Raw genomic sequence first — 144179 nt, forward strand, 5'->3', positions numbered from 1 at the left:
TTTGACCATTTTGGTTGCCCTCCTCTGGACACGTTCCAGTTTGTCAATGTCCTTCTTGAACTGTGGTGCCCAGAACTGGACACAGTACTCCAGGTGAGGTCTGACCAGAGCAGAATACAGTGGCACTATTACTTCCCTTGATCTAGATGCTATACTCCTATTGATGCAGCCCAGAATTGCATTGGCTTTTTTAGCTGCCGCGTCACACTGTTGGCTCATGTCAAGTTTGTGGTCAACCAAGACTCCTAGATCCTTTTCACATGTAGTGCTCTCAAGCCAGGTGTCACCCATCTTGTATTTGTGCCTCTCATTTTTTTTGCCCAAGTGCAATACTTTACATTTCTCCCTGTTAAAATTCATCTTGTTTGTTTTGGCCCAGTTCTCTAATCTGTCAAGGTCGTTTTGAAGTGTGATCCTGTCCTGACAAAGACAAGTGAGGAGGACTAATATGATAACTTAAACAGATAGTAAGCTAGTATCAGTGTCAAAGTGTCATGTCATCTTTGATTGGAACACCACCCATGCAACATTGCAAGCCATAATTACTGAACAGCTAAAAAGAGTCACTGTACTGGGACAGGCAAATTGCATGTATGCCGTCTTCTGTTTGTATCTTAGTCTTTTAATATTGTCATCTTCAAAGCACTCTAGCAAACTTAAGTTGTGAGAGCCTGAACATGAGGACAACCAGATAAAATAAAAGAGATTGATGAGAGCAGGCAAATGTGTCTGACACTTTATGTTTAATCTGTATGTATATCTTATGTATACAAGGCTGGATCAAAGAATATCCTCAAGTTGAGAACCTGTTCCTTCACAGGAATGCAGTTCCAGCCAGAACTGATTGTACCACCAGCAGTACCAACCGTGCCAAATGGAAACTCCTCAAAGGCATTCAGGATCCCACTGGATTTATAAGAAACCTTCATGGGCAGGCTGATCTAGCTGGTCCTTCAACACTGTGCCACAGAAAAATACCATATGAGCAAGTGAAACATTTTATGCAGGAGATGAGGAACTCAACAGCTCCTTAAACTCTGTCTATACAACAGCAGCTAGAAAAGATTCCTTCTCCTCCTTCTCTGGTCACCCTGGCTTTCAGCTGAATTGCACCAGTAACTTGGAAAATCTCTGGTTCTATGAGAACATTGGTTACTACATAGCCTGGGAATCTGAGAACATGCATGGCAAAACAATGATTTTGGCTGCAAGTCAACCACTGTACAGAGGAAGCGATCTGACACAATCGTAATATCTTGCCCGAGGTTAGAAAAACTACTTTGTCTCTCTGAAACCTCTACATATCCACCTGAATTATATATGGTTTATGAATAAAGTCATAAAAATACACAAGTTTAGCACTTCCATGTTTAGCACTTCATGGAAATTTTGTCACCGTGGGTCCTGTTGCTTAGAAATCTAGCTGACTACACTCCTTCAGACACAAAGGACTAAGGCCCTTAGATTGAACTTTGCAACATCCTTATTCTTTTTATAGTACTGTTGCAATACTTCTCAGTATTGTGGCTGCAGAACCAACCACTTCCCTCAATGCAAATCAGCAAAGAAAACCTCTTGCTACTCTGATTCTTGGCAAATGTGTTCATTCAGTGAGGTTGAATGCAATGCTTTTGAAAGAAAAAGAAGTCCCATGAAGAATAGCTATTGGACCCTAATGAAAATCACAATTAAAAATAAAGATAGTTGTGATGATTCCAAAAATATGCTGGCTTTTAGCAGTCTATATATCAAGATATTAGGTGAGTATATATAGTGATAGCTCACTAAGGAAGATAAAACCAAAATCTTTTTTCTTTGTGACATCATAATAACTGATTTTACTCTCTTTTTTCAAATCATGTTCAGACCCTCGTGGACTGCTGATGTTAATGAGTGCCTATGTACCTATGCATATGTACCATAGTCTTTTATAAATTAAGGTAAATTAACAGTAGTTATATATGCAGGGCCACGGATCTTTTAAAAAACCTTCAGTATCTGTGTTTTTATGGTACTCAATGTCTAAAAGGAGCCTCAGATTTCTTCCTGTCTCAACCAATGACAAGCTCCATGAAATACCCTGCAAGAACATTTTAAGACAACATAGGGGGAGAGCTGGAAGACCAACACACTTCCTGTATCTTGAATAGTAGAGATGAGCATATGTCAGAGAGGGCAACTTTTTAATGTAGGGGTAGAGAAAAGCATCAACTGCTAAAACGGTAACAGAAAACAAACCTCTGTCATTATATAAGCCAATTTTCTGGATTCTTCTTAAAGTTCTGGTGACTTTCTGTCCTTTAAAAGTTATGCTGACATTGGACAAGTAAGAAAAGGCAAGACAATGCACATCACACATCTGTTGAACAAAAAAGGAAGGAGTCATGTGAGACAGTCTGCGGTTGAAGAAGAGCCTCAGCCTCCATCTTGATTTGTATCAAACTTGCCTTTCCAAACACAAGGCAGAAACACACTGAACTATTGTGTGTGTCTGAGTGGGGGCAGGCAGGATGGAAAGGAATGCGCCTCCTTTGCCCTGTGATGCCAGACCTCCATTTCCCTACTTCCACTTATTCCAATTTCCCTCTTTGCATTGCTCACGGGGGCTGCAGAGGAACTGGACCTGGTTGACCATTTGCCAAGTTCAGATGAGAAGGAAAGCTGACTTTGGTCTGAGGGTAATTTGAAAGCACATCCTGTGGTTGCCTAGCAACTACAGCTCTAATTTCCCCATCCCCCTCCTCCTCCCTTGGATGACCAAATGTCTAGCTTGGCTGAATAGAAGCAGGAGAGGCTGGCTGCTTAATATCTGGAATAAATATCCCATCTGTCTATTAGGCAGGGTATCCCTGCATTCAAAGTTCTGTTCAGCAATTGCCATTTCTCATGCAAGGTTGAGGAATTGCAGAAATTGGATCTATACCAGGCTGCCTGATTCAGCAAGAAATTAGCCACTGTGCAGGAGCCCTTCAATTCTCCTTTGTTCTTTCAGCCAGTAAGTTTGGATTAGCACATGAAGCTGCATTATACTGAGTCAGGTCAATGGCCCAAAATTCCCTAGGACTTTCTATTCTGTGCAGGAAGGGCTTGCAAGGGTCTTGGAGAGAGTGGGATTTCCTAGCCACCATACATGGAAGATGCCAGAGATTGAGCCTGGAGCCTCCTGCATGTTGAGCTAAGGCTCCCTCCCCCACCTTAAGAATAGGAAACTGCCTCATAACTTATTGGATCAGGCAACTGGTCCATCAAACTTGGTATTGTCCATATTCAGGGCCATCTGCATATATTTCAAGCATTATCATACCACTTTAAACAGTCCTGCCCCAAGCAATCCTGGAAAGTATATGTGTTAACGGTGTTGAGGAGACCCCTATTCCCCTCATACAACTACAATGTTCAGAATGTTTTAACTATCAATCCCTCTTCCCAGGGAACTCTGGGAATTGTGGCTATGTCGTGGGTATAGGGGTCCCCTAACAACTCTAAACACCCATGGCAAAGTAGACTTCTCAGGGTTCTTTGGGGAGAGCCCTGGTTCTGCAAAGTGGTGTGACACTGCTGTAAATATATAGTGCAGATGGGGCCTGACTAGTAGGACCTCTCCAGGGTTTCAGGCAGGAATCTTTCCCAATCCTATCTGGAGGTGCCAGGGATTAACGGGTTGTTTAATTTTTTGAATGTCTCTAATGGCCCAAATTATATTGTTAGCAGAGCAGCAGGGTCCAGTCACACCCTCCTCCAAAATCCTGCTGCGAGTCTCCAAACTAACCATCTCTCCCTCCCTTCCACCCACTTAGCTGGTTCCCACTCCCTCGAGCAGCAAAGACAGAAGGCAGGAAAAAAAAAAGAAGACCCCTTCCTCACTCCCTTCCATCTCCAGGACCTCTGCAATACCTGTAGGCCTAGAGAACGTAGTTGTCCCAGGGCAACCAATAACCCTCAGGTGTCAGTAGGCCTGAGAAATTGTCATTCTCAGGGCTGGTGTTGTTGCTGATGCAGCTGTTCTCCAGATGGCAGGGATCAAGAGGGCATTACAGTCACCAAGGTTTATCTTCTGAAGCAAGGTGGTATGGTTGATGAACATCTCTAGTCTGTACCCAGGGCCTCTCACAGTCTAAATGAGAGCCAGGCCCCTCTCATACATAGCATATACAAATAAGCCAATGCTACTGTTTTCAGCCTATTGATAGAAAAATAGCAGCACTCCTGTCCGTGCAACAACAAAACATTAGGCATTTATGGTTTAATCCATTCTCCCACAATCGCCCTGGCAAAACCCCCAACACCCCTAAATTCTTTCTCAATCCCATTTTGCAGTTCTCTGAGAAAAAGTTTAACAAGAGGCTGCTTTCCCATGTTTCTATTAATATTCTAAAGAAACACAATTCATGACAACGAGGAATGATATCCAGAAATGACTACATGATTGAAAAGATGTGTCAAAAATTAATAGGTATTCAATAAATGCATCCTTGAAATAGTATTCAGGGAACTGTTGCAAAATGAAACTATTTAATCAAAGCTGCTCTTGGGTGACTATGCTGTTTGGAAGGGCAGGGTGGCATATAATGGGGGCATTTTTTTGTATGCGTCCACCATCTTTTGCATACAAAATGGGAGAATCATAGGAGCATATAGGAGAGGGAAACTGAATCTTCCCTTTGCTGTGCCTTCACTTTCCACAAACTGTTGCTTCAAGCACTTTTCTCTCTACCTGGTTTGGATACAGGAAGTGAGCTGGGAGCAGAGAAAAGGCTTGTTTCTATGTGTGAGGTTAGGTTGTTGGGTCAGATTAGCTATATTGATTTGTTTGCTGTTGGAGTGAGGGGTAGGTCATTGTCCTGTTGTGCTGTGTATGTGATAAATGGGAACCATACTGGGGTGAAGCACTGGCAGAGGAAGAGGCGTGCGGGGGGAGCGGACCACCCCCAACAGCATGATCCCGACAGGGTGCCATTGCGGCTGCCCCCCCGCCAGCGCTGGGTGCCATGCCCCAGCAGGCGATGCGCCACGCCCCCAGGATGTGCACCATACCCCTGTGATCAGCATGCCCAGCCCTACTCCCTCCTGCTCTCCGCCCCCAGAGTGAAGGCATCCTCCTTTGCCTGTCCCCATGCTAATTTAAGTTTGTTGGTTAACTTCTCTAGGAGGGTGGTTTACCATACATTTTGGTAGCAGTGGTCTATGTTCACTCCTGATAGGTCCTTCCAGTGTCTAGTTACAATAGTGTGTGTGTGTGTGTGTGTGTGTGTTGTCCTGGAAGATATTTAATAGGAGCTCAGCAGATAGTTGAATCTTATTTCAACATCCTCCACTTCACCCTAAGGGCAGTGACCTGATTTAGTGGGTTCAGGACAGGTTGCAATGCACACACAGAACTCTCCCCACTCGCTGCCCTTCAGTATTTGCCTACCAAGGCAGCTGCCTCACTCGCCTCATGGTAGGGTTGGTCCTGTGTACAGCTCATGGGTGTGACTGGGCTTATGAAGTGGCTTATGAAAGGAAGATTGGCATCGAACCTGAGAAATGGAATGCACATTTTTCCAAGATTTAGTTTAGAGGACTTTTGATTATTGGGATTAAATCTCCAGATCCCTCGTAGAAATAAATGGAAGAGTGTTCCAGCAGCAGTCAAGCCACGGAAAAAAGAGGCAGAAAAAATACAGGACAAAAATTGTCGCAATACAAAGTAATATATAGAATGCACCACATAGCTATGACTTGAACAAGTGTGGGCAGAAGGGGTTAAGGAAAGATAGGCAAGTAGCAAGGAGGTGGGTTGGCAGATAAGCTGTGTGATTCAAGGACAACTCATAATACATCTCTGATCAAATTTTAAAGGCAGCATTTTGTATTCAGGAGATGGGGAGGAATAATAAATGAATTAGGAAGGACAAATTATGCTGGGTACTGAAGTGCACACAAAATGGCCCAATGACCTACAATTCCTTACCTGGGGCACAAGATTAAGTACATTCACATATATTACATTTCCGTGGAAATGAAAAGGCTGCACAAATGAGTGGAACACATTATTCCAAAAAATGTTTTTTTAAAAGCTGCACGTCTCAAATTTTGTATTGCTTTAAAAAAGTGTGGGTGAGAGAGAGACAGAGGGAGAGAGAGAGAGAGTGCCATGTGTATCCTTCCAGCTGTATTACTGACATAAGTGTTGGGTGTTGCTGTGGTATATTTCCTCCCCAGAGCTGAATGTTGTTGTATCAATCCCATGTGGAGTGACATCAAAGCTTTGGGCGGCCCTTACGGAGAAGCAGAGATGGGGAAGGCATTAAATTTGGTTTGCTTTTTAATGACAAACCACCTAATTTGCACTTCTCAAACCTTTTATTTCTCATGGAGAGAAAACAACACTCAATTGGGAACGAAATGAACAGATGAAAACAGAGAAGGAAAGGGTTAAATATCTTCCCTCCTCCCTCCCAACCTGAAGCCAACTTCAGCTGCTTTACATGATTAAATGAAAGCCCTCTGTAAACATGGAACTACATGCCCTTACTCCACAAACATAACAAGGAGGGTAGGGCAAGTAGTTGGCTGGTGTGATTCCTACTTGCCCTACCCTGTTTTTGCTGCCTGGGGGGCAGAGCAGGTAGGGGAGGTGGAAAGAAAGTGTGCAACAAAAGTGTTTATGCTTTATGTGCAAGCAAAAGAAACTGTCTATGATGTTTTACTAAATTTCATTCATGCACAGTGCAAAAGATAGGTAGTGATACACAGCTCCCGATCACCGATGGGTGGAAGCACAGGGAAGCACAATTCAGCAAAATATCAGGAGAAACTTCCTAACTGCAAGAGCTGTTTGAATAGAGCAGAGTAAAGAAGTGGGGGACCCTCCTTTGCTGGAGGCGTTTAAGCAAATGCTGTATCTCCATCTCTCAAGGATGTTGTAGCTGCACCCTGCACTGCTCATCTTGCCCTGAGCACGTGACTGGAATAGATGGTCTCCAAGTTCTGTGTTTCTGTGATGGACTTAGCAAGGCAGACAAACCCGTTTCATTCTGTTAAATCCCTTCCAAGTTTTCCCGTTGGAAGTGCAGGAAAACACCTGTTTGGGAAACCATTCAAAGCCACTGCGAACAGCCTTTTGAAAAAGCAAGGGCTGTGCTGTTGAACATGCAGCATTTACAAAAGGTCACTCCACCCTCACACGTGTGCTGCTGGAAAATTGGCAGCGTGATTTTCCCCCCAGACTGTTTTTGAGATTGCCATGCTCACTTGGCCAAAGGAAAGTTGCTGCATGTAAAGGGTTCAGCAGACAGACAAACAAAACCCACTGCTTTATTCAGACTGCTTCTCTCTGATTAACAGCAACAAAATATAAAATGTTTTTGGCTGAACCATCTGTAGGACTTGTTCATACTAGAAACCACCTTGGGGCAAGGAGGGGTCAAGAATCTGAGCTGGTTTCCTCTGCCTTTGGAACACCATCCTGTTCCCAAAGCTTCAGCAAGAGACTGCAGCACCCTTCCTCCTTCCAGGCTTTTGGAGAAAATGTCTCTCAGTGTGCACGTGGCTGGCCAGGGTCCACAAATGGCTCACATCTAGGTGCTTTAAGAAAAGAGCATCAGCATCAGACAGGCTAGGCTTCTTCTTCACTGGTCCTGTAAGTACCATTTCTGGACAGTGATGGAATAATAGATCCTTAGGCTTTCATATGCTCCCCCTTTTATTTTTTAACAGACAGTCTTGATGTTCTCATAATTGTCCTTGGCCATCACTATTCTTACTTTGGATGCGGAGTTTGGAGGTGCCTTTAAAAGAAATGGCTATTCCCCCCCCCCCCAGATCTTAGCCACCTCTCCCGGATCTACAAAAGTAAAATCTAGGTTGATGCCCAGACAAGTGAGTTCTCCATTACCACACTGCTTCCGGTAGTTGCGGAAGACCTGGCTTTTTAAAAAAAGGCTGTTGTAATAATAATAATAATAATAATAATAATAATAATAATAATAATAATAATAATAATTTATTATTTATACCCCGCCCATCTGGCTGGGTTTCCCCAGCTACTCTGGGTGGCTTCCAACAAAATATTAAAATACAATAGTCCTTCAGATATTAAAAGCTTCCCTGAACAGGGCTGCCTTCAGATGTCTTCTAAAAGTCTGGTAGTTGTTTTTTCCTTTGACATCTGGTGGGAGGGTGTTCCACAGGGAGGGCACCACTACTGAGAAGGCCCTCTGCCTGGTTCCCTGTAGCTTCGCTTCTCGCAGTGAGGGAACTGTTGGTTTATTATGCAATTTTTGTTGGCTCAGGGCCAACTTTGCTTCTCATGTAGGATATTATGAACTTATTAATCTGAATGCATATTGGGGTGGGGGTTTTTGTGTGGAAGCAATTCACTTTAGCAGACCTCTTCTTTAGCTTGCCAGGAGATGGGTTGCTTTTGCTTAGCAGGAGGGGCGAGCATGTCAACATGATGCAAATGCACCGGCAGGAGCACTCAGTCGGTTCCACCAATGTGTTTGCACCATGCAGACCTCTTCACTTCTCCTCCTCTTTCCAGTAAGCAATAAATATCCAACGACTGGGATGCTAGTGTAGTGGGTCTGCCCCAACCCACAAACCACTTCTAGTTTTTGTTTTTAAGGAATTTTATTCATTTTAGTCTGTCTAGTCACCTTGATTCGTGGGACAAAAAAAGCTTCAAAATAATAAATGAATAAGCAAAAAAAGGCCAGAGGAAGACAATAGAATGAAATAGAGTCTTTCTCCTTTTTTCTAGCGCTGAGCAAGAGTCCTGCAAGTAAGCACCCTGAACATTCTGTGGTGCAATGGGCCAGTGTGTCTGGCTGTTAACAAGAAGGTTGGTGGTTCGAGCCCACCTAGGGACAGCTGTGGGTAGAATTCCTGCATTACAGGGGTTGGACTTGGGTTCCCTTCCAACGCTACAATTCTATGATTCTATGTCTGAATGGAGGTCTCTGGCTATTACAAAACATTCCATGTATTAGTCAGGAAATCCTTCACAACCATTGCTTCTGGTTCTTGGACTAATGCTACATCTAGGGACAATGTAATAATCATACATTGCATAGCAACTACTCCTTCTGCTGGTGCCCAGAGTGATCCTAACTGACACAAAGCAGCTGAGCAAGAGTTTGGCTCATTACATTCATCCAATGGAACTAGCATCCAATGGAATTAGCACATCTGCTTCAGGAGGGCTGCTGATATGTCATGTTGCCACCACTGAACATCTGGAATGGGTTTTCTTGAACCTTGAGGAATGCAGCTTTGCCCTGGCAGGCATCTGGCTGGCCATAGTTGCAGGAAGAGTACTGTACCAACCATATGGAGCTCAAGCAATGCATTTCTCAGTCTTACCATCCTGAATATGCAACCACAAAATTTCTATCTGCCTGTGTTGATTTGGTGCCAATTGTAGCTCCGTATAGTAACTATCGATATTCCTTCAGATGGTCATTCTCAATTTCTTTGGGATATTTCTTAAGAAGTAAGTAAGGGTGCTTCCAGAAATCTCACAAGTGGGTTTTTTGGCAACAAGATGAATGTTTCACAACATTTAAATGCCATTTGGTTGTAATGAAACCCACTGTTAGCTTCACAGGAGAAAACATATCGTTTCCTTTTATGTTTCCACCTGCAGAAATAACAGAGAGCACCTGTGTTGTATACGTGTTGCTAGAGAGAGCTGGGTTCAAATCCCCACTCAGACATGATCTTTGGCCAGTCATGTTCTCTCAGCTTAACCTTTTGAAAGGTTAAAATGGAGGCGGGAAGAGCCAGTACATTAAGCTCTGTATTAAGCAGTCAGTTATGATAATGTGATGAATCTTAAACAGATAATTTTTCCTTGATTGACTGACAATTCTATGGTCCTGGATCACGGCCACTGCCGGTATAAGTCTATGCACTTAAGTCTGTAATGATGCCATCAGCACATAATAATTAGAATCACTTAAATCGGATTTAAAACTGAGATTAAAAAAAGAAAAGAATGGGCTTTTCTATTAATGAAGTTATTAAGGCTCCTATCTCTTCACTTGCACATTAAAATTTTGTTTTTAATAGTATTTTATGCCATTGAAAAAGGAGTGTGCAGTGTTCCTTAATATAAGCGGAGCCCTTAAATCTCTACAGCATTTATGCCATCTTTATCACTTTGAAGCTTTCTGGATCAATTCCCACTGACTCTATAATTCTAAAACACTGATAAAATTCTAATAATTAATTAATGGTCTCTTGAAAATAATGCTCCCTGTCTATAGTGATGTGATGAGATTATGTCAAGTATGTCTTACTTTACTCTGGGAACTTTATTGCCTGCAAGAGACAGACAAATTGAAGTGAATTCATGGAGCAGCAATAAAAATGATTTAGGGTCTGAGGACAGTGGTTTATGAGAAAAGATTAGAAAGGGCTAAATATGTATAACTTCTCTCAGTGAGGGCTATGAAAGAAATGATGCTGATCAACAAGTTGTTGAAGGATGTAAACATTATGTCAAAGGAATTATTTAAGCTGCAGGTCTATAGCCCTTTACCTGGGAACAATGGGACTGACTTCTGAGTAGTCGTGTATAGAGTTGCGGTTTTAGTGTCATTGTTATGAATAAGGAATAAAAGCATGAAACTAAGCACCATATCATGGAAAGTGAAAGCCCTTTAAAAACAAGTGATGGATTTCATATTGGATTTTCCTTGTTGCATTTTGCCTCAGCCTTTGTTTAGAACAAACTTGCACAGAGTTTGGATTGAATATCTAGGCTCCAGGATTCAGTCCAGAATTTACGAGCCTACAAATGTAATTCCCAAGGGCAATTTTGTAAGGGAAAAATCTGGTTTTTAAGATTTAAAACATTTCCACTGAAAGAAGGCTAGTAACCTGTCTGGAGTTTGCTTATTACATTTCTCCCTGAGTGAGGCATAAGTAGTGGGCATAATTTGCCTCAGTGCTATGTAACTGTACTGAGAGAAGGAAAGATAGACAGGAATTCCCTTTCTTTCAATTTTTGTAGCACCAAAACGTACGTAGGTCTTGGACTGCTTCCAATATATTAACAATTTTCATTCACGGCAAGTTATTTCCTTGGTGTACATCATAGCATTTGAAAGGCTCTTAGGCTCCATTTTGGCTTGTAAATGAGACATGGGTAGGCTGAGGCACCTGAGGGATTCTCACTTTGCTCATTTCTGCTCCACAAATAAATCTGAGATATGAATCCTTTGGTTGTTACTTTCTTTTCAGAAGAAAAACAATCTCTCTCTGTCCCTTTCTCGCTGTCTCTCGGTCTCTCTTGTGCTAGATTTGTTAGCCATCATTCAGTGTGATGAAAATTTGGTTTAAAGGTGAGATACTCTCCTTTCCTGAAGCATATTAGTATGCTTGTGTCTGTGGACAAACAACCTAATGAGAGTTCTCCAAGAATACAGATCGAAATAGTTGAATCTACATTTTTTTTTTTACTATGCTAATCACTTATCCCTTGGCAACTTAATTCACATAAGATAATTAATCTGAAATGTGTAATTTTGAAAACACCCTCCGGCAGCCTAATCATACAGAGCAGGCTTCATCAGCCAGATGCCTTCCAGATGTTTTGGACTACAACTGCCATTGGCCCCAGTCAGCAGTGACTGGGACTGATAAGAGTTGGAGTCTGACTTCAAAATATGTGATGGGCACCAGGTTGGTGAAGGCTGATATTAATTTACAGGTTGCAAGAAAGTGAATGGCATGTGCTGCTGTTGCTAGTAAACTTGGCTCTAATCACTTAATGTCACCACTGGCTGATGCAGATGTGTGTTGGTCTCAGATCAGACTGATAGCATGTATCCTCTGCTATCTTTCCCCTACTCTGAGGTGGAGGTGCCTCTCTAAAGTGCCCTTGCATGGCATCACTGTGGTCCATTTGGACAAGGAGCCACTTTCAGATGCTTGATGCTAGTCTGAGTACCGCAATGCTGCACTGAGTGTTATAATATTGTGTTGGCAAGTCATACATATTTTTATATTGGTCCACTATTGTCAGGATTATATTATTGCAATGCTTTGTCAGTCCCACAGTTCCTAGCACCAACAAATTGGACACAGACTGCTATGCAAAGCCACAATCAGGGCCAAGTTATTGTGATGCTAAACATATTTGTTGATGTGGATTTTTGTTTATTCAGTTGCTAATAGCAGAAAAGTGTGTGTTTGTGTATCAGGAATGTGACCTGCTGAGAGAGGATGTTCAATTCTCTTTCCCTGCCATTCTTCTGTTAAAGATGCCTCCATGGTTGTTACTAGCAATTAAAAAACAAAAGTTGCTACTCAAATGAAAAGTTTAGTGGCATGCCTAGTTTATTTATATTTATTTCATAGAAATTTTACGCCACTTGTTTGTACAAAAACCTCAAAGTGGTTTACAAAAAAAGATAAAATTGTCAATTTAAAAAATGACAATAATTTAAGGCCAAGGCATGCAGAAAATCATCAGCTGCCTCCATGGTAATTCAATCACAAATCTGTAATAAGTAGAATGTGGTGTTTTGGGTTTCTTTCAGGATTTAATGCAACATCTATCAAGGTTCATGACCTTTGCATGCATGTGTGCATGAACATGTAGATGTGCATTCTTTGCTCTCAAGAAGCAGACACAGAACAGGTTGCTACATATTGTAGAGGTTTCTTTGAGCACAAAAAATGATAAGTATAGTAAGTATAATGAGAAAATACAATAAAGCAATGCTTAATTTAGCAATCATTGTCATTTAGCAATCAATTCAAACTATGGCTCAACTTTAGTCACTTGCATTACAGAAAAGGCTGATTCATGAGACTTTACTCCTTGGAACATCTTAACAGATTATGAAACATTTTTCAATTGCTGTACAGCAGCAGAGACAAATTGCAAACTGATTATTGTTTTGCCCTTTTTAACAAGGATTTCATTAGTTTGGCCTTAAGAATCTATGGTAGTGCAAGGATTCTATGGAGTTCTCTGGCTCCTGTTAATTTGTTTAAATGTTAAAAGCATACTTATTCACTGAAATATTCTCACATTGGTATCTCTCCTCTGTCTTTTCACGCCTCTCCTTTTCTTGAGTGTCTCTTGTTTCAAACTGTAAGTCTGAGAAAAAATTCTTAAATTTTGTTTCATTTTCCAGTACCTTGTTAATCTATGAACTTCAGAAATAACAAATAGTAATTAACATTATTACTCACATATTTGCTGTGAGTCCTGGGAGACCTATTCCTTGCCTTGCTGGCCTTTTCCCACCTGGCTGTGGGTGGTGGGACCCTAACCAACTCCAGCTACAAAAGCTGAGGCTACTTTGGTTGAGGTATTGTTTAGGGTTTCTTTGTATATTGATTTTTAGATCATAGAACGATTTATGTGGAAATTGATTATGGTTGTGTACTTTTTGATGTGTTTTATTTATTGTTTAAGACTACTTTTGTTATGCTTGCAATTATGTAAATTGTCTCATGTTGTGAGTCACCTTGAGCATGCTTTGATATATGGGAAGGCAGCATACTGTACATACAAATGAAATGTTGATGGTCATACTAATAATTAGTACACTGCTGATACCAATGTGTACACTGGGTGTTTTAAATGAGAGTTGCAAAAGGTGGCTCCTCTCTTAAGTGGATTTCTTACTAGTAAGTAATTTAAATTAAAGAGTCACTAGCTGCATTGGTATTATTGTATCCTGGTTTAATAAACTGAGATATGGATGATACTTTTGTCCATGTGCTCAACCCTTAAACTTCTCCCTTTCATTCAAGCTGGCAAACAAACCAGGGGCGAATCCACAGTGGTCGGTTATAACGTTAAAATGCATTATAAAAATGTGACATCAGAGGCACTGCAGAGCAGTGATTCGTCGGCAATGGGAAATTGCTTTGAGAGCTACCGGTATATATAACTTTTTTAAAATAGCCTTTAATAGCGTTTTTACAAATCAGTGTAGATCCAGCCCAGGAACCCTTTAATTAACTCTAGTTTCCTATTTCACTGAAACTGATTAACGACTTTAGAGCATGCCAGTATAAACCAGCTGCAAACTGCTTTAACATCCTAGTTCATTCTGTGGTTTTTAATTATTGCTTCTCCACTGGTTTGCCTGCTTACATGAAGGGAGGAGCAAAGGTGTTGTATGCATGGACAAAAGGATTATTAGGCAGGGAGATGATCATTCACTCTCCTGCTATGGTGTAGTGGTTAGAATGTTGGATTAGGATTGGGAAACCAAGGTTCAACTCTTTACTCAGCCATGAAGCTCTCAGACTAAACCACCTAACAGGGGTGTTGAGAGGAAAAAGTGTAGGTTTGTGTTTGGGGCAGGGGGAGGAAGGAGAATAATTGATGCTGCTTTGTGCTGTTTGGAGGGAGAGAGTAATATAGATAACAAAACAGAATTAAATACATGTTCCCAGGATTGGTACCAACAACCTTAAGTGGTATTACATATTTTGCTCCAATATGATTTAGGGAAAATAGACTTTATATCATCATTATTTTTTAAAAAATAAATCAGAAAGTGTGTGCTAAAATATGTGTACATAACTTGCTTTCTAAAGAAGAATCATGTTCATGATTTATTCTGTGATGCACACCCTTCTTTTGAAGAGGCAACATATCTAATTCAAAGCAGGAACAGAAAAAAATGTAAGTTTTTCAAATTACAGGTTTAATTAGTGTCGCAGTCAGGTGTTTTACTGAGAGACGAGAAACTCGACTACACAGTTGAAAATAAACATTTTAAATGTGTTGTGAAATGCCATATACAAATGTGAAACTAGATGGTGAAAGTGAGCTATGCCAAATTCAATATATTTTTCAAAATGTTTTTTTTAAAAAGCATTTTCACAGCTTTTTAAAATATGTGTGTAGATTCCACCCAAGTACACTTAAAATCCACTGTGGTAAATGTGAATTTGATCCTGCCATTTAAACCTTTTTTTAAACCATGAGAGTAGGTGGCAGCTACTTTTCAAACAAAGTTCGTCTGATCTTGATCCACCCAGAACTATACATAACCAGAGGTGGATGAAAGCTGAATTTGTGGGAGTTGCAGTTATTGCAAATGATTCTTTTAAGCAAAACACTAACTTAAAATGTTGATTCTTAGATAAATGCTATAATAGGAAACAAAGCAGTGATATTATCAGTGTTGTACAGTGCACAGCATTTTATGAGATGGGATGAAAAAGTTCAGGTTTCAAATCCATACCCATCTCTGCAGCTCAGTGACTGACCTTGGGCAATCTCTCAGCCAACTCACTCTCAGTTGTTTGTGAGGATAAATAAATTTGATGATGTATTTTACATGCTATCGAGCATTTTGTCCCGTTTGTGGTGGTAGCAAAACAACATTGAAGGGAGGAACCCACTTCTGCCACCAGTACCTGGTAATCTCCACCCCATGACTGAAACTCATTTTGCCCTGCGTCCTGGAAAAAGGTTTCTGAAATGTCTCTGCAGATTTGCGTGTCGAGGTCCCCAGGTCCACCCCAATAACTCACACATCACACAGAAATTTTTGTTTAAGATTTTTGGCATAATTTTGGCCACAACTTTATTAAAATACAAATTTTGTGAGTGGTTGCTTAGGCATTGGTTGCGACTATCTGCCCCCACCATGGGGGACAGACTGACATACCGCACGATGCGAAAGTCAGAATAGGGGAATACACTTGGGGGTAGCAACGGAGCAGGGAACCTGCCCTCACCCCAAATGCAACCAGGAGCTCATTGTTATGGCCCGAGCCCCTTTGACAGAGTGGACAAGCAATAGTTAGCCCCCAATTCCTTTAACGGAATCCCTTGCAGCAGCAGCATTAGAGGGGCAGGCACAGCCAATCCATGCCCCTCAACCAACCAAACCATAAACCAATGCCTAACCGCGAACCTTACAAGTTGTGACGATTTGCTATGCAGTAGGCAAAAACCAAATGGCCCCAGCCAATCAGCCAGATGGACAAAATTCCTACCAGGCCCCCGCTCCAAAGCAGATGACCCCATGACAGGCATAGCAAGGTCAAAGCGAACAACCCTATTCTAGGGAGGGAGGGATGGGCAATCCGATGCATGGGCGAAAAGAGGAAGCCCTAGCCTCGTGCAAGGAGTTTTAGTATTTCTGGCTGTCAATCAATAAATGGCAACATTAACTTCTTCCCAACAACAAGGGAAGCCCCAATCGCATCAGTGGCCAACGATCAATAAGCCCGCCCCCTAACTTTGGAGTGTCCTGGCGGCCCCCACCGCAACACGTGCTCTCCATGAAGGAGAACACGCTTTACCACCTGGCAAAGGGGATGGTGATTTTGGGAGGGACAAGAGGAAAACAAAGAGGAAGAGATGAGGGGATGGGAAGAATGAAGCTATGGGGAAGAAGATTTCCAGGTTTGCGCAGAGCAGCAAGGACCTGGATGGAATAGTAGGATGAATGCTGTGAAAAACAGAGCGACCAGTGTCTGAGCAGAAAGAGTTATTGCGAGAAATGATAAGAGAGAATCAGGAGCACTTCAATCATTCATTCTGCTCTGCTTCCATAGCTGCCTCCCTCCCATACAGTTCCGCTGTATTCTTTTACAGTCACTTCCTGGGATCTGTGAATGATTATAGGGTTTATTTCCACATTGGCATTGCTGCCTCATTCATTTCTTTCAACAGCATTCCATGGCACTAATTCCATCATGCATCAAATTCGTATTGGACATTTGTAAAGCATCAGCTTCTTTCCTCTAAACCTGCAGAGAGAGAGGAATGGAAATGTGTGCAAATGAAATATATAAGGAAAGCAGGGGGTGATGGTGGTTAGGAAAGGAAGCTGAAAGTGCCTACTGGCCCTGTCCTCACCCCAGCCTGCAGAGAAACAGGACTGGAGCTGAAAAACCAATGCAAAGTGTTGCTACATGGAGCCAGGGCAATATGTGAGATGGTTGAGTACTTTTATCAATCACTTGATGTGCAAATTTAGGCAGGAGTCCTCACATTCTCTGTGAGCAAAATGGTAAGAGTTTTAAACTCTTTGCTGCAGCAATGGGTTTTTAAAAAAGAAAATATGCTAGAATTTGTAAAATGCCTTTTTATGCATACCATTGCAGAAAAAGTTATAATGGAGCTGGGCCGCACAATTCCTCTTGTTCTCGCCTTATATGTAGAGCGAACTAATTTTAGTCAGACTTGTGAATTGCATAAAGAGAAGCCTTAGGAGCCTTCAATGGAGCCAGCTGTTTCCATCAAGATTTCTGGGTTGCTTTGAAAGTCTGCTTCCCTACCCACTCTATCCTATGGCTATCGAGAAGTAGATTTATCTCTATATCTCAGTGCTGCATTATATCCATTACAGCCCTCTTTAGGCATCTTTCAGAAGTGTGTTAAAGCATGATGGGGATGTGGGGGGGTGTGCCAGCCCCATCCCAGCGTTCTGGTCCCATCCATTTCATCCCTGAACTTTCTGCATTGCCCAAAAAAATCTGAAGGTATCTTCTACCTGGATTCAAGTGAGTGTGCTTAGGTCCTTCTAGTGATCAGGAACTCTGCATTATCAGGGGTGATTCTAAGCATGTTTGGCTACCATACAAAGAATCGCCCTTCAGACATTCCTACCCAACATGCAAAGGAACCAGCAGGAACAGAAACACTGGCCATGGGCTGCTATATGCAGCCTTGCACTCCGAGACTCTATATTCTCACACGCTTATGAAGAACACGTAAAGAAGGCTCAGGATTCCTTGAATTAAACAGAAAAGATATTTTGGCCTTTTCCTGAAACAAGATCCCATAGATTGGGAGTAAGCCCCATTGAACTTAATGGGACTTACTTTTGAGTGGACATGGTATAGGATTGTACTGTTGGCAAGGCTGAAGCATATGTTCTCTGATTAACAGTGATTTGCTTTGTTCTAAGGAGCAAAAGACCCAGACTGGTAGGTTACAACTTGAGCATGTGACACAATCGACTTTTATTGTGCTTTGCTTTCCACTGAACTGCTGCTTTTTGAAGAAATGTTAGACTGCTTTGTTTTGAGTGATCTCTAATGCCAGAGGTTAAGTTTGTGGTGTTCTGTTATGTGTATAGTTATTTGTTAATAGCTCTTATTTGATAAACACTGTGGTTTTCAAATTATGGTCTGGTAGATCCTGAATTTCCTTGAAAGCATATTGGAGTTATTTGTAGTGCTTGAAATTCCCAAGGTGCCAGGCACATTTTGCAACTGGTGCAGGTCCAGCAGAATAGGTTATTTATTTCATTTGAATTCCACCTTTTTCTCCAAGGAATACATGGTTCACCCCCCTCCTCAGTTAATGCCTACAATGACCTTGCGTGATAGATTAAGAGGCTGTGATTGGCTCAAGCTCACCCAGTGAGTTTCATGACTGAATGGGGATTTGAACCGTGATCTCCCAGGACCTAGACTGACACTCTAACCACTACACCACACTGGCTGCCTAGATACTTCTGTTGTGGGGCTGCCATATAATTTAAGTAGGTAAGTAAGTAAGTAAATAAATAAATAGGGAACAAAATGTCTCTTAGAGAAGGATCTAAAATATTTTCCTTGAAGCTTGAATTTGTTTTTATTCTGGATTGTTTTATTTGCTGTTTCAATGTGTTGTGAACTGCTTTGAGTCCCGTCCCCCCAATTAAAATATAAAGTGGTATAGACATTCCATTGTGACGACAGTAACCTAGCTTTAAGGTCCCATTTGGCAATTAGCTTATACACCTGTGTTTCTAACACTGGTTCATTGGTGGTGGACATGCTTCCTTGAAAGAAGCTGCAGGGGGGTGTTGAGTAGGTATACTCTCAGCTGATAAGTGGCAAACAGTTGACAGTTGAGTTGCTGCTCCTTACAGTGTTACCTCGAGTTAAGTACTTAATTCATTCCAGAGGTCTGTTCTTAACCTGAAACACCACTTTAGCTAATGGGGCCTCCTGCTGCCAACACGCCACTGGAGCCTGATTTCTGTTCACATCCTGAAGCAAAGTTCTTAACCTGAAGCACTATTTCTGGGTTAGTGGAGTGTGTAACCTGAAGCGTATGTAACCCGAGGTACCACTGTACTAGGAAAGAGAGGTAGCAGGGAAGCAGTATCGACTCATATGTTGGGAGGATGTGAGTGTCCAGGGGTTCTTCAGCAGCAGTATTGAAAAGGGTTTTCAGAAGGTTTACAATTTCAAAACTGGGCCAAGAATTTGGGTAAGGCCCAAAGTTCAAATGGCTAGACAGAAACATGGAGTGAATAGATGGCCAAATAAAAGCCTTGTGTTGTTTCACTTTCTAGGATCAGATGCTCTTCATAACAAGTACATCCACTTCTGTGCTTTTACTCAATCTTTCATGCTGTTACTGTGCTTTTCAAATTATAAAAAGGAATTGATTTTCTTCAGAATGGAGACATCTTGTTTCTTATAAGGATTACATTTGCTTTGCTTTCAAACGGTAATCCCTGAAGCAGGAATTTAAAGCAATCCAAGAAACCACATTTTATGGTATATGCAGCTGGAAGTCACTGGAACAGAGACATATGTATTCATCAATAAGAAAGTGGTTTATAATCAAAAGATCCCATTGGACTGATGGCTCTGTAGCAAAGGACCTGAGTTATACCTGTAAGACAGAAATACTTCCACCTAGTAGAAGATCTGAACTGGGCTTGAAGTGAAGGCCTATGCTGGGTGGGGATTTACACTCCTTGAAAAATCAGATTCATCATTTGGGAGTGTTGTAGGGTGGCAAAGACCTTTAAAAAAACAAACCCTCAAAAAACCCCACTGCCATGCTTTTAACATGTGCTACCTGCTGTGGCAATGTATGTATTTTTAAACGGACCCATTTGTTTTATGCTCCTCTCTTGCAGCTGTTTTTAATGATTTAAGTGGTGTATTTGTTTTTATCTCATTACTTTTTAATGTGTTTTTGCATTTTTAATCCGGAAGCTGCCTTGGGCACTGAAAGGTGGGGTAGAAATTTAATACAATAAAATAAAGGCAAGGGGTCCATTATGTTACAAACTGGTTGGAAGCCATTGCACTTGATCACCCATATTTTAAATAAACATTTGGCAGATTTCACTTTTCCTACCACTAGGGTAGAGAAACAAGGAAAAAATAGGAAAGATTTCTGCTTGTTTGAATAGATATGACATGCAAAGGCAGCTTCAGGTGCTCTGAAAGTTATTTTCAAATTGCAAGTACAGGAGAGTAGCATCCAGAATGGTCTATGGATGCTCAATGAAGTTGGTCTGTAAGGCCATAGTTTGGCATGTTGCTTGGTCTTGATGAAGGAGATTTAGTTAGCACAGGGATGTCTATCTTTCTAACTAATTCCTATGCATGTTTCTATGGAAATAAGTCAAACTGGGGCTTATTTTCTAGTTAACCTATTATTGCAGCCTTAGCCATTAAAAATAAATAAATGACATACAAGAAAGCGGCAGGAATTTTCAATTTCCTTTACACACAGTTAAAATTAGTAAACAAATGCTTTAATAAATACTGCTGAAAACAGTGGATGCAGTTTAGAGCAGTCATTGATGTGTGTCTTGGGCTGATTCATCTAAGATCAAGAGTTGGTTGTTATTGAATGACAAATGGCACCTACAACAAAATACTAGAGTGTGAAATACCCTCTTTTCGGGATTCAAGCCACTAACCGCAGCCTCCCCCCAATGTTCTGTGGCCATTTAGCATACTGAGATCTTAATAAGATTTGTTAGGGTCTCTCTGGGGCTTTTTTCTAAGGATACTTCACACTTCTGCAAACCTTGCTGTTCTCTCAGGCCTACTGATTCCTTTGTTTAGTATATGGATCTCAGCCAGTGTACCAGATGGAGCTGGTAGACAGCTGCCCTGGACACAGAGTTAACCTGTGCTTCCATGGACAGCTGTGAATCCAAAATGACTCCTAGGCTGTGCACCTGAACCTTCAGCAGCACATCCATTCAGGACCAGGGAGTCCCCCACACCTGCCAGCCTCCTATCACCCAGAAACAGTACTTCTGTCTTGTTGGGATTCAACCTCAATCCTATTCTTTTTCATCTGTTCAGATGCAAATTCAGATAGAGGGTGACAGGGAAGAAGAAAAGAAGAAGAAGAAGAAGAAGAAGAAGAAGAAGAAGAAGAAGAAGAAGAAGAGTTTGGGTTTGATATCCTGTTTTATCACTACCCGAAGGAGTCTCAAAGCGGCTAACATTCTCCTTCCCCTTCCTTCCCCACAACAAACACTCTGTGAGGTGAGTGGGGCTGAGAGACTTTTTGTTTTTCAATATGGGGAAAAGTAATATTGAATCACTCAATTAATGAATCATTAAAGAGGGCTAATCATCAAGAAACTCTGCTACTAAATCAACAGCTCTAACTGAAACGAGTGTAATTTGGAGAAAAGGCAGTTCTCAGATGAACTTTCTTTTATTTGTTGAGTAAAGATAACATCTGAATGGATTTTCAGGTTTTGCTTCCAAAATATGCACTCAGTTTTAAGTTTTCTCACACCCTGGAAACTTGACAAAGCCGGGCATCTTCCAGAAGCAGTGTAAGACATTTCAGTCCAAACTTTTGGTGGTTCAGAGGAGAGAGGCAGAGCCAGAGAATTCAGGAATTGCTGTATTACCATCCCAAGCCCATGGGATGGGGCTGGCCATACCTTTGGTTGAACTAAAACAAACAAACAAAAAAGTGTTCCTTTTTCTGTTCTTTGCACTGCACAACCTAAGATACCTTGTACCCCATTGCATTTCCTGCACAACTGTCAAATGCACCGAACAAGCATTTCTGCACAAATAATTCGCCTGCACGCTGCATTTAGATCATTGCATATGACAGCAGCACACTTAGGTGATTTTTGTTGTTGCCTGGCCGTTCAGCAACATCTTATACACATGTGATAGTGCAGGCATGGGTTGCATGCCAATTCCGACTTTTCAGTAAGGATCTTGTGACAGGTGAAGCAGCCTTCAGATCTGCTCTCCTCAGGCAAAGATAACGAAACCTCTTTCAGGATTTTGACATTGCAATCGGTGAGTGGAAGTACTTGAAAAGAAGAAGGGAGGCGGCGGCGGCGGCGGCAGCAGCAGCAGCAGCTTAGGTTACGCGGCGTGTATATCTCCTCGCACACGCGCTGGGAAGAGGTATATGGCGCTGGGAACTCTGGATTGGCCCAGGCTCCCAGCATCTCATCTCCGTAGGGAGAAACGTGCCTTTGCTTTTCTTCCTCAGAGCCTGGGCTTCGGCGCCTCGAGTAAGGGTCCAAACTAGCCTCTCCTCTCCTTCCCTTCGCGGCGGCGCTGTGGCGAGGGTGCCACCCTAGGGTTGGGCAGCTGCTGCGGCGGCTGCTGCTGCTGCCCCGAAGAGCGCCAAGGAACTTTAATCAAACTTCTTTATTTTTAGCCTCGCGGAGACTCACTCGCTCTCCGTCCTCTGGGGACTCGAGAGCGGCGGCCGCGGGCTCGGAAAGTATCAGCCCGCAGCTTTGGGCTGGGCTCTCTTGGCGCTCGGCTCGTGGCACTCGCCGCCGCCGGTAACCGCCTGAAACGCCTTCATTCTTTCAGCCCGGAACAAGCGCGAGGGAAGCAGCCCCAGCCGCCGCCGCTCTCCCTGTAACAGCAGGCAATTAGCTTCGCGCCCGTTCGCTGAGGGGGAAGGCGGCAGGTCCGAGGCACCACGTCTCCCTCCCTCCCTCCCTCGGGCTCCGGCTCTCGCCCCGCCCCTCCTTCCCCTCAGCCGCTGCCCGGCGTGTGGTGCAGAGCGCGGCTTCGCGAGCGAACAAGCGGCTGGAGGCGCGACAGCACCGCCGCCAGCCGGAGCCGGGAGGCTTAGGCTGCGCTGCCTGCGAAGCGGAGCGAACTCCTCGACCCTCCTCCTCCTCCTCCTCCCCATCCCGCCGTCCCCTTGTCAGGAAAGTGCGAGGAGGAGAAGAAAGGGGCGAACAAGAGCGAGGTAAGTGGAGGCGAGGCGGGGCGCGGGCGGCGAGAGATGCTGGCCGTGGAGGCTCGACGAGGCGACGCTTAGGCGAAAGAAGTTGAGGGGAAGGAGGCCGCGGCACGTGCCGCCCCCCCCCCCGCCGGGTCTTGTTTGGGACCCGCATTGGTGAGCGCGCGGCGCCGCCGGGGAAGCGCCCCAAGGTCAGCGGTGGCAGAGAGGGGGCAGCAGGCGAGAGCTCCGGCGTCCGCGCGAACAGGGGCTCCACCCCGGCTCTCGTCTCCACTTTGTGGGAAGAAGTTGTGTGGAGCAAGTCGAGGAGGGGGTGGGGTGCGGTGCGCAGGAGGGGGGGCTCGGCCTCAGTGCGCAGGCGTAGGAGCGCCAGACCTGCCCGGGAAGGTGGCAGCGCGCGGTGCCCCTCTGGAGAGCCCGAGGGGCACGGAGGGAAGCGGAGCCAGCCACGGGCGGCTGGGCGTGGGGAAGAGGCGCTGAAGACGCCCGGGGCGCCTTGGGAGTCGTCTCTGCACCCTCCTGGCAGGAGGCGCAGGCTGGCACAGGTGTAGCAACAAAAGGAAACTTGGCCCCTGCTTCTTTGGTTGTACTCTGCCCTCCTTCCCAGGAGCTGAAGGCACTTTGTAGGATCTTAGCCCCTATTTCCCTTCCTCCAGAGCCTTTTCCCATAGGCTGGTTTTTTGAGAGACTGGCTTGCCCACAGCTACCCAGGAAGCGCAGGAATTTTAACCAGGGTGCCCTCTAACCACTATACCGCGCTGACAGTCAACAGGCTAAGGAGATGCAGTAGATGAAATCCTCAGAAATTAAAAGACGTTAGAATAACCGTGCACTCATCCAAACAGGGTTATTGGGGTGCTGTAAGGAACATGGATGAGTTATTTGGGCAGAACTCTGTCATAATGCACTGGCTCTTTCTGCCTTTCTTCTCCTGGCCGCTTAGTGCCACTGATAGTTGTACTCCTGACATCTATTTAGCACCAGCCATATCCAAGGCAGGCTATAGGGCTCTGATAAGTGCTGCCCTCTCTTTGGACTTCCAAGGTATATTAGACCAGTATGATAAGAAGGGACGGCAGCAAAGGAATAATGCATGCACATGGCAAGTTACCAGAAGCACAGTCGTGATTGGGATATTTGTCCTGACACTCACAAATGCTGAGTTGGCGTGCTGCAGGCTTGGCTGCTTGTAGGAGTTCTTTGTACAGGAGTGTGGTGTGGTCGATAGTATTTGTGTAAAATCCTTGGGAAGCATGTAGATTAGGCATTCTGTCAATGCAGTAGCACATATATTTAAACAGGATCATATAAGCCCTCGTTGCTTCATAAACCTATATGACTATATTTTACTGCTATATATTAGAACAAGCACGAAACATACTGGAAGCATTTACTTCTTTTTATTGCCTTGAGGGTGTATAGAGATACACACGTTTTTGGATGAAGTTTTGCTAAATCATTCTGGCTTTTGAATGAATGCCAGCTTTTATAAGCCTATCTGAAATAATAATCATTCTAACATATCGTTTGATCTGACAAGTGGTTCTATTATAAGGATATGGAAATATCTGTATGGACCCATTTATATATGAATGCATGTGTGTTTGAGTTGGTGAATGTGTCTATAAGTGGCCTTTATACATTAGCACAGTTTGTGGAGAGCTGTGTTTCTTCACATAGTATCGTTCAGTTGCTTGATTAGACTGCTTGCCAAAAAGCTTTCTGCCATGACAATATCGGCCACAGCATCTATAGAGAAGATGATTTGTGGATTCATCTGACACAGAGACACTGGTCAGTCATTGGCTCGTGCTTTCTGCTAGTGGTAGTCACTGTTCAGCAACAACTTGGTGATGAACTTGAAATGCTTTTAACTTTCCCCTCATTTCCGTCTTCTCCTGTAAAGCAACACATGATAGCAATTTCCTGGGGAAAAAAGCATTGAAAAGTCAGAAAAGCAGGCACAATGTTTTGCATTTGGCATGTGAACCTTTAAAATCCTCTTTTAAGTAGAGTTTTATAATTGCCCTTCTCACTGCTTCTTAAGTTATTGATAATAACAGTGAGGCGTGCAGTGCATTGTGTCTGTTTCTTAATACACACATCCATTAATTCAGTAGAGAGGTTGTGCTACTCAGCATTTACACTCTGTGAAATGAAAGGGGTACTTGATTTTTCTTTTTTAAAGAAAACAATTGCCCTTTCAAAATGTTGTGTGTCTGAAGCAAGGCCTTAGAAGAGTTGCATAATAACTAAGATAATGCAATTTTGTTGCCACCTCGCTGGGTTGCCTGTTGGGCTCAGCACTATAAAACTGCGAATTGCTGATTGGCTAATTACAGCATTTTTATGGTGATTTGTCAAGAAAGAATTGTGAAATAGCTTGTATCTCAAGTGTGGCTTGGCTGTTCTTCCTGCTGCCACCCTCATTTAACCCAAATCAAGATAGATATGTCTTCCAGAAAAAGTGTTTATGGGGATAAAACTAGTAAATATATTCTGATAATAATGAAATATTCACATCAAACTGATGAACTTAATAGTTGTCTGTTGCTGCTGAAACTGGCTTCAGAGTTCATTAACAAGTTCTTATGTACAGTGGTACCTCTACTTATGAACTTAATTCATTCCGGAGGTCCGTTCTTAACCTGAAACTGATCTTAACTAGAGGCGTGCTTTTGCTAATGGGGCCTCTTGCTGCCGCTGCGCCACCGGCACACAATTTCTGTTCTCATCCTGGGGCAAAGTTCTCAACTTGAGGTAACTCTTCCAGGTTAGCGGAGTTTGTAACCTGAAGCATTTGTAACCTGAGGCGTTTGTAACTCGAGGTACCACTGTAACACAAAAACTTTAAGCATCCAATCACCATTAAATTTCAGCATTGCTATATTGGTGAAAAATGTTTTCATTTTACTATTATGATACTTTGTTCTGTAGACATCTGACCTTTTACATCATAATTATTGGTAGGCTTGAACGACAAATACTGGTATCTTTAGCAAAGTCATTCTTGAAGTCTTCACATAAAATATACTGTCACTTATTTCATTTCATAAACCATGGCTTCAATACTTCTTCCAACAATTTCAGATCTAATGTCAGTGAATATCCATTCTGAATTTATATAGCAGTGAGTTATCTTCATTATGTGAAGCATATCTAAGATATATATCTCTTGTTTCTGACATATAAAGCCATTGGCAACTTGTAAATCTGGGCTAATCAAAGAATGACTCAATTTTGCACATTACTGGTTAGCAATGATTTTTCATGAAGAGTAAATATTTTGGAGAGATGACAGAATAAGATGTGCTTGTTTATTCATTTCTGTAGACAAACATTTCATTCAACAACATTAGTCTTCTGCTTACCGTAATTACGGAGGGGAATTCCTGAAATCACCAGTCACTATAATTACCAGTTTTCATTAAATGTGCTGAATATAATTGCTCAAAACTGGCTGTCTTATGATATCTTAAAAGTTTCAGTTTTACTCTCTGCCACTATCTTACTTTCTCCTACAGTTGGGCACTGAGTCAAAATAGTCATTTGGCTTGTTACAAGCCAAGAGAAGAAAATTAATTTACATGCTGAAAAGAATGCTTTGCTTATATAAAGGTCACTGAACACAACAGTATTTATTGTGCTTGGACCCTGAGGGTATCCTGAAAACCATTCCAGTGTTTAAAAATATACTCAACATGGAGCCAAAGTCTAATGTCTGAAGTCAGTAATTGTACAGTTTGGAACAGGGGTAAGGAATTTCAGGCTGGATGTGTGGATAAATGTGCCTCCCACAATCCTTTCTGTCCAGCCTTTGGGACTCCTAGGCCATGCCCCTCTCTCCAGCCCATGGTACTCACTGGCCCTGCTCTTCATTCTCCTTGAGTATTTTTGCCTGACTGTCAAGCATCCTTGAAATGGTGATGTCTCTTTCTTGTCTGGATGGAAGCTGGAGGTGTGTGGGTGTAGGAACCGCTGACTTTTGCATGACTGGAATGTAGTCATGTTCAAAGATAAGAATCACCATTTGTTGCTCTCACCACTTTTGGTTCTGGCCTCCTTCACTTTTGTCTTTGGACCTACCCACCCACATATGGCTCCCGAAAGGTTATCCATGAGAAAATGTGGCCCCAAGGCTGATAAAGGTTCTCCAGCCCTTGTTTAGAAACTGATACAAAATTTAACATGAAAACCAACTTTTTTATACCTTAACTGAAATAAGAATATGGTTAAAACTTTGAATTTGCTTTATAAAATGCTTCCAATTGCAATATAAAATCCTGTAACAGATTTTGTTATCTTTGCCTAACAAGAAGTGACTTAAGGCTAGCAAGTGAGCAAATTAAGAAATTTCAACTATGATATTTCAAACAGTGAAAGAAAATTATGAAACTGTATAACTCAAAAGCATTATAAATAAAACCTACATTTTAAATATACCTCTTACTTGATAGAAATATGCATTTACAAATAGTTTTAGTTAATTTGACTAATTCTCTTCTGCATGTACTGCTTTTGTTGACATTGGCTTTTGATACAATTGATATATTGATAACTTTGCATTTAGTTCTTTGTTGGGGAAGACAAGAAAGTAACAGAAAATGTGGAAACACTGTGAAAATAATATTCAACATTAGGGTAATAGTAGTTTTGAGAAACAAAATATTGGTAGTAGTTTCTGCATTTCAGAGAGCATTTTCCATGTCTACCAATATGTTGATGACATAAAACAGATTAAAATATAAGTAATTGAACTGAGGACAGGAGATCCTGATGAAAACTGCTTATCATCAAGTTGGTGGGGAATAGTGACCTATTCAGTCTTGCCTGTGTTCCACTTGAAATGTGTATTTTGTGAGAGAATATGCTCAAAATACACATTTAAATGTAATTTTTCATGCTGGCCAAAGGAAAGCTCTCAGATTAATGTGAAAATGGGACAGAGAGGATTTGTGGATGAACACATACAAAAGTGACATGAACTGGAAATAGCTTGATCCATCCACCTCTACTTTCAACACTCAGAAAATACTATATAATTGCTAAGTGGTGTTATAATTATAGAATGCCCAGTAGTTCCAGCTGACGAAAAAAACTGCTTGTTTTGAGGATAGTAGTTCTCAGTTGGCAGCCAAAGGCATCATCATCAAATTCCAAAGCAGCAGTTGTGACAAAACACCAGGGATTGATTATTATTTTTTTTGGGGGGGGGAGAGAATTATTTGGAATAATAATTTACTAGCTTCATCCAACATGATTGCAGTGTGCTTTATTGAGGTGATAATGATGCCCCTGGTACCTTTTGGCTGAGCAGATGCTATGCCACAGAATGTTCATATACATTCTGTCTGCTGAGGGAAGTTGTCTGTGACTTCAGGTTTGGCTGAGGAAACCTCATTTCAAAGGACAGGTTGATCTGTTTGGACAAGGCAGGTAGACTGAGTACTAGGAAGCTCAAAAAGAAGAGGTTTTGGAAGAAAGGGAAGGTAGTGGCTGGGAGAAAAAGGGAGTGGTGGCTGGAGGATAGAAGTTCAGCAGGCACTGACATGCCTTTTGTTCTGAATAAATTGCACCTATACCATTTTCAAAACCTTGACCAACCCCCATCCCCTGAAGATTTTTCTTCATAAAACTCCAAGAAATATTGTCAAAAGCTTTCTCCGCATCTACGAATACCTAGGCGCTGAGGTTTTACCCACAGCGCCACCCGCGTCCCTGAGCTCAGGTTAGAACTATTTAAAAATGCAGTATTAAAACCTAGAGGTTGCTAGAGCATAGGCAACAGACATTAGGCTATCCCTGTTCAGATAGAAGTGCTGCTGAGCCACCAGCCAAGGTCAGCGGAAGGCACTCTACACCATTGATGTGATCTGAGCCTCAAGAGACAGTGATGGTTCCAGAAGAAACGCCAAGCTATGTACCTACTCCTTCAGAGGGAGTGTAACCCCATCGGGAGCAGGTCACCTCCTAGCCATTCATTCTAGGGAACCACTCACTAACATTGCTTCAGTCTAGATTGTTCTTCAGTTTATTGGCTCTCATTGTGTCCATTACCAAGGCAATACATTGGTTCAGCACTCACAAGTATGTGGGAGTCATAAAGCCATGGCAGAGGCTTGTAATACTGCAGGGTGCCCCCTGACCTCGGCTGACCAGCACTCTCTGCCTTACAATGTATAGAATGTATTGACCTTATATGGAGTTGTGTTTCCTCTGGGCAGTGATTACCTTATATGGTGAGGGGTGTAGTAAAAGCCATGACCGGATGAGGTAACGTGAGACATTGGCAAACGGCCATGCGGGCAGAGGGGAACAAAGGAGAATAAAATCGGAGGAGAGTGGTCGAAGGAGCGGCTCATTCCATCCTGGAAATATTGCTGGCTCTCTGTGTCTTTTTTCTATGCTGTGCACCATTTAATGACGGCTGGACTTCCGTCAAGTGGTGCCCCGTGTGAGGCTGACTAAAAGAATACATCTGAGGCTTTTAAAAGAAAACCGTGTGAGGTTCTTCGATTCACACAACGGCATCATCGACTCACCACTTCCGGCAAGGGTTTCAAGCGCTAATCATCTTCGGATCCCCGGTGAGTCGATCCCTTTTATCTTGATTTTAGAAAAATGGGCAGCTCTTTGTCTATTCCCCAACAGAAATTTTTAAAAGACTTACAATTTCTCCTCTCCTCCAACAAATTGGAAGTTCCTGAGGGTGATTTGATACAGCTTATTCTGGCCATCAATGAGCATTACCCCTGGTATCCTCAAGATGGAACTTGGGAATTAAAACATTGGGACAAAATTGGAGCACATTTCCACGGACACCCCAGCATTGGTGTTCGCGTTCTAAATGCATGGTGCAAGGTTCGTTCCGCCATGGGCTCTTTATCACCCAAAAATATCTCCATGGCTGTATTGCCAACATCACCTCCGGCTTCTTTAGTCCAGCCTGCTGTGATGCCGTCTGTTCCGGGACTCGCCTTGCCAGCACCACCAGACCCCAAGCCTCCGGACTATAGTTCCTCACCAGAGGATCCAATCTTGCAAAAATACCATGGTCTGGCTGGCAATGATCCTACTCTCTCATCGACAGAACCAGCGACCCCTTTTCAACGTGCAGTCCTTGCCTGTTCCTTAATTCAGGATACTGTGGCATTTCCCGTTATTGTGCCCCCTGCTGGCGCTCCAGCAGGAACTCAAGCCCAACACCAATCTTTTGACTTTAAAATCTTGAAAGAGCTGCAATTGTCAGTAAGGACAAATGGACTCCAAGCCCCATATACGCAGGCGCTTTTGGAAGCCACATTAGCCCAGCTCTTGGTTCCAGATGACATCAAGCTTTTGGCCCATACAGTGTTACCTCCATCAGCGGGCGTATTGTTTGCCCACGAATGGGAAACTGCCTGCCGTGCATATGCTCCGGCTTTGTTACAACAAATCAGAGGGAATAATCCAAATATTACCCTCGCAGACGTCCTAGACGCCATGATGGGGCGTGGTCCCTTTGTTCAGGCTTCAGTGCGAGCCACACTGCTGCAAATCTTATTGAGGGACACCGCTCTTGCTGCTAAACAAGCAATGAGAAAAATCCCAGAACCCACCAGTATTCAGTCAAGGTGGGGTTCAATCAGGCAAGAGGCAAGAGAATCATATTCTTCCTTTATGGACAGGCTGCTTACAGCAGTGAGTCGCCAAATTGAAAATCCTGAAGCCAAACAAATAATTATCAAACAATTGGCCTTTGAAAATGCCAATGAGGATTGTAAACTTGCATTGCGACCGATAATACACAATCCTACCACAGACACAGCAGCCATGCTTCGCATTTGTCAGTCTGTAGGTACAGCCACCCACAAGGCTCATCTGTTCGGGGCGGTGCTAAATAAAAACCAGCCTGTAGCCACCGATACAACTTGTTTCCAGTGTGGCAAACCAGGATCACCGATACCCCAGTGTGGGTAGAACAGTGGCCTCTACCAAAAGAAAAATCCGCAGCAGTGGCACCAGCTTGTTTCTGATCAGCTTATTTCTGAACAATTGACTTTCGGCCACATTGAACCATCTTCATCCCACTGGCTCCAGCAGACAGGGAACGGTTTGCTTTTACATTGCCAGTATATAACAATTCGCAGCCCATCCAGCGATATCAGTGGTTGTCCTGCCTCAGGGCATGCGGAACTCCCCTACACTTTGTCAACATTTTGTGGGTGAAGCATTGAAACCTTTCCGCATGCGCCACCTAGAGGTGCTGCACACGAGCTGCATCTGGCAGTGTTTGCCTTCCTCACCATCTGCCTTGCCATCCTTTGCTGCACCGTTATACAAGGAAGAGAAGCAGACGACCCAGTCCAGTTGAAACCACCATATTTCACCTTATCGGCTGGCAAGCCGCTGTCGTCTGAATCCTACTCTGGCTGGCAGTATCCACAGCTCAGCCACTTTTGAACTAGAAGAACAGTGTTGTTGAATAAGACTTTTAGGGGAGAAAATTATCATAAGATATGGAGGGATAATATTTTTGTACAAGATATGATTATGTTTACCAGTTTATTGCATGCTTCTAGATGCTGGTTGTGTATGCATATGCCCCCTTTTGCCCGTCATTCAGGCATAATGCTTCATGGTGTGCCTATCAATGGATCCTTTCAATTTACAAATGTTATATCCCCTAAGCAATCTTTTTGGCCTCCAGTACAATTGACCCTCCATGAGCCTGCCCCCATTTGTTTTCAAATTAAAGAGGGGAAAGAATCATGGGGCATATATCCAAACTGTCAATATACATTGAATTTCACTTTTAATAGCTCTTGTTCTCTTACAGGAACATACAGTGACCAATCTCAGTGCTATAGGAGTGACACCAGTGCATGGCTAATAAACTAGAAAGGAAGCCTACCATGCAGCTTGGAATCAGAATTCTTATATTCTTGGCTTCCGGATGGAAGTTGGCTTCGACATTTATTGATTTTAGTGATCCTTATAGTAGTTATTTGCGTTATTTTGTGTTGCTGTATACAATGTATTCCTTCTTTAATCTCTGTATGTACTGCATGGTTCTCCCGTCAGCGGCCTGCTTCCGGCCTCACAAGAGTCGCCTATCGCGCTCGATATAACCGTATTGGTAATGACACATATGACTCTGATTAATAAAATAAAGAAAGAGGGCATGTGGGAGTCATAAAGCCATGGCAGAGGCTTGTAATACTGCAGGGTGCCCCCTGACCTCGGCTGACCAGCACTCTCTGCCTTACAATGTATAGAATGTATTGACCTTATATGGAGTTGTGTTTCCTCTGGGCAGTGATTACCTTATATGGTGATGGGTGTAGTTAAAGCCATGACCGGATGAGGTAATGTGAGACATTGGCAAACGACCATGCGGGCAGAGGGGAACAAAGGAGAATAAAATTGGAGGAGAGTGGTCGAAGGAGCTGCTCATTCCATCCTGGAAATATTGCTGGCTCTCTGTGTCTTTTTTCTATGCTGTGCACCATTTAATGACGGCTGGACTTCCGTCACAAGTTGGTTCCCACTTATCTCTCTCTCTCTCTCTCTTAAAATCTCCCTGTCTCCATAAATCTTTCCCTCCATTTCTGTTGCTGGGGGGGGGGCAGATTACTCCAGTGGACAACCCTTTACTGGCTCCCAAAGTAGTCAATAGGAACCATTGACTTTAGTTTTAGGAGAAAATGTACTGAAGACATCATTTTGATGAAGACTGAATTTGCACCTCACGTCTGTGACCTTGGGAAGTGTCAGGAACACCCCCTTCCTACTTGTAAGTACCCTCAGTTGCATCTCTTTGTGCTTTATCTGAAAAGAGTGACTCCCACTGATTTATGGGCAAGAAAATAACGTTAGATTGGCATACAGACAATTAGTTTGCTATTTTTATATATGTTTAGCTGCATATGTCTAAGTATAATTAGAATCCATCCAGTGAAAACCTATTTATATATTCAGACTAATGACATAATCTCTCTTGCATCTGTGCAGAACCTGTGCATGTTTAGCTCTTACAATTACCCTCCCTTCACCCTAAGGTCCCAGGGCTGATTACAACCTTGAAACACAGTTTTAAAACACCTTGCGACCTGAAAAATAATGCGACCTAAAGTGTCAGGGTAAAGAGGTGCATTTTAAGTATTTACCGGAAACTGTATAATGAAGATGTGGGGAGGGTGTGCCACAACTCATATGTACATATGTCTGATGTGGATCTCTCTCCTTCCTACCTGCCCTGAGCTTGGTTGGCTGTCACTATGTGGGGTCACAGTGGATTATGCTCAGTGCTTCACTAATAACTTTGTATCCTTCACATCCAACCATCAAGCAGCTCAGTTCTCTTCAAATTCCCAATACATGTTGGCTGTTGGGTTGCTGAATTTGGGGGATAGGAGTACCACGTGTGCACTGGCAGGGTGTACTGCATTGCCCTTGGCGAAGCAGCACACAGCTTCAGAATGGCAATAGGGAGGGGAAGGATCATGCTGTCAGGTTGTCAGCTAATTCGTAGCATTGTTGTGTTTATAGAAAGGTTGCTGATTCTAATCTGCCCTTTCTGTTCCAAGTGCAAGTGATCCTTGAGAAAGTAAATCTGTTAACCTTAATGAAACAATTGTTTTTCTTGGCAGTTCCATAAAAACAGTTTTTCCACATTGCATTTACTAAAGGATGCTTTCTTTGGAAAAAAATAATTTTAAAATAATAATACAATGGAAATCATAATTATTTAGATTCCTTGAATATCATCATTACTGAAACATGGAGAATATCCATTTAATTGCTTGGGCTTTATTACAGCAAACACATTTGATTTCCTTGTATCTCTTGTAATAAATTATAGTACAACATTTCATTCAAACACTACAGGGAATGCTGCTTTACCCTGCTAACTATGATTCATGATATGGTGTTCAAAATTAATTTTATTTATCTCTCATGATAAAAGGAAGCACTTTATAAATGAGTTTTCAGTCTTAGCTTTTTCTTGATTCAAGTCATCTACTCCTACTCTACATTTACTTCTAACCTAACCGAAACTTCTCACTTCTTACCTTCCTTAGTCTAACTTTTCTGTTGTTGTGTATTCAAGGCATAATTAATTTTGGATAAAGGGAGTAGGTGCGCTTCTCCTAGCAGTCATGAGAGTCAATTGGGTCCACTTCTGATGTTCCTTAATCAAGTTAGTTTTAATGCCATACTTGGTTGGTAACTCCAGGTTGGCTGGCTGTTGGTTGGAACTGTTATAAAATCAGTGTGGTTTTTTCCCTAGGTGCTTGTAAGCATATATCATACAATCATAGACTCATAGAGTTTATTTTTTCAAAATGTTTAAGTTGAGAGGGGTGCTTCAAACCGAACTCCTGGGGCATTGCCTAGGGATGAATCATTCTGAAAAAAAGTGATATCAGTCTAATCTGCAGATTATTTTCTATTTATCATCTTGCTCCTTGATCTTGGTTCAACCTGTTCTGTTAAAATGCACATTTTTAATTAATAGTTAAAATAGGTTTGTGTACAAACATTTTGTATTGCATTTGTCCCTGTAATAACTATTTTCATCAGCCTCGACTCCTGAAAATTTTTTGGCGTATACAGCAGTATTGGTGAATAGTCCTTTTCTGTATGAACCCTGTTTTAAATTAAGAAAATCTTACTGAACTAAGTGGATATTTTGTCTTGAATAGGCTTTTCCTTGTATTATATTCTGAAGATAACCAGCTACTTAGTTTTGGTGTGAACTTCTAAGGTGCTATAAAACATAACCTCAAGATTAAAGGTAAAGGTAAAGGGACCCCTGACCATTAGGTCCAGTTGTGGCCAACTCTGGGGTTGCGATGCTCATCTCGCTTTATTGGCCCAGCTTCTGGGTCATGTGGCCAGCATGACTAAGCCGCTTCTGGCGAACCAGAGCAGCGCACAGAAACGCCATTTACCTTCCTGCCGGAGCGGTAACTATTTATTTGCTTGCACTTTGACATGCTTTCGAACTGCTAGGTTGGCAGGAGCAGGGACCAAGCAACGGGAGCTCACCCCGTCACGGGGATTCAAACCGCCCACCTTCTGATCGGCAAGTCCTAGGCTCTGTGGTTTAACCCATAGTGCCACCCACGTCCCTAACCTCAATATTACTGTAATGTTATTTCATTACTTGAGATAAGTGGCCTAGAAAATGGGTTGTAAGGGTCATTTAGTCCAACACCTGCTATGCAGAATCTTTTGACCAACATGGGGCTCCAACCTTGAGATTAGGATGGGTTTAGTGTTCAAAATGTTGAATGATTTGACAAAGATTGTGAGGCTCATAAGCAGTCCTATTGTTTATTAACTTTGAATTTCTGCTTGGTAAGTACAAAAATTACCAGTAGGTGCCAAGAAGGCCTCTCTTGATTTTTGTGTGTGTGTCATTGGTCCCAGAACTGTTATTCAGGAGCTATTCAGGTCTTCCCCCAAGTTTAACTGAGTTGTTTCTGTAGTTGTACTGTGTCATGGTCTGTGAAGGGCATCTTGTGTCATCTTATGACTGCCTGCATTGTTTCCTTTGGTGTATGTAAGAATCTTGTAGCTGAAGAACCTTTCTCAAGAATAATATGCAATCACATAAAAATAGGCAAAAAGGAACGATTTTTGCTGGGAGTGATGGGGAAAGCTCTAAGTAACTGACAAATTATATGAGCTTACAAAGCAGCCTTCTAGCATTCAGAAGGCACATGGAAGTTCATTAATTACATTCCTGTTTTTGACATGTTATTGATCATGGTGTGAGAGACACACACTTAATGTTAATATAACCAGGGCACAGGCTGTATTAGTTGCACAGGCTTGCTCAGTGTTTTGGTTTAGTGCCAGCAGATTAGGTTTGTGCCTTTTTTTTTGCCACTCACATAGCTATTATGTGAAGGCAAACTTGTGCCAGATGGTAAATGTTATTTCCTGTGAGGTTAAGGGTGGGATCCATGATGCTATTATCATGGACATTAAGAGGAAAAGCCAAATGTATACTGCACTTTCCGGGGATTACTCTTAAGAAACACATCCTGAAAATTATTGGCAGATCTCTCCCATCCCCTTCCATTCCTGAAATGCTGTGAGAAATTGTGACTCTTTTAAGAAGAATGAGTTCTTGAGAAGACACACCAATTCTAATGGCCATAGTTTTAGAGAATTAACTGTTTGGGATCTAGGAAAGGTAAAATGAATGGATGAAAATGGCTAAAAAGTAAACGTATGGTGTGTGCCTGTAATGCTAACATCTCACTTGCTATATATGTGTTCTGCTTTCAAAGGGTAGAGAAGCACTCACACCAGTGCAGTAGGCAAGCATTTGATTTAACAAAGGTGCTGCCTTGTCCCCATCCCTGCTATCTGCACACTAGAAATCATAATCACATAAGTTGCTTATTTTCTTCGAAATACTTATATAATTCATCAAAGTTTCTAGTGTGGTTCACAAAAAAATGTGATAAAATACAAAACTGAATTACAATAAAATAAATAACAACACAATAAACAAATACAGCTAAAAGCCTTGGGGAATACAAATGACTTTGCCTGGTGGTGAGAGGTAAGCATGTTGCAGCCAGTCAGGTCTCCCTGGGGAGGGTATTCAGATTGAGTAGATTCAATCTGTGGTCACCCAATAGCCTTGCCTTGAATGGCAAGGATACCTTGAGCAGAGCTACAATACATGGACAGTTTCAAATGGGAGCAGATGTCACGTCAGGTACTTGTGTCCTAAGCCATATGTGGTGTTAAAGATAAACATCACCACTTCGACTCATGCTCAGAAATGGAGTGTAAGACAATGAAGTTCCCTCAATATCCTTATATTGTTTAATCCCTATGCTGCACTGAACTTTGTAGCACTGCATTTGTGTGGAATTGTATTGAGTAGTGTCTGTTCTTTTCTTGCTTAAAATAGAATTCCCCCCTCCCCAGCTAGCTTACTGGCTGGTGTGCCCTTGAAGTCTTCCTTGACATATTGTCAGAATTTAAGTTTTAAAAGTTGTAGATTCCTAACTTGACAAAGAAAACAGAACCATTTCCTGTACAAGGAAAAATGAATAGTTCAGTTAAATTGGGGCAGCCATTCCACTACTGAGGAGATTATCCAGATTATGATCTTCTATCACATTTGCAGTGAACATGAACTGTTTCTCTTTCTAACTTTGTATAGTTACAAAGCATGCATGGCAGTTCTTTCCTTTATGCTGTGAAAAAAGATGCCATCAGTTTCTGTTACGTCTTCTAGATTTGATAACAACAGTAGGTGGAATCTGCAATGTCTTTTTGCCAGTTTTTGACAATAAACTATGTTGGTTCAAAATATGATAGTTTTTGCATTGAGTTGCTGACTTTTATCTACCCTGTAATGTGTGCTTTTTGGACATTGGTGTTTCATGATGTGAACACATCGTGCAATTCCACTTCTCCTTCCTCTGTTTTTCCTACCGTGGGGAATGTGTGTTTTGACCAAACAAGAAAAAAACAAACAAATCTGGTTCAACCATTAATTTTAAAATAGATTCAGGAGCTGATATCACAGTTATTTCAGATAAGGCCTACACAGGGTTCAAGGATCCAAGACATGCATACGGCAGAAACCATTTTACATAGTTCTGGATAATTCACCACAATACCTCTTGTAAGGCTTTTTGCAATACATTCTCCATCTGTTCAAATAGTTTCGATATTATACACACACACATACATTTAGAAGGCCACAAAACACAGAGTATGTCAGGTTGAAGAAATGAGTCAGAATAAATCAGGCTAGCAGTAAAGAGTTCACATTAGTGAATTCACTGTCACACTTGTAGGTGTTTCCCTCCCCCCTTTCCAAAACTATATTGGCTTTTAAACTGTTTCAGTGAATTGCTAGATGTGTGATGTGTAATCAAGTAACATGAGCTTCAGGTGACTCAGAGATGCATAAAAATATACAAACCAAAGTGCCTTTTGTAAGGCTATTTTAAATACATATATTGACAGTAATCTGCAAGGAAGTCTTCAAACATTTTGGATAACGAATTCTGAAAATATGCCTAAGAAAGGTATGGCTGTTTTAGTGCAAAGTAAAGCATCTTGGCATGCATATATAAATCAAAGTTTCCTTCCACAATAGTGCTATCACCACATACCCCAAAAGCATATGGTACAGCAGTGGCAGATCTTGGGGTCTCAAATTTCAGCAGCACCCTGTGCAATGCCAAAATCCAGCACCCCCACCTCTCATTCTGCCTCTCACCTTCCAGTCTATATAATAGTTGTGGTGCCCCTGTGATGCCCCTGAAGCTCTAGGCCCAGTGCGACTAAATCGGTGATGCTCCCCTCAGTCTGCCTATGGGTACAGACCTGCTCCCACAGTACCACATCTCCAGCAATTATCTGAGGTTGGTTCAGAGTTGATGAAGTGATGAGGCTTCCAATTGATTTTTTAATTCAACCCCCCCCCCCCGGATTCACCTGACTTTTAAGACCCAGCAAGGAAACCTTTATATCTGATGCAGAGAGTGTAAGGGAGTATGGGCTGGCATTTTGATGATAGCGATATATCATTACTGTGAAAAACGTTTGAGCACGAGCCAAACCAAGTCCACAATAAACTGCCATGTGGAAGCATCCAGAAGACAGCTTTCTGTATCCTATACACAGACAAAGATACTAATCAGGATCACTTGTAGCTTAGGTCTGTAGTCCCATGCTATAGAACAAAGTGGGATAAAAAGATAAAGCGAACTGAGTGAAAGAAACAACAGAGGGTGAAAAAGAAAAAAAGTGGAGAGTTATTTTTTGATGCGTAGGAGTATGCAGCTGTAAGTCCAGTAAGAAGTCCACCGCAGTAACTAAAATACATATTGTGCAGTTACAGTGTTTAACTTCAGAAGCCAGATATGGTGTTAGCTTTCAATGTAGTCTGATAGATGGCATAATTCACTTTTCGCTACAGAGCTTAGCAGTAACACTTAAAATGCCACTTTTCTGCTTCATCTCAGTCCATATGTCTTTTGTTTCCCCAGTCATCAGAGATGGTCATTTTCCATAACAAAATTTACAGCTGCTGTTGTTTCCCAGGTACTATTTAGTTAAGTAGTTGTAGGACGCAGGTGGTGCTGTGGGTTAAACCACAGAGCCTAGGACTTGCTGATCAGAAGGTCGGCTGTTCGAATCCCCGTGTTGGGGTGAGCTCCCGTTGCTCGGTCCCTGCTCCTGCCAACCTAGCAGTTTGAAAGCATGTCAAAGTGCAAGTAGATAAATAGGTACCGCTGCTGCGGGAAGGTAAATGGCGTTTCCGTGCACTGCTCTGGTTCGCCAGAAGCGGCTTAGTCATGCTGGCCACATGACCCGGAAGCTGTACGCTGGCTCCCTCGGCCAATAAAGCGAGATGAGCACTGCAACCCCAGAGTCGGCCACGAATGGACCTTTACCTTTACCTGTAGGATGTGGGTACAAACTATTGTGGGATTCCTACTTGGCGGCGGCGGCGGGGGGGGAGTTCTCCATCTGTGCTATGGCCAGCTTTTGATTACAGAGACCTAAAGTCTGTGTGCAGATAATGTGTGATGAATTTATAGACGTACTATGTGTCTCAGAAACATCATGGATTCAGTGGCAGCTGATAAGGTGGGGGCAGTAAACACCAGTGACCAATATCAGGCAGAGACTGAACGGCAAGAGAGCTTGGACCCTTTCTGATGAGCATCTGTTGGAGGAAGGAAGTGTCTTTTGCAGGATGACACAAGAGCACAGCTGGTGAATAGCCAGCAGCACCCTGAAATTGTATGGTCCAATGGTCTTGGGGACCTGTGGCCGTTCAAATGTTGTTGGACTTCAACTCCCATCAGTGCCAGCCAGCATGGCCGAAGGCGCATGACTATGAGAGTTGTAATCCAGCAACAACCTCATCATTGGTGTATAGGGTGCTGCCTAAATTGCCACCGGCCTTGGTTCCCCTAAGGTTATTGGCAAATTCATAGGGCTCCTTCCCCCTCTTATAGCCACTCAGAGGCTGTGGCTGTTTACCATTTTCTGCCCTACCTCATGGGCTGCCACTGCAAGAGTAAAGTGCTTGTCTTTATCAGCAAGGTAGTGAAAGCATAAGAGCAGTGTGTTGTAACTGTTCTTTTAGGTTTCTTGATATTTTATGAGTAGCTTTTAGCTGAATGTCACTGCAATTCAGTTTTGTTAAATCAAATTTAAGTAATTTTATGATTGAAGCATTTTCCGTGAATGTCTCCTCCACAGCCACTCACTAACAATTATCCAACACAGTTTTAGCACATCAAAATGTTCTCACTAAATAATATATAATTTTTGGATGGCACAAGCTACAATTTGGAGATATCTCATTCTGGCACTATACAATGAAATGTATAAAAAGCTTCTGCCAGGATTTAATAGTTACTTAATAGTAGCCTTTTAAGTGGGCACAATAATTTCCTAGTCTTTCAGGCTTTTATCCTCCAGCACTGGAACATTGGGTTGTAAATTGCAAAAGCATTCCAGAATCTGTTCTAAAATATTTTGTGTTCATTTGTATACTCATCCCTGAGGAGGTTTTTTCTTGTTTAATTCGATCCCCTTTATTTTAAAGTTATTAGGGGTGGGGGTGGGAGATAAATGTAAGATAAAGACAGAGCGCATCATTGTCTGCATCAGCTGGAAGTACCACAATAATGTTGTGCTTCTGTTACACAGTTGCAGTTATCAAGATGATTTTTAGTTAATGAACAGTTATACCTTAAAAAAAGATATTTGCATATATGTTAGGATGTAGAATCATTTCACAATATCTACACAATTTAGAGTGGTAGAATTGTGCACTTTCCAATTGAATCAAGATTTCTTACACATTAGGAATATAGGAAGTTGCCTTCTACCAGGTCAGATTATTTGTACATCTGATTCAGTGCTGTCCCCCTGACAAGCAGCAGTTCTCCAGGGTCTCTGGCCAGGGATATTTCCCATCATTTGAAGAAGAGTTTGGATTTGATATCCCACTATATCACTACCCTAAGGAGTCTCAAAGTGGCTAACAGTCTCCTTTCCCTTCCTCCTCCACAACAAACACTCTATGAGGTGAGTGAGGCTGAGAGACTTCAGAGAGTGTGACTGGCCCAAGGTCACCCAGCAGCTGCATGTGGAGGAGCGGGGACGCGAACCCTGTTCAGCAGATTATGAGTCCACTGCTCTTAACCACTGGCAGTTCTCTGATCCTTTTAAGCAGAAATGCCAAGTATTGATCTGCATGCAAAGCACATGTGACTCCATTAAGCTATGGTCCCTTGTCCTGTTGTATCTTGAAAGAGCAATAAAAATATAGCCACAACACATAATATATGTGGAATTAGTAACAAGTCAGTACAGTATTACTTCAAGCATTTAAAGGTAGCAGAATGTAGGTAAAACCCTTGTCTTACTGAAATCCAGTGTGTGCTACCAAAGGAAATAGGGATGTGTATATTCGAAGGACACAGAGACTTTGCGCATCATTAGCCATTATTACAGAGGGTGTAGCCATAGAGTCTGAAATCTGTTCAAAGCCAGAAATTGGGAATCCATGAGCATGGCATGTTTAGAAAGTTGGCAATGCTTGGGTGTACCAATTTTGGGTGTACTGTATTGTTCATACAATACACAGTTTAGTGCTCTGTCTTTTTCAGAATCTGGAAAAGCAAATCTTTTTTTCAATATCTGGTTCTAGAGCTCATGACTACACATTTAAAGGCCATTTATTTTAAACAAACATAAAAGTGGCCTAAGTGTAGGTCTAGTCCAAGATAACTGCACTTAGTTTCCATTTGAAGCAATGAGATTTAACATGATGCTAATTTGCCCCATTGATTTTATTGGGACCTAAGTTCAACTAACTCCCTTTGAACCCAACTTTAGATAAGAAGACTAGCCATCTGGCCTGGTTCTGACTAACACTTAGAGCAACAACCAGTTGTCATTGGACTCCAGCTCCCGTCAGCCCCAGTTAGCATGGGCATTTGTTAGGGATATTGAGAGATGGAGTTGGGCAACACGCGGAGGGCATTAAAGTGGCTGTCCTTGAGCTATAGTACGGGAACAACCATGGATAAAACTATTTGGTTACATGCCACACCAGTGTTGCTCTGTAGAAAATGTCAGGAAAAAGGCTTAGCCCAGGTGGGTCCAAAACATGCAATTTTTTGGTGTTCCCATATGACTTATTTATTTTGGTAAGGGTACATTTAGATATGTAATTCCCACCTGTAGCCTTAAACTGGAGGTGGCCAATGTGGTGTCCTCCAGATGATATGTACTACAACTCTCATCTTCTGTGACTATTGGTCATGCAGGTTGGAGCTGTTGGGGGTTGTAGTCCAAATTACATGGAGGGTACCTTATTAGCTATCTCTGCCTTAAAGAGTATAGGCCAGGAAATGTTTCACCTCTTGATTTGCATTAATTTACACATGATAATCTGTACAACAGCCTGCTATCATCATCATCATCATAATCATCATCATCATCACTTTTATTACTACCATCACCACCAACTGAGTTCATGACTGAGGTAAGATATGACTCACAAATCTGCTCATATCTTAGTGTCTATAACATTAGGCTGCACTAACTTTTAGTTTTTGCTGCACTTTTATTTACGACTAGTTGTGATTTTACACCTAGTATGGTTCTAGTTAACATCAGCAGTGAGCAAAGGAAATAACTGTTGTTTTTGTGTTTAATCAGAAGTGGAAAGATTGTTCCCTCTTTCAGGAATGAGGAACATTCAGCACTGAATGGATATTCCATGAGGCCGGCTGTTAATTTGCATATTTTGGTTCCATGTGGTTTTGCACAATTTGCATATTGATGCAAAGCTGGAGATGGAGAACATGTTGTACCATGTTCTTGTTCTAATTCAAAAAAGTGAAAAATGTGAGTCTGTCGTTTGAGAATCTTCATATGGGTTTAGAGATCATGCATTTATTTGAACTTTTAAAAATTTTCAGACCTTTTAGTGTTTCCCCTGTTTTATTCCAAAACTTACCTCTGTTACTCTTGATGTACGTCCCAAAGGTCATCAGTTATTCAGTATCTAGTGGCAAACTTCTTGCATCTCCTTCCACGAGGATGATATTTGTAGAGCTTTTATTAACATTTAGATATTTATTATATTATTTTAAGCTTGAAGCTACCGTATTTTAAGTAAGTTTGAATAGCTAAGACCTCTCTCCCTCTTCTGGTTGAACTGTTTAAAGACAACTTTGCTGTTTTAACTATATAATATAATATAATTTCTATACTAATTCCAAATTGAGTCTTCCTGTGCTTATGTAGTTATAACTGGATTAATTATGGGCAGGCGAGGCATACCAGAAGACTAGGGGTAAGTTTGAGATACTCACAAGTAAATAAGAATTGCAGGAAAAATTCCCAATATGCAAGAGAGACCTGGTCTGAATAGAGACATTGGATTCTTATCTCATTATACATGATAAAGCTATTTTTAGCCATCTCATCCCTTGCTTTTCCTGAAAGACCAATTGCAGTTGTTAACAGTTGTTAACAGTCGTCACCAGTCATCAACGTTTACCACACCTATCAGCCAATCACCCATTCCCACCACCCTTCTGAGTAATACCCCTCCCCACCCTCTCACTCTATATAAGGGTCTGATGACTTATGTTTCAGTGTATCTGAAGAAGTGTGCATGCACACGAAAGATCATACCAATAACAAACTTAGTTGGTCTCTAAGGTGCTACTGGAAGGAATTTTTTTATCCCAAAAAGCAAATTACTCAAAAAAGCCCCATGATAGCTCAATGGATTGGAACGTTGAGAGATGAAGAGGGGTGGGTGGAAACTGACATCTTGGTGGGAGGGAAGAATACACTGAAGCTGCTAGAGCAGGAGAACAGAGACATTCTGAGTACCATCTCATTCTAGATAAATACGTATTTTTCGCACCATAGGACGCACTTTTTCCCTCCTAAAAAGCAAGGGAAAATGTGTGTGCGTCCTATGGAGCGAATGCAGGCTTTCGCTGAAGCCTGGAAAGTGAGAGGGGTCGGTGCGCACCGACCCCTCTCGCTCTCCAGGCTTCAGGAAGCTATCCGCTAGCCGTGGGAGACCCAGCTCTCCCACGGCTAGCGGAGCGCTGCATTAATCCCGAAGCTTGGGGCGTGCGGAGCTCAGCGCGCCCCAAGCTTCTGGGTGCCGGCAAGGTCTCCGCTAGCCGTCTAGACCTTGCCGGCACCCAGAAGCTTGGGGCGCGCTGAGCTCCGCAGCCCCAAGCTTCGGGATTAGCGCTCCGCTAGCCGTGTCTAGGCTGCGGATAGCAGCCTGCTTCCCGGAGCGTCGGGCGCCCTGAAAGCAGAGCGCCCGGCGCTTCGGGAACACATCCGCAGCCTAGGCAACCCTGCGGGAGATCCCGCAGGGATGTCTAGGCTGCGGATAGCAGCCTGCTTCCCGGAGCATCGGGCGCCCTGAAAGCAGAGCGCCCGGCGCTTCGGGAACACATCCGCAGCCTAGGCAACCCTGCGGGAGGTCCCGCAGGGATGTCTAGGCTGCGGATAGCAGCCTGCTTCCCGGAGCGTCGGGCGCCCTGAAAGCAGAGCGCCCGGCGCTTCGGGAACACATCCGCAGGGTGGGGAGCCCTGCAGGAGTTCCCCGCAAGGCTCCCCACGCCGCGAATAGCAGCCTGCCGCCCGGTGGGCGGGGCGCCCTGAATCAGAGCGCCCCTCGCGCCGGGCAGACATCCGCAGGGTGGGGAGCCCTGCAGGAGTTCCCCGCAAGGCTCCCCAAGCTGTGGATAGCAGCCTGCCGCCCGGCGGGCGGGGCGCCCTGAATCAGAGCGCCCCTCGCGCCGGGCAGACATCCGCAGGGTGGGGAGCCCTGCAGGAGTTCCCCGCAAGGCTCCCCAAGCTGCGGATAGCAGCCTGCCGCCCGGTGGGCGGGGCGCCCTGAATCAGAGCGCCCCTCGCGCCGGGCAGACATCCGCAGGGTGGGGAGCCCTGCAGGAGTTTCCCGCAAGGCTCCCCAAGCTGTGGATAGCAGCCTGCCGCCCGGCGGGCGGGGCGCCCTGACTCAGAGCGCCCCTCGCGCCGGGCAGACATCCGCAGGGTGGGGAGCCCTGCAGGAGTTTCCCGCAAGGCTCCCCAAGCTGCGGATAGCAGCCTGCCGCCCGGCGGGCGGGGCGCCCTGAAGCAGAGCGCCCCTCGCGCCGGGCAGACATCCGCAGGGTGGGGAGCCCTGCAGGAGTTTCCCGCAAGGCTCCCCAAGCTGCGGATAGCAGCCTGCCGCCCGGCGGGCGGGGCACCCTGAAGCAGAGCGCCCCCGCGCCAGGCAGACATCAGCCAGCCCCACAAGCTCGGGGGACAGCAGGGAGGTGCAGCGCCACTATCCCGCTGTTCCTCGACCTGGTTCGGTTTCCCCTTTATTTCCCCCCCAAAAAACTAGGTGCGCCCTATGGTCCGGTGCGTCCAATCGTGCGAAAAATACGGTAGCTTCCTGGATCACAACAATAAGCTGTTTTTATTGTTCCCCAGAGCTGACATAGAGAAATTAAATAATTTAATGTATTTGGGAGCATAAGTACGTTCATCTCACCTTCCACATACAAAAAACCCCAAAGAAACCCAAAATGGGGGTGGGGGGTGAGAAGCCACACACATGTTCAAATGGCAATCATGCCCTCAGAACAGTCCAATGAGGAACAAGCATGGTCTGTGAACATGTGGCTGCTTGACTGCAGGGGAACGAAAATATGAGAAAGTAGGGATGGAAAGTCGTGGCTTGAAACCTTAACAGAAGCTCTCAACATTTCAGCATTTTGTTGCAGGGTTCCACTTTTAATTGCTTAGTGTGTAAAAATATACTTGACTTTGGTGCCAGAGTTCAAGATTCCAGTTTTGGTAGGGGTATATGATTTGAAGAGAACTAGCATGCCCATATGAAAAAAAACAGTAGCAAAGATGTATATGTTCCCAAAATATTCACATTTTGCTCACAAAATATTGTGCTAGTGGTGTCAGCATGAAAATTGCAGCTGCTGTGTATGTAGGAGTTCTCAGAAAATATAATAGTGTTCTGAAAACATGAAATTGGTATTAGATTAATTAAATTCCTAAACTCAATGTTCTAATCAGGATTATTGTTGCATATCTTCAGTTGACTTTAATTGGAGTTGCATGACTGAGATCCAGTTTGTAATATGTTCAAAAATTTAACTTACAGAAATTGTATTTACTCAATGAGTAAATGCTATTCCCATTTAAGGCCATACATGCCATTTAGTTAGCATTTTAAATAATAATTTAATTAAGCTTCACACAGAAACATGCTAAGCTCACCTGCTTACACTATTCCATATTATGCCCACATTCACTTTGTCAGACATTAACATCTTCAGTAGGGCTTTGGGGGTACTCAAGAGCAGGTCAAATTCTAGGGGGTGGTCTGAAGGCACATGAGATGGCCACCTTACTGAAGCTAAGCAAGTCTGCATATGTGTCCATATGTGGAATCCAGATGTATGCTGCTTTGGGCTCTATCGCAGTAGAAAGGTGGGATAAATGTAGGAGATGAAATGAGAGGCAGCTCAGGGAGCTACAGGGGCAATGAATGATTGGTGACATTTGCTTCCATGCTTCCTCTAGCAGGGAGCCTTTACTCTGTATCTCAGGGACTTTCATAAATAGGACACAAAAGGAATCCTTCTATTGCCAGAATGGCTAACCTGGATCCAACTCATTGTTTTGCACAAGTTATATTTTCAGAATATTAAAAATCACATTTATGTCTGGAATCAGGAACAGAAATATTAGTCATGTGTCCCTATGGTGCCAGGATTATGGAGGTGGCATTTCTTGTTCTAATCCTTGGCCTTCACTAGCAGCTTTGGGGACTTCAGCTCCCTCAGTATTGTTTGGCAGACGGCTGTGCCCCCCCATATTGAGAGGGCTGACACCCCTCCATGTGCCACAACCCCAGTTTCCACCCAGTAACCCAGGAGCCAGGCAGTGGCTGGGACAAGTGCGGAAGATCTTTGCTTCACTCGTCCCAGCCATAGCCCGGCTTCTGAGCTGCTGGGCTGTGATTGGGACAAGCAAACATGGCAGCATGTGACATGACATGTCACATGACCACACCCTCTCAATGAGGGAGGCAAGTCGGCACCCCTGGCCTTCACTGTGGTTTTCCTTTTACCTCCTCTGCCTGCTAGGTGGCAGAACCCACTGAGGTCATGTGAGGCAAGGGGTGGGGCTGAACAGCTAGGATTCGCTTAGCCCATGATGGAGGCTGATATTTCCTTGCAGCCATTTGCTAATCTCTATCCTCAAAGTGCCAGGTCCTTCAACAAAGTTATGGTTTTATAAATCAGATTTTAAAATGTTTCACTAAGTGGCACCTGGATTTGCTGGCATATCACTCTTGACATTCTCTCTCTCTTTTTCATCACTTTTCTTTTAATAATTCTCCTTGTCAGCTTCTCACCTTTTGTGCCCTGCCATGGTGACTATATACAGTGGAAAACATATGCACATAATTTAGACCTGCCTGTAACAGCACTAAGGAATGAGACATTAATTTATAGACATAGTGCTCCAGAACTGATTGTTGGTAAAGTGCTTTTTCCAAAATGCAAGGTAAAAAGAAATTCCCTGCTTCAACCCAGTATTTCCAAGAGCATAGCCTCCCCCATGACCACTGGGCTCCTCTACCTAGCTGAATCCACATTCTTGTCCCATTTATCTTTCCCCTCTGACCAGTTTCACCAAAATGTCTCTATAGGAGTCATGACTTACATTCCCATTTGCACTGTAAATCTCCCCATATTCAAGTTACCAGGGCAGCATGAAGTTTGGCTCTGAATATATGAACTTAGAAGCAGACCATCATCTGATACAATACCTAATTAAACAGGTAGTGGCGGGTAGGGGGAGTTCAATTTTAGCAGCGGTTTCAATATATACCACTTCATACTTTGGAGCAAGATGCATTCCCACATGCGAGGACACCTTGTATCCCATGTTTCAGCTAAGTATAGTGAAAGTTTATTTTAAAAAGAAAAGAGTAGAGCAATTTTCACAATGCTTGAAGATATTCTTCTGTCACTTTATATCCATGTAATAACATCACCAGAGCCTGATACTGTTGTTTCCATTATCTGCCACTCTTTTTTCTGATTGTTGCTCTTTTTACTCACATGGGTGAGTAGTGCAGCCCAATCAGGGATTATATGGTGAATGTGATGACATCACAATGCTATAAAGCCAATAAATTTGGGTACCTGCTGAAATAATTAAGGATAACTATGGACAACTCAAAGTGAGAGAGTAATACTTTGATTTTAAAGCAATTATGAGGAAAGGTCAGACGGGAAGGAGACAAGCTTTGAACCTGTCAAAAATGTTCACAAAAAAATCTATACAGGACAGGACATTTACTATTTTGTAATATATAGAGTGTTTGGCTTTACACTTCTGCATATCAGTGCAGTGGTTCTCTTGCATGAGTTAAAGTGAAGTAACTTATTATTAGCCAGTTTAGTTCTTAGTTCAGCTCAGTTGAGATTAGATAGAAATGCAGTTGCAGTGTCTGGTTTGATTTTATTGTATGTTTAGTGGTAAGAGGTTTGGTAGCTTTTAAGTGTTGTGAGTCTACAGAAACCGAGATTAGTGTGAATGAGGCCACTGCAACTACGCATGTTACAAAAAATGTAGTAAGTATAACCATTGTAGGCCCTACACTGGCCATGCTGAATGTTGCACTAAACTATAGGTTGTTTAAAGATGTGACAATTTGTTTCAAATCTATTCACTTGTTTGAAACAACTACTAGTTAACATTAAACATGGTTTGTTGGGTTTGATTATGTGTGTGCCTAAGCAAAACTGGAAGTGAACACTTCTGAACTGTTCCTTGTGACTGTACTGGAAGAGAAACATAAGAGCACATAAGCCCGAGGCTTCCTGAAGTTTATTCTTTTCATAATAAACTGGTTTTGCATGATAGACCAGTGACTTTAACTGCTTACTTTAGAAATGTGTTTGCAAATGCCTTTCTGCTATTATTTGTCATTTTTTATATCATGCCTTTGCTGTTTGTTGTTTGGATATTGGATGAACATGGATCTTGCTTGAGCTGTCTCTTCTTTTCAGCAGTAATGTTACTGTTCTCCCCTGTGACTTCAGATGTGTCTCTTTCAGGGGGGAAACAAAACACTTTCTTGAACTCCTTTCCCTTTTAAATTCGATTCACATTAGTTATTTCTTGCCACTCCCCAGCTCCATTAAATCAGCTTTTTTTATTTTAAAGAAAGGGAACAAGGCTTCTTCCCTTTCTTGCCTTCTTCAGAGTAACAATTTCAGTCATCACATGACTGGTTTTGTCCAGCTACATTCTTTATTTTCATTTACCAGTTAGTCCTTATTTGTGAGAACAAGATACATAAAGTTCTGCATCTTCAGACCATCTAATACAGCACCATCGGTGTGCATGGCACTTTGCAGAGTACAAGGGAAAGAGGAGCTTACAATCTAAAATTCAGAAAAGTCAAGCTATAAAGGGAAGGGGGAAGCAAGTGGTGGCAGTGGTAAACAGTGGGCTAGGCTCACTAAATAGTGGTACTATCAGGAGCCAGTGGCACAAGTCCTGCTAGTGCTACAGGGCTGCCGTCCTCTCCTCCCCCATGCGCCCCTATTTTGGTTCGAGGGTACACATGTGAACACCCTCTGAACAGCATGTGAGGGGAGGGGGGAGAGTCCATTTCATCTGGTAAACAGAACTGCTTGCACTGAGGAAACAATGGTAATACTGTGGTATTGAATTCCTCCTAGTGAAGCAATCTGTTTCAGCGTCACATGCTTAGAATTAGTTACAGACCAATTTACAGGCCAGTTTGCAGCAGAACATGGGGATTTAGGGGGTTGTGCCAAAAGCTTCATGAAAAGTGGGTTTTGAGGGAGGATTTCAAAAAATGAAGAGGTGGCATCCTGCAGGTGTTTTAGGAGGCAGATGCAAGTATATGAGGAAACGAGAGAAGGCGTGGAGTCTTTTGAAGGAACAGGGCATGGTGGAGAGCATGGGCATTGTGGCTTCAAAATGACAGAGAAAAGGGGGCAAGACAAATGGAGTCTGTGAGGTGCAAATGGCAAAGACAAGTAGCTTGTGCTGAATCTAGGAATGGACTGGAATCCAGTGTAAGGAGGATCTTCATGTAATTAGTGCAATGTGAAAGGTGGGATATTTTGGAGTGTTGGACAGATGTGAGGTGACCAAGGTGAGACTACTCAAGTCCCGAGAGAAGATATTAGTAGGTGATATATGACCAAGGCAGTAGCAGTCAGTGGGGTGGTGCAGGTAGGGGGTGGCATTGAGCACCTGCTTTCCAAACAAGAAGTGTCAGTGCTGATTCCTGAGAGGGAGATGGGGCAAGGTATGGAGCAGCAGCAGAGTAAATATGAGCCTTGTTCTGCCATGCCTGCACCACCCTGAGCTCCCTGAATCTTGCCCCTATCCTTTCCCTCACAGGAACTGATGTTCTGTGTTCAGAAGGCAGGTGAGCAATATAGCCCTATCTACACTGCCCTACTGTCTGCTATTGAACTAGAGCATGAACCATACCTTTTTAAGAGAATGGAGAAGAAGGGTCATGTCTGCACATTTGGAATTCAGCATAGAGTATAAAACATCTAGTATGATTTGGCTTTTATTGTATGGCTTATCACAATAGCTACTAATGCTAAACCATGGTGATTGATTGATTGATTGATTGATTGATGGTACTTCTAGACTGAATTTCATTCCATAGGATTCCAGTATGGCGTAAACATTAAATGAAGCAAGATGACAAACACAGTTTCCAATCATTAAAACAGTTCAGCAGTGTACATTAAAGTAGCCATGCCTCGGCTTAATACTAATAATAAAAATAAAAATAAATAAATAAATTTTATATATATATATATATATATCTCATATATATATATATTTCATATATATATATAGGAAAAGAGATATATATATATCTCCTGCCCTCTCCAGCCGAGGCCAAATGCCTGGGAGGGAATATATGTTTTATGTTGACAGTGCAAAATCATCAGCTGTGCCTTCAGAGGGAGGAAGTTGCACAAATAGTCTGCCACCAAAGAGATAGCCCTAACACAAGTCACAGTGCAATGAGCCATACCTTTTGATGGGAAGTGCCTCTTCTGCAGGCCACAAGGCTGGCTTGGCAGACATGGAACTCCATCAAGTGCTTGTGTCCTAAGTCAATCAGGGCTTTGTATGTTCAAAGTTGACACCTTGAATGGGGCCTGGTTGCACATAAGCAGTCAGTGCAGCTCCTGGGAAATTGGTGTTATCACTTTGCTGCGTCACTCAAAATTCTTGGAGAGGTTCATGGGTTGGGGAAAAAGACTTGACAAGCCTGTATTGGTGTAGACATTTTTCTGCATTAATAAGAGTGAAGTGGTTAACACCACAGGAAAAGAATCATTTTAAAAACACGTTAATGAGCTTGCCTTGGCTTAGTTACTGATGACAAAATAACTCTACCTGATCTGCTGTTGTGGAATTTGTCTTTTCAGCAAAAGGGCAAGCCAGAATCTTTCTGGCTCATTAAAATCCATGCAGAATTAGTGAAGCTTTTCCTCTGGCTTCTATTCAGCTGCACTAAGTGTGGAAGAGGTCAAAATATTAATAGTCTGTAATTAGCATTTATTGTCCTGTAAAGTCATCTCTCTTAAGCTTCAGATCATGACATGCCCAGATTTAATTCATAATGCTATTCCATACATGTAAAGACATTTAATTACACACATGTAAATGACGTTACTCATCCAGAGGGTTTACTTCTGATGGAACAAGCCTACCCCCCCAAGTGTTCTGAGAATTGTAGAAGGTGACATTAAGACCAGAAATGTTTGATAGTTGTTTTAAAAATAGGTGTGTGTTGCAGGATGCAGGGAGAGGCAGGATAAACTCATGTTTGAACATAAACATAAAATTGCAGCCTGAATGTGCCTACCAGCTTTCAGGATAATATGTTAGTCTCTAAGACAGGGGTCAGCAACCTTTTTCAGCCATGGGCCTGAAAAATCTGTCTCTCAGATCATGTGGTGGGCCAGACTATATTTTGAAAAAAAAAAATGAACAAATTCCTGTGCCCCACAAATAACCCAGAGATGTATTTTAAATAAAAGGACACATTCTATTAATGTAAAAACACACACATTCCTGGACCATCGTGGGCCGGATTGTGAAGGTGATTGGGCCGCATCCAGCCCCCAGGCCTTAGGTTGCCTACCCCTGCTCTAAGACATATATCGTACTACAACATATTTTACATGCTTCGTTTCTGTGCCTTTGGAAAGACATGCCTAGGCCAAGCAGTTATGGAAAATTACGGTTCTCACAACATGGTAAGCAAAACCATGACTTACTTAGACTGTGTGAATGTGCAGAAGCTGCAACCAAGGCTTATCCTGTCATGTGAATAAGGCTACTGTGATCTCTGTCTTTAAGTGAAATTTTGCTTTGTGCTGCAATAAACTGTCCCAGTTTATGTTGCAGTTCATAGCTGGAATGAGTATGGTGCCTTAAAAATGCACACCATATTTTATTTTCACTATTCAACATTGAGGGAAGTAGTGTATTGAATTTTGTTTTGTCTTAAGAATGGATGCAGAATTGGGGAGAGGTCAAAGCTTAGTGGCAGAACACATGCTCTGCATGCACGCAATGACTCTTGGCTGAAACCCTGGAGAGTCACTGCCAGTCAGAGTAGACAATATTGAACTAGGTGTACTAGTGGTTTGACTTGGTATAAGGCAGGATCGTGTGTTCAAACTGCATTTTTCACAAATATGGAAAGGGTATTGAGCATGTACTTTACCTTTTAATTCTGACCTTCAAGGCAGGTCTGGCATTGCATTCTATTTTTGGATTACCACACCACTTTGAAGTGCATGTAGAGGCTAAGGTGGTGATTGAATCTGAAATATGTAATTTTGACCTGAAAATGTTTACTAAATGTCATTACAGTATCTAAGTTTTCAACTGAGTTTCATTGCATTGCAGACAAACAGAATGCTAATTACCTATGCATATATAGAAATCAAGCTCAGGGTTCCAAAAGGGGGAGAGGGAGATTTATAAAAAATACTGTTTCTTCAGGTCAGGAAATGCCTTGAGTAACTTAACGTTTTTATAGCAAAAACGCAAAATGAGCACAAGAGATTGTTCAAAGCTAATATTACAATATGTCAAATCATGGGTACTAGCAATACCATGTTGGTGCTGTTATATCACTTACAAAGCTAATCATTTTTGTTACATCTTGTTCTTGTATGAATTAAATGGAATCCAGTTAGTTGAAAAATGGAAAGAAATGTATTTCCTCAAATTCATTGTAATATCTTCTCTTTCTGTCCAACTTGTGTTTGGACTTCATGTACATATGCTAGGAAGAAAAGGGATAAGAAGTCTATCATGTACGACTAGGTGTCTATATAATTGTCAATTCAAAATTGGCCAAGCACTTCAAGAGCTGATGGCAGCTATGGATTGTATGCTTCACAGATATCTTTGTAAAAGGCATGATTCTAAGATCAAATACTATCTCATTTCCCCAGCTATTAAAAGTTTATGTATTCAGCTCATTAACTCATATCATATGAAGTCAGTTTAGGTTAAAAATCCCTAGTTAGCTGTCTCCTGATCTTTATTCTTAACAATTTAATGGTTTATTGTGAGACTAATGAATGATAATTCTGTCTCTTCAGAATTTTATTTTTTTAAAAATGGAATTAATACCCTCTCCCAGTGTTCTTCTCCTAATGGCTAATGCAAATGAGCAAAACTGCTCTGCATTTTGGAGGATCTAGATCTATGTTGCGGGGTTAAAGCATACACCATCTAGTCTCCAAGGTTCAAATAAAAAACAATGTCCATAGGTCCCACTGCTGTTTTCCTTGCTAATTAAAAAAAAAGATTTAACAATGCAACTGGAACCTGTATGTAGAAGAAGACAGCATTGCATATGCACCTGCAACATTTTTAGAACAGTGCCAGGGATGCAGGTCTTCAAAGATTCTAGTCTAGAACACAATAGGAGATCCACAGAAATGAAGCAAGAAAGAGGCAAAATAATAGGATTTGGTCTAGGAATACAAAAACCAACAGGCCAGTAAATAATCAAGACTCGGAAGGAATATAGAAAAGGTAGTATGTTCTGTGGAAGGATGCATAGAAAATGCAAAGGCTTATAGACACATATACTTTCAGGAAAATAGACTCTTTTCCAATTTTAATACACAACAGTGTATTTTCCCACACACGGGAAAATATATGTGTAGGCAATATGCAGTATATGAAGCTGCTCTAAGTTCCAAAAGTTTTTCCAGAAAACAACAACCATGTGCCCCAATTTCCACCCTTTGTTAAACACTATAGGCCCTCTTCCTTCTCCATGTAAGCACAACATTTTTCAAATCTTTTAATTGGATGTATATATCGGTCACTGATTTCCCATCCACTGGCCCAACCCAGGTATAGATCAAGTGGAAGCCCTTTGAGCTCAGATAAAATGAAGTAATCATCTTTCATATGAAAATGAGTTAAGGAAGGGGGGAATGTTATATTTTGTGCCAGTTCCTATAGAAGATGTCCTTTAGCCCTCCTAAGGAACAGTGTTTGGAGACTTGGAGACTACAGTGCTCTAGATACCTATTGAAATTCACCTACTATAATAGGTCTCAGAAGATGCAAGTGATTTTATTCTAAAAATGCTTTGCAAAAGATTTGCAGTGGGCCTGGCCCATGCAGAGCTTGGGTGAGGTCCATGGCAGGAGTCTTGTTAGAAACAAAAAAAGCAGGCAGTCCCTGGCAGTGTCTGCCAGCCAGCTTAGCCTTCTGATGCCAAAGACAAGTGTACCTGCTTCCCCCACCCTGCCCTGCATGGGCCTGCAGTGGACCACTGTTGGTTCTTCCCCCTCCTTCAGGCCAGACTTTAAAAGACCCCATACTGCCCACTGAATGGCATAGACTTTAAAAGACCCCATACTACTGAATGGCATAGTGAGCATACAAAGAAACAGTGAAGTGCTGCTTCTTTGCTGCCTTCCCTGCCACTGAGTAGGCTCAGTAGTGGGTTCTTACCAGTGTTCAGTTGCATTCTTCTGGAGTTTTCCTCCACTTGTTTTCTAGCCATATCCTAGCTTGTTTCATTGCTCTCCCCGATGTATACCAGGTATACCAAGGGGACTGTTAGGCTACATCAAGCGGGAGAAGGGTGCTCATGAGTGATTGTGTAAATGGCCCAGGTCATCTGTGTATTCCACAGATCAACCCAGACTTCAACAGCAGTGCCACTTATATCAGCCAGAAAATCCCCCCAGAGCCATCTGAAAATCAATTAGTTCCATCAGCTTCCAAGGTTGAACCATTCTAATATGTCTCCCAGCTCCGTAGAGCAGGAAAACCACTGAAAATCTAAATCTTACCCGGAGGTGATCTGATCATGACAAGGGATAGTTGCTAAAATCGCTCACCCCAGACCACTTTCTTCTATACTGATGGAGATTATAATCACAGAGTATAGGAATAACAGGTTCTGAGATTATATATCACAAGTAGGTGATAGTATTTTAGTGACCTTTCAGAAAGTATTGCAACTTCACAGTGTTTTTGTAATGGATCAGTTGTGCCATTTTCTGTCCATTTCAGTTTAATCTGGCTTTTGAAAGATCTCTCTATCATTCTGTTACATTCCAAAAAAGGAGATAGATTTGCTTAAAACAGCAGCACAACCCTCGGTAGTACTAAACTCATGAATATGCAAATTACTTTGGTATAATTTGTATCATAATTTGTTTCCAGTTGGTCTCTGTGCATTTTCTAGCTGTCATTCTGTATCAGTTGAATACTTCAATGAGTAGGGAGTGAAAATTAATTACCATAAACAGCATATTATAACATTTAAGCCTGTGGTGTATTTAGTTTCCATTGAAGAGGAACTGAAATATTGCAAGCTTTCAGCACTATTTAAACAGACACAAAGTTTGTGCTGTAAAAATGTATGGTTTGTTATGAATTTGTTGCAGCAATATATCCAAGCTGTCTTTGTGAGATTGCAGATGGAATGTGTTTTTAACCCCAACCCCTAGTTTTAGTGTATAATCTCCAGGGTAGCGTGGGATGCTTGGGAAGATTGCTCAGTGTGGCTGCAGAAGTAGAAAGTCTATATATATTTTCAAACACACATAATTTTGAGCATTTTTACCAGCATGTGCCAATTGTGCTCTTTCATGAATTTACAAGCTGAAAAAAATAATAATGCAAGAGGTGAATATGTACTACACTAAGCATTTTTAATGTTTAGTTTTAATTTTTTAATTTTAATTTTAATTTTTAAAAATAAATTTTTATTTATTTTTTAAAATGTACCTTTGATGCCAGGGTCAGTTAACTTAGTTTGTACCAGGCATAGGCAAACTCGGCCCTCCAGATGTTTTGGGACTACAACTTCCATCATCCCTAGCTAACAGGACCAGTAGTCAGGGATGATGGGAATTGTAGTCTCAAAACATCTGGAGGGCCAAGTTTGCCTATGCCTGGGTTATACTTTGGTATCCTGGGTGAGTTTTAATTACTCTATCAAGCTATTGTGTAAGGGACATGCAATCACCCTGAATCACAGGCTGATATGGCAGCTGCCATAGAAGGTTCCATTATTGAGGCTTTGAGGGAGTAGGGCAACAGTTAAGAACTAGTGCATTTTGGGGTGTGTGGGGAGAGGTAGTACACACAATGCTCCTTCTGGGGTAGTTTGTCCACCTCTGGTCCTCACTCTGCACTCAGCTCTCACCTGTGGCTCCTGGAAGCTGTCAGCATGTGACAGCAGCTTTGACGGACCAGCTAAACCAGGTAAGGGTAGCTGATGATGCATATTGCTGCATCGCAGGGGGTTGAACTAGATGATCCTCAGGGTCCCTTCCAACTCTACAATTCTATGATTCTCCTGCATGTGAAGATAGGCTCAATCTGGTGGATTGAGCCAATGAGAGCAATAGTGGATCCAATTGTGAAGAAGGCAGTTTCTGCTGCAGAGGGTAGTGAGGGGCAAATGGGGTTTATCAACCTGAAAAGGTAGCCCTTCTAGGAGAAGATAAACTCTTGCCCTAAGAAACATTTGCTGCCTTGTGGGATATCTTTGAGAGAAGAAAAGGCTAAGGAGCAAAGCCCACATAAATTCAGAGTGGAGTCCCTAAAACAGCTGGATGGCACCTTGTATGCCTCTTTCCAGCAGCTCCTGCAGCCAAGCTGGTGCCAAACGTATTGCTCTGCTTTCTTTTGGACCACATGAGTGAGACCAAGGGCAGTGGCCTTGTCGTCTAGGCAGCCCAGGACCTCCAGACACACTGACCAGGCTTGCACCCTGGGGAGGTCCCTACGATGCTGTTAACTCACTCCATTGTCTCTTGAGACAGGAGGATGCCAACAACAACAACAGTGCATTTTGAGTGTTCAGAGCATGAAAATATAGAGCTCAATTTCAGAGGTTTATAAGCCTGATATTAGTTAGAAAAACTCAAGCTGAATCTCCACTTAATCTGACCTTTCTGACTTTGGGTGTGCCATTAAAAGTACTCATTTATATCCTAATAGGAAGTATATTTTTTGAAAATAAAACCAAGCAACAGAGGAATGGGTTCTTAAGAAGCACAGCTGAATAAGAATTTGTGGCAAGCAAGAGTAGTTAGTAATAGAAACGAAACTTCTGTAGCTTCCTTTAAAAGGAATGAATTTAGTAACAATGATCCTGAGTAGCAGACTTAAATAGCTGTTTTCCCTCTTGATAACTATGAAGCTATGCTGATTTACACAGATGGTTTCCTGTTCTCACTGAATACAGCAGTGATGGTAGGTTTCAACATATTTGGACTGAATCGTTTAGGACAAATGTAACAAGTTACAGTGCAATCCATAAAACTATTATTTGAGTAAAAATGATGTGTTTTGTAGCCTTTGTAAAAACTTAACTGTGATGGCAAGTTTATATCTGAACAACTGTTAGGCAGGCTGTGTATATATTTTCTGACTGTTACCAAATGTTCTTTTTAATAGCCGTCTTAAAACTCCACTAGCTGTTAGTTTTGCCTTCAAGGAAACTGTTTGACAGACATGTTACAAATGTCCACTCCCCCGGCTGAATTTTGAGAAGTTTTATATCGAGCCAGAGTGCTCTAGCTGGAGAAGGTCACTGACCAGCATAACATGTCATATGGGCTTTCAAAACCATTACTCAAGCCTTTTTGTGGCACGGTCACAGAGGGTAGTGATTTCTCATATAATTGATTTTCTTTTTTTAGCAGACTGTTGATTGCTCAGAAGTAAATAGCTACAAGTTCACACAAAGTTTATTAACAAAAAGTTAATCAGGGAAGCCCAGTACTTTAAACATTCAGCTGAGTATTGGTCTACTGATCTACGACATCACATTTTAAAAAAAACCATATACAGCTCACTTTTATTATTCCTGCAGTTCATTTGCAGAAGTTGCAACTTGAATAGCACTTAAATTCTTTCAAATGGTGGTGGCTGGTTCTGCCCCACCCCCTTTGGAAGACAAATTTTTAAAAAGCTCAGGTCTTTTTGAATGGATGAATTTCTGGGAACCATATAAGCTACTTTTGAATGGGGTACATGTGGAATGGAATGGACAACGCCATCAGGGAGGTCTTCTGTAAAGTGCAGTGAATGTATTGTAGCTGTTCCTGCATCTTGGAATGGGCCCCAAACACTTGGCATCCATTATACTGATGATGTACTACAACAGAACACGACGACATCCTTCATTGTAGGATTTGGTCTAGAGCTGTTCACAAATGACTCTTGAAATTCTCCACCCTGTTTGTGAACAGAGAAATTGGGGGGACCATTTCACCATTTTTTCAGGGAGATGATAAATTCTCTAACAGTTTTTTTGGATGTAAATTAGTAATGGAAATAGCACAGCTTCTTTCCCTAAGGTTCTGGCTCCTCCTCCTCCTCCTCTTCCTCCTCCTCTTTAGGTGGCAATGGGAGCAATTGTGTTGAGTCATGATTTTGCATGCTCTACAGTGCCCTGGACCTAGAGGCATTGTAGGGGGTATGGTGGATGGCAATCTTCACAAATATTCTGACAGTATTCTTCGAAGCAGGTTTTTTTTTCTCTAGGTGTGTGTGTGTGTGTGTGTGTGTGTGAGAGAGAGAGAGAGAGAGAGAGAGAGAGAGAGAGAGAGAATTGTTTTTCTGAGAAGTATTCACTCAGCTTGGTCTCCAGGAACATATTTCACAAGTTATCCATGTGTGCATTTCACATATACTATGGCCACTGAAATTTCTTCCACATTCAAGCCACAGTTTATTGTCATACATGTTAAATATCAGGCTTATTTATTCACAGTAAGTACTGGCAAAACAGTGCTATGCCATGCTCTAAACCTAAGGCAGGAATTTGGAAAATGTAAACAACCCAAACCCAGTCTTTAATAATACCAATTTCAGGTCTTCCAATTTCTACCCATGAAGGACTAGCACTAGTGTCCTTTGCATGTTATGGCCTGGGAAGTTATTGTTATGTGGTCAAATTGTCACAATACAGATTAGTAGCTCACCAAATAAAAAGGTCAGAGCTAATAGCTGGTATCAGAACACCTTTTATCATATGGCTCTCCCCAGTCCTTGGGATTAGTGAAGTTCTCTTTCATATTTCACTGCAAAGGAACAAGATTCCTCCCCCCGCTTTCTATTTCTGCACCCACACTGTGGGACATACTCCTAAAGGAAATCTGCTGGACACTTCCCTTTTGACATTTTGCCAGCATCTTTTTAAAAAATTGTTTTAAAAAGCTTTCATTGATGGCTGGCTGCTGAGATTACCACCTTGGAATGTTATTGTTTACTTCTGTTACTATTACAATTGATTATTTTTTTTTAAGTCCAAGAAACTGACACAGAAAGATCTTAGGAGAGGCAGGAACGTTGAAGAAATGAAGCTAACACAAGATTGTAAAAGCTGCAAAGCACACTAGGAGCCAAGAGCTGGAGTGAAACAGTAACACCAAAGTGCTCAATACATTAAGGAACTGATTAAATTTCTGGTGAAATACTGCTATTTGTATAGGCAAAGCCCAGATGATCATGAGTGAAAGGGGGGTGAGTCAAGGAGAATGTAATCTAGAAACATGCCCTTTATAGAAGCCATCTTTAGGGTGCTTATGCTCTGGCCAGCATAGGGAGGGGAGTGGGTTTATAGCTGGCTGGGGTATGCAGTAGAGGCCCCGTTCTGGGTCTTCTTTGTGGAGCTTCAGCCAGGCAAGGAAGTAGGGTGGAGTTGGCTGGCTGGTAGCAGCAGGAGATACCAGGTAATGCTGAGGGGAGGAAATGGCTGAAAGGGCCTAACAAGTGTGCTCCTGACCATATCTACTCAGAAGTAAGACTTGTTGAATTCATTGGCACTTACTTCTGTGTAAAATGATATGGGAGTATGCCTCTGTATACCAGTTGCTGGAATTACAAATGGAGAGAGCACTGTTGTTGCAATAGAGGACTGCCCTATCAATCAAAATTTGTTTTACTCTAAAGGGTTAGAGCAAGAGGGAGGAGGAATGTGTTGGTAAATTCGGTCTGGTTAAAGGAAAATGTAGGTTTATAACAGAAGAGTTCCCTGGATAGCAAATGCTGCTTTGCCTTACATCAGGAGCCTAAATATTTCAGAATTCATAGACAAATGTGAACAAATTCCATCACCAGTGACAACTGCCACTCCAGATTTGGTTCTCAGCTATGTCCTTCAATGGAAAAAGCAGTTCACAAAAATACTGTGCAAATTTCAGAGAAATTGGGGTGGGGGACGAGGAGCTTTCACCACTTTTGTAGAAAGGTGAAGCCACCTTTCTGTATCAGGCATTGAGAGAGAGACCTGCTGCTGCTCTTGCCCTTTTCCCAAGTATATTGTCTTTATCTGCTTTCTTGGCTTCAGAAAATAATATTGAAATACTAAAGAATGTAGTTGTACCTTGGATCCTGAACGTTTTGCTCTCGAATGCCACAAACCTGGAAGTGAGTGTTCCAGTTTGCAAATGTTCTTGGGAACCTGAACATCTGACACAGCTTCTGCGGCTTCTGATTGGCTGCAGGAGCTTCCTGCAGCCAGTCAGAAGCTGCACCTTGGTTTCCAAATGTTTTGGAAGTTGAACGGATTCTGTTCGACTTCTGATGTACAACTGTACTAAAAACAAGCTTGCATGTTCCTCCACTCCTTTTTGAAACCAGAATAACACTAATCAAGCAAACTTGTTATTCTATTTAATTGACATAATTTATTCTGGTCACACGATTTGAACTTGAAAGAATTCATTATTCATACTCTAATATAGCTGTGAGAAACCTTTTCACTTAGTTACTCATATACTTTTTGTAAATTTATTATCACACTGAATTCACAGTAGCTCTTGAGGGGAAAATATTAATAAATGGAGAACATTTGCTACTCCACGAGAGCAGTTGATGACTACTGTATAACTTAAGGGACCTCTGCACAGCAATCTGTAGTATAAATACTACAGACTGGAATATTAATTGCACAAATATTTCTGAGTTGACATGTCATACAATAAGGCATGAATAAAATTTGCATTCCTTGCATAGGATTGTTAAGAAACTATTGACAAACAGTACATTTGAAATCTGGCAAAGGGCACCAGTTGAGCTAATTAAGAATTGTCTATTCTTGTGGGAGCTATTGAGGGGAAAAAATAAATGTTTCATCTCATAAATACATAACACTCACATAGTAGCTAAAGGAACTGAAGGCAAGGGCTGGAGAAGCAGTCATCTGGTCCTACTGAGTGCACAGTTTCCACACTAATGGGCTAGAAGGACATGCTTTATAAGAACTTCCTTGCTGGAACAGCCCAAAGTCCATATGGTCTGGCATTAAATAAAATAGTGGCCAACCAAATGTTTCAGGATCAGCCTTCACTAACCTGGTGCCTTTCAAATGTTTTGGACTACAATTCCAATCAGCCCCAGCTAGAACTATGTATAACCCATTGCAATATTCTATCCTAGAGGTTACCGGAGCATAGACAGCAGAAGGTGGAACTATCCCTGTCCAGATAGAGGCACAGATAGGACACCAGCCAAAGCTGATGGAAGGCACTCTGTGCCACTGAGCCCATCCAAGCTTCAAGTGACAAAAGAGGATCCAAAAGCTGTGTATCCAGTCCTTCAGAAGGAGTAACCCCATCAAGAGGGGGAACCTTCCATCCAGTCTAGGGAAATGCCCACTAACAGTGCCCCAGTCTTCTCTGGATTGAGTCTCAGTTTATTGACTCTCATCCAGTCCATTACTGAGACAAGACATCAGTCCAGCACATGCACTACCAAACCTGTAGATGTAGGACCAGAACCACCGCAAAGTGGTGCCACCCACCCCTAACTTGGACAGCTGCTCCAGAAGGATACCATCACCGATGGTATTGAAAGCTTCTGAGAGGTCAAGGAGAATCAACAAGGACACATTTCACCTGTCTTTCTCCTGGCAGAGGCCTGGTTGAAAATGAATGGTTTTGCCTAAATGTGTATAATGAAGGTACCAGGCAAGCCTCCCTTGGAAGAGCATTTCACAAACCTAATAAATTAATATAAATCACCTTCTACGTCAGTCTTTGCCTGCCTGGTGTCCTTTCAATGTTTTGGACTACAACAGTCATCACCAAAACTACACCTGCTGTGCTGGGTGGGATTGATGATGGTTGTAGTTCAAAACAGCTGGAGAGATTTGGACATGTACTGCCTCCCTGTTATATTGCATCATTCTACTAGTGTAGCAATTAACGGGGGCTCTCACACAGGTTTGTAATATTCTATATGAATGTTTCATTTTTTTAAAAATCACTCTAATCAAGCTAAGGAGATCCACATGCGTATCTGAATTAGGAACTACAGACACAAATTAGATCCATATTGAAACAAACTCCAACTATCGATGCCATCTATCATCACTGCATTGCATGCACATTCAAATGGTATAGTTCGTCAAATGCAAATACCTTTCAAAGCATTCCAATAAATTCCAGTAGAGGTCTAATAAATTATTATTCATTTTGTTTCCATATGAAGTGTCACAATAAATTTGCTTGTGTGGGGAACGGGGGCAAGGCTTAGAAAGATTCATAGCTCTGCATTCTTTAATATAGTTTTGACAGTTCATTTTTAGAAGAATAAGAATTAATGTCAGTCATAGAAGCTTTGTCTGGCTTCAAGAATGGAGCTTCCTAACAAGTGTTGCATTGATGGGCCTTGAAGAGAAATTCCAAATCTCCTCTTTAACAAATTGTTATTCATAGCATCTTCGTAGCTCCAGACAAAGTTGAAAGCAGGCTGATGGATCAGGGTGAGAATTCAGTTGCTTGGATTCCATCTCCAAGTCAGTCAGATACCCACTGACATTTTACACATTAAAAATAGCTCTATTCTGGTCTTCCTCCCATTTGAAAGACATGGACCAGTTTTCTAAAGTCACAGCTGTTTCTTCAGGTGTACAAAAACATAATATCAAGAACAGTTATATGTAGCTCAGTATGTAAAATATAGAATATTTGCTGCTGCTGCCTAGGGGGTTTCCTGGCTTGGGAAGGAGTGTTTAGATGACCCTATTCCATTAGATTTGCAGCTTGGTGGTGCTGCCCAACTGACTTCTGTGGCCTATAGCATATTTCACCAGGTATAGCTGATGTACCAGCTTTGTACTGTGGTAATCCGATAACATCCTTTATTGCATTTACATTCCCCTCCTTTTCTCCAAAAACTTCAAGATGGCATACATGGTTGTTCCTTCTCCACGTTAATTCCCACAACAACCGTGGAAGGTAGGTTAGGCTGAGAGGTAGTGTCTGGCCCAAGGTCACCCAATGAGTTTCATGGCTGAGTGGGAAATTGAACCTTAGTCTCCCAGGTCCTAGTCCAACACTCAAACCACTTACCTGCACTGGCTGTCAGTGTCTCTCTTACTGGCTACTCTTACTCTCTTACTGTGTTGTGGGAAGTGCTGTTGGAAAACTACCCAGAAACTTATGTATTAATATCTAATTTATGTATTAATATCTAATTAATATTAATATTTGCAAAATTACTCTTCAGAAATGTAGTACTGCATGTGGCCTGGTTCTTTTATAACACACACACACACACACACACACACACACAGCATAATTTTGTATATAATTAATTGGGCTATTTTTAATAAACTGCACAAGCCACTCACACACAAATGTGCACACAATGCAAGATGCAGCAATGCTCAGTTTAGTATAAATCCAGCTACAATGGATTCTTCCTTCATCGTGTTCTCAGGCTATTAAAGTTTTCTGCTGGGATTGTTACATACGGTTTGCAAGTGCTGTATACTAAAACACCATGATATTTAACATGTAAAATTTGCTGTTAATAGTTAATTTTAAAGGGTGAGTAATTTCCTATTCTCTAACTACTATAGCAGTTTACAGTATTTCATCGTTCTTGGTGGGCAAATATACTACTTGATCACAGTGAAACAAACCCTTGTAAAATGTGAATCACATAATTGTCTTGTATATTTAAATAATTCATCCCATTTATTTAAATGTTCCACAATCATATTATGCAATTATTAAGAAGTCAGCTTACTATTTTTGCAATTCTCTTTTCTTTCACTTCTCTTAACATCTTAGTTTAAAGCCTGCAGGGTCATTAAAACCCATCCATGTGTTCCTTTTACTAATGTGAGTAATCATATTGAAACTTGAAACTTATTTTCAGGAGTTGTTATATGAAGGTTCTTATTTATGCACTGGCACATATATCTCTAATAATGCTTTTGAACATTTCTGAAGGCTCCTTCTGGGTCTTCTAATTCTACTCAGACATAAGCCGGTGCTCAGCACAAGAAGCAGTTCAAATGCTCCACTTTCTGTCATTTGCTGATTTTAATTACAAACTTTTTTCAAACATACAGTAATTATGCCTGTAAGTCAGTGTTAAGCCCTCAGGGACTCAGCTGGTTTTCATAAGAACTGTATAAGAAAACGTTGTGCACTTGAAGCAGCAACTGGTAGTTGAAGACTTAGTTTGGTATATTGTAAGAAGACTTCATGGTAGTAATTTTCTTTTATATATTTGCTAGTTTTACAAAGTAAAAACTGGAATGTACCTGTTTCCAGTGCCAATGATAACATGAATCTGTGTTCTTTATATGCTGTGTTCTTTTTTTTTTTTTGACAAATTGCAGACGGAAAGATTTTCTGTAAGTCAAAAACACCTGTAAATGCAGGCGTCTAATAACATGTATTCTATAAACCATATTGAATCTTATCTGATTTCCTCTGTGTCCTATTTAGCAAACTTTGTTCTCGCTACTGTGGAACCAGAATAATTGGTTGAATCAGAAAAATGCCGTCTTGAAAGGAGGTTTACAAATAACATATACAGTGGTGCCCCGCAAGACGAATGCCTTGCAAGACGGAAAACTCGCTAGACAAAATAGTTTTCTGTTTTGGAGGTGCTTCGCAAAACAAATTTCCTATGGGCTTGCTTCGCAAGACGAAAATGTCTTGCGAGTTCCTGCAGGTTTTTTTCCCTCCCCCCCCTTGTTCTAAGCCGCTTATCCGCTAAGCCGCTAAAAGCTGCTAAAAGCCGCTAATAGCCGCTAATAGCGCTAATCCGCTAATCCGTCAATGGGCTTGCTTCGCAAGACGAAAAAACCGCTAGACGAAGAGACTCGCAGAACGGATTCTTTTCGTCTTGCGAGGCACCACTGTAAATAGATTCTTCATGAGCTTGGACTGGAGATTTCACTAATCTTACTCCGACAAAGTTAGGAGCACTACTTTAACTAAAAGTTTGGGTGAATAACAACTTTTGTACCTGGCATAGAAACTTCCAATAATGTCTTGATTGAGAGGCCACTACCTTATTGATCACCGTCTCATGTAAAGGGACACTTACAACTGTGTTAGTTATTAAGATCTGGGTCCAATCAGTGTTCAAGAGTTGGCACAAAAATGGAGGGAAAAAGCTTGGTATTTGCACAAGTTGTTTAGGTGTCCCTCAAAAGGTTATCTGTCATCAAACATATGATTCAAACTCCATAGCCAATTAGCCAGCATAGGGAACCCTATTTGTAGACTAAGTTCTTAAGTGCACAATTTTCATTTTATTTCTGTGGTTCAAGAGTTGGGGATAGATGGATGTCTATTTCTGGTCCATGTGTATTTTGCATCCATAAGCCCATTCCTAAATCTAGTCCACCTTGTTTACATGTCAATCTGCATTTTAAAGCAATGTATGAAAATTCACATTTACTGACGTTTTCTCCCCAACAAAACATGCATTTCTGTCCGTATAGTCTCCTAAAACACATTTTATATGCACTTTGACATAAATTAAACATATTCTTATATTCATCTAAACAATTTAATGCATATTTTGATACATTTTCTGAGCCAAGAACAGTATCCCTAATGGAAAACGGAAGGATATCTCTAATGCAGGCATCTCCAAACTCGGCCCTCCAAATGTTTTGGGACTACAGTTCCCATCATCCCTGACCACTGGTCCTGTTAGCTAGGGATGATGGGAGTTGTAGTCCCAAAACATCTGGAGGGCCGAGTTTGGGGATGCCTGCTCTAATGCATGCATTAGCAACTTAATACAGTTCCCTACATGTGCCACCTTTAGAGAAAAAAATCCCAGTGCTATACATATCTAAAGGTCCAAGTGTTTCTTCTTGAACTGCACATTAGAGAAAGGGTTAATGCACTGGTCTGATATAGCCATATTCTCATTTCCCCTTGAATTCTTGGAATATGCTACCTCCACAGTATTAAAATTTATTTGCAACAGTTTAATGCATTTTTTTTTGGTGCTGCTGCTTAATATTCTTTATCGATCTTGAAAAGGAGAGACATTCAATTACTTTCTCTCCAGAAGTATCCTACTTATTACCCCTTTGTTGCTTAGGTTAATAATGAGTATGTCCAAGCAAGGACTGGAAAACAGAAATCAATTTGTGGCCACAATTCATTTTTGAGAATCTCTAGGGGCTGCTGTATTCCTGAACCCTTAACCATGGCTTTTTCTTCCTGCCCAATACAAACTTGGTGAATTTTGCTACTCAAAAATACACTGTGCTAGTATTATTCTTTGCTCAAAATTTGCCTGTGGAGCCTTCACACAAACCACGGATGCTGCTCCCTTTCCAAACAGCTTTCTTGCCCCACAGATCCATTAGATTGGCCTTTAGAATGTCCCACTGGGTAATCTTGACCCAGATGATTGCTTAGCTTAATCTTATTTGTAATCTGTACCATAGTCTTCAGAGTATCCCAGCATAAAATTGTCAGTTGACACGCTCACCACCTTTCCCTTCCATGTACCTCATCTTTCTATCTCTTTATCTCAAATATTTATATCCTGCCTCTTAATCACAGGGATTCTTCAGATGGCTCACAATACCTCAAAATAATCAAGGAAAAGTCAAGCAAATAAACACACAACAAATTCAGTTCAGAAGCATGCACAAGATTCTATTAAAAACCAAAGCAAAAAGCAGAAATTTAATCCCCCCCAAATTATTGGGGGGGGGGAAGCCTTATGGTTTGGTGAAGGCCCTGACTTTTGTTGCTATCCTCCTCACCTCAGAGGATGGGGCACTGGATAGATACCACCTAAAAAGGGGGTGAGTAGTTCAGCCAGTTCATGCAAGTAGTTAGTCCTTCAGGTTCCTGTCCAAATCATTTTCAAGTCATCTATACTTATTCCCAGTACTCAGAATTTACCTTTCCGCTTAATATGCAATTTAGCATAGATTCATCAACCAGGGTTAATAGTCCAGTGCCTAATAAAGTGAGTAACACTTTGATCTGACTTCTGGACAGATAATTTCATTCACGTTTTCTCTTTGTTCTCTTCTAGGTTACACAACAGAATCCTCTGAAGTGATTATAAAAATGAAGAACTCCAGATCATTTCTCTGTCTTGGAACCTACATTTTAAAGGAATATATTTAAATCTCAAGAAGAATCTATTCTCTCACATACCTAAATTTGTTTAATTTTGATGAAAGGACAATGAGCTCCTTTTGTTTTTTGTGTCTCTTCACTCTGTATAGTGAAATCCCACTCTCCTCTTTTTGTTCAATGGGAAAAACCTGAACTCATCATCATCAACTTAAAAAGAAAATTTTGTATGTCCAGATCAAGTATAATGTGCTTCTAATACATTGCCATATTATTTTCAGTAGTTGCCATCTATTTTGGTTAGTCTGATTTTTTAAAAAATATATATACTGATTTGACAAAGTTTCTTGATTGCTTGTAGAAAGTGACTTTCATCCATTTGAAATGGCTCCTTACACCAATTCTTTAATGGTACTAATATGAAGCATTGCATTCAACGTTGCATAGCATTGTTATCAAATGACTTGCACAGACAGTGTTTCAAGTGCCAGCGGCCAACTCACAATATTAAAGAGTGTCCTTCTCTGTGCAGAGATAAAAATAAAGTTCTGTTGCACGTGGATAGCAAACAGATGAACTTGCTTGCAGTGCTAGAAGTAAGGACTTATCACAGTGAAAGCTGGACTGGATTGTTTTGCTTGAAGAAAGGAAAACTATGCAGTTTAATGTTTGGATTATTAATAATGATGCTAGTGATGGCATCCTATATACTGACTGGAGCTAAACGTGGCCTCTTGCTGATGCAGCCAGCACTACGATATGGAGCTTTTACTAGCAGTTCAAACTTAATGGACAATGAGAGCTTCTGTGATATGAAAGACCATTACCAAACATCTAAAATGAATATTTCATATGCAAAGGATTATCCAAGCATTAAAGTAATTATTGACACCATTACTACAAACATTGAGTTTATAACTAGACATCTTCCAGACTTAGAAGATTTGAAGAAACAAGAGATGCATGTGAGTATACAAGAGGGAGAACTATTTATTAAAAAATGGTAACCTTGACCATTACTCTCTGTAGTATCTATTCAACACCAACACAGTGATGCCATTATAAGCCAATGCACTCTTAAGTTAACACTCACTGAGGAATCAAGGCAGATGCACTTCAGTTTAGGTTAACATTGACATTTAGCAAGGTGTTGGAACTCCCTATCAGTTGTATAGGTGTATATCTCTTCATTCATGCTTTTGATATGACCCAGTAGTAGATATGATTGAGAACAATAGATAGTCTCAGAAGCTGGAACACACATGTTGGAGCCTAGGGAAAGCCACTGTGGTGCTTTCTATGTTTCCTCTGGAAATATGGGAAGATCAGATCAAACAGTGAGGTAGTTACTGTAGCTGGATGATCATAGACATTCTGCTGGTCGGATCAGACCCTTAAATGAAGTGATTTTTATCAATTGTATATACAATAGACTCACAAGTTGCACAGGTCCGTTCTGGAGGATTGCGAGTAAAGCCAAAATTGCGTATAGTCAGAAAAATCCCAAAACTGCCCCAGTGTGACGCTTCCTACCATTCTGAAGCTGGTGTTGCATGTGGGCCTGGCCCTCCATGAAACCAGGCTTACTGGGTTGTGGGAAGGTCTCATGCAGGCTCTGGGAGCTTCCATGGAATCTCATGAGATTTCATATGGCCCCATGGAATCTTGACGGAGCCTCCCAGAGCCTAGTAAACAAGTATGAGAACTTAAAAGCTCTTTTCATGTCGACAAAGCCCATCACGGAAAGAGATTTTAAGATTTCCTCCTTGCATGCATCTAATTTGTGCAATTGCTGCTATATAAATACCAGACATGAAAACTGGCTTATCACTACATGCTTTCTCATAATTTTACTGGTGTACAGGAAACAGAGATGTGGTTGCCACTGCTATTGGTAAATCAGACCTGAAGAGAGTGAACACAGAAAGTTCTAAGAATACTTTATCTAGATAAGTCTAATTCTTCCAAGGAGGTTTCTTATATGCAGTTTGTAGATGCTCAGGAATGTAGAGTGTTAGCAGATGTTTGGGAGTATGTGGGAAGAGAAAATTATTGGATGGAGACACGCTTAAAGGTCCATATGAACACTTTGAAGCACAATCTACTCCTTAGACTTTTAGGACTCTAAAATGCTAAAATCTGAGGGATTTCAGGAAGGTATAGAATTTATGTTAAACAACTAGAAGTCAGTGTTTCTTCACAATGAAAGTGGTACAGTTTTATTAACTAAACCTGAACATTAATTTGATCTGTGTATTTCATCTTCATTTAAACCAGTGTTTCCTAATTATTATTTCCTTGCATGCATATCTTCCAGTTTGCTTAATCTTATTGGACTTGCACATTTCAATAACCTTCAGCCAGGTTTTCCAGTGTTCACAATACCAAGCTGAGATACTTTCTTAGGTGTGACTGTTTAGGTTCACTATTAATATTGGTGAACTATATCCTTCCTATGCGATATCAAGTGAAGCTCAATCTGTACCTCTTTGGTTCACTTAGATAAGCATTGAACTAGTGTTATTGTGAGTGATTGCCTGGGAATTGAAATCCTGGAGACCTGCGGTCAGTCAGTAGAGACAGAAGCGAGCTAGATGAAAAAATGGTCTGATTTGGTATAAGGAAGATTCCTATGTCCCCAACCACTCCATACATCTCTGAATTAGTTCCATATAAACCACAAGAGTCACTTTGTGATCTCCCAAGGATTTCTGTTATTGCTTTGACTCTGAAAATTCACCTTGGTTTTCCTTTACCCTATAATTCATCCAATAAATTAATCTATGACTATTATTGAAACCACTGGTATACTGTCCAGTAGTATCATAAACCTATACAACATAAACTTGTATCTTTACTAGGTCCAGTTATTTCTGTAGGATGCTATAGTGGAAGCAACATGAAAGTGACCTGTGTGAAGTCAGACGCCCAGGTGGCAGAATGCTTGATGATACTATAGAACATTATGTGGTGTTTCTTTTATGTTTGTGCAGGGATATGACCATGTTGGAAGCAGTGTGTGAATCGTTGTGCAAACTCATTACAGATATAGCTCAGGGTGACAGTTTCTACAACTGTAGCATCAGGTCTTCTGTTCTCAGTTGCCCATGCTAAAACAAGATGAAAAGCAGAAATGGCAAAAGCAAAATGTGAAAACTGTTGCAAATAGTCTTCCATATGTCTCCTACTGTGCAGGAACTAAAGACCAGACTCTCATTAAGAATTCACTCTGCAGTTAACTTACAGGTACAATGAAGTACTGTACAGTGTCTACACAGAAATAAGTCTCTTCATATTTAATGGGGATTATTCCCAGGTAAAAGTAGTACATGATTTCAGCCTAGGATTCGCTTTTGGGTTAGCATTGGAGAAAGCTTTGTGGAATGCAAAAATTCAACAGATTAAGTGCAAGTATGGGGAAAGATACTCACATTCTAGCTGTCAGACATTTTATCACGGAGAATGTATACAAATCTGTTGTCTCTTTTGTGAGTAGGTCAATGTGGCCAATCCATATACAGTATACTGGACCCAGAAAATCCTGTTGGCCCTTCTGATTGTAGTCTAGGGGTGTATGATCTCAATGCAGCATTCATGTCACTCTGCCTGTCCCTCCTACATCCCTTTTCTAGCCCCACGCCCCACCAGTCCTGGTTTGCACCCTTCTTGAATCCCTTTCCCTGCAGGAAATGCATCCTTGAACTTTCATAATGCTGTTTGCTTGTCTGGATGGATGAGAGAGAGAGAGTGTGTGTGTGAATGTGTATAGAAACTAGCCTACTGTACAATGGTAAAATTCACATTTGTTGCTCCATCTACTTTTGCTTCTGGTACCACCCAACACTGGCATGTGGGTCCCAGAAGTCCCTTGAGCTATAAAAGGTTCCCAACCCCCCCTCATATTTAATAGAGTGGTTGCTATGCAGAAGCTTTTGTAGAGAATTGCTGTGTTATGTAGTGTGTGCTGCTTTTCTCAAATTATTCCTTCTGTTGATGCATTATAATTTTGTTATACATAGATGAATTCCATCTGCTCTAGGAATTAATTTCTTAAAATACAATTCTATCTATGGAAGTCTGCATAGATGCAATATTTAGGTTTAGATAACCATATCACTTCTTTTTGTGTTTAAGAGCTGGGCTTTACAAATATATTCCTCTTCTCTGCCAGCTCTACATATCCTCCTGGTCTTATATCTGTGCAACAGCATAGGCTATCGGAACATTAAAATGTCTGGAATGTGTAAACAATAGGATTATCATAACCAGAAGTGCTACCATGTTCTTTGTTTCCTGCCTTAATGAGAGCTTTTATTCTCTGTTTTGCAGATGTTCTCTGTAATTCCTAACAAGTTTCTTCCAAACAGCAAGAATCCTTGTTGGTATGAAGAATACAAAGGAAATACTACTAGGGATCCTTATGCTACAAACTCATATGCGTTATATTCCAAACGTTTTCGGACAATATTTGATTACCTTAGAAAGGTGTTTTGGAGCCATTTGTATCATTACAAGGAGAAGCACTACCGGCTACGTTGCCTTCCCCATTTCTACATCATAGGCCAGCCAAAGTGTGGAACAACAGACCTTTATGATAGGCTCAGGTTACATCCTGATGTGAGATTCTCGGCAATTAAGGAGCCTCACTGGTGGACAAGGAAAAGGTTTGGTGAGTAAACACACTTATCTGACACAGAGCTGTTTTTGCAGAAATGAATTCTTAAATCTTCCTTTGGAAGCAGCATCTCTTCATTTTTAAGTTTCTCCATCCCTAGTTAGCAGTAGACCTAATGCTGGAAACCAATAGGTCTAGCCTTAATGTCTGTATCTGTGGCAAATTGCCTTGGATACACACTGGAAGTGCACGTAACAAGCCCCCAAATCAGCAGCCTAATATAGAGAAGCCTATCAGCTGGATTGGTATAAACAATAGCCTGCCCTAATATTAATTAATTGATCTATATAATGCCCAGGTTGCTTGTCAGCTGTGTGCAGAACAAATCTTAACATTGCACAAATTTATAATCTGTCATCAACTAGAAAAACCTAGTATGGGTAGCACTGTTTGTTGTTTGGTCATAAGCAGGTGTCTATACAAATCTGCCTTTTTGTGTAGTTCTTTCAAAATACCTGCTCTGGCTTAGGTAAAGGAATTGATGCTAAAAATCCATTTCAGGCAGTGCCCTGCAGTAACATGAGAGCTGCTTTTCTTTTTGACAGTTCCATGTGGCTTGATCAATACCAGGTTTAGTCGGGCTCTTGGTTTCCTGCCCCCAGGGACTCTTACCCCTTAACCTTGAAAGTGACAGGTATATGCAGCAGCATCATAAAAGGGAGGGAAGTTTAGTGAGCAAGTTCTGCTAGTCTCCACTGTTTTAAGCCCCCTCTTAGTATGTGAGGTCCCTGTGGAGTTAATATGCTGGGTGCTTCAGCTGCTAAGGCTGCAGTGTCAGTGGTTTTCATTTGCCCAAAGCAAAGGGCTCATGTCATGGGCAGCTGCCCATGGAACTCTGGTGCTGGGCCTGTGGCTGGTATATGGATGATGCAGCCACAAGGATAAGGCAGGTTGCATGGGTTTTCCCTTGGAGGAAAGGTGCCAGTTGCATAGAATAATAGAGTTGGAAGGGACTGCAAGGATTATCTAGTCCAGCTGCCTGAAATGCAGGAATATTTTGCCCAACACAGGGCTCGAACCTTGAGATTAAGAGTCTCGTGCTCTACTGACTGAGCTATCTTAGAATACAGGCATGTGTGATTAGCCTGCCCAGATGCTTCAGCTGCATAGTGTTTTATAACAGAGCTTGACTCCACAGTCTGTATTGGCCTGGTTTGAAAGGTGAACAGACTTAGTGCTAGTTCCCATCTGATGATGAGCTCATTCAAGGACATAGTGACAACAGTTCTAATATCTACCTTGCTTGAGTGCCAGTTTGGCAGGAGTGAGGGTTGGAAGCAATTACAATGAAAGCAGGACCAGCGTCAGCACCTGGAATCCTTGGGCTTCTGCCCGTGGATGTTGACACTGACCCTGCTACCATTCTGCTGACGGGTTTCCTAGGATTTTTAGTTCAGGAAACAGATTTATTTTTATTTGCTTTCAAGAGTTGCAAGGATTCAAATCTTGAAATATCAAAGTAGTAGAGAATATGTTTTCATTATTTTTTTATTATTGAAAACTGAGCTCCCTCCCTGCCAAGCCTGGTTGTAGTCACTTCAGTCTGGTTCTGCTCAGTAGTTTAGCCTCTATGGATTTTAACACCAGTGTTCTGGCTTATGATTAGTGATATAGATGGCCTAGTAGCCTGAGGTTTATACCACACAGGGGATAGGTTCAGTTGTGTACGCCCTCCCCCTGCTTCAGATAAAGCCTTAGAACGAATACACAACAGAGCTTCTTCTGTCTGCAAATTGGTTTGAATAGGAAACCACTGCTTTTCAGATTATATATGATAATGCCTTCAAGTATGAGTGAAGTCCCTCTAGTTGAAATGGACTAAATTGGCACAACTGGTTTCCTCTACTAAGGCAGTTGAAGCAGCAAACTCAATAAAATTGAGCTGAACTAATTTCAGAGGGATTTTAATTGGTGTGTAGTGTTCTTTCAAGCATATTCTTTGTGGTTTGTCTCTTATACGAGTTCTATACTTGGCCCAATAAAACAACTTCTGAATTTATTTCAAATAAAATTCCATGTTCTGAGGCCAAATGCAAACAACAACTGTTTTAGAATTATTTGAAAGGACCAGGCAGGTACATCTCCAAAGCTGAGAAACTCTGGGCTTTGCCATCTGGCCGAGAAGACTATGTATGCCACTCTGAGTGGAACACAGGCATGCTAACAAGTTACATGTAACAGCATGGAAGAATACCCATAAACCAGCCTTCTTCTGCTGCTTCTTCTTCGTTAAAGTTATATACCACCCTTCATCTGAAGATCACAGGGTGGCTTATAACATAAAAACACAAAATAAGAACATGAAACTCATTAACATAATAGCAAAAAATACACTTTCCCCCAGAATTCCAAGTTATATTATAAGTAGGCTTGCTTCCATATTTTGCAAATATTTGGCATTTAGCTGTGGATTTGGAGTTCTGACAGGGCAGAGCACCCTATAAAAATTGGGAAGAACTACTAAATTCTAATGCAATGATGATACAGCTTGATACAGCTTGGGTTGCCCACCATGCCATGCCTTGTTTTATCTGTCCAGAGACCTCCAAGGCCTTTTGAGGTATATTGATGTCATCACTGCTATACACTAAAAGCAAGAGGCCTTTATGCCTACTGTGCCTGGCACAGCACAAATAAAGTCCTTTGGGCTATTGCTCCAGCAGCATCCAAAAGGAAGGAGGCCATGAAAAACTAATTCAAAGCATGCAGGCCATGCCATGCTTATGTACAGGAGCACTGTGAAGTTTGCAGCCTGCTCAATATGAATCAGGTACTCACTTCCTTGCCTGACTCCAGGACCCAGTCTACATCTTTATAGCAGCCTCCAGTCTATTCACCATCAGGCCTAGATGTGCCAGGACCTAGATTTTTTGGAGCAGCTTCACAAACACTGGCATGATAATAAATACCTGGTTAAAACCAGAATCCTCTGGGCCTTCTACATAATTCTCTTGGTTGCATTTCCCAGTTCTTTGCTCTGAAGTCTTTGTAGTTTGCTCTGACCTATTAATATCTCCTTATTCATTCATTTCTACAGTGGCAGACTGTGCTTTAGTATAGAAGATACTAGGCAGACTTTCTTTGACTCATGGTTCTCGTGCACTTTTCTGCATAATGAAACAACCATAATCTAGAAAGAGATTCCTTTTATAAGCATCTTCCAATAAAATATTTTATTGGACCTTCCTTGTGCTCTGTCTGCTTCTGGCTTACTGGGCCGGTTCTATAATACATAGGTTAAAGGTAAAGGACCCCTGGACGGTTAAGTCCATGCTAATTAGCACTTCCTTATTTAATGTCATCCTGTGGTCTTCTTCATAAGGTTACACCATTTAGATTTGTCACTAAGAGCTTCCCTAGCAAGCACCAAGGTGGCTTCTGTTACTATGTGGCCAGGATGTAAATAGTATTTACACTCATGTGAAATAAATACACAATTATCAATGTCCGTATTTATGCACACATATGTATAATTGTAATTATATATTTATTTATAGTGCTGCCTTTTCCCCTGACAGGAACTCAAGGTGGCTTAAAGAAAAAATAAGAACAATTTATTCATGTTCATGTACATGTAGATTACAAAGAACTTGCTACATGGAATAGATTATGTAGAAATTAATCATGCAACCATTCTGACTCTTTTTATCATATCCTTATTTATTTAGAGTTTTGGACATGTTTTATTACTGTTAATTTTACAATAAAAAAGAACTTGAAAAAATAATAGAATATAGTGTTTTATAAAGTAAGTTGAAAAATATTGATATACTGAGAGTAAATCAGTTCTTTAAATTTCAGAACATTTCACAGCAGTAGTTTATAATTTGGAGAAAATAAGTTCTTTTGATGGTACTTAACCACATCACATCAAATCCAGTTTGCTATATTGCCATTTTGTCTCTGTCCTGGTTCTTTTGACTTCATTAAAAGAAATTCCCAAACGTTATGTGTCCACTAATTCAATACCAGGTGTTATTTGAGAGCTCTGTTTCTATGCAAGCAGTATTCCTGCTGCAGCTACCATGCAAGAAAATAGTTATTCATGTTACTTCCTTGTTGAACCATCAGTATAATTGAATAACTATCGTATCCTATTTATGATTATGCTATTTGAACAGGGTCTTCCACCAAATAGTCCAAAAGGCAGAGCAGTAAACATCTCTACTATACCACTGTAGATTCCAGGCTTACTTTATTTATTTATTTTTGCTTTCAGGGATAATTCGTCTGAGGGATGGATTTCATGATCGCTACCCAGTGGAAGATTACCTGGACTTGTTTGACTTGGCTGCTCATCAGATTCAGAGTGTGTTGCAGGGGGACACTGCAAAAGACTTCAACAAGATAATTATTGGTACAGAAACTACTGCTTATAGGGGTTTATGTTGCTGGTATGAGACTTGCTTTAATAACATCAGTAGTTATCTGTACTAAGATAAGAGTTCACTAATCTCCTCTGTATCTTAGCAATGTAAGCTAAGTATACGATAGCAAAAATGTGGATAAGGCATTTTATTAGAACAACTTCTGTTGGCAAAAGGGTAATGCATCATGAAAGTGTGCCTTCAACTAGTAATGAAAAGTTGAGCAAACATCTGTCTGAAAAGAAGAGCATTATAAATCTTTAATTTTGCACCTTGTTTTCAGTGTAAATAGAGGCTGTTTAAAAATGCATTAATATTATTGAGTTATTTATAACACTTTATAGCACCTTGGCAACAATATAGTGTTCAATGCAACATGCTGTCCATCTAAAATAAAAAATAACTACAAAGAAATACAAACATGCAGAATCGGGCAAAAACTTTGTGAATAAAAAATACCTTCACTTGCTAGTGAAATCTAGATGCATTCCATCACTATGTCCCACTGATTTAACCACAGCAAATGACATCATATGAAGCAAATAAGTAATCTGATTAACTTGATGGGCATGGAAGAATATATGAGATAACGTATATGGGACTTTAGCTCTATTGTTTCCCTTAGGATCCATTCAGTGCAGGGTTGACCAGATGCCAAAGAGGACAGAGTCCTTGCACCTTTAATGGTTGGGTAGGAGAGGCAATTTCAGGTGGTGTAGTTTGCATGAGAAGCTATACCTGCTGAAATATCTGTTTCTACACAATGCTAAAGGCACAGGTTTCCTCTTTTGCATCTCGTCACCCTAATTCAGCAACAGCACTTTGTTTTTTTTGGAAGACAGCGCAGGATAGTTGCAAGTGTGGCATCAGCAGGTCGGAAACAAAGTCTGCTCAGACTCCACAAATGCCTTGGGAAACTTTAGGAAATAAAACTTTTCATGGGATGGAGATGTGGTGTTAATAGGAACCTCCACCTGTAATTTCTGCCTGCTGTGCTGCTGTTTAGTTACATAAAGGAACCAAATATAGTGACAATAAACATTTGCTAGGCATAAGAGATGGGGTAGGTTGGATTTCCTTCAAGGGACCAATTTATTCTACTGTCTACTGAGACTGGGGAAAGTCTAAGCTGTTGTGACCTACGAAAGTTATTATGACATTATTGACATATCCTGACTTTTTAAAACAAGAAGCTATTAGGCCTCATTATTTTGTTGTGATATGAGCAGGTTCACTGCTCTTTCTATAAACAAATATTGTGCCTCAAGTGCTCTTTCTGGACTTTTATTATCAAGGACACATACAAGCTACATTTTTTATTTTATCGGTCTCTTGTAAGGGAAAGAATGCTAATTCAAATGGCTAATGTACTTTTTTTGAGCAATTGCCTTTGCAAGGAGCTGAACTTTTTGTTAAGGAAAATGTTTACATGGCCTCTTCTTAATAAAGTTTACAGGAAATCATCTGAATTAATATGCTCATTATAATGAACTTTTTTTTATTACCTTGTTAAAAATACAATTTAGTCAAGAATCCATCTATAGGAAATATGAAAATCTGAGATTTTCTTAGGGAGCCACATTATTAAACGTCAAATGATTAAAAAGGAGAGATATAATTAAAACTATAAACATCCCTCTGACTTTACCAGGGAAAGTAATTTTACAATCAAAAACATCTCTGAATCAAATCTTTATTGGGTTGTAATTATATTACCAGATGAAGCCATGGAGGTTTCAGAAGCCCTACACAAGACATTACCCTTGCAGCTCCAGGCATTTTAGACAGGGTTTATTTATTTTTGATCCTTATTATGATAAATTTACCAGAATGGTTTATGAAAGCACAACATGATTTCCCCCCCATTAATCTCTGGCTAAGGACATTAAAGAGCCATTTTTAATGAAATTAGGCAGTTTCATCATATGTTGTATGCTTTTAGCGTCTATGAAAAATTGGTATATTTTGGAATGTGCTGTTCTCATTTGATATATAAATGCAGCAGCATTTAATTCATCATGGGTTAAATATGGATTCCTCCTCACAAACATTAATTCGTGTTGTGGTGCTATGGGGTGGGGGAGAAAGATGATGAAACAATAGAATCATGGAATTTCTGAGTTGGATGGGAAGTCAAGGGGTTATCTAATCTAACCCCCTGAAATGCAGAAATAATAGCTAAAGAATCTGTGACAGAAGGCCATCCAACCTTTGTTTAAAAACCTCCTTTGAAAGAGCGTCCATTACCTTTCAAGTTGTCTGTTCCACTATTGAATAGCTCCTACTGTCAGAAAGTTCTTCCTAATGATTAGTCAGAATCACCTTTCTTGTAATTTGAAACCATTGGCTTGGGCCCTACCCTCAGAAACAGTGGAAAATAAGCTTGCGCCCTCTTCCATGTGGTAGCCCTTCAGATATTTGAAGATCATAGAAATGTAGAGTTGGAAGAGATCCCGAGGATCATCCAATCCAACCCCCTAGAATGCAGGAATCTCAATTGTATTTCCTTTCAGTCTCCGCCCAAGACATACCCAACTCCCTCAACTATTAAGAAGTGTATTTTTGGCTGCCATAGCCAAGAATAGGAAGTGACCTAGCATATTTCATTTAATGTTCTGGTCCTGCAGTGCATTTACAACAGTGCTCAGAATGAGCCAGTCATCTAGAGTGACACTGATCTGCAGCTTTTTGTCATTCCTAGGAGAGGCGAGTGCTTCGACAATGTGGGACAACAACGCTTGGATTTTCTTCTATGACAACAGTACAGAAGGGGAGCCTCCATTCTTAATACAGGACTTCATCCATGCCTTCCAGCCAAATGCAAAGCTGATTGTTATGCTTAGGGATCCTGTTGAAAGGTTAGCAAACAATATTTACATAGTATCAAAGAAATGTATTTTATTCTTTTTATTTGTTCTCATGGATGGTTGACAGCTGCCCTCAAAATTGGTAAGTTGACTCGACTCCATAAACACTCGTACCACGTCATTGAGTCCATTGTTTTTTAAAAAACTTGTTTTTAATATGGCTAATACAATCTGGAAAGCTATAGTGATTTTAGTGTAGAAATGGATTCTTTAGGAAGCTCTAGAATAGAGATGGCTTACCTGTAGCCCAGTAGCCTGATGCAATCCCCCAAGACTTCAACAACATTGGTGACAGCAATACAGAAAAGAAAATTTAAAGTAGACATGGTACGACAGAGGGCAGAGAGGTTTGAACCTCTCCGCCCAGCCCTGATGCAAATTGCCCCCTCACTATCAGATCGATCATTTGATGAGGGGGGCAGTAAGACACCTGCCTCTCCCTGTCAGCTAATTCATTTAGCTTACCTTAGGAAGATGTGGATGGTTGGATAGTGTTTTCGAGGTTACCAGCATGAGTTTGACCAAACTGCGGGAGGCAGTGGAGGACAGAGGTGCCTGGCGTGCTCTGGTCCATGGGGTCACGAAGAGTCGGACACGACTAAACGACTAAACAACAACAACAAGGAAGATGTGTGTGTGCATGCGAGAGGGTGGAGTAGCCACACCTTCCACTGGCATGTAGCCCTGGACCAAAGGACGAATGTTCCTTGTTTTGCTTAGTGTTCAGAATAAGGTGAATTACAGTCTCCGGTAGCTTTGACTTCCCATTCTGAATTAATTAATCACATTTTCAATCCTGATTTCCATATATTGGAGAAACTTTGAATGCCTTTAATTCTTGAGCATGATCTGGGAAAGAGTTAATACAGTATGCAATCTGAACTGATACGAGTTGTAAAATTGAACAAGTAAAACTCCCATAACAGATAATCTTTCATCTTGTTGACATTAGCAGAGATGCAGGTAACTATGGAAACCGAGAACTGTGTGGAGATCCCAGTTGCTTAGGGCAATTTCAGTGTGAAAAAGGCAAATGTATCCCATCTGCTATAAGGCATGGAAATAAAGGTCAACAGGTTTTCCTCCCCTGCACAAGGTAGTGTGTACCTTGGTCAAGAGTCCACTCCAAGTTGTAGTGAAAGAAAAGGAAACACAGTTCTTCAGGCTTTGCTGACATGTACTCCTTAGCAGTAATATGGGAGAAATATTTTAACCCTCTTTACAGGATTCCACCGGCTTCTTAATATCCCTGTTTTTGGTGAAATATAAGGACTTGTTTGCCTTGTATTGCATGGTCCAATTCTCACCTTTTTAAAATGGTAAAGTGATTTATTTCAACAGTCACATGGTATTCTATTATTATTTATTCATAACATTTCTGTCCTGCTCTTCCTTCTGAAAGAACCCATGGCAACAGATACAGACAGTTTTATGGAACATTATAGCACCGTCTTTTCCTAAGGATTTAAGTAAAAAAGCCTTGATGATATGGTTAAGCTCAGGTCTCATTAACTATATTCAAAAGACGTCTCATCATATGTAAAATGACAGATAATAGTAATATTATAGTAAGGTCACCACATCCAGGCTTGGCATTGGCGTTTGGTGCTCTTACATCCTGGCAAGGCCCACTAGTGCTGAGGTCTGCTTTTTATAATTAGTTTGGGATAAATCAGAACAAAGCTTTAAATTTCAAACAACCATTCCTCTGAGTACTGTATATAAATCATTATTAGGAGTGGATTCCATGACTTTCATCCTTTTACTCTTACGGCAGAAAGAGGTGAAACTACAAAGAACTTTGGACAGCTGAAATTCAGTTCCCAACCCCCACCTGTTATTCCATTGGTTTTTTGGTCAAAGTATTGCTTATTTCTAGCTTGAAGTAATAACATTTGTTTCCTGGAAATATTTAAGTTTCCTCAGTTTACTAAAGGCATGCTCAGTTCTTTTCTTCTTTTGTGTATATTTTAGGCAGAGGCTAGCAACATATATTGGAAAGCAATATATGTTGCTCTGCAGGCCCCAGGCAAGGATAGTAAGGGAAAATATCATCTGTAATACTCAGCCACATCTTTTGATGTGAGCTTATGCACTCAAAGGCAGTGGTTTCCAAACTGTCCACACTCCACCCCATGGACCCCTTGAAGATTGCCCAGGGTCTTGGTGGATCACTTAATTATTTTTTCTGCCTGTTGTAGCAATTGAAATGTGCTGTGCTAGATGCTATATGATTCTTAATTGTATTTTTATTGCTCTTTTTTCTCATATGTTGTACTTCATTGTATTGCAGTTTGAATGCCATAGGATTCAGATTGTAATATAATAAAATGCAAAATGTGAAACAAAAGAAGCAATAAAAGTACAATTCAAAAATCAATACTTGTATTTAATGTGATGAATATGTCATCTTCAACTGCAAATCCACAGACCATCTGGGTGAAGTTTATGGACAATAGTTTGGGACCCCCAACTCTAAGGTGTATTTGTATTTGTGATTGTGGTTCTTTTCTTGGTTCTGTCAGCTATGATTTCCATGCCTTCTCCATTCCTACCACAATGCTATACAGGCATTTGAAAAGAAAAAGTGGTGCAAGGGAGCACATAGTTGTCTCCGACAAGTCTATGTGCTCCTCCTTTCTAGCCTCATGGCACATATCTCCCCTTTTTGTATTTAAAAAGAAACAAGCAAGCTTCCCTACCAGTGCAATATTACTCACTGTTGCTTACTTTTGTGCAATGTGAATACTACAGTTGCAGGATCAGAATCTTATTCTGCTGTTGCAAAGATATGCTTTTCTCTAAGGTGACTTGAGCAAGTCTCCTGCATAGTTCTGTTCCCCTCTTCCCCAAGGCTTTAATGTGCTGGCTTCAGTTCCCAAGGAATAGTCCTAAAGTTTCTTAGATAGTGCACTGCTTGTTGCCCTCCTGCCAGGTGTTTGAGAGAATGCCGCAGGTTTATATCTGCCTGTTGAAACATTAACATATCAGACCGCTGGTCCATCTAGCTCAGTCTTGTTGACAGCGACTGATAACACCTCCATGATTTCAAGCAGGAGCTGCTCCCAGCTGTTATCACTTTTTGTCCTTCATCTGCCATTTTGCGGTACACAACAGGTTTCAATCTGTCTATTAAAACTAATGGAGGCATCATGTCTGTATTGAGTTCAATGGGCACATTGGATTTTTGTGAACATTTTATTTTCAAGCATTCACAAAAGCTCGAAGGCTTTTGCGAGTACTTGAAAATAAAATGTTCTCAGTGGAAATGCTTGGAAAACTCAAATGATTTTCAAGTGGAACATGGGGATTTTTGTTCATCTCTAACACAGTGGTGCTGGTTAGAACAGAGCTGGAAGGTCAAACTCAGCAGACTGAACAAGAGAGACTCTATATATAGGAGGGCTAGCTTACCACATTTGTGAAGTAATACACATTAGCATCTAAAGAGAAGGGGGGTCAGGGTATAAAACTATTAAAGAGGCTATAATTACTTGCACCACTGGTTGAAAATAGTAACTTGTGGAGTTTAGGAATGAGATTATTTTTGTAGGGAAATGATAACTTTTATCCCTATTTAAAGGTTCCGTTCATATGCTGCTTCTGATCAGCTTATACTTAGGGAGAGCTGTGGATTCATGCAAGATCACATGTTCTTTTCCTCACACAAGGGAAGATGTAAATCTTAAACTGGCCCATTGTGACATTAAATTCCTTGTAAGAAGTTTTAGTCATGCCATATTCAAATAAATGGATGAACTTATGGTTCATTCATTTCCCCCCTGTGAAAAGGAGGTACAGTGGGAAGTAGGGGACGAAGTAAAATCTGATCAGGCTCATAGACTATTTGCCTTGTCTCATTTGATTTGTGTCCATAGGCTCTGCCTCTTTCCAGATCAGTCATTTTTACAAAATGGGAGAAAAGGTGGTAAATCAGTTTCCAGTGCCACCAGCATTTCCTGCATCATGGCCACATATATAAAAATCAAATATTAGAATGTAAATTGGCTTTTAATTTCTTTTTTGAAAGATAGTCATAGGGAAAACACACTACCGCCTGATGTGAATGTTTTCCTTATTAGAATTCTACTCTCATCATCAGCATGACATAGAATAAGAGCTGTCAACAGTAGTGCTCCCCATTGCCCAAGTCACCTCATGGCCCCCTGCATGGCAGACAGTGCACTGTTGACTTGATAAATATATTTTGTGGCCTCTGAATGTTAACAGATGGTAATTGTATGCAAGAGAGCTGGATGAAGTGGCTTTCTTCTGTAAATGATCTGGAAATGCTCTGCAATGTGACTCTAATATTCACCAGCTGTTGCTTTAGTGTCTGTCTCATATCGTAATATACCCCTTAACTTGGGAGATACCAATTTTGTCCACTTGTAATGGATACAGTTTCTATTACAATAGATTGTGCTTTTTCTCTCACCACGGGATAAATCTAACCCTATATGTACTGCTGAATTGTAAAGTCTTTAGTCCTGACAGCCAAGTAGCATAACTGTGCCTTGCCATAATGTAAATATTTGATGGGTAGAGTAAAGACCCACATGCTGGTTTCATCCTAACCTAAGGGAGGTTACACCAACATTATTGTCACTATTTATTTAATTGTTTTGGGGTTTTCTTTAGAGGAATGCTGTAGGGATGGAGAAAGAAAAACTAAGAGTCCTAAACTGGACTGGAGTTAAATATGTGTTTTATGTCTAGAAAAGTTGTACACTGATATACAGCATTGCTTCCCCCTGTAAACTAACTGACTTCCAGTCATTTTGAGCCATGGAATTCTATAATGATGAATCACGTAGCTCAGCTGTAAAATATCTTCAGAGATATTAGTATTTGGCCAAAAGAGAATCTGAGTTATCTTGGGTGCTGGAAGAGAATACAATAGCCATGGTTGTGGTAATACCTAGATATTCCTCATTGGTGCTATTCCCCTTAATATTCCAGCAGTAGCTGCAGTGCACATATTTTCCTTTTCTAGAATCTGCATGAACAAGGGGATTCATACAGCAATTTATTTAATAGTTTAAACTTAGAAATGCAACAGAACACTATGGCAGCTGAACTTGCAGTTGCTCTTCTGCTGCCCTAGCACTTCATGTGACTGTTGTGTTATAGCATGCCTGCTCACTCACTTTTCCTTTTCAATGCCTTTTTCCCCCTTCTCTTTTCCTTCTGGCATTAGAGAGACAAGCAGGCAGCTACCATGCAGCTGTATGTTTCCTTAGTTGTGGAAAAACACATTTCTGTACCATGACAACACAGAGGGAAGAGGAACAGTCACACTGTTGAGAGCTGCAGGCCCATGTGACCACCCGTGAACATTTATTTAAAGCCTGGTTCAGCCTTTCATTTTTGCTATCATTAAACAGCTTCCGTAAAATTGTTAACATAGGGAACACATCAAGAACCAAGTATTTATGCTGATAGAATTGAAATATGGAACTGTGCTTGAAAGAAATGGTTCCACTTTTTATGCTAGGTTTCATTTCCTCTGCAATCTTTTCTGATGAAGAGGCAGTCATGTGCACCTACACTTAATTGTGATAGATTATGGCAGTCGGTAACAGCATCAAGTGAGCCATAAGTAGCAAGAGCAGCTGAAATCCTCATCAGCAAAGATTTGGTTTTTATAAAGATGTCCCACAAAGCAAAATAAATAAATAAGGAAATATCCTACAACTTACACAGATTTCATTACAATATGAGAATCTCCTGACAAGGAGTTTGTGGGCACTCCACTGTACATGGAGTTCCCTTGCTGTACCATAGTTTAATCACTAAACCGTGTAGGGTGTGCTTCAGCCTTGCACACTCCCATCTCTTCTCCCCTGCATCTGGGGGAAGGACTTCCTAAGCTTTTCATTTTAATCAACCCTTTAGTTAGCTAACAGTTTTAACCTCCTTTTCTCTGAGGCAGGGACTGTGGTATAACTCTAATCATGGTACGTCTCAAAAACATAGGAAGTTGAAACCTTGGTTTCTGAAGCTGTACTGCTTAAATAAACCATAGTCAATGCGAACCAGGTTCCCTAGTTGAGCAAAATCTTGCAAAGTTCCCCTCTTGGCCATGCAGAGCGAGGGGAGTTTTGAGAGCTCAAGGCTTGCGCATAAACCATATTTTATCTGGACTTACAAACATGACATATGTATCTCTAACAACTCTTGGGAAAATCAATTTCATTCCCTCTTTGGAGAAATGTTCTACCAAGAGAAACTAAGGCTGCAATCTTAATCCATACTTAAGTGGGAGTATGTTCCACTGATCTCTGAGACTTAATTTTGAGTAGACATATATAGGATTCTGTTGTGACACACATACATAAACAGACTATTCAGGAAAAGGTCATCAGAAAGGAGATTGATTTAAGTTAAGGGGTTTGGAGAAGGAGATAAGACCCTTTCTAAAGGTCATTGTACTTAACCAAGATATAGGCATGAGTTTCCTGCAATGGGAAAATTGGTTATAAGAATCTGATTGGTCTTTTAAGATATACATTTTAGTGAATTGTTTTTGTTTTAAAAAAGTATAACTGATAGACCATTGACAGAGCATACTGTGCTGGGCATAGTTCTGCTAATATTCAGACAAGTGATAACAACAGAAAACACACAGAGAGAAACATATTTGAAGTTGATTATAATCAAAATGAATGACAGATCCCCAGTTTTTTGAGGAATGTCCCTTGGTATCAAGATAAACCCATAACAGCTAATATTTCGCTTAAGTGCAAAGATTAGCATTGCATAATAGTAATCATAATTTAGGGTTGCCATATTTCAGAAAGTGAAAATCCGGACAGAAAAGTTGTTAAGCCCCCCCCCCAATTTTTTTTTGAAGTTTTTGAGCTATTTTTAAATGACACTCCCAGCATGGGTTGCCATATGTCTAGATTATCCCAGATGTTAAAGCGATTTCCGCCCTATCACAATTGTGACTAGCTTTAGTTGCAATTCTTATTTCTTGATTCTAAACTCTAGGTGGTAACTTCATAGTTATGTAAGTACAGAAAGCTGCTGCCCTCCTATAAGATTAGATTTTAATTCTGAGACAGAATTTCATACTCGTGTTCTATTTTGGAATGGATATGTATGATCATGTTGTTTATTTTTATCTGTTCAAGTTTCCTGCCATCTTGAGCAAGCATAGAGAAACTGCAGTCCTCCAGATCTTGTTAAACCACAACTCCCATTAGCCCTAGCCAGCATGATTGGTAGCCCATCAACATCTGGATGGCCACAGGTTCCCCACCTCTTATCTAGAGAATGTGATTAAATGGTGTTGGCAAGAAAGAGCCATCTAAATGAGCTGCATATGCCAGCCATCCTTTTGGCTCACTTTCTTGGCCACCTTCTCGCCTGTCTAACCTAGATAGCAAGCGCTATTAGCTAGCACTGATGTTACTCAAGGCAGAAATTGCAAACTTCACCTTTCTCGATTTCTTTTGATAATGTGGTTTTAGTGAGCTCTAACCTTCTTCTACACACACATTTCTGCAGGGAAAGTGGGGGAAAATTGTTTATGTTTCAAAGTGCCGCATTTAATGAATCGGCTGGCTCCATCTTTCCTGTTTTTCTCATATCTTCCAGTTTCACAGCCAACTATTTCATGCACAGTAAAACAGGCGGCTGCCTAAGGCAGCAAAATATTCAGCACGGCCAAATATTCAGCACGGCTGTATTGTCAGTGAAATATAAGCTGGGAGTGGCACATTTTTCTGTTTGTTTTCATTATACCTACAGACAGAGCTTCCCATTCGTACATGGCTCTGTTGTTATAACATACCACACAAAGACACAGCAGTTAGTGAGACCCTCCTTTCCCACCTCTGGCTGTTCTGACATCTCTGCTGCACTCTCTTTTCCTCCTTCTCATGAAAATCAATAGAGTTTTTATTCGTCACATGAAAGGAAGGGGGGATATTTTTCAAAGTAAACAAGCTTGAAGCTGCTAGCAGGTGTTTTACCTTAAAACATCTTTTAAAACAAAAGGTGACAGCGGGCTGAAGTAAAGTGTATCAAAATTCCAAGGTCAAAGTGGTTCCTAGGGATGAGTGTGACTTTGTGTAGCAGGCACAGGTCAGGAAAGAGGCCACAGCAGGAGGGAATCAACAGATAGTGAGACCAGAGAAGAGGTGGCTGAAAAAGAGTGTTCAGTGGACACTGGACTGGAAAAGAAGACTCTGAAGGAAGGTTATTTGGAGGTGAGGGAGGCTTGAGAGTAAGATAACTGAAGATGGGGAATTGAAGAAAGGAGTGACTAATAAGCAAGCAAGACTAATGAGAGTGACCATGCGACTGGGATTATCAATATAAAAGTGGTAGCAAAAGCTACAAGAATGAATAAGAGCAGCAAGGAATATAGTCTACAAGGAGCAATATGGGGTCAAGATCTGAATCGTGTGGTTCATATGGCTGGTTTGAGAGATAAAAATGGTAAGTTAGCAAAGAGAAGACAAGTAATAGTATTATTAGATCTTGTTCCTGTAATATTTTTTCTCATCTGACACCCCTGGCATGACCAGAGAGATGGTGGGAAGATGTTTGGAAGTACGCCCCACTAAGGTGAGGTATTTGTAGGATTCCTTTGCCAGATAGGCAACTTGGATCAGCCTGGCATTTCAGTTTAATTTTCTTTTGAATGGAACTGTGAGACTTCTGCTGGAATAAACAAGAAATTAAAGCACAGCCTTACTATACAAATAGCACTCTTCCTTTTCTTTTCTTTTCTTTTCTTTTCTTGCCTGGACAATAGCTATTGGTTTATTACTATGATGATGATGTTGGATGGCTTAGCTGCAATTGTGCTTCAATTGTTCCTGTGTTATTTCATTTACAGATTGTATTCTGATTATCTTTACTTTGCAAATGCTAACAAATCTGTAGAAGACTTCCATGAAAAAGTGGCTGAATCACTGCAGCTCTTTGAAAATTGCCTGGCAGATTACTCCCTGAGAGCCTGTGTGTACAACAACACCATTAACAATGCCATGCCCGTACGTACATTTCAGTTCTCACTTGATATGATTCTTAGACAATAGAATTTCATGAAGCTGGTATTATCACATATTAGAATATGTAATAAATACATTACAGAATGAAAAAAAAACTACCAGAAAACCCCCACTATCTTCATGAACTTGTGTTTGAATCTGGTGGTTCATATGACAAAGTCTTTCTGCTTAAAAATAAATCCATCCACATAGAAGACAAAAGGCTGGATCTTCTTCTAAATTGGGGATTTAACTGCTTATCTTCGGTAAGAAAGGAGCATTCCATCAAGTGAGCACCCAGCTAGAGCATTAATGGGTGCATTCATGTACTATCCCCTTTCTCCCCTGTGAGGAACCTTTACAGCATTTGGGTCTTTGTAGTCTGGAGGGAAAGGGAAGTAAAGGGGAACATGATAGAGGTGTATAGAATTATGCCCGGCACAGTGAAAATGAAGATGGTGGTATTTTTCTACTTTGCTCAGAACATTGGTCTAGAACAAGAGATTATCCAATGAAGCTGAATGTTGGAAAGTCAGAAGTACTTCTTCACACAATGCATACTTAAGATAAAAAAATTGCTGCCACAAGATATGGCTTTCAAATGGGATTAGACAAATCCAATGGCTGTTTGCCATGGTGGCTGCATGCTGCCTCCAGTATCAGAGGGCAGCATAACAGCTAAGGGAGAAGTATCACCTCCCCGCTGGGCTTCCCTGATGCATGTAGGCCAGGGTTGCCAACTTTTCTGGGTCTGTGGGCACACTTGCAAACCAGATAAACTGTTGTGGGTACAATGGAAGTGCTGCAGCTGTACACATGAGCCCTGCAAGTATGCACAACACATGCACACTCACTTTCTCCCCGTCTCCATTTAGGCTTTAAAAATGTTTTTTGCTGTTTTCAAGCCTAATATGGGTGCAGAGGCGGAGGTAAGAAGTTAACCTTCCAAAGTCTAATTTCAGGAATGGGAGTCCTCTGCTATAGCACATATGGTGACCCACGAGTATGTCACATTCCTGCAATAAACCTATGCCTTGCATAATCTCACTTATTGTTGTCTGCCATGGCCAATTCATTTGGAGTGTTTTCTTAAAACAATAATTTATTTGTTTTTCATTCTTTTAGGTAAGGCTCCAGGTTGGTCTGTATGTTGTTTTTCTTTTGGACTGGCTGACAGTTTTTAATAAAGATCAAATACTAGTTCTCCGCTTGGAGGATCATGCATCCAACGTTAAGTTTACTATGCACATGGTGTTCCAGTTTCTGGATTTAGGTAGGAAACTTTCTGACTTTTCTGATTAAAGCACATTTAATGAATTTGCCCTGTTTTTCTAAGGCTTCAGCTTCAGCCCCCTTCCTAAATCTGCTCTCAGACAGTCCCAGGTAATTGCTCTGTAGTTAGCTCACATAAATTCAAACTTAAAGAAAAACAAGTTGCTTAAATTTAGCCATTCTTTGTCTTTTAACCAAGAGGTATGCTGTTTTAAATTAATTTTAATCCACAGGTTCATGTTACCTTTGGGTCACTTGCCACATGCTTTCCTATACAGATAGTATAAGAATATTGCATTTAAGAATGTTGCATGTTCATTGTAAGAACTGGCAGATGTACAGACCTATGAAGTAGTGCAGTTGCATCAAGTTATGGCTGCACACTCCCCCCCCTCCATATGGAGCAATTTAGTGATTATCTATATCAAAGATGGCCTTCAGTGAACCATTTCTATGTGGAAACTGATCAACATGAGCTGCTATGCTAAATAGCAGCCTTAGGTCAGGCTTGGGAATCAGGCATGGGGAACCGTGGCCCACAGGCTAAATTAGGCCCACCAGGGATTCTAATTTGTCCCATGAGGCCATTTTTTCTTTCGCCGTGTCCACCTGCTGTCATCTGTGGGTAAGGGAAAGCTGCAGCTGCACAGGAACAATTGGGAGCATTTGAGTGTGGTTCCAATTGTTCCCCTACAAATGGGACTTGGGGTTTGGTGTTTTTTGTTTAAATGGCACCAGATGCAAGTCCTGCTGGGAACTGCTCCACTTAGGAGCTCCCAAGTGGAGCTGATTCCTGGGCTTGTATTCAGCTCCACCCAGATGTCAAAGTGGCCTACCTCTGCTTTAGATCATCAAAAGTTTGAAGCATGTAATATATTTCAAAAGTGAATTGCTATCATTTTTGCATGAGGGTGTGCTGGACCTCTATGCATGAGTGACATAAATGCTTCCTGACATCAGGAGCTCCATCATAAGAGGATAACGTTTTAGAAAAAAGGAGAAAGAATGTACATTCATGATTATTTTATGCTAAATTGTTCCAAGAAAACAATCAGCCATAAGGATTTATTCTGTTTGGATGAAGGTTGGTTTAGACATTTTAAAAATAGATGAACAATTCATGCTGCTTACAATGCAAAATGATTTAAGTGATACATGGGGGACGGAATCATCTTATGTTTTAAATGCAGTTAACTTTTAAGTATTTAAAAACTGTCTAAATACTACAGAACATAACCTGGAGTAGAACAGTTGCATTAAACTTGTATTAATATGTGGGAATTAGGGTGTTGAGCTAGAGCGATCCAGCACCAGCAGGGAATTATTTTTTTTTTACATTGTGTAAAGAAAGAAAAGAACACATATTTACTTAGAATGGCTTGTACACTACAGCTTGAAAGTGGAACAGGAGCCACACTCTTCATGTTTTCACATGGTCCCTTTGCACTAACATACCCAGGGTTGTATCCAATTAAGTTCTATTCAGTGTAGACTCACTGAAATTAAAGGCCCAAAGTTAATTATCTCCATTCTTTTCAATAGGCCTACTCTCGAGTAGGACAAAATGGCTAGAACCCCTATTTCTGCATCTCAAGCTCATGCTCCTAAGGGGCAAACAATGTTCTGGGGTTAAATGCATGCAAGCATTCAATATGCATGAATTCCCTTCCTCAAATAGTATGAGAGTGGGAATGTAAGTGAATGTGGCGATCACACAGGGTCCCCGGACGTTTAACGGTCTATTGATCCCTGTGCCACCACTGTGCTCGCTTCCCCGCTGCCACCAACCTGTTACTCTTGGGTAAAACACAGAGTCCAGACAGTTGTTAAAACTGAACCAAATAAACAAGTTTATTTTATAAGCATTAACAAGTTTATGGTTTCTCAGATAATATTCCTGTCAGTTATTTAACTTTAGTTTCTTTACCGGCCTATACCTTCCTAATACCTACTGACTGATTATCAGTTGTTTGACTCCTCTTAACAGATTCTCTCACTCTCTCACATCAGACTAGCCCAACCCACAGATTTATCCTCTCTGTCTCTTCTCTAACTCCAGACTGACTTCTCAACCACCCTAACTCTAACTCCTCCCCTTGGGTTCCCATTGGTTAGTCATTTTACAATTAGTTAACCCTTTCCTTATGAACCCAGTATGATGTCACACACCTAGGAGGGCAAAAGCCACAGTGAACATAACCAGAGCCATTGTGCAAGAGAAGGGGAGAATTAACCCTTTCCTCACATAATGGAGTCGCACTGAAAAAGGTCCTTAATGACAGCTTCAAGGCGCATAAGGCTATCAGTGGCTACTAGCCATGATGGCAATATTCTATCTCCACTGTTGGAGACAGCATGCTTCTGAATACCAGTTTCTGGGAATCACAAGTAGGGAGAGTGTTGTTGTGCTCAAGTCCTGCTTCTAGGCTTTCCTCAAGCATCTGGTTTGCTACTGTGAGAACAGGGCACAGGACTAGATGTGCCTTTGGCCTGATCCAGCAGAGAGCTCTTCTTCTTCAAATACGTTCTTTCCAAAGCTGCTATATTAGCCCTAGCAGAGAAGTTTCCATTGACATCAATAGCAGTTGCAGATGGGGGATTTTTGGTGCATGTACAGAAAAGGCTACGCTTCCTCTCTACATTCCATGGGGCTGTATCTTGCTTATCCCTACCAGCCGAAAAGAACAAAAGAACAACAATTGAAAAACCAAAATCTTGTATAGTAAATGCTTGCAAACATTTCATGCCATGTATAGTTTGGTCCTAATAGAAGGGATGGTGTGCGCTTCAGGCACTGCCAAGAAGTCATGCTTCCTGTTCAGACAACAAGCTATAATGTCCAAAAGCCACGTTCATACATCTCATGTCACTTAACCTGGAAATGTTTGAGGAAATGCATAACAGAAAGCTATACAAGCATATTTTGTGGTTATCTTTTTCCTTTTCTTAATTTTACTACAGGTGCTCTAAGTGAAAAAGAAGAAGCTCTAATTACCAAAAGTCCTGCATCAAACACTAGGAGGCCTGAAGATCGCAATTTGGGCCCTATGTTACCTATCACAAAGGAAATTCTACGAGATTTCTATCAGCCTTTCAACACAAAACTGGCTCAAGTTCTTTCTGATGAAGCTTTTTTATGGAAAAAATCCTGATGGGTCAATTCCGGTGCCACAAACACAGTGCTTAGGATTATTTTTAAATCTTGTTTTCAGGTGCAAGCAATTGCCCACTCTGAGACCAAGCAAGCCTACTGCAGTTAAATCTTTGTCTCCATGTTCAGCATACAATATGTCAACCAAGTTATATCAGATTTGCCATAGAAGAACATAAAGCTCTATCAATGTCTTTTGTAAACTTTTCTCTCTCTCAGCAAACAGTGCACCAATAGCCTTGATATGAAGCAGTCTCGCATTCTGTGGTTATGGTTTTTGAAATGCCATTTTAAAGCTATTGTTACAGTACAGAAAGCACTAGCCACCTAAAAATGCACATTCATTCTAATTTTTAAGATACGTCTTGCATTCTTTTGAAACTATTCAAAACAGCTTTTTAACCATTAAAAGTTAATTGATTTTCATCTGGAAGTCTGTTTTTAATTTCAACAAACTCTTCAATATGTGTTCTCTTTGCCCATAATAAACCTATTGAATCTGCCTGAGCTGTGTAACTTAATTCAAAACCAAATAACTTTTTAATGGATGATTGTGTTTTAGTAAGCCCAGAGCAGAATGAATCCTTCCCCTGTAACAGTGATCAAGAGAAGAATTTACTCCATGGTGACTTACTCTAAAATATTAATTGAAAAGAGGGCTGACTTTCAAACTGATGTAAGAATATGATCCAATCATAATAAGTTTACAATCAAATAAAATAAAAAGAGGGAGGGAAATTATAGCTTTGATTTTTGTTTGGTATAGTTATGTGCTGTTTCTATCTCTATGCAATATGGGTCTCATCCAAAAGCTATCAAAAGTACTGGGTTTGACTTACAGAGCAGATCTACCTATAGAATTACAATATTCCACTGAAGTACACAGCCTAAAATCCTGATGAGGCCAGGTGTGGTTAATATTTTCAGCCCAAGGGCAGCATTCAAGAATGGCCACATACTAGGACAAAGTGGTTTGGGCCACCAAACATGCACTCACTCTAACTTGTGCATGCATACACACTGAATAAAAATTCGCCACACATACTCATACACACACAAATTCATGCATACACATATTGAGTTGACTTCCCTCACTATCCATTCTAGACCAATGAGCTTTTTGATTAGCTCCTTGAGCCTTCCAGACAAGGAACTGCTCAAGGTCCAAGTAATTCATTTTGAAGTAGTACTTATTCACATTATGTCCCCCTCATGCAGGGGAAGCCCCTATCTGAACAAGGGTTTGAGACCCACTGGCTACCCTCAGCTGGTTTAGTCAGCCGGTCAAAGCAGTTTCCTGGGATGTGGCCTCTGTCACATGCTAACAGCTTCTAGGAGCCACAGGTGAGAGTTGAGTGCAGGGTGGGAACCAAAGACAGACAAACTACTCCAGAAGGAGCACGATGAGTCCCCCACCAGAGGTACTACCCCTTCTCAACACCCCATATACCCTTCTCAATGGCTACTAGTTAAAAAAAATGTTCTGCATGAGAAGGAAAAGAAAAAGAAAGAAACTGTCCCCAGGAAGGACTCAGTGGAAGTAACACATCACAGCCCACAGTAAAGCAAAACGGTGGAAGGGGGCAGGATGCTTATCTGAGATGTGTATCTGATACAAGCTGTTGTGACTGCAGTAGTAGAGCCAGTGTGGTGTAGTGGTTAAGAGCGGTAGACTCCTAATCTGGGGAACTGGGGTTCGCGTCTCCGCTCCTCCACATGCAGCTGCTGGGTAACCTTGGGCCAGTCACACTTCTTTGAAGTCTCTCAGCCCCACTCACCTCACAGAGTGTTTGTTGTGGGGGAGGAAGGGAAAGGAAAATGTTAGCCGCTTTGAGACTCCTTCGGGTAGTGATAAAGCGGGATATCAAAACCAAACTAGCAACAGGTGACAGACCTATGATTTTCAAGCCGACTCTGTTATTGGCTTCTCAACCACAAATACCCGAGGCTTAACTACTCTGAAAACCTCTGAGGGTTCCTTTGCACACCTTGCCTGTCAATAGCAGAGTGGTTCCTCCCCCCCCTCTTTTTGCCACCACAAACATTGCATTATTGGAGGTCTTGGGGACCACCACATGTCACTTAGGCTAAATACAGCCTGTGGAGTAGACACCCCTGGGCTACACAATCAAACAATGTGCAAGCTAGGCCTACACCACAATTAAGATAGCTGCCATGAGACCTAGCTTACATCAGCTTCACTAGTCTACTGTACAATCTGCTCTCCCAACAGCAACATCAATAATAACCATGTAAAAAAAGAGAGGAAGTATCAACACTGGCACCCACCTAGCAATGCAGTTCTCCACTTGGCTTCAAAGAGATGGGGAAGAGTGCCCCCAGGAGGGAATGATCATTGGCTGCCTTCTCACACCACTCCCTCAGAAAGTGTTTCTTGTCCCTAAGAGCATCTAGGAAGCTCAGCCCTAGCCAGTTAGCTGGCACTTCAGTAACATACAGTACATGAAAGTTCTGAAAGACAAAAAGAGATGGAGAATTTGTCCCATCCCACCTCCAAAGGTATTGATTCCAAAATGTAAAGGGAATATTAACTGTAGCATTCAAAATACTAATGCAAGCACAGTGGGAAGATCAATTTTAACTTAACACATAAAAAGTATTGTTGCCATGCAAGCACAGATAAAAGCATATCACACACTGCAAAAACAAAACAAAAAAACATACAAAAGAAAACAACCACCATCACCATTAACTCCAAAGGAAAACAGCCCTGCAGGACCCTGGAGCAGTGTGATGAGATCTTCATTGTAGACATTCGTTCCTGAAGCCTTCCTTCAATATCTCCCTCAATTACCGGTACCCCTCCCCTCTCCCTCTCTCACACCCCTACCCATGAGACTCTCATCCATTTTGTTATATTTTTATTTCCATTTTCTCTCCTACAACACCCAATTTGCTTCTTGGAGACCTCTTTAAAAGGCCTCTTTCCTTCATTATTATTGCATAGAAACCCAGGGATACTTAAGAGCATGGATCCCACTCAGGGGGAAAACAAAAGCAGACAGGTAATATTTCTTGGAGTGCAGCTGTGGATTAAAGGTATGGGAGGATGTTGAGGGTAATTCTCTGCAGATCTCACACATTCCTCAGCATCTTTGTTAGCCATGACGCTAGAGAGCCATCATAGGGCCAAACTACATGTTACATAAAGTCCTTGTGCAACACATGTTTATGACTTGCCTGTTCTCCTTTGTAAGAAAAGGGGGTGGGGGTGGTTGGGTCAAGACTAGATGGGGTTGTGGCATGTGGGGTAAGGGGGTTAAATCCTCCCTCCAGTTTCTTTACCACCAACAAAGACATCTAGAATGTGCTATTTGCTTCATCAATACCTTACGGGGCAAAGAGCACCTGGAGGGAGGGTAATTTTAGAGAGGGAGCAGGAAATGGTGGAGCGGGGAGGTTAATTCTGCCATGGCCCTCCTGCATTCATTAAGGAGATGAAGTGGCAGATCCTAACTGAAAGTTTAAACAGTGTGCTTCATGTAATGGGCAGTTTGGCCATTAGGCTGCGGTTCTATTTTTCTGCCAAATCTCACACCAAGTTATGTGACGCAGTGAAGAGAAGTGAAATAGATTAGAGGCTGAAAAAATAGATGGACCCAATGCATAGCGAGTCCTGATGATGCACCACTAAACGTAAGCTCAGGGATGTGTATTTGCTTAGGGATCTAGCGTTATAGGGAACAATAAGGGGGCAATCATACCTTCTAGGCCAACAAGCAGCAGGGCTGAACAAAATGGTGGAGCCACTGCCATATATAAAGCCCCACTGCTCATGCCATCTAGGACAGAAGCCTCCTCCCCTGATTTTTTTGCTGTGCCAACTCCAGGCTTAAGATCCAGCAGATCCTTGGGTGGCCCAACTCTTCCTCTCCCTGCCTCCATGCCACTGTAGTTCAGACGCACACCCTGCTGGCAGAGCTTAGTGGAGTCAAGTGGATGTATCCCAGATCTCTCTCTCTCTCCCCCCCCCCTTACTGGTCAGGATAGTCCGCCCTGTATATATCTCTCTCTATATTATTTATAGCATTTCTGTGAAAGAATGATACCCAGGGCAGTGTACAATCAAACCAGCACTAATGAGTAATAAAATAAAACACAGCAAACAAGAGCAATATTTCCACCAAACACCAACAAGCTGCAGAGTAAAAAGTTTTAACAACATGCCTACAGTTACGAAGTCCAGTTACATAGTGAGTTTCCTCAGGGAGGTTATTTACCAGCCCTGGGGCCACCAGTGAAAATGTGTGACCCAGGGCCTGCTTGCTCTCCTTTTACAAACAGATCATAAATGTAAGGGAAAACTACCTTCTCAACATTATATGTCCCATGGGCTGGTACTTGCTTATGGTCAAGGATCACATTCCCACGAGCCTCAGAGTTTTGACCGTACTGTTCTCAAGGGTAAGGAGATAATGAGTAACCTACAGGGCACTGCAATCTGGTTTGGACTAAGACCAGTTGAACAAATCCCAAATATTCCAGCAGCATTATCATTCAGAGTGGCGCTTTAGCATAAAAAACCAGCATTTCCTGGACCAAGGTTTTGCACCATTGCCAGAGTACTTGTTGAGCTTCATACGTTGTCAAAATACAAATTAATTAGGACTTATCATTTAGTTCCAGTAATTTCTCCTTAACTGTGGGAATCGAGGGGAGGCTGAAGATAACATAGATTCAGGAAAGGGTGGATTTCAAAACATCCTCTAACCTCTTATTTTGTGCCTTTGGTAGCAAAAAATATTTTAGTAAAGCTTTGCAATATATATCTATGAGTTTTGGAAAGCTGGAAGCAGAAACAGAGTATAATCATTCCACAAAGAAAAAATTAGCCTTGAACCAAGACAAACTGACTTTTATATTTATGTAGAAAACAAGGCATTGTTGCCTGTTGATCCCAGGGCTCAGGCATGTCTTTTTTCAACCTAATAATCTCAAGATAAACAAAGAAGTTCCTTCAAGCTATGCATCTGTCACCTTGCCAAGAATTAACCAAGTTTCCCAACTAAGCCAGAGGCCTTTTTTTTGTGTGTATAAGAAGACACTAAGCTCTTTGCAAGAAAGCAATTTACATTAGATACCTTGTGCAGATTGAGCACGTACATGTGTTTAACGTTACCCTGAACATTGTCTGTCCCTAATGAAAGCACTTTCTTTTTCTGCTGGCCTTTGAAATAATAGATTCAAAAGAGGAAAAGCTAGTGCTGTGCTGCCACCTTGTGTTCATGGATAACACTGTTCTTTGCAATAAGTTCGCAAAACAGAGGAGTTTCTTCTCTGTTACTTCAAACTCTTTTTTTTTTTACTTTCTGAAATTATTTCAAGTAAGTTTAGATCTGTATGGTGGAAAGGAGGTTGCTGTTTCGATATTCTCTGGACTCTTCAACCTAAATATAGGACATTTTTGCCACAAAAAAAGGTGGATCTACACTACAGCCATGAGTACAGAAAATTGCTGAATTGCCATGTACCATATTAGTTTATATTCTATTGGTTGCACCCAACTAAAACAGAATAGGTCCACTAAAGTAAATTGATCTCACTCGGTCTACTTTTAACTATGATTTAGATTAAAGGGGGGGGGGGCTGGTGCAATTTCCAAAATAGGGCCCCCTACTCCCAGAAAATAACGCATGAAATAAGGCAACACAAAATACCTATTGTGGTATCTAAACACTAACACATTAATTATGATGTAAGCTTTTGTGGGCTACTAACCAACCAACCAACCAACCAACCAACCAACCAACAAATTGTGAGCCTGTAGAGTTTCATAACTGTCAGCAAAACACACACAGTGAGGATATTCAAAGAACAACTGTGTTCTGAACAGATGTTCTTTGTTTCAAACCATGGCAGGAAATGGTTTGATGCCATATTTATCCCTGTATAGTTTCTTATTATTTTAATGGTATCTCTGGTGTCTATTGATCTGATATAAGGGAAAGACCAATAGCTCAGTGGTAGAACGTAAGTTCTGCATGCAGAAGTTCCCAAGTCCAATCCCTGGGAAGTTCTGCTTGTTGTCTGAAACCCTGGAGAGCTGCTTCCAGTCAGTAATGGCAATGCTGAACTAGGTTGACCCATGGTTTGCCTCCATATAAGGCAGCTCCCTGTATTCCTGTGCTTAGAACATACAAATAAAGTGTCAAGGCATGGACAGTGGTCTGGATTGAGCCCGTAACTGGGAACTAGGAGTCAGGACTAAAGAGCAATCCAGAACAGAATGGAAACCCAAGGCAGGCTTGGTACAATGAGCCAGGAGTAGGGACCAAAGAGAAAACACAACCTGAGGAGGCAGAACTGAACAAGTCAGGACTGAAGACCAAGACCAGAAGCACAAAACACACTAGATCTCAGGAAGAACTGGGCCAGTTTGCCAGTGGTTTAAAACGTGGAGGGGAGAAGGGACTGTGCCTGCAAGTCCTGACCCCAACATGAGGGTTTGTCTTACATTACATGCAAATGTCTCAATATCGCTTTGGTTTAATACATGTAGAAACCTCCTCATAATCATGAACCGTGATCACACAGGATTCTGGATGGCTAGGATTTTTGAGTGCAATCAGCACATCTAGAAGCCCTCTTCAGACTGAACATGTCTGACAAGGACTCTGCACGCTTGGCATAAAATGGTTTCCCTGTGGCTTAGTTAGCTTTATGTGGGTGTTGGACTGGATTGTGAGATGTTTGAAACCGCTGTTTAACATGGCTGCATTGCAGTGGAACAGGATGTAGTCGTGCAATGTTTTATGTTCTATGTCAGCTGGGTTTTGCTGAAAAGGAATTAATGGATGCAATATGAGCTCCTGATATTGTATAAGAGCAAGCATAAATTTGGCTTGGCAAGATCAGCCCCCTTTTATCCTCCCAGTCAACTGGAGGGCTCAGCTAGCAAGAGATGCACTGGGAGATTTCCCTGGTACGTTAACAAAAAGTGGCAATCTTGCCATGGCCTCTTCTGATGATGATAAGTAACTAAGTTTCCAGTATGGCTCTTGGGTGTGAAACTTCCCTGCCCTAGGCTGATGGTAATCGTTATTTTCAATAGTGACAAGCTCCTCTAGCCCCTATCCAGGCTTGCCTTTGAAACATTAACATTTTATGAAATAGCTGCCTTGTCCCTGTGCTGTATCAACATAATGGTGCTTAAAATGATTCATACACAAGTCAACTTGGTGGGGGTTTAATAGACCGCTGAGCTGAAAGCTGCTAGAAGCCATTGGGATCCTGCAGCGTACAAGATCAGAATTTTGGAAAGGAACAACAACAAAGGGCTTTTTTATGAATCTGTGGCATTGGATTGTTCTGTGCAAATATGGGGCATCTGTTATTTTCTACAGGACTGTGGCGCAACAAGGCAGCCTGTAATTAAAATACATACCTTAAAGGCACAATTGGAAATCCTGCTATTAAGGCATCATAAATTATGTGTCTTGAATAGACTTGCCTTTAAAAACCTTTTTAGCAGACATGGAAAACAATACAATGAAGGCACCTGCCTAATCCTAAAAGCCAGGGAGCTGCAGAACATTGGTGCTGCTACACTGAAGGATTGTCCAGGAAATGATGTTATGTGGCAATTGCAAAAGGTACATTGCCTATACGCTACATTTGCACTTATGACTGTATATTGTGACTTTAACTACCCTGAGCTCAATTTATAAAGACAGTAAATAAACAAATATGCACCATGGCTACATTTTGAATACTAGAGAATATCAAAAGCAGCTGCTCCAAAAGTTTAAGACCACCACCTTTCAGTTTATTGCCTAATGACAGACCTTTGTCCCAGAGGGGAAAGAACAACATGCTCAGCACCCATCACTACCCTAAATTGGCTTCAATATATTCCATGCCTTGTGCATCACCTAAAAGTGCATCACCTAAAACTTCAGATTTGCTAATATAATGATATCTCCATTTTTCTTTGCTTCTGTTCTCTGCTGGGCTCTAGTTAATGCTCGTGGCAAAGCCAAATTTCTGCTGGCTTTTATATTTCGAGAGGGAAAACAGCTGTTGCTCCTTCATCCCAGCATGCCTTGCTGCAACAGAGATCTTTTTCCAATAAGCATGGTCTGACCCAGTGTTTTCCAAACTTTCCTCTATAGACCACTTGAAAATTGCCGAGATTCTTGGCAGACACTCAATACTACTGCCTGTTGTAGCAGGATGCTGTACGATTTTCAATTGTATTTTAAGGGACATGCCATGGACCCTCTGAATGAAGGGGTTCATGGACCACAGTAGCATGATATTCTGCCACCATTGTTGGAGGCAGTTTGCCTGAATGCCAGCTGCTGGGAATGACAGGTGGGAAGAGTAACCCTGGTCTTGCTTGCAGGCTTCCCATTATCCTATAGGCACCTGGTTGACCACTCTGGGAGCAGAGTGATGGATTAGATGGGCTATTCGCCTGATCCTGATGAGCTATTATTGCAGTGTGTGCTGTTTTGGCTGCTCCAGAGGGGTAGACAACAGGGAAAGGTGCACAACAGGAGAACTAAAACTGCCATCATCACTGTCAGGGAATGTAAAGTATTTGGATGGGTTTTAGTCAGGAGGGGGGGTGGGAATTAACTGGATTGGGGAATGAGGGAGGTATTTTTGATGAGGAAGAATCAGGCCATGTGGATTTGGCAATATCTGATCCACTTGGTCCTTTTTATTTTGCAGGTCTGGGCTTCATCTTTAAAGGCCATCATTTCCTAGTTTTTTCGGATCCTCAGTCAGGGCAAGAAATCTTCAATGTGCTGAAGAGAAAAGTCCCGCCATCATCGCCAACCTTGTTAAATAACTACAAGGAATCTAAATTGTAGTCCAGCCCACCAGCTGGCTAGAGAAGCAGATTTGGCAACCCAGCTCACTGTCTCATTCCCTACAGGGGTGTCAAAATCTCTGGAATGAACTCTCTAAATTTTACATATGCCACTTATTCTAAATACTTAATTATTATGAAGCACCAAGGATAATTATGAAAGTGAATCAAACTAGTGCAGTCAAGAAACATTAATTATAGGGTTTGCAAATAATCTCATACAAGCGTATTTGAATTGGATATAGTTTACATTGGAGTTATGAAATATAATCAAATAATAATCATTATGTTAAGAATCTTTGAAATTCCATCAACTTTCCTGTATATAATTTTACTACTTCTCCTCTTCCAATTTATGTATGTGCACACATGAACAAATACTCCTTTAAAAATCACATGTACAGTATTTAGGATTGGGATGGAGGAGGCCAGGCCCAAATTAACACACAATGATTTTTTATAGTGCAGGAACAACTTCTGATTTCCACATAAGCACAATTTTTTCTGTGTTCTAGTATTTTTTTTAAAGTGCCTATTTTTCATGTATTTATCTTCTTGTTGCTTAATTGATTATTTCCTTTGGTAGATCAATCTGGTTAACAAAACAATTTCCCAGGACTTCTGTATCCACTCTCTTCATGTATGGGGTCTTTCTTCTTTCCATAATTCTGCGATACATATCTTAGCTGTCAGAAGTAAGCTGAAAACAACCTGCAAGTCTATGTCTCTCACTTTTGTTTTTAGTAAACAAAAAAGTAAATATTTTGGATTTCTTGATATGGTCTATTCTTTGTATTGTGTTAAGGACTGTGCCCCAGAAATTTCTTATTTTCATGCATCTCCAGAAAATGTGATATAATCTGCTTTTAATTTCTTGCATCTCCAACAAAATAGATTCAGCTGATATATCTTATTTAATTTATGAGGAGTGAAATACCTTTCATATATGGATTTGGAGGGGGGGGAATCTTTCAGATTAGCATTTGTAAGTGTTCTCAGAACTGATTTGAATAACCAGGACTGTGATATAGACAGATTGTAATTTGACAGATCACAGTGATATTCTGCAATTTATGAAAGATACAGTGTAGTGAGAATTGCACAGTCCTGCTATCTGTTATGCAACAAATCAGTAAATTCTAATCCATTTATGGCCCTAGATTAAATTCCCTGGGATGCATTATTACACAGCTCTCCTCAGTGCTTGGCAAATCACTAGAGGGCACTATTGCTTTTTTTTAAAACCAGTTTTAAAAGTTTGCTGTTTTTAACACAGAGGGACAAGAGTTTTCATTTATGTACAAGTTAGAAACATACAGTATTCAAGTCAGTGTGGGGAAAGGCATTCCGGTATAACGGATACCTACAGCATTAGATATTCTCTATTGCAGGTGTAGACACATGTAAGAAATAGAGAGATTGAGGCTGTAACCCTATAACATTTAAAGGTAAAGGACCCCTGACAGTTAAGTCCAGTCGCGAACGACTCTGGGGTTGCGGCGCTCATCTCGCTTTACTGGCCGAGGGAGCTGATGTTTGTCCGCAGACAGTTTTTCCGGGTCATGTGGCCAGCATGACTAAGCTGCTTTTGGTGAGCCAGAGCAGCGCACAGAAACTCTGTTTACCTTCCTGCCAGAGCGGTACCTATTTATCTACTTACACTTTGATGAGCTTTCAAACTGCTATGTTGGCAGGAGCAGGGACCGAGCAACGGGAGCTCACCCCGTCGTGGGGATTTGAAAGGCAAGCCCTAGGCTCAGTGGTTTAGACCACCGCACCACCCACGTCCCCTATAAAATTTAGCTTTGAGTAAATGTCATCAAACTACATCAGAGTAGATATGCATAGGCTTGTGCTGTGAGAGAGACGACCGCAAACACGCTGCTACATGATCAACCATCCCATGCAAAGCCACCTCTTCAGACTACTACTTCTGCAGCTCTCCAAATCCCCCAACCTATTTGCAAGTGGCAAAATAGGTTTAGTGATGGGACCCCCCCCCGCCCCCAGCTGAGGTAAGCAACAAAGAAAATTCTGTTCTGCAAAGCTGGCATCCAAAATTCTCTCCTCTATTTGGGGACAAAGGAATTGTGAGTTTGAGGTTTTGATGGAAGTCGTAGTCCAACAAGATCTGAACATAGGAAGCTGCCTTACAGTAAGTCAGACCAATGAGCCCTCCAACTCTGAACCCTCTAACTGTTGACCCTGACTGGCAATGGCCCTCTAGGGCAGGGATCAGAAACCTTTTTCAGCCATGGGCCGGTCCACTATGCCCACAAATAACCCAGAGATGCATTTTAAATAAAAGGACACATTCTACTCATGTAACAACACGCTGATTCCCGGGCCATCCGCGGGCTGGATTGAGAAGGCTATTGGGCCGCATCCGGCCCCGAGGCCTTAGGTTGCCTACCCCTGCTCTGGGGTCTGAGGCAGGAGTATTTTCCAGCCTTCACTGAGCATGCTAGGGATTTATTTTTACTTATTTAGATTCATAAACCACTTAATCAAAAAACTCTCCAAGTGATGTGCATAATAGAATTACTGATAAATCATAGCCAAAATCCACAAAATTGTTTTAACAATTACATAAAACAATCATCAATAAAGCACAGATAAAACTAGTAATACTTTTAAAAACAAATATTGACAACTAAATTACATTGAACCTGGGGCTTTTTGCATGCATTGCATATGCACCAACACCAGAGCTATAGTCTTTCTCCTTAAGAGCTATGCTCCTTCTCTGGAAGACATCCCATTGGCTAACTGTGCTCTAAGGTAGCCTTCCCCAACCTGGTGCTCTCTAGATATTGCTGAGCTACAACTCCCATCATCTCTGGCCATTGGGCAGGCTCAGTGGGGCTGATGGGAGTTGTAGTGCAAAACATCTGTAGGGTACCAAGTTGGAAAAGGATGTGCAGAAGCCGGTTTTCCACAGTGGCAAGATGAGCAGCTGGTCCTTTCAGGAACATACCTGAATTTGAAGGACTGTCTCTTAGCCTTCAAAACATTTCAGCTCATTGGAAATCGTGTGTGTGTGTGTGTGTGTGTGTGTGTGGAGAGAGAGAGAGACAAGGAAATAGATTACTGGGGAGAAGAAACAGAGACCACAAATATTTACCTTAACTGGCATTATGTTTTCCAGATACTTTAAAGCTGCTTGCAGAGAACATCCAGGGGTAGACACAAACAATTGTTTGGGAATCCTTGTAGATGACAGTGATTCCTAATGGTTAGACAAAGAAGCAAGTCGTTGAATAAGCAGCAGCAAAAGCACACCATTTGTCTTTTAACCCTCAGCTTGACTTTGAAAGGACAGCCACTTTGCTGGGGCAAATTAAAGAAATAAATGTAATTTATGTAATTCTTAGTGGATTTCTCCTGAGCCAATGTGGCTTTCAGATCCCATCTCTCTCTGAGAGGCTGGATTGTTTTGCTATTGCTCTCCTGAAGTTTCCACACAGAGCAACGAAGTCCAGACACGTGTTACAAGTATATCTTGCAGTTCCCCCAAGTCTCCTTAACTGAGTTTTCTTCTTTGTGTATAGTACAAAATGAAGTTAGCTGTTAGTTACACATTACAGGCATATAGGAAATTGACAAAAACCTGTGTGCTAGATTCTAGGAGATCTCCACTTGCTCCTTGTTACTGAAGTAGCAGTTGCCATGGTAAATGCTAAGCACATGTTACTAATGGTACCACAAAGCTCTTCCACACAGAACACTTTCATATTGTATGTAAAATCTAAGTTCTTCCTGTAGTAAGCAATGTTATTACAATTTTCTCAGATTCATGGGGGCAGCTGCTCTGCTCTTCATTTTTAAAATACCTATTTGCTATGCATTTGCAGTGCTTTTTTTTTTTTAAAAAAAGAAAAGGTGCACAAGTTACATTTCAGTAAATTACACTTTCATGGCATGTATCAAAGATGTTTTAAGAGAAGGGAAATGACTTCTGTTTATATTGACTATTGACTTTAATTCAACCATGCTTTTGAACATTTTGATCCATTTTTAATTAAAAGGGGGGGGGGAATCATTAAAAGGCTAAAAACATGGAGAATCACTCCTGTTGTTATTTGTCAAAGCAAAGCTCAATGATAGAGCCAATACATTTGAGAGTAGTGGCCTTGTCACCCTGTGAAATTCAATGGTCAATGTGCTGGCTTCCCACATTCTAAGGAAAAAGCTATTCTCAGGAGATCTCAGTCTCTGACAACACCTAAAATGTAGACTACAAATGCAACAAATAAGTTTTTGTAAACACAAGCGTCACACAGATATGCTCAGCAGTGTGACCTAATTTGCTTCAGCTCTGTGTTTGGGGTGCTCTGATTGGCTGCAGCTCTACATTGCAATTGTGACAAACTTAGGTTTGCTTATGTAAGTGGAGGTGAGGAGGGGAAATGCCTCAGTTTTTCACTGATATCTTGGCTCACAGCAGACTTTGTATGAAAGGATGAGTCTATTGGGCACTTTCCGTTTGCTCCTATTTTGACCCACCAAGAATACGTGGAGCCCAACTTTTTGCCTGCAATTTGCTAGTTGAGTGGAAACTTCAAAATGGCTTCCATGCCCAGCAGCTGAATTTAATTATTTAATTTGATGTGGTTTGTTAAAAGTATTTATAATCTATCATTCACCCAAGGGTCCCAGGGTGCGCAAATTACTGTATATCTTATCCATACTGTCACTTGGGACTTCAATCGGCAGATTTCCCTAGATTTTGTTGCAATCCCCAATGCAGATGCTTTGACAGTGGAGAGCAAGGGGAGATCCTTTTCCATGCAGAGAAAATAGAGTGAAAAATCGCTTGAGGCTCATGTGGAGAGGAGGGAGAAATGGAGCATGCTGTAGGCTGTGGAATATTCCCAAACTGAGATCTGGTTTTCAAGTTTCTCTGATTAGGACCACCGGGATACCAAACAACTTTTCCAGTATTCTCAGAGATTCATATATAGCCTAAAGTAATTTTATAATGGCCATCAGGCTTAAAAAAAAAATGTTGTCAGGGTTTGATTATTGACACTTGACATTTGGTATCTGATTCTATTTGATAGGAACTAATATTTAATATTGGATCTTTTACTTGATATTTGGAAGTCAGTATGGCCACAATTCAGGCTTTTCTGCACATATTGAGAAGTGGCTAGAAGGGCTCTGTTCAGGGATCTTCAGCAACAGAAAAGCAGCACTCACGTCATTATGCTGATGATGTTGAGAAGTGACTGTAGCACTCCCAGAAAGGATGAGCTCTTCGTGTCTATTTAATTTCCTGCTAAAATTAAATCATATGCAACTTCCAAGGCTATGTTTATGTGCATAGATCAAACCAGATTAAGTGCTTGGTGTTACAAAACTGCTCAATTCATCCAATTACAGAGGTTTCTGGGTACTATGTTGATGGCACGGTACTAAACTGGAATGTAAGCAATGCCCCAGGGACATATTATTTATACAAAAAGACCTAACCTCTTTGGCCAATGTTAACCAACATCCTGATATAGAAAGAGAATATTCCTTGGAAAACTCTTTATTGGATTAAGCTAAATTTAATTTGAAGAGGGAATTAACTCCGCTGAGACTTCAGTGGATGCACTCTGTATTTCAGTAGATGAGTGAGACCAAAAAGTCACTTTCTCCTCACATTTTGGAAACCATGGGGGAGGGGAGATAATTAACAATATTTCACATGGTTTTATTATGTATTAGATGTATTTTATAAATAAATAGGCTTCTCCTCTCTTCAACATGACAGCTACTTTTGAAAAGCTATAGATACAGGCCTGTTACAAGTGTGTACCTGTAATGATAACAGGTCTGATGTTTTATTTTTTTATTACTGAGAAAAAGAAGATTATATGAGCTATTATTATTTATTACATTTGTTAGTCTCAAATTTTCCATTCTTGGGAAAGGTGGGGAAAGGAGCGAGTGGTTGCTGAACAACTCTGGGCACGCCTGGAAGAGCCGGACCATTTGGATCCCTTCCAGTCGGTATTCAGGCCTCATCATGGGATTGAAACTGCCTTGGTCGCACTGGTCGATGATCTCCAGCGGGCTAGGGACAAAGGTGAGAACTGTTTCCTAGTTCTGCTGGATCTCTCAGCGGCTTTTGACACCATCGACCATAACATCCTTCTGGACCGTCTTGAGGGGCTGGGAGCTGAGGGCACTGTTACACAGTGGTTCCACTCCTTCCTCCTGAGCCGTGTCCAGAAAGTGGTGGGGGGATGAGTGTTCCGACCCCTGGGCTCTCACTTGTGGGGTGCCTCAGGGTTCTGTCCTCTCCCCCATGCTTTTCAACATCTACATGCAGCTGCTGGGAGAGATCATCATGGGGTTTGGGCTGGGTGTTCATCAGTATGCGGATGATACCCAGCTCTACCTCTCTTTCAAATCGGAACCAGTGAAGGCGGTGAAGGTCCTGTGTGAGTGTCTGGAGGCGGTTGGAGGATGGATGGCAGCTAACAGCTTTAGGCTGAATCCTGATAAGACAGAAGTACTGTTTTTGAGGGACAGGAGGCGGGTAGGTGTGGAGGACTCCCTGGTCCTGAATGGGGTAACTGTGCCCCTGAAGGACCAGGTGCGCAGCCTGGGAGTCATTCTGGACTCACAGCTGTCCATGGAGGCACAGGTCAATTCTGTGTTCAGGGCCGCTGTTTATCAGCTCCATCTGGTACAGAGGCTGAGACCCTATCTGCCTGCGGACTATCTCACCAGAGTGGTGCATGCTGTGGTTATCTCTTGCTTGGACTACTGCAATGCACTCTATGTGGGGCTACCTTTGAAGGTGACCCGGAAACTACAACTAATCCAGAATGCGGCAGCTAGACTGGTGACTGGGAGCAGCCGCCGAGACCACATAACACTGGTCTTGAAAGACCTACACTGGCCCCCAGTACGTTTCCGAGCACAATTCAAAGTGTTGGTGCTGACCTTTAAAGCCCTAAACGGCTTCGGTCCAGTATACCTGAAGGAGCGTCTCCACCTCCATCATTCTGCCTGGACACTGAGGTCCAGCACTGAGGGCCTTCTGGCAGTTCCCTCGCTGTGAGAAGCCAAGTTACAGGGAACCAGGCAGAGGGCCTTCTCGGTAGTGGCACCCGCCCTGTGGAAAGCCCTCCCACCAGATGTCAAAGAGAAAAATAACTACCAACTTTTAGAAGACATCTAAAGGCAGCCCTGTTTAGGGAAGCTTTTAATGTTTAATAGGTTATTGTATTTTAGTGTTTTGTTGGAAGCCGCCCAGAGTGGCTGGGGAAACCCAGCCAGATGGGCGGGGTATAAATAATAAATTATTATTATTACTATTATTTATAAAAAACAAAACTCAAAACAACTTAAGATAAAATGGAAACAGATAAAATTGATCAAAAGCAATAGCATAAGCAAAAGGTACAGTGGTACCTCGGGTTACATATGCTTCAGGTTACATACGCTTCAGGTTACAGACTCCGCTAACGCAGAAATATTACCTCGGATTAAGAACTTTGCTTCAGGATGAGAACAGAAATCATGCGGCTGCGGCGCGGCAGTAGCGGGAGGCCCCATTAACTGAAGTGGTGCTTCAGGTTAAGAACTGTTTCAGGTTAAGAACGGACCGCTGGAACGAATAAAGTGTGAGGAGAATCTGAGCTTACAGGGTTAAACAGCTCAGAGTGTACGCCCTGCCTACAAGTTGGGAGGGGGGAGATCCTGCGTCATTTCCGAGAGTCTCCAGCCTTTGTTCTCTCTCTCTACTTTCGCTTTTGAGGAGAGTGGACGTGTTTTCACGATGCTGTTCAACAATGGATAGTTTCTGCTTAAATAAAACTGCTTTTAGCTGCTAAGATCCTGAGTGGACTTTATTTAAGCAAACTGAAGGAAAGCACTTGAGTTTGCAGCTTTCTCTGGCTGCTGCTGATTTCTGCGTGTTGCTCAGAGCCTTTGGAATGTGGCCTTTGAAGTCCGGAGGCCTGGCTGGTAACTGCGCAGCCGAAGCGGGCTGGACGCCAAGGCTTATCTGAGCATTAAATATTCTTCATAAAGTACGTAACCAGAGGTACCACTGTAAAGGGCAATTTTGGTGTTACCACCAACTTTGATGACAGCAAAATGGTAATGCTCTATTAAAGGGGTGGGGAATTTCAGGCCTGGGGGGCCAGCATCATCCTCTAAAACTTTCTGTCTGAATCCCAGGATTTTCCTTAGGCCCCACCCACTTCCTATGTCACATCCTCTTCCCCTAATCCCTTACCAGCTTTGGCCCAGCTGGAGTGTGTCCTTGAGCTATGTTGGCTTCCTGCTTGGAATGTGTCATTGAGCCTCTTGCTTGCTTGTATGGAGAGTTGTGAGTGTACATGGAAACCTCTGCCTTGGGAATGTACAACCTGTTGTATAAATGTAAGAGCCATATCTGTCCCACTTTTGCCTATGGCCCCAGCCACTACTAGCATATGGCCCTTGCAAGGTTGCTCAAGAGGCTGGAAAAAGTTTCCACCTCTGCCCTACAGGAACTACAACTAAATCCGGGAAAGATCTTCCTGCTCAGAGGAGGGTCCCATTGTTGGCCCTAATTCCTATATGGGAATCAAGAGGGGGCCAGTGGAGACTCATAAACCTCCTCATATACCACCAAGGAAAGTGCCACACTTGTAGGGATTCCAGATTTTAGGGGGCAAATGCATTCTGGTTGGTTCCACCTCTCATCCCCAAATTATCCCCACAATCCTGAGAAAAGAGATGAAAGGGTGCTCAAGCAGAGTCTTAGACCACAAGGAACAAGACTTTTGGGAAAGAGGGCAATGGCCAAACACATTGTCTTGATCAGAGCCCAGCTGATGTTCCAGGAAGGAGTTGAGGGGCAGGGTTAGTTGGGGGCCCAGAACTAATGCAAGTGGTGCATAGACAATCCTGGTGTACCATCTTATCTGTCTCAGCTCCATGTGACTCTATAGCTGGACAGCTTCCTACTCTCTTAGCAACCTTTTCTGACCTATTGGAAAGCTCCTTGGTCTTGCTAGTTAGAGGATAATTTAATCCACCCACCTGTGTTGGCAAATGCAGGACAGGAACAAATCTATTTTAGTCACATTCCACAGTCTGGTAGTTGGCTAGTGAATGATATTCAAAAGTAGCTTTACATACTGTTACACAGTATGCAAGTTTAGATACTTTATTTGTTGTTTTTAAATGTCTGAGATACTATGTACTTTATCGTCATGGGTTTGAAACAAAAGAAAAATCAGTTCTACCAAGATTAAGAAGATAAATGCTATTGCAGAAGGAAATGGGGATATTTGCTGCTCCCTTTCTGCAAGAGAGTAACACATCTACTATGAGAACAAAAAAGAGAGTGTTCTTTTTGAAGGCTTAGGCTGTGCATGACATACACAACTTTGAGTTATTAACCCCACTGAGAAATTCCACTTGCCATATTCCACACATATGTACCACCCCCTTCAGGGGCTCTGCTCACAAGATTAATGACCCTATGGATCCTTTCCTTTCATGTACTGATTCTGACAGGAGGCCCCATGCAAACACCTGAAGGTACAGGTGGTTTTGTATAGGTGAACAGGTGCCCAGTCAGTGGCATATTTGCCATTCATGCAATAGAGGACTATGTGCACATATTATTCTATGAGTGGGGGCTGCTGCGATCTCTCCCCACTTTTTTCATCACATGAGTGGGACACCAGAAGAGGAACTGTAGTCTTCTCTTCAGGACCAAATCCCAGAAATCTGATTTTTCCTATTTGCAACATAAGCCAATTGCACAGGACACTGGCTGACTGACCCCTATGATGTGACATGTTCACCCCCTGCCCCCAAGCAGTTTTACTAACTATTGAAAAGGTAGTTATGACTACAAACCAAAACCAACAAACCTGAGCAAACATGCAAATGCAGGAAGATGGAGAGGCCACCTGAAGCTCAGGTGGAAAGACATCTGTATTAGTGCTGAGTTCGTTAATCAGTTCACCTGCTAGAAGGACTCTAAAGTCAGTGAAAATTTGGCCTGGAGCTTTTGGAGAAAGAAGAATGAACGTTGATTTTAAAGTGTATCAGGATATAACCTAATTGCCAGATGAGTTGTCAGTTCTGAAGCTAAGAATACCACAAGAGGGCAGGCTAATGCAAGAATAGATAATTGACACACACAGATTTCATGCAAAGCAAGGTATGTATATAGAGAATGATTAAAATGAGAAACATGGGAAGCTGCCTTCCACCAAGTCAGACCATTGATCCATCAAGCTCAGTATTTTCTACACTCCTCCAGCTCTCCAGGATTTCAGATCAGGGTTACCCCCATCCCTACCTGACCAGCAAGAAAATCCTTTTTCTAATAACATGCACTTTACACAGGACTGCCCTTGAAAAACATTTAAAAACAGCAGCCCCCCCCCCGAGCAGCAAACAGGCTTTTAATAGGAACCCAAAATTTTGAGTACATACCTCTGGTGATGAATGATATTTGATGTCTTCATGTTGGTTTCTGAGTGCTATTCAATCCCTGACACTGATCTTTGAAGCCTTAAACAACCTTAGCTGCATGTGGTCTCCTTACCCCATGTAAACCTAACCATAATGCTGATTTCTTTAGGAGAGGCTCTGCTCCAAGAGATGCCACTATCTGAAGAAAGGTCGGCAGCATCAGGAACAGAGTCTTTTCTGTGGTGGCCCCCAGATTTTGATTTCCCAGCAGAATTCATTTGGTTCCTTACCTTCCTGTTGCTACAGGTGAAAACAATTCAACTTACTTAAGCTTTTGAAAGGGCTGAGGAGAGTTTATTTCCCCTCTCTCTTTTAGTTGTGATATTTACCCCTGACCTCAGCTTCAGACCTAAATTGCAACATACTAGAACTGAGTCTTAAAAGAAAAAGGCAAAATATGGGTCCATGGAGTTAAAGTTGTAAGCTAGAAGAAGCAGGTGGCTAATTGTAGAAGATGTTTACAGCTCACATGACATTAAAGTTAAGGTCTTTACTTGCTATTTCCATATTCTTTGGAGCATGAATGATCACGTGCTTTTGCTCTTCTCTGAAGAGCTTTTGAATTTTAGAATAATACTAATGCGAACATGCTTGATCTTTTCTACAATTAATTCAGAGTGGAAGAGGTGCAATGAGTATACAGCTCCTGCAGCCAATAGATTAGTAGTGGGAAACTCCCCCCCCCCCCGTTGAAGGCCACATTCAGGCAGTAGGTGGGATCACAGCTGACTGTGTGTGGGAAACTACTAAGCAAAGATCACAAAACCCCTACCATTGGAGATGGTACTTGGAAGCATCTCAGCAATTTCTCCGTATTTGAGGACTTCCACATTCCCAGGTTAGAATGACTGATATCCCTTTTTGCTTGTTTAAACTTTGGGCACATGTGGCCTGGTTTCATCTATGGAGCAATTTTTATTTTATTTTATTTTAAATGAAACTTGTTTGGGGCATGGTATGCTTTGCTTGTTCCTACTTACACTGAATGATATCACCTACACTGAATATAGGAGTGCAGTAGGGAAATAGACAGGATGGTTAAAAATTCTCCTGGACCCTAGGAATAAATGAATAGTAAGCACACTTCCAAAGCAGGAATTTAAAGGAAAAACGCAGCAGTTTTCTTAGGACTTAAGGAAACTATTTTCTTGAAGTTCAGAGACTGGAGATCAAATCTGGGGCAGTGATAACTGCTGCAAGCTAGGTATCCAGTTTTGACACTCTGCAGCCACACTTTAATTGCCTGCCATAAGTTGCTGTCACCTGCTGCCATGTCGATTACCAGGGAGCAAAAAACATGTGCGTGACAGCACAATGTGCCATTCTGTTGCCGCGTTCCTCTTTCCCACCTCCATTCTCACCTACCTAAGACCAAGATAATTATGTGCAGAACAGTTTTGGTTTGCTGTGGAAAGTTTGGGTGATACAGATGGCAATGTTTTTAAAAAATGATTCCATTCAGTCCCGTGAAAGATACTTCTTTTGCACTCATCCTTTGGTGAATTCGTTTAATGGTTCAAGTAATTTCCTCTCAGTGAGGATAAGCTGTCAGACTCAGAGTATCCCTAACACAAGTCTGGCGCCAATGAAAAGATTATTTCATCACCCAGGCAAGATGGTTGTTTTATAGATTCTCAAAAGGGAGCCACGGTGGACTGTCCTCATGCTGCACATGCCCCCCCCCCCCAAAAAAACAGGCATACAAAAACTGCCTTAGAATGGAGTAGTAGCTGTGATGTTCTAGTCAAGCACTTTTGTACTTGAATAATGCATCCCTTGAATCAAGCAGGCCTCCCTGCCTTAGGGAACCTTTCTAGCTTTCGCTTCATAATACACCACGCTCATCATGAGGTGGAATGGGAACGTCCAAGAATGTTTGGAGGAATCTGCCTGAGGGAAGAGGTTGCGTTAAACAATCTTCGGGGACCTTCCTGGCCTGTGAACCGTTCCATAGCATTGACAGGATAATTTGAGAGGAAACGAAAGATCTTCAAGGAGCTGACCAAAATCGCAAGGAAATATCAGCCCTGTGTATTTGGGATTTCAGAGTGCTATAGCAGACTACAGCATCTTTGTGACAAATTGGTTTTAATTTAGCATGAGATTTCATGGGCAACAGCCGACACAAGCAGTTTTGTCTTCAAAGCATCTAAGCAAGAAAGTTAACCTTGTTCTGTTTGCTTCCCCAAGGGACTGCGCTACTGCTTTAAGGAGCTTCTTAACTAATGCTGCCGTGTTTAGAATGTGCCCAAGGAACAAAATTCATAATTTACTTATGGTCTGCAACTTACAGAAGTGGAAAAAAACCATCACCTCTAAAAGAGATTGCCAAATCCTGATTTCTGCTTATGCTCATTTTGTTCATGATACTTTTCTCCTAATTTTCTTCAAAGAGTCCAGAGATAAAACCTACTCTTACTATTTTTTAGGTTTTTAGATTTCAAAGTGCGTTTTGTTATCTTGGAAAGATCCTTCACACTGACCTAAGGCTAATGAGCAAAACACATGCAGATAACAAACTGTCAGGCTTACAAAAACAGGCTCGCAACAGTTGCAGAACACGAGTGTTAATCAATAGCTCACTCTGGTTGGACTCAGAAATTGCTCAGTTAAAGAACCTGGGAAACTTTTGTTAAGCCACACTTTTTAAATGTATTTCCGGGTGCTTCCAGGTGGGTGTTTCTTGTGGGATAGGCACACCTCATGCATTTTTCTTTTTTGTAGGCTTCACATGATATCATTGCCATCAAAATGCCAGCCTGGATTTCCCCCATTTAATCTGGATTTAGTCTTCCTGCAGATAATTCAACGCTAACACCACACCCCCTAGCTACTGTTGTGACGACATTTGAACAACCTATTTGCAATATGAAACCCTCACCTGGAAATGCCCTGGGACAGGTGACATAGGTATAGTCATATTTTCAAATTTATTGAACATTTAACATTTCTGTTTTGGTTTTCGTGTATTTCATAAGGCTAGTCACCTGGGGAAAAACAGGGGCTAGGGTGTGTGTGTGTGTGTGTGTGTGTGTGTGTGTGTGTATATACACACACATACATACATACATACATACACACACACTAGCTGAGGGCGATAGAGTTCTGGGCAGTCATGGCAACTGTTGCCAAGGGAATCAGAATGTTGGGAAAGTCACAATGGGGCAGTTAGGCAGGGGAAGGGGGAAGAGAAGAGAAGAGCAGGAAGGGTGGGCTAGGAAGGAAGAAGAAAGTGTTGCTGTGAGTTTGTGAAGCACATTCAGTGAGGGGACCCTGCAGCCAAGTTCCAGGTGTGACTGTGGTAGATAGAGTCAGGGAGGAAAAATAATGACGGGAGAGAGAAGAGCTGTAAGGTGAATTGAGATTTGGCTAGCAGCGATGCCAAGGAGCAACATAACATTCACAGGAACAGCCAGGGAACGTCACAACATCCTAAGGAACTGGACTGGGGGAAATGACTGCAGTATTAGTTTACTGCACAAGACAGGATTTGGTATTGTAAGGGCATTTTATGCCGGAGAAAAGTTATTCTGTTCCTCCTTTATAACGAAAATCATTTTAACAGAAGTGGTTTTCGTCGGCTTCCAAACTCCTTTCTCCGAGTGTGAATTTGGAGTCTCCCACTCACCATCACTTCCTGTCAGATTCTGACAATGAGATGAATGCTTGCTCTCTCACACTCATTCACACATGATTGGACCAGGCTCCCCATTGATAGGAGAAATAAAATATATTGCAGTAAAGTCATGCCTTTACCTCAGTGATGGCCAAACTTGGCCCTCCAGCTGTTTTGGGACTACAACTCCCATCATCCCTAGCTAACAGGACCAGGGGTCAGGGATGATGGGAATTGTAGTCCCAAAACACCTAGTTTAAAAAGGTGTCTATTTTAGAGGTGTGGACTTTGAAAGACGCATCTTTGGCTGTTTTGACAATGTGCTGTACACAGGCTAGCGTACCAATATGGCAAGAAGCACAATAAAAACGAATTTATAAATATTTGGGGTTTGAAACTTGAAATAACAATCACGGAATGAGTCAAGCACTATTTTGAGAGAGATCATATTTGCCAGATTGCTATTTCTAGTTCATCTGGTCTGCATGTGAAAGCTATAAATTTCAGTGGAACATACTTTTTATCAAAGAAGTCTACTTTTCAAACATATAAACGTATCATCATCTTGTAGGCATTAGCAAAGAAAATGATGCTGGTAGAAGGGGCGCGTATTTCCAGCTGCCCAGCTGCAAATAATCTGAATTACACTTTCATCCTGAGCAAGGTGGAAAATGCAACCCCAAATAATCAGCTTTTTTCATTTGCAGACTTATAACACTTGTTCAGCTTGGAAACAACTTTGCAGAGAAATAATGTTTGGAAGGGACAAGCTTCTTCTCTATAGGATCTTTGATGGATCAATTGACAGCATATTCTTTGCCATAATCTCCAAGGACCCTAAGAAACCTGTCTGGTTGCATGACAATATTCATGTGACTTGATTAACCAAGATCAATTGGATTCAAGAAGTCTGCTCAAGAACATAGAACACATAACAACTTTCAGCATAAATGGTCAAGGTCACACCAATAAGTCCTAAAACCGATCCATTACATGCATGCCCTAGTGCAGTGCTCGGGAACCTGTTGCCACCAGTCTAATTTAATACAGCTCTCTGGGACACAGCAGGTTCACTATAGCTGCCCAGTTCACCTCCTTGGGGTCATTTCTTCTCCTGTTTTGTGAATGTGAGAGATAGGGGTAGAGAGGTAGAGAAGATGTAGCTGCTACACAATAAGGCTGGGCGAAAAAAACTTGGCAGGAAACTGGAGGGTTGGGGAAGCCCGGGGTGGGGAGGTGGGACGGTAGAAAGGGGGAAATGGAAATGGACAAAACAATGGAAGGAAAGCCAACTGCAAGCAGTCACATGTAATCTGTGTTAATGGAGGAGGGAAAGGCAGTATGAGAATGTAAACTGGATGGAGAGAGGGAGGGGGGAGCAAAGAAAGGAGGAGAGATATGGGGTGTCAGTGAGCAAGTTTGCTATGCAATCCTGCAAACTGCCCACTTTGGGCTCTCATCCTATACAAGTGGTATGTGGCCTTTGACAGATTACTTCTGAAGGAATGGGTGACCAGTAATATAAGACCTACCATGAACAGCTGCCTCTGACTCTCTGGGAAGTAACTGGGATCAAGCCTGGATCTTCCAGGATCAGATCCTGATAACCTAGTTTTCAAATAGTGCACAAACTACAGTTTCTTGGTTCAGACCTCACAAGGTACTGCAACTTAAGAAACTACAATATAGATGTCAACATCAAGCAGCTTGAATAGAAAATATTTTCATGAAACACCTTGGTTGAAGACACAGCATGGTTGGCCAAAACTTCTATTTATAAGTTACTGTTTTTCAGACTTCTGTTTTAAAGGTGAACTGTGGAATCATTTTACTCCCACGGGAATACAAAACCTCATAAAATGTTAATATAGCCTTGGGAGACTGGTGTTTCTAACAACAACAACAAAATCAAATGGTTGCAGCCACACAAATGGCATCAGAGAGAGAAAGAGGTAAAATATAATGGGAAGTACAGTATGAAGATCTGAAAAAGCATATTCCACAGAAACTGAGAAGCAAACAAAAATTTTTTTTGCTATTGATCTTCACCCTGCTGCAGCTGTCCTTTTGATTCCTGCTTTCTTCTTGTCTTCCAGGAATGTATCATGTGGTGGTGTGTTTACAGAATACTTTTGCCCTTTTGTATTGGTTCAGATAAGTGCTGCACAAACAATTCTTCATAGTTACACCAGTATTACAACATAATGCTAGAACTCTGACTTCTCAGAAAATTTTCCTGCAACTTTTGTTCATTAGTGAAATATTGCAACACCTTCCATTTTGAACAAAGAGTTATGTGGCACATTAAAGATCTTTTTATTATTATTGTGGCATAAGCCAGAGGTAGTCAATGTGATGCCCTCCCAATATTTTTGGGACTCCCACCATCCCCAACACTGACCATAGTGACTGAGGCTGGGGGGAATTATAGTCTACTGCTGGCATAAGCTTTCATGGATGAGATTTCTTGGCACCAGATGGACTCAAGCCTACAAAATCTTGTATCATTTAAAATAGTTGGTCTTTAAGGTGCCAAAATATCCTTTATTGATTTTGTTGTAACTAGGGATGGACAAATCTGTCAATTTTGGTTCCCCCAGTTTCACATTTTTCCAATCTTAAATTCTGTTTTAAGGGATGCAGTTCCCTTCCCCCTGGGCAGGAATTTAGTGCTTAGGTGCAGCAAGTCAGATATGTAATCACTAGGATCATATCAGTACTGTTGGCACTTCCGTTTGTATTCAGAGGAATACAAGAATTGGTTTTCCTGAGAAGATGGCTGCTAAGGTGGCTGTGCTAACAAGCTTGCCCTTCATTACTGCTCCAAACAAATCTGAAGCCCTTGCTGCTCATGGTGCCCTAGGTGACCTGAGTGGGGCAATGAATTCTGTGACTTGCAGGCTGATGAAGATTGCTAAAGACATCCGTTTTCTGGGTTCTGGACCATGGTCTGGTCTAGGGCATCTAATATTGCCTGTATATGAAACTGGAAGCGGCATTATGCCAGAAAAAGTGAACCCTACTCAGTGTGAAGCCATAACCATGGTGGCATCTCAGATGATGGGAAATCATGTTGGCAGCTCTGGCCACCTTGAGTTGCATATCTTTAAGCCCATGATTAGTGTTACTCTTTTAGAGGCATACGCTGTTGCAGCCCTGCCTCAGCTTCACTTGTTATCCTTGATTTGTTTTGCATGTTGATTATTGATGTGGTTCCCCCTCAGATGAACAGTAGAAGCAGACTGATTTAGAGATCTCTGACTGTCCTGCCGGATGAATGCATCACAATTGGCAGCCTTCTCAGAAGCTTTTCATTAAGTTCCTTCTTGCTGTGCTTTTCAAGGATAGGCTGTGTCAGCTTCCAGCAACACAGGCCCACCTAAGGCACATTATCATAAGGATGGTCTAGTAATCAAATCAGAACTTCCCCAAGTCAATTTACACAACTCAGAAGAAAAGAAGCATACAAAAACTTGCCAAGTTTTCTCAAATGAGCATGCCATATTTTCTGTTCCAAATTTCTATATGGAGCAATCAGTGCGTTTCAGTACACTTTGATTCCCCGCAATGAACAATATATTCAGTACTATTAACAGTTCCTGGAAGCAGAAAACTTCTTTTGGCCACGGTATCTCCTAAGTGAGCTATAGAAAATAAATCTCTTTCAAAAAGGCCTGTCAAATATTAAACCAGAAAAGAATATTAAACCAGAAAAAGGGCAGAGAGAGGGGGAAAAAAAAAAACATATTTGACATCCTTTGGATTTTGATCCAAAGCATTTGGCCCATGAAAAGATTTCTAGGATTTTGTCTAGACTAGGAGTTAGAGACACATTCTTAGAGATATGCAGTTCCAGATGCTAAGTAATATGTTCTAAAAGAACAATATATGAAATGTGATCTTTTACATTTTGTATAAAACATACTAATGCTCTCTTTCCAAAAACAATAGAGGCAAAAGCAGACACAACAGATAAGGCAGATCAAGGGGAGCATGATTGGTGAGGTGGGTGCAGAGCTTCTGGAATGCCACAGGGGGCGTCACAATTGTGACATCAAATGGTAGGTGGGAGGTGAGGCATGGGGTGATGGTTTTGAGCATCACACAGGGCACCACTGAAATTTGAGACGTCAACGTCCACCACTGATGACAATGTGGAAATGTGTGAACATCTCACTTGTCTGTTGAAAATAAGCTAATTTTTCAAGATACGTGTGTCATGGTATATGAGTAATTTTTTTTAATAAAAAAACACATTTTTGGATATATATTTTTAAGGATCACAAAAAACCTTCTGGCGGCCATATATAGCCCATGGGTCCCAGATTAGTCACCTCTGTTATAAATTATTGCTCTTTCTGAGAAACAGTTTCCTGAAAATCACATTGCTATAAAAAGTTTAGAGACAGATGAACTAGAAAAATCTAGATGAGCCTAGAAAATCATGGCCTCACTACATGTTATGGTAGCTATATAGCTCTGTCTTTAATATTCCCCCTCCCAAGAAAATCCCCTCCCCAAAGACTTTGCAATTTGTTATTAAACATGACAGTGTATTATTGCTTTTAGTTTTTCGTTCCTTTACCCATTCCTATGATGCCATTCTGCACTGTGGTGCCAAAAGGGTTTTTGTGTGTGCGCGCCCCCTTTCCCCATAAATAAAATAAAAACCTAAAAACACAACAATTCAAATAGGAGACACACAGCTAATCAAAAAGCAGGACTATAAATCCCACTCCTTTAAAATAGGCCACAATATCTTTCAGAAGAAGGCCAAAATCCTGGGGGGAAACTGAAGTTTTTGTCTGGTACCTATAACAGGTTAAAAATGGTTCTAAGTCATGCCTCCCTGGCGAGAGCATTGTACAAGCTGTGCTAGGGAGCACCAATGAAAAGGCCTGCTCTCATCTGTCACCCTCCAAACCTCTCATGGAGTGGGTGGATGAAGAAGGGCCATGTTCATGTGGAGAGAGGTGGCCCTTGAGGTACAGGGTTCCTGAGCAGCTTAAGGCTTTATAGGCCAAATCCAACTCTTTGGCCTGAGCCTGGAAACTAACTGGTAGCCAGTGCAGTCATGCCATAATTGGTGTTATATGTTCTGATCATCTGACCCCGATCAACAACCTGACTGCCGAATTCTGCACCAGCTGCAGTTTCCAAACAGCCTTCAAAGGCAGCCCAACATATGACCTATTAAAGGATAATTGTCTCCGACCAAATAGCTGTAATGTTATTATCTAGAGTTCTAGATGTACAGTGGTACCTCCGGTTACATACGCTTCAGGTTACAGACTCTGCTAACCCAGAAATAGTGCTTCAGGTTAAGAACTTTGCTTCAGGATGAGAAAAGAAATTGTGCTCTGGTGGCGCAGCAGCAGCAGGAGGCCCCATTAGCTAAAGTGGTACCTCAGGTTAAGAGCAGTTTCAGGTTAAGAACAGACCTCCAGAAGGAAGTAAGTACTTAACCCGAGGTACCACTGTATTTATAATTTCAAGTCATTTATTTAGTTGGGGTATTTTTTTATCATCCACAAAACACCATCTTTTCTTTTTCTAGGAAGAAGCTGCATTTTCCACTTTTGCTACAACGAAAGTTTCGGTTGCTGCTTATAGCGTATATGGTCGTTTTCCTCCTAGGGTTATACTTTCCATACTGCAACAGCATGCTGAGAGGCTGATTGAAGATCCAGCCTCCAACTTTATCACCCCCAGATGATAGAAAATGGAACTAGAATTTTAAACAGTTGTGGCAATTTTTTCCTCGGCTCTTTCTTGCACAAAAGATCACCCTTGTTCAATGCCTTATCCTCTCTCCTATTCTGCACTGCAGCCCCCTTTGCACACAGTTATCACAGTTACCCCCTTCATCCTCTCTCCTTTTTTCAACTCTCCCTTGCACTCAGATCACCCCCATTTCCATGCATCCTTCTCTCTCCTATTCTGCAGTCCCCTTTGCGCGCAGACACCCCCCCCCCATACTGATAAATGTTGCTGTATATTTAAGATGAATAGAGTCTGAAGAGCAACGTTGCCAGTTAGCTTAGAGAAGGTTAAGTTCAGCTTATGTGTATTGTACAGTGTTCCATATTGTTCCATATTGTAACCATGGAAAAATTGCAAATAAATAAATCCTAACCTCATGTTGGGAAATATCAATAAAATTGAACAAATTAACTCAAGTTTTACAAATAAATAAATAATAAATATCTTATTTCTATGCCAGCAACTTAATTTGGAAATAATTTGTATATACTGCATATATTGTTTACATTTTTAGTTTTGTGCTGTTGTTAAATTAGAAGCTGGCTAGCAATTCTGGTGTTTTATGTGTTTGTTTCCGCAAAATGGGTCATACTAAATCTTGCATTCTATCCAGTATTTCTTTTTCTTTTTCTGAGAAACTAATTTCTTTGCCATTTGTTTACATCTACAGTTCCCTCACAGTGGGCTGCATCTGATTAAGCCATAGCCGGAGCAGATCCACTGAAATCAATGGACTTAATGGTCCACTCTTGATTATGACTTATGATGGTCTGATTTGCAATTCAAAATATATATATTCTGCTAGCTTGAACAATGAAGGCTCAAAAAACACAGTTAATCAACATATATCAAATAAATGAGCCTCAAAAGATAGTATTCTGGCATATTTTAATTTAATATATTTACCACATTTATATTTTGTTGTAGTAGATATATCTGCATGGTCCAGAATTGCAGAATGAGCATTTTGTGGCAGTACCAGACAGCTAGGGATGGCTGCTTTGCCCCCTCTCACATGCCACTGCTCCTCACCTCATGCTACTGAGTTGGGCTCTACATTTCAAACACATTTAAAGTACACCATCCCTGCAAAGTATCCAGGAAACCATGCTAGTTTGCTGTAGTTCCCTGGATCCTTTTTGGAGGGTGGGTGCTTTGAATGTGCTTCGCATGTGTGGTGTGTACATAGCCTTGGTCCTCTTCATCAAGGTACTATAAAAGTGTGAGCTAATGTTCTAGAGTAGGCAGAGACTGGAAGCTCAATTAGAGTTCTCACTCTGACCTCCTCACCTAATGCGTAAGGACCCAGTTAATTCAGCAGGTGGCAGGGCAGCTTTATATTATTTGTATACTTCAGGGTAGATCTAATTGTAGTGGTAAAATGAAGCGGCTGGACTCCCATAGTACTCTACATAGTACATACACGACAGCAGCACACATGACCTTGGCCTCATCTTGCTATTTTCAATTTCAGTGTCAAAAACATGAGAACAAAAACATATTTTGACAAGAGATATTCATGTGCAAGGCACTGCTCCTTCTTCTACATGTTCAGACCCTCCAAGTCTCCCTATTTCCCAGGGACTGGTTTCTGATCTGATCTTGGAACGTCCTGGTTTTCCTTAGGACATCCCTCATTGGATAAATGTTGGAGGGTATGGTAGGACGTCCCGAGTTTCATTGGGAAATTTCTGGAAGGTATGAAGTTATGTGACCTCTGAGCCAAGCAGATAAGTAACTACACAACCTTTAAAAGACCTTTGAAGGCAGACCTGTATAGGGAAGTTTTTAAATGATTAATGTATTACTATGTTTTGTAGATGTTGGAAGCCACCCAGAGTGGTTGGGGCAACCCATCAGATGGGTTGTTGTTGTTGTTGTTGTTAATAGAAATGTTGGAGGGTATGCAAGTTTGCAGTTTTGTTTACACGGAGGGAATTCTCTATAGAGTTTACAGAGATCTCTCAGGGCTCAGTGAAGTACAAGGCAATGTACTCGGCTATTCTTGTTTGGGCCTCTCCTGCACCAAACATCCTGCTGTTCCTCTGGCCCCAGGTGCAGAGGTTGCGCCTCAGAGAGTTGCACATATGCTGTACACCAGGGGCTTGGAGAGAATCAGGCTGATGGATAGCTATAAGAGAGAACTGTCAGAGGCCTAAGGAGAGCATATTGCGTTGCATACAATGATGTGCTCTCAAGATAATTCATGCATAGATGTTCTTGAACTGGGAGGAGCCCGAATATGGCGGCTGTAACAACTTCTCCTTCATTAACCCTCCGGATTACAAACCTTTTATAGCCTTTTATAGCTTTTTACAGCCGTCTTTTTAGCTGTTTTTATTAGACTTTTAAATCATTTTACCTTTGTTAGAAGTTTTAATCGTTTTACTTCTATGGTTGGCCAATATACGTATCAACAAGGATATTCAAACCTTCTGCTGATTAGTAACGCCGCCTTGAAGACTGAGTTACGTTGAGCAGTGGAGGAGGAGTAGCAGAGGAGTTGCGTCCAAAAAAGATAAGTTCTCTTTTATCTCCGTTTTCCTCTACTTTGAACCACCGTAGTTAGTGAGACAGCGACAAATGGGTCATGGCAAGCGACCAAGATCTGCTGAGAAAGGTTGTTCACCTCCAAGAGTAAAGCAGTCAAAGCTTGAATCTCCCCCACCATCTACTAACAATAACAGCAAAACGGAGCAAGTAATTGTTCCTGCGGTCGAAACATACAACCGCTTCTGGCCTCTGTATGATCAAGGAGAGTTGGAAAAGCTAGCTGATCCAGCGGGAGATGGAAGCCGTAGGGAAGCCCTCCTCCCTGACACCTTAATTACCCCTCCGTCACCGAAACGGGAAGCATTAGGGCAAACTGCCCATGAATTAGTACCTGATCAAATACAACTGGTAATCAGGACTTTAAGCTTCATTTTCAAGGAATTGGAGGGGATTTCTTTGTCATTGAACAAACTTTCACGGGCCCTTCTGGCTCATCTACCTTCCTCAACTGAGCTATCTAATTTGCATCAATCTCCTGTGCAGCTTGTAAGTGCCTTAAAGAGACAACTTGATCAGAAATCTCTCCTTAAGGGCCTAAGATGCAGGCTGCCACTGCTCCAAAGGAATAAGCAATCTTTGATTTTTCAACCTAATAAAATATGTTTATCCATTTTTTCCCGTGACGCCCCCAGTCTTAGGTGGAATAACCTGAGGATGGCTAAAGGGTACCTACGTGATTTGTTAAATATTCCTTTTTTCCAGATAGATCTCATATCTGTAGCACCCCTAAATGCCACGCCCTGGCCAAGGAAATTTATGCTCTCCTTCCAGTCTGCAAGGATCCCACATCTTCTTGCAAGACAAAAAGACCGGCTGGCACCCTGGGAGATTGTAACAACAAGAGTCTTTAAAGACACGAGTGTTAAACCTCTTTTTGCCAACATCTTAACTGGCAATGAACGCTCGTTTCCCTCTTCTGTTCCTATAATAACGGGAAAAACACCTAGCCGGGTATCCCCTGTTCCACCTGCGACCCCAAGTGCCCATCTAGCTACGTTGAGGAATGATCCAATTGCAAGCGGAGATTGGAATATCCCTGAAGAGAGAAATCTTATCTCCTCTTATGGAAAACTCCCTTCAGAAGAACAGCAGGCTATTCTCAATAGATTGGATCTACTCAAACAAAGACTCCTATCACAAGGGGACCCCTCTATACCGATGAGAGAGGAGAGCAGGCGCTCCACGTCCCACACGGCATCTCCATCAAATGCCTTGATAATTTCTCAACCTGCTACCTTGTTACCCCCTACTGATCTGAATCAGCAGTCACCTGTTGACCAACAGCACCATTCTACCGTGGAGGAAGTCGATAAACTCAATACTCCCGTCTCAGACCTTATGCCCAATCAAAATATGGAAGTTGATGACTCCTTTGCCTCAATGCCTGAGCTAGAATCTACCCTGTCTGAAGATCACCAGGAAATGACTATGCATGCACCATCCTCACGTTCATGTCCCTTAATACATCTGCGTGATAATTCTTCTCCATCTGCGCAGCAACTACAAGTGATGGCTGGAACACCTCTGAGCGCTACCCTGGTTAAGACTGATAACTCTGACGGATCTACCAGTGTAGCCCATCAAAGACTTGTTACTACTCACCTCAATGAACTGCATCCGACCTCACCAACTTTGCCTGATTCTTCCTTCCCGGCAAAGCCCTTCCTGTCTGTTAATGTTACCAAATCATCGATACAATTAACACAGAAGAAGACCTTATCCGCACAAACTAAAATTACCGATTTCCTTATGGGTCCTCGTTCTACCCCCAAGAACCCATTAAACAACTCAAAGTGACAATTACCGGGACAGCACAAGGACCCGACATTATCAATACTTAGCTGGAACATTGCTGGTTGGAGAACCAAAAAATCAGACCCCGAATTCAGGAAGTACATAAATTCATTTAAAATCATTCTATTCCAAGAAACATGGGATGAGGAAGAGATTACCATAGACGGCTTTGATCTTCTAACACTTCCGGCCTCCCCTTCTTTGAAAGGTGGACGCCCCAAAGGGGGTCTTTTGATTGGGATCTCACTCCAACTTCGTGCCAAATTCACTCTGGTACGGGCTTCCCCGCCTTTTGCTCTATCTGGACTGATCACAGAAGGGAAGTCCTCATTACTAATTACTAATGTTTATCTCCCCCCCGAAGGCTCAGCGCCTGATCTTGATTGGAGATGGGAATCATTTGAAAATCACCTACTGTCATGTCATACCAAATGCCCTAACTCGTACTCCTTAATTGGGGGAGACTTTAATGCTCGTATTGCCACAAATTGGGACCTACTAACCAAGTCCAAATGGTGGACTCCCCCATGTTTGGACAATTTTGACTTGGAACATGCCAGAATTAGAACTTCAAAGGACAACAGAGTAAACAAAGCAGGAGTGACCCTTTACCAAATGGCCATTCGCCTGAATCTAGTATTTTTGAACGGCACCTTCCCCCCCGATATACCGGGGGAGTTCACTCACCTGGGACTAACATCTAATAGTGTTATCGATTACTTCTTGATCTCCGCAAATCTGGCCGTTAATGTACTTTCCTTCCAAGTTGAAAACCAACATTTCAGTGATCACCTCCCAATAGTGACCACTTTGTCATTGTTCCGGTGCCAGAACGACAATAAACACTCAGTCCTTCTGGAAACCTCATCATCGATCAAAATAAGAGGGATCAAATGGTCGGAGGCTGTGGCCCAAAAATACCAGGTTTTTTTCCATAGGGAAATCACTGCCTACTTACCTCAAATAACTACTGATTTACAAGATTCCAATTCGGTTTTGAAACTTTTTAACCTTCTTATAACAAACCTTACCACTTTTTTTACATCACCTCCTCAAAAGGCGAAAGTGGCGTATTGCAGTGCTGGGGCCCCTTGGTTTAACACCTCTTGCAAACAAGCAAGATCCCTTCTTCGTTCCATCTATAATGAATACAAAAACTCTAATGCCCAGGCTCTACCATCCTCCTATTTACAAGCCAAAAGAGCATACAAACAGACTTTAAAGCTGGCCAAACGCGAGTGGCATCAAAAGCGTTGGCGAGCCTTGATTGCGGCCTCGAGATCCCGCAGACCACAGGAATTTTGGGCTCTGATAAACAAAAGAGGAAGGAAGTACCCACTGACGATTATCCCTGCGCCCACATGGGAACAATTCTTGAGTAAATATTTCTCCTTGGCAGAGGAATCCAACTCACCCACGGAATTCCGAGCCGACCATCTACCTTTGTGGCCCTCCACCGACCCAGACCTGATAATGGACTTGATATTAGATCTGAAAACGGGCAAAGCCCCCGGGCCGGATCTAGTCCCTGCTGAGGCTATTGTTGCGCAACCGAGGTGGTGGGCTGAAATTCTGGCCAAAGTCTTTGATGCAATTAATTCTACGGGGCTTATCCCTAGGTCATGGAAGGAGGCCGTGATCGTGCCAGTCCATAAAAAGGGTCCCCCTGCTGACCCGGAGAACTATCGGAACATCAGCCTTTTGTCTATCATCGGGAAAATCTATGCAAAATTTTTGCTGTCTAAGCTGTCCCATTGGGCAAACGACTCAAATTTGATTGGCTATGAGCAAGCGGGCTTTAGGAACAATTATTCGACCTCTGACCATATGGTAATCATGTATCATCTTGCCAGAAAATATTCTGCCCCGAGTCGGGGACGCCTATGTGTCGCTTTTATAGACCTAAAGGCTGCCTTCGACAGTATCCCAAGAAACTGCCTATGGAAGAAATTAGAGAGATGGGGCATAGATAGAAGGCTGTTATGGCTTATAACCCAATTACACCATGGGTCGTCGGCTAGAGTGAGACTCACACCGGCGGGAAACCTATCCAACGAGGTCCCAATAAATAGAGGTGTGCGCCAAGGCTGCATTTTGGCCCCACTCCTCTTCAACTTGTTTATTAGCGATATGAAGCTCTTTCTGAATGAGTCTCAAGCCAACATTCATGCCCCCCGCCTAGCTGATTTTCGCTGCCCTCTGCTCCTATATGCCGATGATGCAGCGATCCTTTCCTACTCTAGAGTTGGTTTATGCAGAGCTCTAAAGATTTTTGCGGCTTATTGCAAACTTAACCATCTGACAATTAATCATGGGAAATCTAAAGTCCTGGTCTTTTCCAGGTCTCGGAAAACTTACAGCTGGAAGTTAGATGGAGTCCAATTAGAACAGGTTTTCAAATTTAAATACCTGGGAGTCTTTTTTCATTACAATCTAAGCTGGAAGCCACAGATACAGTATTTACTAAACAAAGGGAAAACAATACTTTATACTCTACTCCAATTTTTTGCGGCCGACGGAGCCTCTCACATCCCTTCTGCATTGAAGGTATACCACGCAAAAGTGGTCTCCACCCTCTGTTATGCTGCCCCGCTCTGGGCCCCAGAGTCCAATTTAACATCGCTGGGGACATTGCAGAATCAGTTTCTCCGTCGCCTTCTGAAACTCCCCATGTGTGTGAGCAACGCAGCCATACGTCTGGAGTTAAGGATTGCATCATTGGAGACTGTCATCTGGAAGCGAGTCTTTGGCTATTGGCTGTCCAGCTGGCATAGGCTTCCCGACCATTACCTTTTTCAGTGCCTCTGGCGGGACGTCTTTGTCAACCCGTGGGTAGGAAAAATCCATGCCAAACTTCTGAGCATCGGAATTTCCCCAGCGGACTCCTTAAAGATGAACTTACGCTCAGCCAAAAGCCTTATTGAGCAAAGATTAGCGGACATTGAAAATCAACACAACCTCGCCAGGGGTGGGGGTGTCTGCTCCCCCAGGTATCACGGAATAACCCCACCACTTGGCCTTCCATCATACATGTCATCTCTTTCATCAGTACCACACCGACTTGCATTTATTCGGGCAAGGTTCAATGTCCTTCCATCGAACCAGCTGAGCCACAGATTTTCCAAGGGTTTGGTGTCTCCGCTATGCGTGTGTGACGGGGAAACTGTTGAATCTCTTTCACATATAATGTTCAACTGTCCCCTACATAGCATAGCCAGGACTAAATTCCTGGGTCCTGCTTTACTGCGCTTGGTTGGCAGGCCTGTGGAGTCACACGCCGCACTGCTTTTGCAGGATACAGATCCTTCTGTAACTCTGCAGGTGGCGAGATTCCTGAATGCGGTTATCTCACACTCAAAAACCACCAGAAAACAACAACAACATCAAAACTAATCGGACTGTTATGATGAGAGTGCATGTCGGATTTTGTCTTCAGTTTTCCTTTTTCTGTGATCCGTCCCTTGGAGCTCTCCTGGCCCCAAGCTGTCATTTGGCTCTGCTCAATGACCCACCCTTGCATCATGGTGTTCACCTTCTGTTGTCGGATATATCGGTTTTTATGTCTCTGTGTTTTTATGTTTGTACATATTTTATGGGCTAATAGCCGTAAATAAATTAAAGTTAAAGTTAAAGTTAAAGTTCTTGAACTGCAAAGTGTTAGTCTGTGATGGCATTCATCTGAAAACCCTTTTGACCAATTTAGATGGGCCTTACACAGTAAGTTTTGCTTCTTGGGTTCGCACTTTGTGCAATGCATCAAGCTTTGGAAGCTGCACAGTCAGGAAATGCTTTAAACTTTACTGCAGTTCTGAGTCTTTGTGGCACCGTGTGAGAGAACTGGAGCTTGCAGCTGTGTTTTTGTTCCTCTTTTATCTCTTTCCAAATGGCATTATGTCTCTTCCCAGCTGCTCAGTGAGGGACAGTTTGAGGAAAGATGACAGCCATTACTAAAGGCTCTAGCAACAGTTGAAAAATGAATTGAGATAGATCTTCAGAGCCCAACTACAAGCTTATATGATTGTCTTCCGGAAGGCTTTAGTTGCAGTGGCACTAACACTGGCATGAGACACTGTGACTGGAGAAGGGCTGTACCTTAGTGGTCCCAACTAGCAGGTCCCAGGTTCAATCCCTAGTACAAGAGCTACCTGTCTGAAACACTGAAAAGTCACTACCAACCAGTGTAGACCAGGCACTGGCAAACTCAGCGCTCCAGATGTTTTGGGACTACAACTCCCATCATCCCTAGCTAACAGGACCAGTGGTCAGGGATGATGGGAGTTGTAGTCCTAAAACATCTTGAGGGCGGAGTTTGCCTATGCCTGGTGTAGACAATACTGAGCTAGATGGACCAAGGGTCTAACTTGGTAGAAAGCAGCTTTCTATGTTCCTATGACTTGCAGGTAGGGTAAACCTCTCTAGCTGTACCCTACTTGCCAGAAAGCCACATCCCCAGGGGCATAGCATGGGGGGGGGGACATAGCCCTGGATACACAATTTTGAGGGGGCATGAACCAGACAACCCAACACAAGGATGCCCACAAACAAACACAGAATGGGACAGAACGGGACAGAACAGCACCCAATGGATTGATGATTAAAGGCCAGTGAGACTGAAATCAGAAAGAATGAGCTCCTTAGCCCATCCCTCCTTTTCCACCACTATAACCGTCGTATTTACTGCCAAATCATGCAGTTTAATAAGACACTGTTAGAGATTTATAGTCCCCCGCTCCCCGAATTGCAGTTCGTAGTATTCTCTGCAGAAAGGGAATCTCCGCTGTATTAGTTAATGCCTGTGGTGTGGATCTTCCCAAAGTCATTTCCCCCCTTTAAATATTTTAATGTCACAATGACTTAAAAGGGCCCACTGAAATTAATTAGGCAGAGTTGTGCACTGTAGACCCATAGATTCCAAGGGGACATAGAAACAGTCAAGGTCCCTTAGATCCCATTGTGTAAATAAAGAGGGCAAAATGTTTTGACCAGATTCTCTCATATGGCTAGAATCTACTCCAAACAATTTGCCGCAGAAAATAATCTCAACCTCATGTCAACACAATTAAGACAGAGAACATATATACTTCTACTTGTATTCAAGCTTTCACTTTTTATTACAGTATTTGTTACCAGTACAATAAATAGCCCTATAGACCCAGGTTATAAAAATATTACTGCAGAGGGCTGAGAATTGAAACTGTAGGCATTATCATTACCCTTGCTTGTTCTAATAATTACCATGTTACTGATGTGGTAATTACTTTTTAAGTAAGATAAATCTCATGTTCTTGACACTGAAACAGCTATAAAATTCCACAGCCTGTTCACACTGTATAATGTAAAAAGAAAATAATTCCATTAGATCTTGGGAATATAGATTCTGGGCTCCTAGTTAACTCTTCCTCAATTGAAATCAATGAAACATAGTGCTTAACTTTTACTGGATCGTGCCCTTTATTTGATCCACATATAGTCAATTTACCACTCATACATCTCAGAAAATTGTTTTCTTGATGAAGTCATCCAACCTAGTATCAATGAGACCAGGTACACATGCATTTTTCTGATGTGAAAGCATACTATTTTCCTGCACTGGATATAATATTATGCCTTATACTGCAAGGCTATATGTCTGTACTCAAAAGGAAGCAGCACTTTGTTTAATGGGACTTACTCCCAGGCAAGTGGTTATAGGATTGCACCTTTAATCTTCCCTTCTAGATTGTACAACATGTGCTGACTGCCAGTAAGTTTAAACTTTAGATTTATGTAGCACATTTCAAGTGTTTAAAGTATTTCACATCTAGTCATTTATTACACCAAATTTCAAAGCAAATGCTTGGTTCTATTACTGCTGTTGTTTATCTGGTTGCCCAATGCATGGATCTATAAAAGTGTTCTGATGCAGATCACTAAAGTTCAATTCTGTTTAGTATCAGCAAAAAGGAACAAAGAAAAGATTGCTTGAAATGAACATATGCCTGGAACTCTTAGGAACAGGAATCTAGATGAAGAATAGTTATTTACCATTTAATAGTTATTTACCCCACTCTTCAGCCAAAGGGGGAAAAAGGTATCCCAGACACTGGCAGAGGAACAGGGGTGTGGGGGGTGGGGGGTGCGCACCCCCCCAGTGGCACGATCCCGGTGGGGTGACATTGCGGCTGTCCCCCTTGTGCTGGGCACCACCCCCCCGCAGGCAGCGCACCACGCCCCCACCTGCTCCCCCCCCCTCGGAGCTTGAAGCTCTGCCACTGCTCCCAGAGTGGCTTGCAAAAGTCAGTAATAAGACCATCTCTGTCCTGAAGCTTACACAAAAGGAGAAGGGTTTGGGAGGGAGGACAAAACAAACAAACCAAACATGCAAAGGCATTCATTAGTTCTTTGCTACAGAGTTCTTGTAATGATCAGCTGGAGTAGGCTTAGTAGATGTCTAATTTAACATTCAAGTTCTAACTCTGCATATACTTTGTTCCTCCTCCTAGAATGCTCTCCTCATTCTAATGTAAGTTTTGGAACAGATTGACATAACTCAAATATTTTGGATCAAGGAATGGCTCTACTACAAACATTCATTCACACACACACACACACACACACACACACACAATCCTCTTAATGATGGAGCACATATATCCAAGCCCTTCCTTCACCTACATCATTCTCCAAAAGAAGCAAGAATATTTCCAGAATTCACTTATTCTCTTTCCACTTCCCACACATCCAGCCAATATTGCTACCATTCCTCCCATCTGCACATAGCTGCCTTCAGTTAGCTGCAGATTTGGTGTAAGAGACAGAAAGGAAAAAATAAAACAGGGCTGAGTGAAAATAGCCTTCTAAAATTCTCCACACAATCTGTGGGTGGAGGCAAAATTGGAAGCAGCAGGGCGGGGGCATCATGCTAAATATTTTCAGCAGTGGGAGGTGAAATTCTTTCAAACATTTCCTCCAGAAAGTATCCTTATGAGAAATGATTGGCTCACTCGATGCTGATTAAAGCTCTCTTCTTAGTTAATATTTGGTGGCTTAAAAAAGCAATGGGCTAAAAAAGGAGGATTGCAAGACGAAGAGCCCATGGTTTTCTTGCAATGATAATAAATAACATTAGACAGTGTTAAATGTTGATCCACAATGATCAGCTTTTGCCCAAAATTCATGGGTGGTGAAACTGAGGGTGCCATTTCACTGAATATTCTCCAAGGGAGAACTGAGATTCTCCAGAAGTTTAGATAGTTTAGACATTTAAAATATTTTTTTAAATGATCAGAAGATTACTGAACAATTTCAGCTCAGCCCTAGAATAAAGTTAATGTTACAGTAATGTGACACACACTGTTTGTTTAGCTGCTGTATTAGGCAGTAAAGGAATGTGGGGAACTGGGAGTCCGCTCCTTTCTGCAAGCCAGTATCGGCAAGACAAAGCTTGAGAACATGCATTCCTTCATTAAGAGGTTCAGATGGTTTTATGAAAATTGGATGGCTGTGGTTTCAATTTGCTGCAGCCACTGAACATTTTGTTTTGTTTTGTTTTACTCAGGAAATATTCGGGTCACTTGAGGGTAGTACAATATGGTTTTTGTTGAGATGGATCCTTCTGGCCCTCAAAGACAAATGGGCAAATCATTCTTTTTGAAACGGAGACACTAAAGACGCTGAGATTTAATATGGTTTGGGTTGTTTCCCACTAGGGGTCCTCAAGGGTTGCTGTTGTTGTTTTTCTTCCCCCAATGGCTGTTTATTTATATACTGTCAGGGACTGGGCAGAGGAGGAATGGTGGAGAACGCCTCCCCAGCCTGACCCTTCCAGAGAAGAAGAAGACAGTTCAGAATTACAACAGGGGTTTGAGGAAGATGAGGGGGAAAGCTGGGAGATAATGGGAGAGGAGGAAGACACACCAGGGGGGCAACAGCTGGTGGACACAGTGTCTTTAGAAAGCATTCCAGACGCCCCCTCCCAGAATCGAGCGAGCATTGAAAGTAGGAGAGCAAAGAGCTCAAAGGCAAAGGGCCCTTCTCAGCACCCATAACGATGATGCATGAGGAAGTGGGAGAGACAGAGCCGGTGGAGAGTCACTCAGGACGACACCATTATTCCAAGAGGCTGCATTCCCAAGCCTCTCTCTGTGACTATTGAATAAAAAGCAGGTGGTAAGGCCTTTTCCTTGTCTTGTCCATTCTTGGCTACCTGTTGTGGGGGTTGGTTCCTCTGCTGCCTAACATACACTGACCTCTTGGGGAAGTATACAACAACGTTTATGCAATCAGATGTAAGAACCATTAAAACCATTAAAACAGAACAAACTAATTATTTGGAGGGGTGGGCAGGGGTCGGGGTGGTGACCAAAGCAAGCAGGGGTGTCGGCCCCTACTAATGTCATATGCAGAGCAGGAACTGTCCACTGCAGCTGTACCCAGGCATGGTGCAGGAGTGCTGATGCTCTTCCTTCTGATGGCCTTAGCAGTGGCAGCCAGTAGATAGAAATGGGAGGCAACCTGCTTATGATATATTCCTGCTACTGGATTAGAGTTATACTTGCTAGGACATCTTGTTTCTTTTTGTGAAGGAAGTTCTTTTAGCGCACAGTAACTCAGCCGGGGGTGTCCTGCCCCCCCCCGCCTGGCCGGCAATTGTACTCCTTCAGTCTCCCTTCTAGCCAAAGACAAACTTGTGGCTCTCCTTTGGTTTTTTGTTTAGTTTGCTAGAGTGAACTGAAAGGAATGAAGAATGTTTGGCAGTCAGTGGGAGAAATATAAGCTCAAATGCTAGATTTTATAGCTTCAGTCAAACTGTTCTCTCTGCCAAATGCATGCATAACTATAAAAGGACTTTGGGGGGATATAGATATATTCTTCCCTCTCACTGGGTACTCTGTAAGGAGCTGTCAGATGACGCTAAAAGCGTTCTGTACAAATAACACCTATTTGTACAAGTCTGAGCCTGTGGCAGCGGGTTTCTTTTGTCTATCCTTGATGACTTCCAACTAGGGATGAGTGAACTGCCATGGTTCTGTTACTTTATCTTCTTGTGCATTTGTTATGCCCTGTGTTTTTACTTGTCTTGGATTTTGGACCATGTCTCATTAGTTCTGGAACTGGAGTATATGCAGCTTCCTACAGCTTTCAGTTCTTTGGGCTAATTTGCATCTTTTTTGTACTTTTACAGTACCAAAAGGCATATATTTTAGCATGCCTTGCTAAAATGTTGCCAGGGCGGGAGGGGGAAGCAATCTTGGTACATGCGATCACACGCATCATGGCATACAAATTTTGTATGTGTAGCATTTTACTAATGAGTAGATGTGAATTTGTGAAGTGCAATAAAAAAGAATCTTAACAGTATGGAGTAAAGAACAGAATCGTTTGGGACCCTAAAGCACAGTTGTGAAGGGTTTGAGAAGTGGTCCTTTAGAATCAGTCATCCAAGGAGGAGTGGAGCCATCTCCAAGTAGTGTCACTGCCTACAGCACCCAGCTTAGATAACCTCCAGGAGGACACCATGGTCAATGGTATTGAAAACTGCCATCAGCTCAGATAATCAACAGGGTCATACTCCCCTCATCTCTTTCAGCAGTAGTTATCTCACAGAGAGGCTACAGTGATATCTGCTACAAAACAAGGTCTGAAGCCCAACTGAACAGAATCTAGAAAGGAAGTTCATCTAGGAGCAGCTGGAGTTGGCCAGCTAGTATTCTCTTGAGCACCTTGCTCAAAAGCAGGTGTTGACCACCAACCTGAAATTATTGACATCTCTCGGGTCCAAAATAAGTTTCTCCAAGACCAGTGAAATGAATATCCGCCCCCCCCCCCCAAGAAGCTGCATCTATCAACAAGGTATTTACAGCCTCTGGGACCCAATCAGATATCCTTTCCCTGTACAGTTTAATAAGCTATGGGGCCAAGGGGTGAGCATAAGAATAGTTGATTGGATTTGATCAAGCTCCTTGTTCCCATCTTCAGACATCAATAGCTGGAAATGTTCCAACATAGCTGGACCAGATATTGCTCTGGACACCTCTGACAATGACATTGCATTGAACAGAGAGTCTAAGCCAGGATGGATGTGAGGGACTTTATCCTCAAAGTTTCTTGCAAACATTTCACAACAGGCTATGTAAACGTGCAACATACCGCTGTTTGGTCATGCTGGCTCACTCCACAAAGGTTTTCCCAGGGCTTTCTGGTACTCTTATATCTGATGAAGTCCTGATACTTAGATTATTAATGACTGGAGATTATTCCCATATGGATGGACTGACTGACTGACAGACAGACAGACAGGGAGACTGACAGAGAGACTGACAGAATCTGCCTGCAGGAGAGAAAGCAATGAAACCAGTTTGTAGGACTCTCTCGGCTGCTCAGTGCTTTTAGCTTTCTCTGGTGTTGGGAGAAATGGGAGATTGTCAGCAGCCCCTGGAGGACACACTGTATTTTGAAGAAACCAAACTAAACAAGGGGGGCGGGAGGGAGAGAGAGACCCGCTGGTTAAAAAACAAGTGATATGCTCCATTAAACAGCTTTATGGAAGAAAAGTTTATTGCAAATGTGTTGAAGTTAGCTTTTTTTAAAAAATTCCAGGTTTGTTCTCTCTCCCCCAATTAAAACAACTTTCTCCCCCATCGAAGATATTTCAGACCCCTGCAAAAGGAAAAACTAGACAATGCCCCAGGTCGTGTCAAGGAGCAGCATGTGCAGTGCTCTTGAAGAATTTTGTCTGAGCCAGACCCAAAGCCCAAGAGTCTAAGCAGTGTTTACTGACAGGAGCCTTTATTAGAGCACTCTCTGCTCTTGTGGTTTCCACTAACTGGTACTCAGAAGCACACTGCCTTTCTCTAATGCTTAAAAACCCCCCATTCAGTTTACAATTTCATTTCAGGGTTTCAAAGCTGTCAGAGAAAGTCCAACAGGTAGAAAGTCTCAGATTCATTCCAAGGTACCTGCAGTTAAAAGGCTTTTAGGTAGCATGGATAGTCATAAGGTTGTGCAATAGGGATTATAAGTGTTCAGTGCATTTGTTTTATTCTATCATTCTATTTATGATACGATAATCTTTATTGTCATTGTTCCATACAGAACAACGAAACATGTTACCAACATGTTTTTTTTGGCAGGCCTTCATTTCCACTTTGATTTCAAGGGAGACCAATGTCAGATTAAGGAGACTGGGGTCTCCGGTACAGTTCACAAAATAGGAACCCCCCCCCCAAAAAAGGGTATGCAGGAAATAAGATACAGTGGTACCTCGGGTTACATACGCTTCAGGTTACAGACTCCACTAACCCAGAAATAGTGCTTCAGGTTAAGAACTTTGCTTCAGGATGAGAACAGAAATCGGGCTCCGGCGGCGCGGCAGCAGCGGGAGGCCCCATTATCTAAAGTGGTGCTTCAGGCAGGTTAAGAACAGTTTCAGGTTAAGAATGGACCTCCGGAACGAATTAAGTACTTAACTCGAGGTACCACTGTACCAGTAAATATAACTTGAGATATCTTACAAATGAACATATTTATTATTTCATAAGCTAAAAAACAAAACACTGAATATTCTGAGCATGTGCAGTTGTACAACTCTTAACCAAATTACAAACCAGAAACCTGTTGGCAACCTTAATAAAACAAAAAAGAAAATGATTTAAGCACGTGCAGTTTCCTATTTTAAACTAACTTCTAATTGATTTTGCTCACTTCCAAATTTGGGTCAGTCATCAGCTCTCTGCTGTTTCCCCCCCACCAGGTGACTCCTCTTCTGAAGAGAATCTGGTGGACGAGGATAAGGAGCCAGCAGAAATTTGGAAACAGATCAGCCGGGGGAGATGGGCAGGGTTCCCTCCTGACAGAAAGGGAACTTGGCCTCTGAAGCAGAGGTGGAACAACACAAGCCTCTGGGAACAACAGCACCTCAAGAGGCAGGTCGAGACTCTCACAGTCAGGAGGAGTGTTCAGTTGCAGAATGAATAAAAGAGTAAAGGTAAAGGGGACCCCTGACCATTAGGTCCAGTCGTGACCGACTCTGGGGTAGCGGTGCTCATCTTGCTTTACAGTAGTACCTCGGGTTACATACACTTCAGGTTACATACTCCGCTAACCCAGAAATATTGCTTCAGGTTAAGAACTTTGCTTCAGGATGAGAACAGAAATTGTGCTCCAGCGGCGCGGCAGCAGCAGGAGGCCCCATTAGCTGAAGTGGTGCTTCAGGTTAAGAACAGTTTCAGGTTAAGTACGGACCTCCAGAATGAATTAAGTATTTAACCTGAGGTACCACTGTATTGGCCGAGGGAGCCGGCGTACAGCTTCCGGGTCATGTGGCCAGCATGACTAAGCCACTTCTGGCGAACCAGAGCAGTGCACAGAAGCACTGTTTACCTTCCTGCCGGAGCGGTACCTATTTATCTACTTGCACTTTTTGGGGTGCTTTCGAACTGCTAGGTTGGCAGGAGCAGGGACCGAGCAACAGGAGCTCACCCCGTCGCGGGGATTCGAACCGCCGACCTTCTAACTGGCAAGTCCTAGGCTCAGTGGTTTAACCCAGAGCGCCGCCTGGGCCCTCCTAATGAGGATACTGCAGAAATATCTGGGAAGCTGCAACTGAGCCCAGTGTGGGGTTTTGGCAGCTCTGGCTTAAAAACCTAATTCCAAGACTGAGGGACTAGCTGGAACAATGTCTCACACTTGAACCTGAATGTGTGTTTACTTGGAGTTTGGGACGCTTCTTAACCTGACTTCTGCTGGAACCCCTTCTGACCTGGAGTGCCTCTTGACTGAGACTGAGCCCTTGTTGGAACTACTGCTTCCCTGGGACCGGACCTTGGATGGACTTGGGTGTTGTTGCTACCAATGCTCAAGAATAGCCAGGCTGGTTTAACCGACAGAAATTCCTAAGAAGTCTGCTTCCTTTTCTTAAAATGAAAGCTCAGAGTCTGGCCCCTTAGCAGGCATTGGCCCTGGTGCAATTGAACCATTTGCACCATTATAAATCCATCCACGAGGGAGACTCGTCTGGTTTTCTACTCTCTGCAATGCTGGCATTTTCATCCAAACGGCATGACATTTGCACACTTCATCTTATTCCCTGAGGGGATAATGCCTGGCAACTTTCAGGCATGCTTGACATACAAAGGATGTGACAAAGGAAGACCAACATGAAAATCAAAGTGCCCACCTTTGTTTTTCACATTGGTTGCTATTACATTAAAACAAATGTCTATTTAATTTTTCAGTCACTTCAGACTATTTGTGTGTGGAGCCTATGTACACAGAGCAGATTTCCAGACCTTTTGGCACCAGTGTGTGAAAAGCAGCCGGGCTGGACATCAGGGACATGATGTATTTGTGTGGGAGGGAATTTATGTATTTATGTATGTATTTATTTATTATTTGCATCTCTATAAACCACTTCACAACCAAAAGCCACCAAAGTCGTGTAAACAAGATAAAATATAAAAGATTACTCAATAAATCAAAAACAATAAAAAAAATTCTACAGCTGTGCAATTAATATTCTGTAAGATAACTGGGTCACACTTCAGGAAACACCTTCTTAAACATAAATGTCTTCAATGGCTACTGAAATGCCAGTTGATAACTGATTCCAGAGGGCTGGAGCTGCAACACTAAAATCCCAATTTATAGCACATAATAAAGCATACCTCTGGGGCCTGCGATTATCTCAACAATGCCCGCTCTGAGGAGTGCAATTGTTAGGCAGGGATACATAGAACAAGGCGGTCCTGAATAACAACAGGATCCTGATAAGTAGATGAGTGGTTTTAAACTTAGGGAATGCCATTGCTAACAGGTTGCATGTACACGACACAATGAAAACATTAGGCGATGAATTATGTACTCAGAATTTTTATTTAAAAAATCAACGATTTTATGGTGTTTTCTGTCAAATCACATTTATTAATATGTTTACTATTTTCCCATGGTTATTTCCCATTATGATATATAATGAAATTTTAATACGTCTTAGTGGAAGAATATCCTAATATAAAACATATTGAATATCTCACCCACCCTAAAAATCCATTAATTTGAAATGTTTGGCAGTACTGGGAATTCATTCCAAAAAATTAACCTCTAGTTTAAACGCTGTCACACATGACAAGAGCAAATCCAGCCCGTTCATTATTTGCTTTAGAAATGTAAATTCAAACAGTTGAGGTGATTACAGTTTAGAACAATTCAAAATGCTTTTCTTTTTTGAAAATGATGACTCCCACATGTTGGACAATAGTGCTAATATAGTTCACATAGGTTCTGTAATCTGTTTTCATTCTGAGAGTGACTTTTACAAAGGAAGGAAGTCTCCAGCTTCTGTGAAGAACTTAGGAGCACATTTCAAAAGGATAAAAGGTTTTCCTGGGGCATATGATCAGCTGAAAGTGATTTTTTTGCTTCTTCTTAAACTTTGCGCACAGATCAAGGAGAGGCAAGAGAAGGTGCAGGCCAGGTTAGGTTAGGAGTTGCAGCACAACATCAGATAAAAGATGCAGCCACAAAGGAAAAAGGAAAAGCTTTGAGTGAGCGCCCCACTGGGGAGTTGGCTCACTTTATCCATTTAGAAGAAGCATTTTAGATTCAGCTGATTGGTGGTTACACTAATCTTTTTGACACTTGTGCCAATCACCTGGTGTCAGTATGGATTGCCCCACCCACCTGTCAAAGTTGGCCCATGGGGTTATGTATGTGAAACAACTAGGGGTCGAGTTTCCTGCCCAGTTTCCCACCTCTGGTGGAGAAAAGTGGCTCCCAGCATTTCAGACAATATTTATTTCAACAAAGGATGGAGAATGAATTTGATTCAGTATGCAATTAGAGCTGAAACTATCACATCTGCATTTTCCAAAACAAAATGTGAACCAAAACACAGCTATCCTTAGCTGAATTTTGCAATGCAGTTCTCTAACCAAACCATGCTTACAAAAATGCAGATATTAAGGTAAAAAGTGCATGGAAATAAAGATATTAGTGAAACAAACAAAAAAACATGAATTGAATTAGGGAAAAATGCTTGCAAAAATGTGTACTCGAGTCAAAATGTGTTTAGGGGAAATTCACACTAATTGAATTGAAGATATTAGTGAAACAAACAAGAAAACATGAATTGAATTAGGGAAAAATGCTTTCAAAAATGTGTACTCGAGTCAAAATGTGTTTAGGGGAAATTCACACTAAAATGCTTATGAATTTTCATGAGTTGTTTTTTTAAAAATCACAAATTTCTGCAAAATGTGGGGAACTGAATTGAAGATTGGAAAAATGAGAAACAGAGGGAACTGCAATTGACAGATTCTTCCAACCCTAGCTGGAAAGTAGCAAACTTAAGTTTGATCCTTCATGTCATGTTGCAGCACAGTATATTTTGATACCCTTTACAACAGGACAGGTAGAAATACTTTCTGTCTAAGATGAGCTTTAACTATAAAGCAAAGTATGAAGCTATAAGAAATAAATTACACATTCAAAAACATCATGTGGCACAGTCCCTCCTGGGACCTTTGAGGTACAGAAGAATGCAATCATGTTTTGCTCCTTCATGTCAAAAACACCTTCCTTGAGCCAAATTAGCACAATAGGGAGATTTTTCTACGCGTCGCTTTTGCCCTGACACTGTTGTTGTGGATATGCAGCGAGGTTGTTTTAACTGGTGTGGCCATTCAAGCATAGAACATCAAGTCTGCATTTTGAAGCATTCTGATCCCAGGAGATGGGTTGCCATTATTTGTTATATAGCAAGTTATTGCACAGTTTCTTTTCTATCTCAAAATTGCAGATAAAATGAAGTGTCTGTTAATATGCAATGAATCATTTAAACAAACTTAGTTTGTTTGCAAACTAGGGCTGGAATCCTAACTCCTCTTCTTCTTGTTTAGTCATTTAGTCGTGTCCAGCTCTTCATGACCCCATGGACCAGAGCACGCAAAGCACTCCTGTCTTCCCCTGCCTCCTGCAGTTTGGTCAAACTCATGCTGGTAGCTTCGAGAACACTATCCAACCATCTCGTCCTCTGTCGTCCCCTTCTCCTTGTGCCCTCAATCTTTCCCAACATCAGGGTCTTTTCCAGGGAGTCTTCTCTTCTCCTGAGGTGGCCAAAGTACTGGAGCCTCAGCTTCACGATCTGTCCTTCCAGTGAGCACTCAGGGCTGATTTCCTTCAGAATGGATAGGTTTGATCTTCTTGCAGTCCATGGGACTCTCAAGAGTCTCCTCCAGCACCATAATTCAAAAACATCAATTCTTCAATGATCAGCCTTCTTTATGGTCCAGCTCTCACTTCCACACATCACCACTGGGAAAACCATAGCTTTAACTATACGGACCTTTGTTGGCAAGGTGATGTCTCTGCTTACCTGTAAATAAGCCCCACTGAATTCAATGGAACTTACATTTGGGTAGGCATGGTTAGCTTTAGGAATATTGAGGTCTTGTGATAGGGCACTTCTGGTGCCTCTGAAGTTTTGGCAACTCTTACCAGGGACTGAGCTATTAGTGTGGCTGGCCTTGCAGGAGTCACTCTTTTTCGTGTTTAGATGTTTCCTAAAATTGTATCATTCAGACAGGCCTTTCACACCTGAGATTCTTCATGGACCAGCTTTTACTTGTTTGAAATTTTAAAACTGAGTTTCCTGGGGGACTGGTTAGGCTGTGGCATTTCAAACAAAAGTACAATTTATAAATATTCATTTGAATAAATAATGCCATAATTCACCTAATCAGCCTTGCACAACAGAACAAGGGATTGTGTTGAAACGGACACAGGCTGGATCTCAACACATCAAAGAAGCTTTCAGTTTAAAGTAATGTAAATTTAAACAGGGAAAACAGGTAGAGAAAAATGGGACTCCACATTGCCATCTGGTGGCACAATGTTATACCACACATACAACGCCTTTAAAAATGCTTTTTCTTTACCAGTCTAGCTGAGTTGTACAATCTAATACAAATCTGTGCATTTAAAAGCGGCAGTCCAGTGCTTTCACCTGCACACCTGATGAAAATCAATGCAAATACAATTTGTTGAAACGTGCAATTAAGGAAAAACAGAAGGATATGGAAATGTTGCAAAACATCAAGGTTTGTTATAATGATTTGGGGTGAGGGTGCCAGAGAGCAGAATTACTACTGGATGAGGCTAAAAATATCATCACATTATTTCTGGAGGTTTAGACTTCACTTTCGTACAAAATCCCATACAAGAAACAAACCGTAATTGCTTTTGACGTTTCCCTTGGTATGTGAAGTGGAAATTCACAAGGAACTGCCAAAAGACAGAAATGATAAGGAGCCAATCTTTGTAGATTCTCTCCTTCAGTAACCTAGTTTACCCCCTCCTCCTCCCCTTTTTAAATGACCTGGAGGAAGGAGGCCTACAGAGAGCTAATTTTATTAGAAGAAGGCACAACAGTGGGAGAGTTCAGATTATTGAGTGAATGGATTACATATTTGTGGATTGTGGACTATCTCAGCCTTCTGCTTGCACAAGTGAGTAGAGAGAGCAGGGATAAGCATGCTAACTCTGCCACCCATCACCAACCCCATTGCCCTCCAACTTGTGGATTTGGATTTTGAAAGATGCATAACTGGGATTCAAAATCACATGTGGAGCCTTCACAATTAGAGGCTCCTTGCTTCAGACCTTCACCCTCTACGTGCTGGAGGGCAATAGGGTGGTGTGATAATTTGGGGTGTGTGGGAAGGGGAAATCAGTCCTTCAGTCCCCAGCCACAGGCTCTCCAGCCAAGGTTCCCAAGCCACAAATAGGCTTGCATGTGTGAGTTTGTAAAGGGATAGGGGAGTATTACACTGGCTCCAATGGAAGGATTTTGTTCAGATCTAATTGCAGCAGGGGAAGA

At 41.7% G+C, this 144179-nt stretch overlaps 1 protein-coding gene and 1 long non-coding RNA gene across 2 annotated transcripts; both read left to right on the forward strand.

Annotated features, from left to right (window-relative positions):
• The first annotated feature begins 22363 nt into the window (after window positions 1-22363).
• Window positions 22364-93704, forward strand: CHST15 (carbohydrate sulfotransferase 15). The gene is made up of 8 exons (XM_053388960.1): window positions 22364-22924; window positions 67895-68903; window positions 72268-72607; window positions 76833-76970; window positions 79682-79838; window positions 88702-88858; window positions 89981-90128; window positions 93089-93704. The coding sequence occupies exons 2-8, from the start codon at window positions 68358-68360 to the stop codon at window positions 93277-93279; spliced, it is 1677 nt and encodes a 558-aa protein (XP_053244935.1). The 5' UTR covers window positions 22364-22924; window positions 67895-68357; the 3' UTR covers window positions 93280-93704.
• A 22090-nt stretch (window positions 93705-115794) lies between these two features.
• Window positions 115795-117181, forward strand: LOC128413426 (uncharacterized). Its single transcript, XR_008330338.1, has 2 exons — window positions 115795-115892; window positions 116926-117181. It is a non-coding gene; the product is annotated as an uncharacterized LOC128413426 (long non-coding RNA).
• Window positions 117182-144179: the final 26998 nt, after the last annotated feature.

The sequence above is a fragment of the Podarcis raffonei genome, chromosome 5 (genome assembly GCF_027172205.1).
Source record: "Podarcis raffonei isolate rPodRaf1 chromosome 5, rPodRaf1.pri, whole genome shotgun sequence".
Taxonomy (NCBI): domain Eukaryota; kingdom Metazoa; phylum Chordata; class Lepidosauria; order Squamata; family Lacertidae; genus Podarcis; species Podarcis raffonei.

Excerpts from the sequence above, each read along its gene's own strand:
- CHST15 (XM_053388960.1), top strand. The coding sequence starts at position 68,358 with ATGAAGCATTGCATTCAACGTTGCATAGCATTGTTATCAAATGACTTG. Across the intron at positions 72,608-76,832 it reads GTGGACAAGGAAAAGGTTTG|GGATAATTCGTCTGAGGGAT; the intron begins GTGAGTAAACAC and ends TTTTGCTTTCAG. Across the intron at positions 76,971-79,681 it reads CTTCAACAAGATAATTATTG|GAGAGGCGAGTGCTTCGACA; the intron begins GTACAGAAACTA and ends TGTCATTCCTAG.